Source organism: Stegodyphus dumicola, chromosome 10, assembly GCF_044657685.1.
Source record: "Stegodyphus dumicola isolate Sdum_Otavi_A_Nest chromosome 10, ASM4465768v1".
NCBI classification, from domain to species: domain Eukaryota; kingdom Metazoa; phylum Arthropoda; class Arachnida; order Araneae; family Eresidae; genus Stegodyphus; species Stegodyphus dumicola.
Genome location: NC_140777.1, coordinates 124,885,453 through 125,029,631, shown reverse-complemented (window position 1 = coordinate 125,029,631; position 144,179 = coordinate 124,885,453). Strand labels below are relative to the sequence as shown.

The window sequence follows — 144,179 nt, the reverse complement described above, 5'->3', positions numbered from 1 at the left end:
ATTTGGGTGTTCCATGTAGTGGAACACTGAACCGCAAAGAGTTAAGAGGTCCTCATGATTATATCTCCGTCTTTAAGCAGATAATCCTAATGTGCTTTGTCATTATCTGATAAATCCAAATTAATCCTGAAAAATGATTTCTGAGGGAAATATCTGTATTGAAAATTTTTTCTTTGAGACAACTAACTACCTGCACAGAAAAAAAAATATTTGGGACCATAGGTAGTAATCTTCCAGAGGGTTCATTGTATATGTATACATTAAAGCCTTGTCAAACACAAGGGTTATGTCATTAACACATTGCACATAGAGCAAAATTACGTTCCGCAAAGACCAACTTTCTATGCAAAAAATGGGTTAGGTATATTTCAGATTAAGAAAGCATGAATAATTAATACAAACCTTAATATTGTTGTAATTAAAAGGTAAAGATGAAACAAATGGTAATTGAAAGAATTTCTATTACTGCTTAATAAGTACGTGCATGATACAATTATTTTTTTAAATAGATGCTGATTTTTGTTTGGACCAATACTTGATGCAACTCATTAAATGTATTGTGGTAAGAAGTGCAGTTTTTGAATTCCTCTCATAAAGTGTTTCTTTTTTCATCATTTAGGTCGATCTGTATTACAAAATCGGACACTTCCTGTGACTTTTTTAACAATCTGTTTAACTTCTTGTACATTAAAGGCTTTTCATCTTTCTCTCTATTGCTGCTTTCACAGTTCAGCTGCTGTTATAAGATTGTAAGGATTATGTTAATTTTATTAACAGTTAAATTTTAAGTTAAAGTTCCTTTCCGGTCAAATTCTTAACTTCAACTTACTACTTCCGGCCAGAACGTAGTTTTGGAATCTTGCTGAATATTTAATGAGGAGGAGCGGTATTTAAACCACGAAGTTACGTACTGAGGCAGAGAGAATCAGAGTTTCTGATTTACGCGCGTCTGCCTTTTTGGCCACTCTCTCTCAAAGCTGTTATTACGCTCGGCCGTACTCAGGCTCTTGCTAAGCTTCGTAGTAAAATATTTAAGGGGCCAACTCAAATTGAACCTTGATAGCTTCGGCTATACTTCTTTTAGTTAATCTTAGTTTTAGTTTAATTCTTAGTCTTTTTAGTTCAAGTCCAAGTGCGGGCTTTGCTTGTACACTCCCAGGCGGCGTTTGTTATATCTTATTAGAATAATAAAGGGTTAGTTACCCTTCTATATTGTTGTTTGTCGTCACCGAACGGAAGCAATTATTCGCTTATCAGTTCTTATATTCCTCACTTCCAACATTAACTTAGAATTCCAAAGTGAGGTACTCTACATTTGGCGCCCGAAAAGTTTTAACGGACCATGTCGTTAGAATCCGGGAAATTTACGTTGTTCCCTCCGACCTTTCAGGTCCTTACAACATCCACGAATCCAGTAGAAGGGTTTGGATTCCTCGTGGAAACGTTGCATGCAGCTATGAAACCAACAGCAACGTTTGACGGAAAGGGCTCAGTCCTGACATTTTTGGAGCAATTTGACCTACATTTCACCTTACACCCTGTGAATCAGCTACAAAAGGTGATCATCGCTACTACAGCCTTAAAAGGTCAAGCCCTTAGCTGGCAGAAGAGTATAGGAAAGTTTTTGTTGGGGGATCCAGTATCTGAATTATATAACTGGGAAAATTTCAAGCCTGCATTACTAAAAGCATTTCCAGTTGTTAAAGATCGTGCGAAACTTGAATCAGAATTGTATAGTAAATACCAAGGCGGTTTCGAGGATTTGACTGATTTCATTTTAAGAAAAGTTCATATTTTTAATCTATTATATGGGAAAAAGCCCGATAAAAAAATTTTCGAAATAATTCTACCGCGTCTTCTACCATCAGCGCAAGATTTTCTCGAAGTGCGTAATCCGCAAACATTAGAAGTTCTATTTCAGCTGGAAGTGAAATTCCAAAGTAGAAGAAACTTGGAGAAAGCGCGTGCAAGTCAGTTTGGCCAGTACACAAGATTTACTCCCCAAAAGAAACCACAAGTTCAGTACAAGGCGTATCGGCAGACGAAAAAAAGTGAAAAGTTCAAGAATAAGAGCGCAGAAAAATCTAAAGGCGGAGGATATAAAAATCAACGAAACGAGGCGGCAGGTAACCAGAATTTAAACGCAAACCGGTGATCGAGAAGGGGCAACGGTCACCGAGTGCGAAAGAAGACCCTCAGAAATTTGTTTATATACAGTAGTAGTACAAAATCTAGCTATGCCGGAGGTACAGATTCTGGTAAATGATGTACCAACCACTGCACTCCTGGACACAGGGGCAAAATGTTCATTCCTATCGGAGATTTTTTTAAAAAGCATTTTCGTTGTTACAGACTGTTTAAAGCCACGGGACAGAAAGTAATTGCCGCCCAAGGCAAACAGTGCGTATATTTGGGGAAAACCGCACTGCATGTTCAGATTAGAAACGAGGTCCTAAAAGTTAATTTTTTAGTCGTGAAAAATTTACTCACATCAGTTATATTGGGGGTCGATTTCTTACGCGCATCCGGCGCAAATCTTAATTTTCAGAATTCTACGTTTCAGGTGCACATGGACCCGGTAGAAGAAGATGAAGTTTCCATGCCGGAATTGCATTTAGAACATTTGAAACTCGAAGAGAAAAGACTGGTAAGATATTGAAGGACTGGTAAGGAAATTTAATTCTTTGTTTAATGAAAAACCTGGTTTTTGTCAGGTAGTCAGTCATTCCATAGACACTGGGAATGCCCCTCCAGTCCGGTCGAAGCCTTATAGATATGATAAAACGAAAGAAAAAATTATCGAGAAGCATATTGAAAAAATGCTAGAATAATGAAATGAAAAAATACCATGGGTAGTAATCTTCCAGAGGGTTCATTGTATATGTATACATTAAAGCCTTGTCGTATACATTGTATATGTATACATTAAAACAAAATAATCGTGCCTAGCACGAGTTCGTACGCAAGTCTGGTGGTCCTTTGTAGAAAAAAGAACAGACTACCGCCTGAACACCCGGACGCGTATAGGTTTGCAGTTGATTATCGTAAATTGAACGGTATAACAAAATATCCCATGTATTCCCTCCCAATAATTGACGAAATAATTAGAAAAATTCGCTCGACTAAATTTATGACAACACTAGACCTCACTTCGGGTTACTCCCAAATCGCTGTTAAGCCGAAGGATGTCAAGAAGACCGCGTTCATAAGAAAATCAGGCGTCTATGCCTTTTTAATAATGCCTTTTGGTTTAAGCGGAGCGCCAGCTACGTTCCAAAAAGCTATGGACATAGTCTTGAAGCCAGTTTTAGGTAAAAGTACAATTATTTATCTTGACGATATCATAGTTACCAGCGAAACATTAGAGGAACATTTGAAACATTTGGAAGAAGTTTTTGCCTTACTTAACGAGGCCGGTTTCAAAATAAATGCAAGAAAATGCAAGTTCGCGGCAAAGGAATTGCGATACCTCGGGTACAAAATCTCTAATAAGGGCATAGAGACTGATGATTCAAGAATTAAGTCAATTAAAAGTTATCCTTCCCAAAATACGGCTAAGAAATTGTCTTCAAGTTTGGGCTTATGTTCCTATTATAGAATGTTCATAAAGGACTTTGTGAAAATAGTTGAGCCTCTTCTAGTACTAAAAAGAAAGAAAAGTAGATTTTCTTGGACAGCCGAGGCGAACACCGCGTTTGAACAACTAAAGAATGCCCTAATCAATGCCCCAGTCCTTAAATTCCCAGAAGGCGAGCAAGGTCTAGAAATTTCAGCGGATGCATCCGATTATGCAGTTGGAGCGGTGCTCTCCCAAAATGGGCAACCTATAGCTTTTTTTCGAAAACCTTGAATATTACTCAGAGGAACTATTCCGCTACTGAGCGAGAAACGCTCGCTGTGTTATTAGCAGTTCAGAAGTTTCGTGTCTACTTCGGAAGTTCACCGATAACAGTCTACTCAGATCATGCGGTAGTGGGTCGCTTGTATTCAGGAAAACATTTATCGCCTCGCTTGATACGGTGGACTTTAAAATTACAAGAGTTCAACTTAATCATAAAACACACTCCAGGAAAAGAAAAACTTACTAGCCGATGCCCTTTCGCGAATAAAAATTGATGAAGAGGGAAACACAATCAAGTGTGCTATGCTCATCTCAAAAGTTATTGAGTCCCGTGAAACAATAGTCGAAGAATTGAAAAAGGACCCGGAATTTAAAGATATTTACGCATACCTGGAAGATCCTGAAAACTTTGAACATATAGATTTAACGGCTATTCGCAATAGGACACAGCATTACGAAATAATCGACAAATTGTTATTTTATACAAAGGTAACGAATGAAAATCAGGAATACCGACCAGTAATTCCAGCGAGTCTACGTTTAAGTATCTTAGAGGAGTTGCACGATCTACCATCTGCCGGACATTTCGGAATACGAAAAACACTAAAGAGGGTACGCGAAGCGGTTTATTTTCCGCAGTTACAGAAAGTTGTTACGGCGTATGTTAAGTCGTGCTATATGTTCTAATTAATAAACGATGTTAATTACAACCCGGCCGGGTATTTAAAAAACATAAAGACCACTTTTCCAAATGAAATAGTTGGCATAGATTTTCTCAGACCCTACCCTAGGACAAAAATAAATAAAAACAGATATCTTTTAACAATCGTTGACCATTTTTCAAAATGGGTAGAAATAGCCCCTCTTAAACGAGCTTCAGCTAAAATAGTCGCAGATTCGTTCTTAAATAAATATATAATAAAATACGGGGCCCCACTAAAAGTAATATCTGATAACGGAAAACAGTTTGTTAGTACTATATTTAAAAATTTGTGCACAAGACTTGGCATACGCCATCTAAAAATGGTACCATGGTATCCACTAAAAGTAATATCTGATAACGAAAAAAAGTTTGTTAGTAATATATTTAAAAATTTGTGCACAGGACTTGGCATACGCCATCTAAAAATGGTACCATATAGACCGCAGTCGAATATAGCGGTACGCGTAAATAAGAATATTGTAAAAATTATCAGGAGATATGTGAAAAATTTTCATGACCGCTGGGACAGCTGTGTTAATGAGTTAGGTTTTGCCTTGAGAACCGCAAAGCGCGATACTACGCAGAAGACCCCGCGGAGTTATTTTCAGGAAGAATAATCATAACGCCTTTGGATAAGCTGTTCTTTGTACAACAGAGACAAGAAGAATTCAAGTTAAAAGACATTCAAAAAATTATCGACGAAGCAATTAAAAGTTCTGATATAGCAAGACAAAAACAAAAAGTTTATTACGATAGAAATAGAAGGGAATTTGAATATAAAATGGGACAGAAAGTTCTTAAGTTGAAATATTCGTTATCATCCCCACCAGAAAACAGAATTGCGAAGTTTGAGCCCAGGTTTGAAGGGCCGTACATGGTGGAAAGAATAAGAGAAGTCACGTTTTATTTAAAGGCCGAAAATGGCCAACAACTGGCTGCAAATATCGATCAGTTAAAACCATATTACAGACGCACTGACTTTAAAATATTGTAGGATTTATTACAGGATCCTGGAAGTAAGGAGAGAAGCCCGCCAGCTCAAGAGCACAGCTGGAGTCCCCCAACACAAAAAAAGAAAGCAGAGCCAGCAAACTTCGACCAGGGAAACCCATTCCAGCAATGCTACAAGCGTACAAAAAAGGAGGAAGTTAGCACCGACAGATCAACGAGTCAGAACCGAGGATTCTGCAAAAACTCAAGTACCATCGACCACTAGAGGGAGGCCTGCTGACAAGGTTCCAGGAAAGGAGAAAATTCAACGACGAATTAAAACTAGACGTAAAGCACAGTTTCCAGCATCAAAAACTACAAGGGAGGCCCAAGGAGGACCAGCATGGAGACCGAAAAGCCAGAAAAGACCTGTGGACACAACCGCGCCGGACCAGCAAGTTAGAAGGGCCAGGAGAAGATTCAAAGACTCTGAAGGACGGATATCCCCACCGGAGCAAAAAATGAAATCGGCATTCCAGAACCCGCAACCCACCCGCAAGAGTCCCAGATTCCTAGACAAGGGGAAAAAAGGAAAAGATCGGAATTCAACGGAGCGGAACATCAAAGCTCGAGAAGAAGATTGGAGTCATCAGGTTCCCTACATTTGAACAGTTCTGTAACATCAGAATGCAGGAATACAGAAAAAGAAAAGTGAAAATTTCTTTGCTTATTTATCTTTGAAGTTCAAATTATATCATTTTGTTATAAGTTGCTAAGAATGTTCAGAAAAGTTAAATCGCAGATAGCAAAAGTTTGATTGTAAATGTTCGTAATCATAGATTTTTATGTTAGTAATTTGGCGAGAAGCTACTAGCGTTAAATACTTTTTGTTAAGAACTTGCAAGTTGCGAGAAGTAAATTGTGAATAAGTTTAGTCGGAAGACTATTAGAATACTAAAATCTGTTAACGTAAAGTTAAGATTTCGTGTAAATATTGGTAAATTGTAATTAAGCAACTATGACTGTTGATGTAAAATGAATTCAAAAGTGATGTGTAAATACACTCATCTCCATAAATTAAGGATAATTCGGAGTCACGCGGAAATCGAACTCTAAAATAAATATATCACCTTTAAAATCACTACACACATCTTCAAGAATTATATGCAAATTTCAGGAAGTAACCAGATGACACCGATGGTACGTCACAATGACGAGAGTGTAAGAGAGTGATATATAAGAAATACAGGCAAAGAAGTAAAATTGTTCGCAGGCGCTTTATAAGCATTTCAGTGCAATAACCCAATAGTTATGACACAAAGGACGTATTTGGATGATTTTTTAAGTGGTAGAATTATCGGCCGTCTGGAATGTGGACGTACCAAATTGGAAGTATCAGACGAACTTGGAATTGCCCAGTGTGTCATCTCTAGGCTTTGGCAACGATTCCAAGATGATGGTAATGTGAGTAGACGTTACAGCACAGGTCGCTCCAGAGTTACAACGCCGAATGAGGACCGGTATTTGGCAGTTACTTCCAAAAGAAACAGGCGGAGCACAGCCTCAGACCTGTCTCGTCAGCTCTCTTCAGCCACTGGTACGACAATTTCAAGGCAGACCGTGTACAGACGCTTAGGGCAGATTGGTCTATATGCTCGTAGACCTGTCAGATGCGTTCCAATTACTGCAACTCACTGTCGCCTGCGGTTAGCCTGGAGTAGAAAGCATGCATTATGGACAGCACAACAGTGGGCTTGTGTGCTGTTTTCCGACGAGTCCAGGTTTAGCTTGCAGTCTGATTCTCGCCGGACTTTCATATGGAGAGCTCCAGGTACCCGTTACCACCAAGAAAACATCATTGAACGACACCGTTACGGTGGTGCTGGAGTGCTCGTTTGGGATGGAATTATTCTGGGTTCCAGAACTGACCTGCATGTTCAAATTGGAACCATGAAAAGCCAAATCTATCGGGACGTCATTCTGGAACAACATGTACGTTTGTTTTGGGGGCGCCATGGGCGCACAATTTGTGTTTATGGATGACAACGCCCGTCCTCACCGTGCAAACATCGTAAGCGAATGCTTTCAATCTGAGGATATTACCCGTATGGACTGGCCAGCATTCTCACCGGACTTGAACCCAGTAGAGCAAGTGTGGGACATGATTGGCCGACGAGTTCCAGCCTGTCAACCTCCTCCTACATGTCTACCGGAACTTCGGAGAGCATTGCTTTTTGAGTGGCGTAATATCCCCCAAGATCAGATCGATAATTTGATACTCAGCATGCTTAGGCGTTGTACGGACTGTATTGTATCGTCTGGGAGACATACAATGTATTAACAATCATACCAACCCTGTAATATTTTTTTTTTTTTTTTTTTTTTGTAAATAGTTTTTTTTTTTTTTTTTTTTTTTTTTTTTTTTTGTAATTTGCTCCAGGGAGAAAAAATCGCTAATTTTTTTAATAATATCAAACATATAGTATCTTTTTTTTTTTGCTCTTTACCTTTTGTTTAATAAATAAGCTTTAGAAATAAGTCAAATTTGTTTTGCTTCTAAATCTTCCTTTGCCTGATTTTGCATTATCCTTAATTTATGGACATGAGTGTATTTAAAAGTTCATGTTCATGTAAAAATGTTTAATCTTTGTGTTGAAATATCGTAAAGTTCAAATGACATAGAAAATAAATTTTTATCTCTGTGTATTGGAATGGTGGAAGAATTGAATGTTTATATATATGTGTTTAAGTTAGGCTCTCCAGTTAACACGTTTAAAAGTCAAGTATAAGCTTTCGCTTACTACATTAGGAAAGAGGTTTCGTGTAGGGAGTCTTGAAAGGTCTGGTGTGTCAAAATTTAACAAAATTAGGTGTTGTGTAGCGGTAGTTTTGTTCGCGGTAACACAACATAGAAGACCTTAAGTACATTTCAGTACATTTGCTGGAAAGCGTGGGTGAAATAAAACTGTAGTATGAATGAAAGTGCATGAGAGCCAAAAGATGAAATAAAAGCGTTAAGTTAGGATTTAAAGAAAAGCTTTGTAAAATGCATTACTAATGACATTTCCTTCCAGATATGGAAGGATCAAGACCTGACATAATTATAGCAGAATAAAGAGTCCATTTATGAAGATGTATGTCAAGATATATGTCCAGAAAGAATCAATTGTAAATTTTATTTTTCCTAGCTTTAGTCTAGCTTTTTAGAATTGTTGTAAAGTTGGCCCTAAAAACGAAACTTTAAAGTCATTTAGTTAATTTAAAAGTTGGAAGAGTGTAGTTAACGTAAGTTTTCAGACTTTAAAGTCTTAAACAAGGTCGTTTTGAAACCTTATTTTTCGAGTATTTAAAGTCTGGTCGGAAGCTATGCAAGAATTATGTTAATTTTATTAACAGTTAAATTTTAAGTTAAAGTTCCTTTCCGGTCAAATTCTTAACTTCAACTTACTACTTCCAGCCAGAACGTAGTTTTGGAATCTTGCTGAATATTTAATGAGGAGGAGCGGTATTTAAACCACGAAGTTACTCACTGAGGCAGAGAGAATCAGTGTTTCTGATTTACGCGCGTCTTCCTTTTTGGCCACTCTCTCTCTCAAAGCTGTTATTACGCTCGGCCGTACTCAGGCCCTTGCTAAGCTTCGTAGTAAAATAAGTTAAGGGGCCAACTCAAATTGAACCTTGATAGCTTCGGCTATACTTCTTTAGTTAATCTTAGTTTTAGTTTAATTCTTAGTCTTTTTAGTTCAAGTCCAAGTGCGGGCCTTGCTTGTACACTCCCAGGCGGAGTTTGTTATATCTTATTAGAATAATAAAGGGTTAGTTACCCTTCTACCTTGTTGTTTCTTGTCACCGAACGCAAGCGATTATTCACTTATCAGTTCTTAGATTCCTCACTTCCTACATTAACTTAGAATTCCAAAGTGAGGTACTCTACAAGATCATTCAGTTCTTAATTTGTTATTTCAAAACTATCATTCTTGACTAATTTTTCTATTTCTCCTCCTTCCATATATGAATATTCTTTTTTCAGTTTGTATGATTTCCTTGACTTCATTTTCACTCGATGGAAATCCTTTAAAATTGTTTATTGGCCAGAGCAGAAACCAGAAAACATTCATTATTGATGAATTCACTTATTCCCATGGAACTTCAATCATTTCTATGCAGTGTCTTATGTTGAATTCCTTCCAAAAATGCCATTAGTGTGTTTTCTTTCGTCTAGTACTTTATTTGCAAAGATGTAAATATGCCTGATGTAACAGGCTTTGAATGTTGTTAAAATTCCTTGATCCATTGTTTGGATTAAGGGAGTTGAGTTTGATGGAGAGAGGAGAGGAAAACATTACAGTTCAGGTTTTGCTATTCTGTATAATATCTGACTTTAATGATGAATTTTCAAACCAGTCATTAAAAAGAACTATCGCTGCCAACATTCCGCAACATACTGCATATAATTGGAATTCTCACATTGGACAAATTAAATGGATACAATTAAGATAACGCATATTTGCAAATTTGTGTTCTCAGTGGGTTTACTACATTAACAAGGAAATGGGAAGAATGCTTTGAAGGAAAACTTAAGCATTCATTTTTCTTTCATTAAAGATTATTTTGAAAATATGCTAAAAATTAAGATTACTTAAAATTTCTCTCCTGCTGTTTGTTTTTAATTACAAACACGAAGGAGAAAAAGTTTGTTAGACAGTAAGTTCTTTAGTCCACTAACTTCACATTTGTAAAAATAACAGAGAAAAGAATGTATTATAAAAGGACCATTTTTTTCAATTTCCAATAAATGGTTTATGAATATATTCAGTTTGATTCTTTAAAACCAACAAAACATATTATGTAAACTGAAAGGTTAATATACTTAAAAAAATTTGAATGCAGATAATAAAAATCTAAGTATCATTAGCTTTATGTATTCAAAATAAGTAAACAATCTAAAAGAAAGCAAAATATATGAAATAAAAAAATTGTGAAGCAATGTAAAATAGTATGTACATTTTAGTGAATGAAAGCAAAAAAAAAAAAAAAAAAAAGAATTAATACTGTTACGAATTTGGTATTTAAAAAGCTAATGTTAGTTCAATTATAAATTAAATGGTTTTATTTCCAGCGCAGTTCAGCGCGTGACAAATATTAAAAGAAAGCTAAGCCGGAAAATTGAAAATACAAGAGCGCGTGCATTAAACATTTAATAAATATCTCTTTTTGATTTCGAGAAAGTACTGGAAAGTTCTCGCACGCGATTTTAAAATCTTATAAAAGGAGGAAAACCTCTCAGTTCGTAGTAGTTACTTAATTTGTTGTTGTTTAGAAAACTGCTCTTGTTGATTGTAGCGAATTCGCGGATTAGCGTTCTTTAGCTGTTTTGAATTAAGTTCTTTTGAACGTTTGAGTAGTTAGAAGATAACTACTGTGATATATTGTGATACTGCACGATTATTTGAGGACGTTTAATCATATTTATTGTGATAATAATAAACTTTTGTTCATTTTTCATCGGACTTGTGCATTCATTTCGTAACGAACCCGTAGGCATGCAACAATTTTTGGTGTCAGAAGTGGGATTTGAACGCCAATCACAAGAGCGATGGAAGAGCAGTTAAGGCAGCTGATATCAGCCTTTGCTGCATTTAAAGAAGAAATGAAAGACGAGATGAAATCTCGTCAGGAAAAGATGGAAGCTGGTCAGAAAAAGTTGGAAGCTGGTCAATTAACTTTTAAAGACGAAATAAAAGCTATACAATACGAAATGAAAAGAGAAATTGCCTGCATAATAGAAACCAAATTCGATGCTATGGAAGGCAGAATAGATGTGGTTGAAAATAAAGTTGGGCAAATTGAAGAAAAAGTTTCTTCCGTAAAAGTTCAAATTGAAGAAAGAGTTTCTTCAGTGAAAGAAGAAATAGAAGAATGAGTTTCTTCTGTAAAAGAACATATAGAAGAGCGAGTTTCTGCCGTCGAGCAACAAATTGATGGTAGGGTTTCAGCCGTTACGAAAGAAGTCGATACTTTAAAGAAATTCGTAGCGACGGCAGGGAGCACTTCGGATGGTTTAAAATTTCTACCCATGCCAGCTCGTCCCTCTCTGAAGCTGTCGACATATGATCATGAAGACATATGATCATATGATGGGAAGACCTCCTGGCAGGTGTATAAGACACAATTTTCTATCGTGGCGGATGCGAATGGATGGGATTCCCAAGCTAAGGCCTGTCATCTCGCCGCTTCTTTAAGAGCCGACGCAGCGGATATCCTTCAGACTTTTCCCGAAAACAAAAGGTTAGATTTCGAAGCTCTATCCGGCGCATTGGAGCTGCGCTTTGGAGGGAAGTGTTTAAAAGACTACAGCAGGCTTCAACTAAAATCCCGTCAACATAGCCCACCGAAACACTTCAGGAGATCGCCACGGATGTTGAAAGGCTGTCACATCACGCCTTTTCGGAGTGCCCGACAGAAACAAGGGAAATCCTGTCCCTGCAATATTTCATCGATGGCATCCGGGACCCTGAAATACAGAAAGCACTGCGAATGGCGGATGCGGATGGCGGATGTTAAGGATATAAAAAGTGCTCTGTTGTACGCCATGAAATTCGAGGCAGCCCAGCAAGCAACTCATAGAGACCGCTACCCAGTCAGAGCCATGCGAGTCCAGGAGCCAGTGGATCAACTGATGGCTCGTTTAGATCATTTAGCTGGATAAGTCAATACTTTGATACGGAGTAGGAGTGAGAACAAAGTGGCTCTAAGGTGTTGGAAATGTGGTATTGAAGGGCATATACGAAGGCAATGCAGAACACCCCAGGGCACGGATAATAAAACGGATGATTTGACAAGACCAGTGAAAGCCTTGAGATGGAATATTGGTGAAAAGAAACCAACCCTTAAGTGCTGGAAGTGCGTTGTTGAAGGCCACATACGAAGGAACTGCAGAACACCCCAGAGCACGGAAAATAAGAGAGGCGGGTTAAATAGACAGTTAAATGCCGTGGGACAGAAAAGGATTGACAAGAAACCAAAGTGCTGGAACTGTGGATCTGAAGGCCACGTACGAAAGAATTGCAGAACTCCACAGGGTACGAAAATTGAGACCATTTCTCAGCAACGGCGAAGGAAACAAATTAATGACCATATCAAGGAACGGAGGTTGCCAGATAATGAAAAACCTTGTTTTAAAGCACTCAATATTTCTACAGTGAGTGGCAACAGTAACGGACTGTCCATCAATGGGTACATCGATGGAGTTCCTTGCAATATGATCATTGACACAGGAGCTAATGTTACCATCATTAGGAGAAATTTAGCTCAATGTTTAAAGATAAACTTATTTGGACGCCATCCTGTGTTACCCTTCAGACTGCGTCTGGTGATAAGATCGACATAGCTGGGAAGTTAAACGTGAGCATCACGTTTGGAAGTTCCGTCTACCATCACACTGCTTATGTGGCGGATATCACAGATCCATGCATACTTGGATTGGACTTTTTAAGAAAATACAATTTTTCCTTAGACTTCAAAAACAACAAGCTGTTCTCAGCATCTGAGGACATAACTATCCATACTCAAAAGGGATCCTCACCTGGAAACGCCGACGCCTTGTCTGAAAGACCCAGCTCAGATAGCTACCGAAATCATACTAGGATCGGAAAGAAACACCAGACTACCAGCTATTCTCCATCCCAGATGCTCTTCGGTCGAGACCTTCGTCTGCCTTGTGACCGCCTATTTCATCGCCGTCATCGCCTGAGGAACACATCCAAGATGTCAAGGCCCGTTTTGAAGTGATGCACCGTTCCGTACGAAAGCGAGTCAACTTGGCGACGGAGAAGATGAAGACCCGATACGACACAAGAGCTACTGAACATCAATTCCACGAAGGAGACAAGGTGTGGTTGTGGAATCCGACTCGACGGAAAGGACTCTGTCCGAAATTACAGTCACCTTGGGATGGTCCGTACACGGTCCTAAACAGGCTGAATGACGTCGTGGTTCGGATCCGTAAGTCTTCGAACTCTAAACCTAAAGTCGTTCATTACGACAGGTTAGCTCATTACTATGGCCATAGTACGTAATGTAAATAATTGTAACTAATGTAAGACCATGGTCCTTTTTGTTTCTAAATGTGTATTTAGTATTTGATTCGTATTTTGCATTTGATTTGTATTTTGTATTTGATAGCATTTGATTTGTTTTATTTATTGTACTTATTGTTCATGTTGTTTATTATTGTAATGTAATGCTTATTATTGCATTTGTACCTTTAGTTGTAAGTTTGGCTTCCTGTCCAGGGATTGTACTGACCGGGACGTGCAGTCCTTGGGAAGGGGGCAGTGTTACGAATTTGGTATTTAAAAAGCTAATGTTATTTCAATTATAAATTAAATGGTTTTATTTCCCGCGCAGTGCAGCGCGTGACGAATATTAAAAGAAAGCTAAGCCGGAAAATTGAAAATACAAGAGCGCGTGCATTAAACATTTAATAAATATCTCTTTTTGATTTCGAGAAAGTACTGGAAAATTCTCGCACGCGATTTTAAAATCTTATAAAAGGAGGAAAACCTCTCAGTTCGTAGTAGTTACTTAATTTGTTGTTGTTTAGAAAACTGCTCTTGTTGACTGTAGCGAATTCGCGGATTAGCGTACTTTAGCTGTTTTGAATTAAGTTCTTTTGAACGTTTGAGTAGTTAGAGATAACTACTGTGATATATTGTGATACTGCACGATTATTTGAGGACATTTAATCATATTTATTGTGATAATAATAAACTTTTGTTTATTTTTCATCGGACTTGTGCATTCATTTCGTAACGAACCCGTAGGCACGCAACAATACAATTAAATCTCCTTGCATCATGTCTAGCAGATAAATTTAATGTATCGATACCAGTTTTTGGTACTCTTCGGTTAGTGGGACCAGATTCAGAAATGTATGCATGCATGTACATATGTATATATGTGTGTCTAGATATACACACACATACATTTCTGAATCTGATCCCAATTATAGAGGAGTACCCAAGTTTTAAAAACTAAGACTACGAAACTGAAAAATATACAGTGTTACTAAAATTTATGTATTCAGTGATGAATTTATACCAAGAGCATAAATATGCAACAGATGCAAAAAGACTAACTGGTACGCTAGTGATTTAATAATTTTGTAATGTGCAAGTGGAATGTCAAGTCTTTTGGTATTACAGATAATAAAAGATAAAGAGTAAGATTTATAACATTCGTCATATCGTTAAGATCCGGAAAAGTTTAACAACGATTAATTCAAGCGTGGCAAAGAAGAAAATGGCACTTTTTCAATAATTTTGTTTTCCTTAAAATGAGAGAAAAAAAATTAAAGTAATACTTCTACTGCATATTCAAATAAATGTGCAGTGCGGATTAGTAAACCTTGTCTTGATGGAAATGACAAATCTAAACTTTTATTTATATTTTCATACTTATGCAGATTATCTAAATGCTCTCTATAACTCATTAATGTGAAGAACCTTCCAAACAACTTTCTTCTCCGCATTTAATGTGATTCAGCTCATTTCAAAATTTGTGCACGTTGCGTAAATGTTTTCTTAAATTGCACTCACATAGTATTAAAGTTCATACTCCGTGGTTGCACCGTATTTTTAAAACGTTTTTCGCGGTACATGCAAAGCACACGGTGTGGCATGCGGTAAACTAAAAATACACGGATATAAAAATTCGTAACGACAGACTCAGAAGCAGAGGAGGAGACAGGGCGATTATCATCAAAAATCACATGAAATTTAACCTATCGAGGACTACACGTCTGGAGTATTCTGCAATTCTTGCTAGCAGTGTCACTATCGAAAATTTCCTAATAATAGAGGCTTACAACCCACTCGATTATATTAACCTGCAAGACATGTGTACTAATTATCCTACCATAATTTGCTGATGATCTAAACGCAAAAGACCGGTCTTAGAACAAACATCAGGAGAAATAATAGGAATGGAAGACTACTAAAAAACTACATTTAAAGCAAATAATAGTCGGCTCATAGCGGCTAATGCATACACTCATTACTATAACAGCAACGGCAATATTTTGGACATTGCTCTAGTTAAAAATATTTCCCAGACCTCCCTACTTGGAGGTAAAAGAACTTTCCTCACATCATTTCCCTGTAAACATTAACGGTTTTTACCCATCTCCCACCTAAAAGATTCACCAAAGTTAATTGGAAAATTTTTACTGAGAAACTGAAAAACCTACCCTGCAATCCCTCCCTCCAACACTGTGGAGATATCGAAAATGCTATCTCTACTCTCACGACAAGAATTAAGCCGAATAGTTTATACTACTAGTAAATACTAATATACTTGATTTTGACACAAGATGGTTTATTTAATTAAGTACTCGAGGGCTATCTGCCAAAAGGGCCGGATGCCTTTGTGGACTCTTTGTGGACAATCTTTTAAGGAAAATTAGAATCGTATATACATTACACAGGTGGAAAACTGCAAAAATGCCCATTCGCCGGGATTCAAATCCTGGATCGAACTACCAGTGTACAGTGACATGACTACTCAACCGCTGGTGGGCTTTTGACACAGAAGAACATTTTCTAAAAAAGTCTAATTTTGTTCATCGGTTCTAAAGTGATCAGTGTAAAAGTATATTTATTACTAAAATTTAAAAAAAAAATAGTTATGAAAAGATTGAAATATGAATAAGAGAGAAAAAGAAATGAATGCGATGAATTGTTAATTTAAAATTTAAACAAAATTAAAACATAGAAATCAGTTAGATCAGGTATGGCAAGCTTGCTAATTGCTGCAAATAAAAATTTGTGGCAAATTCTTATTACATTTGAAAAATTTAATACACTGAAGCATCATCAGTTACCACGTCAATGTCAATGACAACATGTCATAAAAGTAGAGAAAAAAACATGAAACACAATTAAATCTTATTAATTTTAACCATTGATTTAGATAAATTCCAGCTAGTGATGAAAATATATTTGGATAGTTTTAAGAAAGCCAATTGGTTTCAACATGAAAAATCATGTTCAGTTGTCATTAGTGTTACAGTCTGCTTAGACTTATTTATGTAAATTATGAATTGTCATCGATTTTTAAGTGTTAATAAATTACTTGCTGCCGAAAACTATTCAAACCTCATATAAAACACAGTTCTTATTAACATGTAATGTTTTCCGTTTTGAAACAACAATCACCTAACAATTTTCTAGAAAATTACCTTTGCCAGTCTATATTAATGTTGCTAGTTAACATTGCTAGAGGTGAAAGAAGCTTTAACAAACTTAAAGCAATGAAAATGTACATATATATATATATATAAAATCTTTACTTGGTCAAGGAAACGTTTCCTACACGTCCAGTCTCTCTATGTAACATAAATTAAGTGATCAAATAGATTTCGAAAAAATTATTGAAGATTTTGCTTCATTGAAAGAAAGAAAAATTAAATTACAAATAGACTTGAAATGTTTATACCATAATTTTAAGAGCAGATACTTTGCTATTTCAATGTTATTTACTATTTATCAAAAAGGATATTTCTAGCGTTTTTCATTTCAAAATTATAATTCATTTCAGATTTCGTTTTTTGGAATACTGTAAAGGCCCTTATTTTCGTGGGCCGTAATTTTCGCAAAAATGAATATATCTGTGATTTCGCGAGTTGAAAATTTCGCGAATTTTATATGAACAGAACCGAAAGTTGAAAAATTTCAAAAGTACCTAAGTAAAGTTGAGAAAGCTGAAAAATTGCAAAAGTACATATTTTGCATAAAGCATTTTAAGAAACTTCCTTTTGTTCGAAAAGTTCGTCCCCCCTCCGTTCCCGTCTAAATGGCGAGTTCAAGCGTTTGCTCAAGAATGAGTTTATTGAGTGGTATTCTAATGAGCTTCAATTTCTAGAGGAAAAAGAATCTGTGGACTTGTGAATATTACAACTTAAACCGATCCACGCTTCTTGACTTGTGCGCGTATTTAATGGTATTGAAGCCAAACATGAGATAATTTTGAATGGCTTCAAAGAAGCTGGTATAAATAGTATTCTAAGTGAATGAGCTACTTTATATTAATTTTATTGCTTTATATTCAAGAAATATTGTTGTATATTATTCAAAAAATAGTTATAAGAAAGAAAGTTGTCAAAAAAAAAAAAAAAAAAAAAAAAAAAAGCTTGTAACTGTGCAATAAATCATTAAATTTTGGGTAAGTGAAAAATTTGATTTTTTATTATTATTTCAGGCGGGAAAAAAAAGTATTTTATTAATTTATTAAAAGTTAAATTTTCGCGATTACGACGGGCTCGCGAAAATAAGGGCCTTTACAGTATCTAAAACTATAATTATGTATTTTTATAAGAATTATGGTATCAGGATTTGAAATAATTATTTTTCTTGAGTATAAAAGTGCGCAGATTAAATATGCATTTAAAATTCGTCTTTAAAATTTAATACATATTTCAACCTTTGCTTATCACATTACGTACAACATTTACTAAGATTTACACTTCTAAAAATATTCCATTTCTTTTAAAATAATTTTCCATTACATAAATATTTTCTAATCATCTCCTATGAGATATACTAAAATTGATTATTAAAATATATTTATACATATATATACAATACAATAACTTTTTTCACGATAACATTGGAGATTCATATTGGTTTTATAATTCAGAAAATTAGATGCTATCCTCTTTTACAAATTATCTATTTTTACTACACCATACCATAGTTAATGTTACATTAGGCTTTTTTTTCTAATTATTTTTATTGTTATTAATCAGTTTAAAATCTGGAGTTAATCTAAGTAATTAAATTAGCCCATATTAGGCTTAACTGCAGTTTTTTTTTCTGCTGGGGATGTCGAATTAATATTTTTCATTTTAAAACTTTCACTTTTCTAATGTTACAGGTTTTAAAGATTTTATTCTTCTTATTTTTAGTTTATGATTTTTGGCCAAATTTTTCATTTGCTGTTTTTCCATATATTGGATTGCATCTGTTTACATGTTTTGTTTTTGGGACTTGGTCTGTTTAAATAAAAATAATTTTTATTGTTAAATATTTTAACTTTTTGCTTGCTTATGATTTTGATGCTATAATTTTCCAAAACTTTTTTACTCCGGGCCCATACGGTTTAAAATTTTCATATAATATTATTTTGTTATGTGTTGGACTGCTTGCATTTATATGGTTTGTTTTTTGTACTCGGCTTGCTTAAAAAATAAATAAATAAAATAAATTTTTTAAAGCAAAGGATGTTAATTTCCTTTTTGCTTTTCATGTCAAGTTTTGGCGTTTTTTGCGCCCAGCATGCAGTTTGCCACGATTGTTTTGGTTTCTTGTTTTGTGTAAGGTGTATTCCGAATTGAATATAGAATGGATTTTAAATACATTATTTTAATGCATTTTGCATTACATATATATATGTGTGTGTGTAATGGTATATTTTAGGAATAGCTGCAATGGACTGACGATGGTTCTTTGCGTTGTATTAATCTGGAGAGGCTTTACTGCATAGTTAAAAGGATTACACTTGAAAACAAGAGTGACTGTAATTTCCACACATAACTTAATTTCTTGATAACTGATTTTCAATACAAATTTTCTTCTTTACACATCATCGTTATGGGTGCAATATGCACCCCACAGTTCTGTAGAGCTTACATCTTTTTGGATGAGCTTTTTAGTTACGACGGCTGTCCATAAAATAAGGTTCCCGATTATTTTTCACAATGAAAAACGTTTATTGGCATTGAATAATACATTTTTGGAAAGCTTAGACTTTTCCCTATTTTTTGACATAATCGTTGTTCAGATCAATGCATTTTTGCATACGGTGTACCATCTTCTTTATGCCTGAATCGTAGAATTCTCTCGCCGCGAAGGTAGCTTAAAACCTCTTCTTTCAGCTCCTTTCTGACTGAAATGCGTCCCATCCAGGTGTTTCTTCAATTTAGGGAAGAGATAGTAGTCACTTGGGGCTATGTCTGGGTTGTAGGGAGGGTGTGTGACGAGGGTCGACTTAGCCTAATTGGGTCCCGGGGCAAAAACGTTTTTGGGGCCACCCTCTACTTCACTACTTCAGTAACGAAAACCTGAACTAAATGAAGGTATTTAAATGTTTCACCTCATTATACATATACACAATGAAAATTGACTAGAACCCAAAATAACTATAAAGTCCCCCCCCTCCAATGGTCAGACGAAATATCGTTCTGCCTATATTATTGATTTTCTGATAATTCTAGCTGCAAAAAATTCATATCTTTGCTAACATTAGGGCGGAATTCAGCTAAAATTTCGCAATTACGATGGCTCAATTAAGCCAATCAGAAGGCCGTATCTTCGTAAACACACCGCATTTTGCGATATGTAAAAATATAGACTTTTGATCGTCCAAATTTGTCCATCGTAATTGCGAAAATTTAGCTGAATCCCGCCGTACAAAAACACACACACACAAATTCTGAATTCTGGCCTAGAAAACCATGGATTTGCGAAAAACATACTCTTTTGTGTTTAACATATAAAGTACTAGTAATATACAACTAAACATTACAGCTAAGAATTTAACACGATTTTATTTTATCTTTAACATTGTTACTCTGATACAATATCATATTTACGTGCATATATTGATTGAATATTTCCATTTGTTAAATATTGATAAAACTTAAATTTTAAGAATACTAGTTCTAAAACACTTGATTCACTCTATCCCCTTAATAGTTATTCTTACAGCACCAATTCCAAATTATTGTATTTCAATTTTTGAATCAATAGACACTAAACACATTAATTCTACTACATATATCTCAGAAGTTATGATGCCAAAATCTGAAACGTGATCTCCAAGTATATCATCACTAGCTTTTTCTAATGTTATTTCAAATTTAATTCCTTGCATAATGGTAATGAGATACAGCATGATCACGCTGTATCTCATTACCATTGTTGCAATAATGATCCTCGCCAAAATCCATTGACATATGCAGACATAGCAAAACTTGCCATTTCCAATAAGAAAAGGCTGAATTCACCAACATTACTAATTCTGCCAAATGAAAACTCTATTAATCAAAGTCTCCAAGAAGAACTAGAAGAGCATATGCCAATCGCAAACATTGGAATTCAGATAAAATACATTACAAATCTTAAGAAAGGAGGTATTGCAGTGACATGCGACTCAGAAGAGGAAGTCAAGAAACTTAAAGAAGTATTAGGCAATAATGACAACATTAAAGAAAATATTCAATACGCGAATTCCAACAAAACGCACACCAAAATGCACAATCCATAATGTTGCACATGGGACCACTCCCAAAGAGCTTTAAAGATCATTTACGACAAAACTCAAGTCGATCCGTCAGGACTAAAAAATCTCATTTCGTCTCAACGACAACAGAAATCACGCCACAAATTGGGTAGTAGAATGCTCTCCAATAGCATTTAGAACCCTCATGAGTGAAGGTCAATTCTTTAACGGATGGAGAATCCACAAAATTACAGAATTCCTTGGTGTGCGAAGATGTTATGTTTGCGAAGATTTTGAACATTCTACTAGAAATTGCAAATAGAGATCATACTGTGCATTTTGTGGAGGAGCTTACCAAATGAAAGACTGTAATGCGGATAGTCCATATTGCATAAACTGCAAATTATACGACGAAGCCAATAACAGCAACCTAGATTCAAATCATGCGGCATATGCTCCCAGTTGCCCCTTTTACCACAGACAGCGAGAAAAAACCAAAGCAAGAACTGCATACGAAGAATAACTGTGACAGCCTTCCACGACAACCTCTTCTAAAGCAACCCCAGCAGCATCTTTTCAAAAACCAAGCTCTTCCAGACAAGAACAATACTTTTTCAAGGATACACTTTCCCAAACACTATTATATCATATCTACAAATTTTCACTTTACAGTGTCAACAACACTCTATAGAACATCATTTATAAGCGATATTAACGTTGTCCAAATTAACCTCCAGAAATCCCAGGCAGCGACGTCCAACTTAGTTCAGACTATAACAGAAATTAAAGCAGACTTCATTCTTCTACAAGAACCATACTGCGTGAATGGACAAGTTAGTGGTGCAATTCCAACAGCATAGAACTGTTTTCAATACTTCCCTCTAGACAAATCAAGAATCAGAACAGCAATCATTTGTACAAATAAAACTTGGTCCCCAGTAATCATCTATGCAAACAAGGACATCGTATCTGTTGCCTTAAATAACAAAGATAAACAGTTTGTCATTACTTCATTTTATTCGTCTCCAATAGAAGAAATTGGGCCTAATCTAGAAAAAGTAACCTCCATTCTGAACGGTAACGAAAAAGCATACCACCTCATCGGAGGGGATTTTAACACTCATAGCACAACATGGGAATATTCGACATATGACACTAGAGGTGAATTATTGGAAGACTTCATTTCTTCTAACAATCTTCTTATTCATAATGATACAATGACATATGAAACTATTCATGGTCGTGGTTGGCCAGACATCACGCTCTCATCATTAGGACTTGCAAATGCAATAAGAAACTGGAGAGTTCATGAAATGGACTCAGTATCGGATCATAAACTAATCTCTTATCAGCTCAAATTCAACAGTGAAATAACTACAACCATGCGCTTCAAAATCACCTCTAGTTCTAGTAAAAAATTCATTAACTTAATAAAACACGATCTTCAGAATATCAACAATGAAATTATTTCTGCACATAATAGTAAAGTAAATGACATCATTGAAAAATTTATCAAAGTTATCCAAGGACATAACAAGAATTCATTTAAAATAAAAGACCCCAACAAAATAATAACAATTAATTGGTGGACTAAGGAACTGACGACCGAGAGGAACAAGACTAGAGCAGTGTAGCGGAAAATAAAAAAAGCTCCGTCCCAAGAAACAAGAACTAAAGCTTACATTCTTTTCTCAAATCAAAAGGCCGTATATAAAAAGAAAATACTGACAGCCAAGAATAACAGTTGGAAAAGATACTACACAATTCATAAAGATACATATTGTATTATATATAAAATCTGCACAATTAAGATCTTCAGCCCCACCCAACTTAGAATCCCAATGACAAGACAAAGCAGCTCATCACAAGATGATACCACAATTGCAACGATAATGGAAATAATGGACAATGTTTTCATTTCGGATGATCCGTCACAAGATAATCCAGACCAACAATTATTGAGATACGATAAAAAAATACCTAATACTCCAAAAGATATTCCATTCACAATAAAAGAAATTAGATATTATAAAAAACTTTCCCAATGCAAAGCACCCGGCCCAGATGGGATCAACAACAAATTAATTCAAATAATTAATAAATTGAACAGAAGTATCTTCACAAACCTATGCAATAAATGCTTAAAGCTAGGAACCTTTCCAGAATGTCTCAAAATAGGGCAAGTAATCCTTTTCAGTAAGCCAGATCAAGATCCACAAAGCCCAAACTCATATAGGCAATTTAACCTTCTACCAACAATTAGAAAAGTTATAGAAAGAGCAATAGCAGGCAGTTTACATCACCACATTACAAAAAAACAAGATTATAAGTGAAAACCAGTTTGGATTCTAACCTAACAAGACTACTACTAATGCAATTGACAATGCACTGGCTCAAATACAGAAAAACAGAGCTTAAGATTTACACTCAACATTACTTTGCCTTAACTTGAAAAAGGCATTCGATTCTATGTGGTGGCCCGCAGTTATGCAGGACCTCAGGGACGTGAAATGCCCAAAAAATATATTCATCATATTACAGAATTTTCTTCAAAACAGGAAAAGCATAATTATTCATAACAGTAGAATAATTGAAAAGTACCAAGAAAGAGGTTGCCCTCAAGTTTCTTGCCTAAGTGTGGATTTATGAAACTTAACTTTCAATTCCATTACCAACTGCATATGGCCAATCCATTGAAAAGGAATAGCGTTTGCGGATGACGCTGCATTTATCATAGGTGGAAGAACCAGAAATCTCTTAGAGAAAAATACTATCGAAGCGCTATATATCTTCAACTCCCTCTGTAAAAATCTGAAATTAACCATTAGCCAAGAAAAGTCTAAGGCCGTTATATTTCCAAAGGCCTCCCAAAAGATTACACGCGTGCCTAGATTTGCTATAGAAGACAAGAAAATAAAAATTATTAATAGCATCAAATTCCTTGGCCTAATCATTGACAAGAAATTAAATTGGATTGAACATTTAAAATTCATTAGAAATAAAACCTCCGAAATTGCAAACAACATCCGAAAATTGAAAGGATTAAATTGGGGATTAAGTCCCTTTATTCAAAAAAACTCTCTTTAATACAGTTATTGAAAAAATTGCGTTGTATGGGGCAGTGATCTTGGCCTCTTACCAAAAGAAAGAAAACACAGCTTCAGGTAATACAACATCCGTTTTTACTATGCATTACAAGGTGCTACAGAACAACTTCAAATGCAGCACTCTGTGTGTTGGCAGGAATAGCCCCCCCCCTGCATATAACAGCTCAAATGGAACATACCAAAGGCACGATTTTAAGGCTTAAAAGGAACTGTTCCATAAAAGATAGAGACTTCGAATATTCCAATTATGAATTTCCCTGTAACCTATAAAGAAGGCACCCAACAGTATATCCAAAAATCAACTGTATTGCAAAAGATACACAAACTAGAGACTACTACCCATGCGCATACACAGATGGCTCCAAAATGGAAGAAGGAGTCGCATGTTCATGCATTATTTATATAAATTCTCAAGTTAAAATAATACGAAAAGCTAAACTTCGAAATGAAAACAGTATTTTCCAAGCTGAGTTATCAGCAATAGCAATAAAAATGGCCTTTAGAATATTGTACCGAAAACGAAATCGAAAAAATTCAAATATACACAGATAGTCTATCCACGATTCTAGCTATGAAAAATACTAAATATAATTCTTCGATCATTTAAGATATCTATGATATCTCCGCTTCGAATTTGCATATACATCCTACTATTTCATGGGTTAAATCCCATGTGGGGATTTCTGGAAATGAAGAAGCAGATGAAGCGGCAATATTTGCTATTACTGACGCTGACGCAGAATTAAAAAAATCCCTCTTGGCTCAAATCTCAGCTAAAACACCAACTTAAATGCTTACGGGAACAAGTATGGCAAGAAGAATGGAAAAATAGCGATAAGGGGAGAAGACTCTTCCAACTCAAACCTCATATCAATACGGACAGACTTAGGACGAACCATCTAATCAATTGGTTTATGACAGGACATGGCCCCTCCCCAAGTATTTTTACGAACGAAACATAGCTCCTTCTGAGCAATGTATATGTGGGGAAAGGGGCGATCCCAACCATTACATCTTAAAATGTCCATTAACAAAAAACTATCACTTGAAACTTCCTGAGACTAACATATATCAGTACTTACAAATAGCTTTACAAATAAAACAACTAGGAAGAAAAATAGAACTCTCAGTTATATTCTTCGCTAGTAGAGGAGAAGAATTGTGCAATACAAGATGAGCAAAAAATAACACACTGGAACTTTCAAAAAATTTAAATTAGAATTGACAAAACTACCTACTTGACAAAATATTGAAGGGCAAAATTGACAGAAGTACAGACTACAATTAACAAAAAGACTAAAGGACCATACAACACCTCTATGCATCCAATAAAATAAAAAAAGTCAAATATTCTGGAAAAAAAATTCATATACAAAATCATTTCTTCCTAACTCAGTATATGCTCTCTTACATATACAGGCAAAAAAGTACTCTTTGCATTTATGTATATAATCATGCTTTATATATGTTCGTACATGTATTGTTATATGTATGCCATTATGCACCAATATGTTATATATTTACCTTTATGTTATACATTTGCCTTTATGTTCTATATTTACCATTATGTACTCGAAAGGCACCATATGTCACAACTATATTGTAATCATAGGTAAAATATGTAAATATGTCAAAATTCTTCCAAAAAAATTATAATGTTCAAATAAAGTGATAGTGCAGTTGAACAATACCCACATTACGAATGGTTAAACAATGTCCGCTGCACTACAACCTGAACCTGATGCAAATGCATGCCCTTCGTCAGCATGCCTCTCTTTCTTGTTTGGAAACACGCAGCGCGATCCAAATTGATTGTTATACCGGCAGGCATTAATTCGCACAATAACCCCTTCCTGTCCCAAAAGATGCTCGCCATCACTTTGTCGGCTATACCTTTTGTCCAAATTTCTTCAAAGCTGACGTCATGCCTCGATTTCTCCTCCTAGGGGCATGTGTGGTAAGAATGCTCTTCGGAATTGCAACAACAACAACAACAAAAAAAAAAAAAAAAAAAAAAAAAAAAAAAAAAAGAAGAAGAACATGTTTTTCCTTCCTTTTCGAAAGTTTGCTCCGTTTATCCAGAAATTGATGTCATGCTAATATTATGTATATATTTTGATTTTTTTGAGAGCTTATTCTTTATAAATTAGTGTTTAGTAGTTACCTAGATACCAAAATGGCAACTACGACCTTGAGAAGAACACGTTTTAAATCGCTCGAACATGTCTGTTAACGACGATACTATTGTTTCAACGCAAGCACCTGAAACCAACAGAATACCGCCATTTTGCAAAGATAATCCAAGCATTTGGTTTCACCACATCGAAAGCCAATTCTTTAACAGTGGGATAACTGCCGATTTCAGGAACTTCGCTAAAGCTTGTATACAATGTCAATAGGCTAAAGTGGCTCATCATGATGTACAATCTCCTTTAACTATTTTTATAAATCCAGATAAACTTATATCGTAGATTTGATTTGACTTCATTTCAAGGAATGTCTTACTGTTTGACGTGTATGGACAGGCATACTTCCTGACCTGATGCTTATGCATTGAAAGATACATGGGCAGAGACTTTCGCCACTGCTCTTTAAGCAGGCTGGATTTCTAGATTCGATGTGCCTACCCAGATTACCACTGATCGTGGTAGTCAATTTCGAAGTAAATATTCGAGAACTAGCTAAAAACTTTGGTACGCATACCACCTACAAGCCAATGACATCATTAAAGGATTGCACAAATTGCTTAAACAGTTCATAATGTGTCACACATCCGATAGCAACAATCCAAAAAATAACTATATAGAAAAATTAAATGGCCATATAGAGCACCTTTGACAGACTGCTACTACAAATCACTCCAAAAAACAGATGTTTGTGTACAAAGATTTGGATAAATCTTCTTAAGTTTTTCTATGTGTAGACGAAGTAAAGCCCTTGTTGCATATACCCTACAATGGTACTTACAAAGTTTTTCAAAGCAATGATAAAAACTTTTACCATCTCTAAAATAGGACATGATATCACCGTTTCTATCGATAGGGTAGTACCTGCGTGTGAGACCAAATAAGGTACCTGCTTATTTGGTCTCACACAATGTATTTGAACCTCATATTTTAACTGATGTTGATAAGGCCTCATTGCAGCAACCAGCCTATTCAGTAAACAAACAGTCACCTGAAAAAAAAGTGCTCCTGCAAAAGCAAATTAACTCGTTCAAGGATGTCGTGTTCACTTTTCAAAAGGATTTGTACAATTTCTTTCTTTCTTTTTTTTTTTTTTTGTAATCTTTTCCAGATTTTAACGCATTTTTTCCCATGAAGGGAGATGGCGTGAGGTTTTACCTTCCCCTTCACACATTTCTTTACTGCTGACGTCGTGCCTGGATTTCTCCTCCTAGTGCATGCACAATAAGAATGCTCTTCGAGACTGCAATAAAAAAAGAAAGAACGTTTTTCCTTTCTTTTTGAAAGTTTGCTCCACTCATCGCAGAGACTGTTGTCATTCTAATATTATATATATATATATATATATATATACATATATATATTGATTTTATTAAGAAGTTTATTCTTTATAAATTGATGTTTAGTAGTTACCTAGATACCAAACCAAACGGCAGACACTGTTTGTTTCGACTTCCGAGGCTTCGGCAACTCTGGATGTTTTCACTGACAATATCGTTATTTTGTTTCCGGTGTTGTGTAGTAGACCCAGGTCTCATCCTCAGTAACGATACAGTCCATATCCTCACCATTGGTTTTATATGCATAAAGAAATTCGCGGGCCGCTGCAACACTTGCACAAGCTGGTCACCTTGCACAAACTTGGCATACCCTAAATGGTCTATCAAAATTTTGCCAATGCAGGTCTTGTTGACACTAGGGATCATCTCGCAGAGCTCCCAAACCGTCACCCTTCGATGTTTCAGCGTTGTTTCTTCCACTTTCGCAATCGTTTCGTCTGAAGCTGATGGTCATCCATAACGCTGTTCATCATGGACGTCTGTACGTCTGTCTTTGAATTCTCTGCACCATTTGCACATGTGCTGTACGCTCATACATTTTTCTCCGTAGACTTCACACAGTTGGGAGTGAATGTTGTCAACCGGCACAGTGTTTCTTGAACAAACAAACAAACAACAACAACAACAACAAAAAAGCATTGCAGACAGATCGCAAGGACGAGGACTGGGAGAGGGGGAACCAAGTTACACGCCAGGATTGCCGGATCTCACATAACAGTGTTTCTCACGACTGCAGCTCCTTTGAAAATTCAATATTATTTTACACATGCTGCCTTCCTTTATCTAGAGCTAACACAGCGGAGTATTTTTTAAATATTAACAAATGAAATCATAAATAATTAACATAAATCACTATTTCGTAGAATTAATCAAGGCGTTAAAATTTGTTAAGCAATAAATAACTATATCAGTAAATATACACACATTTTTATTTTATATTAACAGATTTTTTTTTTTCAAAACAACAAATAAAACTGCATACAAAATTTTAGCACTGGAATGTTATTTGGCTTAGAAAATTTCTTAAAATTGTTATCAAAATATTACATGCAAAAAATTTTTTGAGCATCACAAATCTTCATGTGTGTGTTTTGTGACAGAATCAGCTCCATCTGAATTTTTAATTAAATGGAGAAAAAAATTTACAAGCTCAAGATAATTTTTTATAGATATCCTTTCATTGTGACCATGAAACCGACTAATCCCACTTGGAAGCATGCGTACCAGACTGAAGCGGTATATCGAGTTGGTTAAATTCAAATACCACCTTGTATCAGTATTTGCAATAAGAGTTGCTAAATAAACAAATAAATACATAAGAATACAATTAGAAAACCAAAAATTATACTATTATTTCAATAATACATCTACAAGTCACAAAATAGCGTAGAAAATTCCATACATTTAGTTTTAAAAAAACAAACAAACAAACAAAAAACTATACAGGCATTATAAAATAATATGAACTATTAACAGAAAATATTTCCCATTAATTCCAATAGTAGTATACGTTTTTGAGAAGGATATTAAGCAAATTAGATCTATAAATTATTTTAACACCAGTAGTTTCTACTGTGAGATCATACAGAAAAAGCAATTCATTGCTATTCCTATCTGAACTGTCAGTCTGAGCTTTCTCAAGTCTGGACAAAAAATCAAGTGCAAAAGCTGCTCATAGATTTAATTTAACGAAAGTTTAATTTTTAAAATTTGAAGAAAAAAGATTACACTATCCTGTAAATATTTTTATTTGAAATTTAAAATAAAAAAACTTAGAAAACTGTTAAATTTTAGAAAGCAATATTATGTAAATTGAAAGTTAAAAATTTACTGAAAAACAAATTTTAGATCTTTTTTTATTTATGAAAATGCATATCAATTATTTATATTTTAAAGTTTCAAACTGATTTGTCAATGGGTAATAATTTAAAACATTAAAACCTAAACAATTAAGGAGTGCTGAACTCGTGCTTGATTCCACACTTTTAGCAAAAACGAAAATTATAAAAATATATAAAAAATACACATTAAATTTCTGAACAAAAGTATTATTTACACCCACTCTCAAAAAGTCAAGAGTATACCATGACATAAATTCAGTGCTCGAAAATTTATATAAAAAATACAAAAAAATACCAATTTACAAAACAATATGAAGAGTTAAAAAATTGATAAAACAATAAAATTCTAGATAAAAATATCACTTCAGTGTATTAAAAGAATACAGTGGCCAACTTAATCATGAAATTATAAAACTTAAAAATTGTGTTTAAAAGTGTTGTTTAAAAGCTTAAAAGCAAAAGCTTTTAAACAACACTCTAACTGACATTAAAACAGTAAGACAGTTGTAAATTCACCAAAACATTTTACCAGAAGGTAAAACTTACTACAGTCAAAAGTCGTTAATTCGGACACCCATAATTCGGAATGATCTATAATCCGGACCTCAAAACTAAAAACTTTCTGCGCATGTGCCGCGTTGACACATGCGCATAGGCGTTTACCCGTGCGCGTAAGACCTTTTACGACTGCGCATATGAGTGTGCGCAAGTGCAGAATACGTTTTCGCGTGCGCGTTTTATGTATAATGGACGTATAAGCTAAAATTATCTAATTATCTATTTCAGTTAATGTTGATGATTGCGTTGTTCCTTAATTTTCGAATTGGATCCGGCTTATTACTTTTTGCAGACTGTAAGAGCAATTTTATAAAAGTAAGCTTAAACTTTCGATTATATCAAATAGAATTTCCGATATATATTTGTTAATATGTAAAGGATCTAAAGCGAAAGTATGTTTTGAAATCCGAAATCTGTTTATCAATTTCACGCTGCTCGGCGGGGGGAACGCCGCCCGGCGGGCGCGTAATGAACTGGAAGTTATCTGTCAGCACTATCCTTATCTTCAGGGCAGATGTTTTTATTTTATTTGGCTTATAATTGAAGATCAGATGTTTTTATTTTATTTGGCTTATAATTCCTCACCAAATGTAGTATTTCATCTCGATATGCTCCGTCTTTGATATGATTTAAAACAAGTTCCTCGTCATTATAATTCGCTTCCGATAGCGAAGAAAAGTAACAGAAGTTATTGAAAACGAAAAAATTTCGATTGACAAATTAGTCGGTGTTCTTGACACAGCAATTATAGGACTTGAACAGCGGAACTTTGTAACTGAACAAGAAATTATGTCTGTTTAATAGAATTAAAGAGAAAGTATTATCACATGAAACGAAGCAAAACTTAAACAACTTACATTGAAAGAAATGTTTATTTAAGTAAACAAATAAATATTAAGCTTTTTCTTTTTGCAAATTTTGATACCCTTTAGATCATAATTGTTCTTTATTTCATAAATTACGGTTTCATATTTTTAATTTTAGAATTTCTGCATGCCATCTTACGAGATTTAAACTGATGATCTATAATCCGGAAAAATCGATAATCCGGAATCGCCGAAGTCCCGACGAGTCCGGATTAACGACTTTTGACTGTAGAACTTTTGAAGAAACAAATGTGATGTAAAACACAGAACCTATACGAAAAATAGTGCAGCTATTATAGAATTCAAACTTGGGTCATGAAAATGATGGGACAAGGTCGCCATTTCGGTTTTAATCATTTTCTGAAAATGTACACTACCAAAGGTAGAAAGAAGCAGCATAGACAAAGCTCTTCTAATAATTAGTCTATGCCAATGTTGTCAAAAAACTGCAATAGACGAGAACTTTGGCAGTAAAACAGAAGATTGCAGAATTCTCAGAAACACATTCATTGTGCAGGGTTGCCAAAAGAAAGATACTTGGAGAAAGGAGAAAATATCAGAGCATTGGTTAAATAGCAAAATATTTAACATTTAAATTTTAATTTTTAAACGTAAATTTAAATTCAAAAGTCTTCACCCAGCATAGTTATCACAACGCTCTGAAACTAAATCAACTTAGTTAATAAAAGTATAGAGCCAGAATATAACATAGAATCTATACAAGAAAAGAGAATATTATCTATAAACAGGTCTCTAATTTTAGTTACCATCCTACATTATTCTTCTTTTAAAGGTTTAAAATAACACAATCATATAATATAAAATCAGAGATTATATTTGGTAGTTAATGCCTGCTTTTTTCAGAGAAGGTTTAATATAATATTTTGAAATTTTATTCTCTAATTAAGACACAATAACACGCCGAATAAATACTGATTCAGAAGTCAAACAACAAAAATCAGCGTTAATTCACAAAATTTTCACAGGACTAGTTTCGATGGTTTTACCAAACCATCATCTTCAGCTGCAAAACCGCAAATGAACAAGATAGGAAATAATGTTTAGATAAGATAAGAAAGCCTGGACAAGAATAAGCAAGTGGCGCCATCTGTTGGTTTATAGGATTTTAGGAGATTATAAAAATTCTGTTGTCATTCCCTTCTTTCCATCAATTAGCTATAAAGTTGCACATATTTTGCAGAAATTTAACTTTCGGGTTGTTTACTCTCCCATCAATAAAATTCCAACTTCTATACTCAAGGACCCCATTCCGGATATGAATTCCTGGGGTATTTATAGGATTCCTTGCCAGTGCGGTTTAATTTACATTGGCCAAACAAAGAGAGCCTTAAAATTTCGCGTCAAAGAACATAAGGCATATGTTAGAAAAAAGGAAACACAGAAGTCTTCTGTTGCTCAACATTGTTGGTCCGAAAATCACACTTTCAATTTTTCTGCTGCCAAAATTATTCAAAAAACATCTTCCATTGGAGAACTGGATTTTCTAGAGGCATTTCACATTCATAAAAATCTTTCTGTTCTAGTTAACGATCCTAATTCCAATCCAAATTTGCCTTCGGCTTTTAGAGAAATTATGTTTTAGTTCTGGTTTCGCCAACAGATGGCGCCACTTGCTTATTCTTGTCCAGGCTTTCTTATCTTATCTAAACATTATTTCCTATCTTGTTCATTTGCGGTTTTGCAGCTGAAGATGATGGTTCGGTAAAATCATCGAAACTAGTCCTGTGAAAATTTTGTGAATTAACGCTGATTTTTGTTGTTTGACTTCTGAATCAGTATTTTATTCTCTGTTAAAGAATTGATGAAAAGAATGATCTCTTCTTGTAGGTATTTAATTTCAGTACAATTTTTTTTAAGTCTGTGAAGTTGATTGTGAATTGTGTTATTTATTAATTTTTTTAATTTTATTTATTTATTTATTATTATTTTTTTTGAGACGGTAGAATCCCAGTGAATTAGTTTTATTGTGTTAAAAATTGAAGGTCTCTTTTTCTGTTGCAAAGTTTAATATTTTTAACCAAAAATATGCAAATCTAAATTATTAATTTCTTTTTTAGTAGTATTTGTTTTATTTGGAACTAAATTAGAAGAGTAAATATTGTGTTCCCTTTTCCTCAAAATCATTTATTGTTATATCATCATCACTATACCTAAAAATATTTGTAAAATAATTTTTATCAACTTGACTAAGAGATTCTTGGAAGTGATATTCCTTTATAAAAAGCATATATGTGTGGAAAAGGAAGAACCCCATGGGAATTCCATTTATTTGTTGAAAAATATAGTCTCTAAAATGAATAGAGTTATTAAAAGTGCATACTGATGTTGAATTTTCCAGTTATCTTACAAAATAACTGTAAGAATTTCAGGAAACACCTTAAGAATAGTTAAAAGACTGTTGTATATTTCTGTTAAAGGAAGAGAAGTATACAAATTTTTAAAATCATAACACTTGATTTCTTTTACTGCTACAGTTTTTAAGGGCAGAAAGAACTGCAACCTTATTATTAATAACCTAATTGTAATAATGCTCTTTAGCAAAATCAAAAACAATAGTACAATATTTTCTTAAGTTTGAGAGCAAAAATACAGTCTATTGCAGGGATGGGCAAACTTTTCCGGTCGCGGGCCGAAAATCGGGGAAAAAAATTTTTTTGGCGGGCCAAGATAAATTTTTCTAAAATTTTAAAAACAATACACAAATATTACAATTTAAATATGTTAATGAGATAAATGAAATTGCGATTTAATTTTTAAAAGTTCCTTATATCGAGGTTCGAAGTGAGATATACTGATTTTAAGGAACGAGGCTAAATGTTCATTTGTCACTCTACATCTGAAATAATGCTTTCTAAGGTTCATAGTTGAAAACACTTGTTCACATATATAAGATGAGGCAAACATAGCACTAATGTTCTGGGCGTGAGCTATTAAATTTAGGAAACTCACTTTCGATAATGATTTGTAAAATCTTAACTTTGGTATACTTAGAAACAACTGCTTGAGATGACTTTTAGATTGCAACTCAATTAATTCAAGCTGCAAATCTGACCTCACTGCTTCACAATTTACGTCGAAAGGCACGGTAAAAATATCCAATTCTGTTTGAACGGCCCTGAAATCTTGAAATCTGCGTTCGAACTCAAAATGCAGTTTTTTCAAGCCATCTTCATAATTCTTAAGCTTCTCTTCATTTAGAGGGTATTGAATTTAACCTCGGGAAACGAGAGAAGTCGTTCTTAGCTAGCTGCCCAGAAAACATATTTAGTTTAAAAGCTTTGATATGGGCTCAGGTATCGTCGATAAACTGATTTTTCTCTTGCATCTTGACATTCAAGTTGCTCTTATGACAAAGAAGACCTGTGAAAAATGCAAAGTCCGAAAGCCATTCTGTATCTTCTAACATTTCCATTTCGCACTCCGCAGAATTCTGTTTCTCATGGAAGAACGACACAATCTCGTCTTTCAGCTGCCAAACTCGCTCGAAACCACATCCTGCACAAAGCCAACTTACTTTCGTGTAATGCAGTACATCAGAGTATTCAGACTGCACAGACTGAAGACAATCTCGAAATTGCTTTGAGTAAGCCCACGAATAGTATTTACAAGCTTCACGACTACATCAAGCACGGATTTCATACTCAATTGCAAATTTACACAGGGCATCCTGATCTATAACACAATGTAGAAAAACAACATTGTTCGTGGCATAATTTGGATTAAAGAGTTCAAATAATCCAGATTTTTTTCCTGTTTTATTTGGTGCTCCATCGGTCGTAATATTACGCATATTTGTTATAGCTTTCAAAGTTAAAAGCCCTTTCTGAAATTCACGAAAAATATCACATCTCGCTGTAGTTCCCTTTAAAAAACATATGCACGGCAGTTCCTCGGTAATTTCAAAGTTCTCATTAACACCCCTTATAAAGAATACTAATTGAGCAGTATCATTTATATCAATGCTTTCATCCATAGCTATGGAGCGAAATTTAAACTGGCTAATCGACTCTAATTGTAAATCTACTCGCAAATTTTTATCGATGTCTTCGATTCTAGAAATCACCGTTTTTTAAGATAAGCTTACAGTCTAAAAATTACTTTTCATGTCTGGACATCACAAACTTGGAGCATGCATTGTTTAACGAATTCCCCATCACTGAAAGCTTTATTATATTTAGCAATATTGTATGATAGAATGTAACTTGCATGTGCAGCTGCTTCTTGGATACTGTTTACTTTCTTAAAAAAATGTTGTCGGCCTGATAATTTTTTACAAAGACGTTCTGCATTTTGTTTTCTTTCATATTCGAGCATTGTTTCGTAATTGGATTCTTATGCTTAGATGTGAAATGACGGGAAATGTTATTCTTTGAAGACTGCTACAACTTCATTGCAGATGAGACACAATGGGTTATCTTTTACAACTGCAAAAATATATTTCCAGGTCCATTCATCATTAAAAGCACAGCACTCTGAATCAACTTTACGTTTTTTAGCCATTTTTTGGTTGAAATATTTTACGAATAACACAAACAAGCAGTAGCTACGCTATACTTTAAATAATTTCATCACTATTCACAATGATGCTTATGTCCGCAATCTTTAAATACGCAACCATTAATATTAGAACTCGCGTCAAAAGAAAAAGCCCCTGCCTGAAGCTTAAAATGCGCAGTCTGCCGCACGTGAGGTCTAATTCACTTACACTGGATTCCCATGTGCCTGCTCCCCGAGAAAGAGATAACGCTTGTCGGCGCCAATCTACAGCTATAACTAACAAAGAACTTCCGCTTTTAACACTTTACCGATTGAAAGCTATCTGTGCTTGCTATTTCCGCCGATCTATGTTTTGTAGGACAAAAATAGAGAAAGTAAAAAGATCACCAGTCTAGACAAGATCCAGTCTTTAAAAAAAAGTAAGGAAAAAAATAATATTTAAACAAAGTAAAAAAGGAGATGAATATGTAATATATAAATGTATATTTCTTTTAATTTACCCCCGACCGGCAAATTAAAATTCTATCCACGGGCCGGATAGAGCCTTCCGGCGGGCTGTAGTTTGCCCTTCCCTGGTCTATTGCCTTTCTGTAATTATTAGAACCATTAACAATAAAATGGAATTTGACTGGAATTTTATGAAATTTAGGCAAAGCATAAAGGTTAGAAAATTTATTGAAAAGGACTGAAAATTTTAATTTTAGTCTTCCTTGAAGAGGTCATTGACAATTTTTAGTCTCCTTTTTAGCTTACTGACAATAAGAAAATGCTGGAGTAAGTTCTATTGCTGGTAATAGTCTGTTGAAGATCTTTTTCAACACACAAACCATAAAATTTTTTCAAATGATGCTGAAATTGTTACCAATTTTGTCAACTTTAGTGATTGTAAACTTCTGCTTAAGCTAAAAAACTTTACTTTAAATATCAGTCCTGTTGTGGAAAAAAGATAAATTATGATACTGAGGTTATTTTAGTTTCAAAGCTTTAACAATTTAGTTATATTAAAACTTTTTAGTTAGTTTTACAACAATATTCTTTATTTGAACTTTGTAGATAGGCTTAAATTTGATGCCAAATTTCATAAGCCCTTTTAAGTTAAGGTCTTAAGTAATATTCATATTCCCTATAATAATACATCCATGGTATTTATCAACAAAAGGAATATTTCCAGGTAAATTGCAGAATCACTGAACATTAGGATCTGAATTGCTGTGGTTAATTAGAGATTTGCTAAAAGGTTTGGTATATTGAAAACAGAGCACTGCTTTGTAACTGAAAGCTGGCAAGAAATGTTGATCAGATCTGAAGATTTTGCTGATATTAATTCTATCATAAACGGGACAGATAAAGTTAATTTTGTAGTAAACTTTATTAGACATTATTTTACTATTTTCTAATTTTTCGTTGCATACTTTGGTAGATAAAATTATAAGTTAAAAAAAAAATGCTGTTTGTTAGTTACCAGATTATTAGGTGTAGCATTAAAACTAAAGTTTTTTGTTTAGAATTTTTCTATTGTACTATCTCAATTTTAGTTAAACGAGCCAAGTAAAGAAGAAGCTAGCCTACTTCACAGTTAATTTTCATAAGGACAAATTAAATCCTGTTTCCAGGACAGTAATAAACTTGCAGAAAAAGTCCATTTTAGTAAAAATGCATTGTAAGCTGCAACAGTATGATTTGAAGCAACAATTTAATAGTAAAGAATAAAATTCTAAAAAGGACAAAAGCACAATTTTAAAATCAAGCATGAAAGCTGAGTAAGATTTAATTTAATAACAGCTTAATTTTTTAAATTATAACAAAAGGAAAAAGATTACACTATTCAGGAAAAATTTTTTATTTGAAAATTAAAATATGAAAACTTATAGAAAATATTAAATTTTAAAATAAAGTATTATGGAAATTGAAAATTAAGAAAAACTGAATTTTTTTTTCAAAATTTTCAATTATGAAAATGCATAATAATTATTCATAATTTAATGTAAGAATCAAGGGATAATAATTTAAAGCATTAAAACCTGGACACTTGATGAGTACTGAACTCGTGTTTCATTTCACATTTTAAGCAAAAATTAAAATTATAAAAAGAAAACATTACATTTACACTTATAAATTAAAACACTCAATATTTTGCTATTTAACTAACATTTGGGGGGCTCCCTTTTTCCCAAGCTTTTCTTTTTGCCACGCTTCCCGCAGTACAATAAATTTGTTTCTGAGAATTCTACAATTTTCTTAACTGCCAAATTTCTCATGTATGCGAATTTTTCGACAACCTTTGCACAGATTAATTGTTAGAAGTGCATTGTCTATGTTGTCTATTTCTACATTTGGTAATTTTCACTTTTAGGAAATGATTGAAACTAGAATTGCTCACCTTGCCCCATCATTTATACACTTCCAGTTTGAATACTAAAATAGCTGTGCAATTTTTTCGTACAGGTTCCAAGTTTTACATCACATTTGTTTCTTCGGGAATTCTAGTACGTTAGTCCTTTTGTTAAAATCTTTTGGTATTCTGAGAATAAAATAAAAGTTTTAAGTACTCTTTGCCTAAATGACAAGCTTCCTAATGTGAAAAATTTTGTAAGTTTAAATTTTACGGTTAAATTGGCCATTGTATTCTTTTAGTACATATTTGAAAATAAAATGACACTTTGATCTAGAATTTTGCTGTTTCTTCCATCTTTTTTTTAATTATTCATACTGTTTTGTAAATTAGTACTCTTTTATAATTTTTGTTTTTAAATTTTCAATCACTGAATTTGTATTTTGGTAATCTCTTGACTCTTTGAGAGTGGTTGTATATGTTTTTGTTTAGAAATTTTATTTGTATTTTTTTTAAATAGTTCTTCTTTTTGCTCAAAAGTGGAAATAACATGAGTTCAACCCTTCTTAATTGTTCAAATTTTAATATTTTAAATTATTACTCCTTTTGAAACATTAAAATGTGAATAACTTATATGCATTTTCATAATTTTAAGTCTTTAAAAAATTCTAAAATATTGTTTTCAGTTTATTTTTAACTTTCAATTTAAATAATATTTCTTTCTAAAATTTAACAGAGTCTCTAAGTTTTCTTTATTTTGAATTTCAAATAAAAATTTTTTTTTCCAGGATAGTGTAATTTTTTCCTTCCATTTTTAAAAATTAAGCTTTTGTTAAATTAAATCTTGAGCAGCTTTTAAAACTGAGATTGAATAAGATTTTAAAATTGTATTTTTCCTCCCTTTTAGAACTTCTTCTTTACTATTAACATATATATATATATATATATATATACAGGGTGTACCGTAAATGTTGCGACAAACTTCTAGGGAAGGTAGGGCACATCATAAGGATTAAGAAGTGCATAGGAACCTATACCCGGAAATATCACCTGATGGTGCAAACTTTGAACATCTGTTGTAACATTCAAGCTGTCGTACACCATTTGTATTCATGTCCACTAAATGTTTCAGATTAATCACTCTTGCTTCTTTTCCCATCTTCTACCTCTGCTGCCACTTATTCCTGACATTTCCAGGTATAGATTCCTATGCAATTCTTAATCCTTATGATGTGCCCTACCTCCCCTAAAAGTTTGTTGCAATCTTTAAGGTACACCCTGTACATATAAACGTATAGAGTAAAGAATAAATTTAACATGTAACTGATAATTAAACTGCAAATAAATGCTCCAAGGAACTCCAGTAATAATTGGCCAAGATGTTAACATCGATAAAAAAAAAACCGAAGAATAAAATAGAAGAAATATATACACGAGTATATATAAATTTAGAAATTTCAAATTAAGATAATAAATTATTCATGCATTCGTTCATCATTATTCATAAATTATTAATTCAGGCATTATTTTGATGTGTATTTATTTCCTGTTAGGCTATTAAATCCTTTCTTGATTTAATTTTTGATTTTTATCAAATCTCATAATTACAAATAAATTGATTGCAAATTTGAAGTTGTTTATTCAGTACTATCTCATCAAGGAGAAAGCAAAATAACCAATCAAAAACTACATTCAAAATTCTGAATAGTACTCTGATGAATAACTGGTTATGATTATACTTCTTGAATAACAACACAAGAATACCACCTTCTCCAAATCTGTGAGTGGAAATTGCCTAATCCAATAAACAATAATACTTTGACAGTTTACCATGACCGATATGCACAGGCAGCCATTCCATGAGCATGTATAGAACTTGGATTTATCGGTCTATTGGATCCTTTATCACCCCTCTTACAGCAAGTGCAGATGGTCAATGCAGCATGAAAAATTAATAAATAGCATTTTGAATACAAAGCTCATCTGCACCTGCATGTTTACAAAATTCATATTAAATGAAGTTATCTGCAAGTGATGTTTGTACAGAGGCATTAGTAATGTTATCAAATCTACATACAGTGTTATAACATTTTGATAATATGTCATAGCACTCCTCTAATTTTGATATTTCTTATCAATTGGTTTAATATTATTTCTGTATAATAGAAAATTGATGCAAAAATGGCATTATTTTTTTATTATACAGAAATATATAACTCATTACAGGCAATCAAAACACCTTCAAAATTGCTCTAAGCATGTGAGCTCTTTAAAATTAGATATACTTTCCTCTAAATATGGCATAAAATGATCCAGAACAAAGCTTTCCTTTTTTTTTTTTTTTTTCTCTAAAAGTGAAAACCCTCTTCAGAAATCTTTACAAATTGAAAAAAGGTACTAATGCAAATTTTTGTAAAAGCAAATGAGTGTAAATGGAATTTTCACTAATCAGGACATATACATACTTTCACTGCTTCTAATAGACAAACTTCTAATAACCCTCAGTTATAACTTTCGTAGGGGAATTACTTTGATGCCTATATTACTTTCATTCAAACTCATACTATAAAACAATACAAAAATGCCAAAATTTGGCTTTATACCTCCCAAGAATACACTGCTTAATTTTACAGTGATCTGTATCAACATATTTTAATTCTGAGAAATATGCGATTTGTTCTATATAGAGTCAAAAGTCGTTAATCAGGAATGATCTATAATCCGGACCTCAAAGCTACAAACTTTCTGCGCATGCATCAACGCATCAATGCGATGACGCATGCGCGTAATATCTTTACGCATGCGCATAATATGTTAACGCATGCGCATTTAATGTATAAAGGAAGGTATAAGCTAAGCTAAAATTATCTATTTCACTTAATGTTGCAGATTGCGTTGTTCCTTAATCTTCGAATTGGATCCGGATTATTATTTTTTGCAGACTGTTAGAGCAATTTTATAAAAGTAAGCTTGAACTTTCGATTATGTCAAAAAGAATTTTCGATTCTGGAGCTGCCAAAGGATATCTACAAAGCGAAAGGACGTTTCGATGTCCATCAAACAAAAAATGGAATTGCTGCAAAAAATGGATAAAGGCATATTCTTTGTTTCTCTAACCATTCCGAAATCTGTTTATCAATTTCACGCTGCTCTGCGGGGGAGGGGAACGTCGCGGCGCGCAATGAACTGGAAGTTGATCTGTCAGCACTATCCTTATCTTCAAGGCAGATGTTTTTATTTTATTCGCCTTATAATTCATTACTAAATGTAGTATTTCACCTCGATGTACTCTGTCTTTCATACGATTTAAATCAAATTCATTATAAATATCACGAATACACAACAAATATTTTTCTGGTAGCAATTTCCTAATTTCGACTATGCGTAATGTATGCTTTACGCATGCGCGCGTTGAAAGAAATGTTTAATAAAGTAAACAAATAAATATTAAGCTTTTTTTTTGTTAATTTTGATACCATTTAGATCATAATTATTCTTTATTTCATAAATTACGGTTTCATATTTTTAATTTTATAATTTCTGCATGCCATTTTACCAGATTTAAACTGATTATCTATAATCCGGAAAATCGATAATCTGGAATCGCCGAAGTCCCGACGAGTCCGGATTAAAGACTTTTGACTGTACTATGTATGATGATTAGATATTTTAAAAGGTTAAAAAAATAAGATTTAAACTAATGCATACATCATATCAGAAATATAAGTTATATACAAGCTGACACCTTAGCACTAAATTAACTACTAATTATTACTCACTTGGAACCACACAACTATCTTTGTAAATTTGCTTAATACTGTTTCTGATAGTCACAAATCCAAAAGTATCAATTGGTGATATAGGATGAGGTGGGTATTCAGATAAAACTTCTACTTCTACTCTGTCATCATTAATCACCTTCTGAACAAAATTCAAAGCCTAGAAAATATGATTTATGACAACAATATAGCTTGTGCCAAGTAATTTTAAGAAAAAAGATATTTCTTGCAATTATTTGAAAAATTACAATTAAAAGTTATGTACTCTGTGATCATTCACCCAACCCTGGAAGCAGCTGCCAACCATTGCCATCTAATTTTTCGTGAAGCTAAGATATGAAAGACAACAGCCATTTTAAAAATAGTGGCATATTAAGAATCACACAGAACTGCAACCAATTAAAAAAATAAAAATGCAAGAAGCATCCATAATGAAATAATTATCCTTTTGGGGGGCATTTTTCACCCCATGTACACAGTCTGCTTTAGCTTAAACAAATCACAGAGACATTGCAGACAACTTAGCACTGCACATATTATCATTTTCCCCATGAACACAGTAATTTGTTTTTGCTTAAAATACATAAGAGGACTGCATAAAGTTTCATCATAAAGTTATATAAAATTTGATCATTTACAAAGTACAACTTCACGGCATGTGAATTTTTTCATTCCTTAACTGCTGGGCAAAATGCCATATTTCTGAAAAAAAAAGAAAAAAAAAAGCATAACTTTCTTTTTTTATTAGCTGGCAAACTTCATACTCCAATCCTTACACATACCCCCCCAAAAGAAAAACATCCAATGCAATTAAAACAAATAATAATGACTGAATTTTTAAAGGTCGGAAACGGCGCTCATCTTCTGTGCATGCATGTATATTTACAGGGTTGCCATGTAAATACATAGTTCTGATGACATACATGGTTTGCCTATTTTAGTGACATACTGTTGTGCAAATTCATTTCAAGATTGGGTAGATAATCATTACGTACCAAAAATTATTCAAGTAAACAAAATACATCACTTTTTAAGATAACTCAGACTAAACTCCTGTCTTCTTAAATTAAAAAAGCATAATATTTTGATTATCATAAACATATAAACTGGATAACAGACCAATAACTTTTAATAAATTTATATTTATTTTTTATATATTGTGTATGGCAACAATGCACATTTATTATTGAATAACAATAACATAATGCCATAAAACAATGAACATTTATTCTTGAATATTATTTGTTTCATCCTGTTATGTTGGCATCCTCAAATGAATAACATACATAATGTGAGAAACTACTTTCTGTAGCTGTTTTGAATTAAGTTCTGTTGAACATTTGAGTAGTGAAAAGGTAACTACTGTGAGATATTGTAATACTGTAAGAACATCTGAGAAAATTGAAGGATTGCATTTTATTTATTTGTGATAATAATAAATCTTATTCATTTTTCATCAGACATATTTTGTACATATTATACGCAACAATACATATTTTGTTTGTCTTTTAAAATATTTAAATATTTTGCTTGACATGGTCTGCATTTCTTCAAACATTAAAAAGTGTCTAAAAATTAAATTATTATTATTTTTTTAAATTAAAGATTTTCTAAAGAATGCAATTACAAATTTGTTAAAAATAAAATCTATAAAACCCATGCGAGGGAAGAAGAGATGCTCTGTCTAATATAACTTAAAAAATAATGATTATATACAAACGAATGAATATTTTGCAAATGGCAAGAGTAACTTGCAGCAGAAAAACAGAACAGTATGTAATTATCTGATGTCTATGAATCTACATAAAACAATAAAAATAAAAAAAATCCCAAAGTAATTTAAAAAAATAATTAAAATATGTCATTCAATGCAGCAAAAAACGTTAGTCATTAATGAAACAATCATATTATATACTTTATACAATCTTCTTATTAGGTGGAAAGTGATTATGCCCTGGCTGACTTTTTTTATACAATTTTAATAAGATAGATTTTTATAGTTTTATAACGCTTTCTACATATTACATAATATGAAGAAAGCAATATTTTATATTAAATTTTACAAAACAGAATGAAAGAGAATTTTTTTAAAATTTTTTCTTTCTAAAATTTCAGTTGAATTCCCTATATCTAGTCACTTGGACTTCAAGATACCGAAAGTAAGTTATATTTTGAAATTAATTTACATAAAAACACGAACCTCTTCAGTTGTTTGTGCCGGATGAACCCTGAGATTTACTTGAGCTGATGCTGAACTTGGCAAAACATTTAACTGAAAAGAGGACAATTCATTACAAAAGCAGCATTTGATATAAAAGCATTGGCTTAATTTTACAGTTATATTTAATGATAACATCACACTGCATATATTTTTTCAGATATTTTACATTAAAGAAGTAAATGGAAAGAAATGGAAAATATATGACACTGTCCATTTTCTGTCTTGTTTAATGCAGAGCAAAAAGTAACTGCTGGTAGATTTATAGCTGCATACAAGCTATATTATAATGCAGAGAGTTTTCTGCATTCTAACACATTTAAGTTCAAAATTATGATATTAATAATCTGTTGAGATAAAACCTAAACCAAAGCTACTCCTGCATTTCAGCTAGTAAATAAATTACAACTTTTTCTGTTTCTGATTAATTTCTTCAGGAAAACACCAACTTTCTTACTAAATCAAATAAGTTTTATACACAGTATGAAAAAAATGTAATGGTAATCTAAAACATTTTGTTCTGTCTAATCATAACATATGAAGATAAGCACACACATAGAAAAAAGCATGAGCTTCAATTAAGTAACTGGCAACACACAGTCAAGCAACAGCAAGAACAAATACCTTTAATATGTCTAAATATATCTTGTAATAAAATCATCTTAAAAACAGGGCGGGCAGTCTTGTGCTCCAGAAACAGACTATAAATCAAGAAGAGAGACTTCAGTACTTTAATTGGAAAATTCAGTATGTTGGATTCAAATGCATTTTTAAATTCCAAAGTTTCAACTGAATATAAAAGTTCAATAAGTATCATTTAATTTGTTGCCAAACTAAGTAATCAAGTATCTTCAGTACCACCACAGTGTTATTTATAAGTTGAAAATATAATGTTGCTCAGATTTGATATGCATAGCTAAATAAAAACATACAAGGTTGATTCATAGCCCATCTGGGGCTCACAAGTGGTGGAAGAGATAAGATTGCTAACTGCTGGTAGTTCAACCTAATTGCTAACTGCTGGTTTCAAATCCCCATGAATGCACTGACTGTATGGGCATTTTTAAGAATTTTCATAAGTGTAATGTGAATACACATTAGTTTTCCTTAGACCACCTTGAACACTTCCCTTTCTTAGATTTCGCATAATTTATCATAACTTTGCTTGATGAAATGAAACCCTTCAAGGTTTCAAAAGTTTATAACAAATGGAGGAAAAGAGGTGCATACCAGAGCTATAGATTTAGTTACGGGGTGGTAATAATAATACTAAGCAGGGCCAATGCCAGAGCTAATACAACTGATGTGGCTCCATTGAGCAGCAGAATTTAGGATTGGCAAAATTTTGGACGATTTGTGTGGGAGAGATTGCACCAGGCAGCAAAAAGCCTAGCACCATTCTAGATACCAGCTGGTAGCAAAATGCGAGCACACTATTCACTAATAAATAAAAAGATTATTAAAACTTAGAATTCGTTAAAATATGCCTCAATTCTGACAGTACAGAAGAGATTTTATACAAAATATCAAATAGAAATACCTATAAAAAAGGTAATTTGCGTATGGTACATGCCTTAGCAGAATGGCTACTTGTGTTATGCAAAATGAATATATTAGCTAGGGCTGTCAGCTAGGTCTGTTATATCACCATAGTTGGACAATAAGTGGTGGTGATGTATCAAGCACCTGCAAGGTACAAATAAAAGTCACAGAGATTCTTTATGAACTGGTATACTGCAAACTTTCAATATACTGGAAGCAATTGTGAATTACAGTCAAAAGTCGTTAATTCGGAATGATCTATAATCCGGACATCAAAACTAAAAACTTTATGCGCATGCGCCACGTTGACACATGCGCAGAGGCGTTCACGCGTGCGCGTAAGACCTTTTACGACTGCGCATATGAGTGTGCGCAAGTGCAGAATACGTTTTCGCGTGCGCATTTTATGTATAATGGACGTATAAGCTAAAATTATCTAATTATCTATTTCAGTTAATGTTGATGATTGCGTTGTTCCTTAATTTTCGAATTGCATCCGGCTTATTATTTTTTGCAGACTGTAAGAGCAATTTTATAAAAGTAAGCTTAAACTTTCGATTATATCAAATAGAATTTCCGATATATATTTGTTAATATGTAAAGGATCTAAAGTGAAAGTATGTTTTGAAATCCGAAATCTGTTTATCAATTTCACGCTGCTCGGCGGCGGGCGCCTAATGAATTGGAAGTTGATTTGTCAGCACTATCCTTATCTTCAGCGCAGATGTTTTTATTTTATTTGGCTTATAATTCCTTACCAAATGTAGTATTTCATCTCGATATGCTCCGTCTTTGATATGATTTAAAACAAGTTCCTCGTCATTATAATTCGCTTCCGATAGCGAAGAAAAGTGACAGAGGTTATTGAAAACAAAAAAATTTCGATTGACAAATTAGTTGGTGTTCTTGACACAGCAATTATAGGACTTGAACGGCGGAACTTTGTAACTGAACAAGAAATTATGTCTGTTTAATAGAATTAAAGAGAAAGTATTATCACATGAAACGAAGCAAAACTTAAACAACTTACATTGAAAGAAATGTTTATTTAAGTAAACAAATAAATATTAAGCTTTTTCTTTTTGCAAATTTTGATACCCTTTAGATCATAATTGTTCTTTATTTCATAAATTACGGTTTCATATTTTTAATTTTAGAATTTCTGCATGCCATCTTACGAGATTTAAACTGATGATCTATAATCCGGAAAAATCGATAATCCGGAATCGCCGAAGTCCCGACGAGTCCGGATTAACGACTTTTGACTGTACTATATTTTTAATGTATTCTTTCAGAAAAGTAAATCACACTAAATGATTAAATCTGGTAAAGAAATTTATGATTATACTAAACTAGTTCTACTTAATGGATTAAAAAATTATATACAGATAGTTCCCGACTATATGAGTTAACTGGGACTAAGTAATTTTTCCATATGAGTGATATAAAAATGATGACACTGTTATGACATGATTTTCTGACACATTTCAAACATAATGACAAAGAAGTACACAATAACATTTATCAAAAATTAACAGTTTAATTTTCGATAAATTAAAAATAGCTAGACAAATAAAGAAAGAAAAAAATATGATAAATGACAATAAAAATTAATTTTTTTCCATTTTGATATTACACAAAAGGACAGTCTCCTCCCCTCTAAAAAGACTTTTGCTTTCGAGGTTGCTAAAATTGTTTAAGAATGGAAATTTCATCAGTATCTACGGGAAAAGATTCAAATATTTCATGTAAATAACAGGCTTTGAACATTTAAATAATGCCTTGATTCATGAGCTGAAGATGCGAGGTTGTATTGGAGGATAAAAAAACATCTTGTTGGATGATGATTTTGTGTAACAGGAGGTACACTGTGTAAAATAAAAAAAAAAAAAAAAAAAAAAAAAAAAGACTTCTATATCTCCCATTGACGAAATTCAAATTGCGTTTTTCATGTCTCGAAAGCGCAACTTGGGATATATATTAGATTTATATATAGTATTGTTCTAATGTAGGTATTTTGACATAAAACTGGACTTCTTCTGAAATGTCATGCCCTTTTTTTTTCATATTTCGATTCTACGATTCAAATTATGCCTAAATATTAAATTTTGCAAAATTTGTTGCGAAATTTACAGAGAAATTCGCACATTTATCTTCGCACAATTTTTTTTTTTTCAAGTTGCGCCAAGAATAATTCATTTGGCAAACTTCATAACATATGGCAACCTATTTTCCTTCCCATTTTTACATGGTGCATGAATTGAAAAAAAGTCACACCTTTCCTACTTTCAAATTATTTTAACAAAACGCTTAAACCGCATTTGATGTACTTTCAACAAATATGCCAAATTTCAAAACGCACCAATAAACGAGGGTAAGTTGAAAAATAAGTTCCCCCTGTCGACTGTGGTCAGAGTTGTGTATGAAAGTCAAAAAATAGAATGAGACATTAAAGATATGACATACCTTTATTTTATTATTCTCGTCCGAGTACGTTGAGACATTTGTCATATCGCTTGATAAGCTTTAAAAAGTCCTCCAAGAAAAATTCACGCTTTGCATATGGAAGAAGCGTTGAACGGCTATGGGCGAAAGGCGATACAGCAGGAAAACGCGCAAGTCACCGATACACCATTGGGTAGAGGTCGCTGCAAATCAAGCAGATGGTGCTGTTGCAGTGCCTGCGCAAAGCGGAGACCAGCCTCTCATTTGAGCCCCGGTAGGTATGGAGAGAAGGTGCGTTTTGAATTCGTGGTCAAAGGAGGAAGTGAGAGCGGTTATCCGCTATGAATGGGTACGTGGAGTATCAGGAACAGAAATTCATAACCGCCACGTGGAAGTCTATGGGCCAGGTGTGATGTCGAAGCAAATGGTGCGGAGATGGTGTCGCACATTCAGTGATGGACGTCAGCAAGTGGAGGACATACCGAGAGCTGGACGGACGCGCACGGCCACTACAGATGCAAATGTCAGGAAGGTGGATGACATGATTAGAGCGAACCGGCGTATCACTATCGATGAAGTAGCGGAAGAACTTGGAATCTCACATGAGCGAGGCTCAAAACATCATCCATGACATTCTTCGATACAGAAAAGTGTCAGCACGATGGGTGCCCCGACAATTGACCTCGACAGACAAGGAACAACGCATGGGGGTCAGCCTGGAACATCTCGTGCGTTACCATGAAGATGGCAATGACTTTCTGTTTCGGATTGTGACGGGGGATGAAACTTGGGTCCACCATTTCACGCCAGAATCGAAGGCCGCATCTATGGAGTGGAAACATCCGTCATCACCTGTCCGAAAGAAGTTCAAGACAACTCCCTCTGCAGGTAAAGTGCTCCTCACAGTTTTCTGGGACGCCCAAGGAGTTTTGTTGCTGGACTTTTTGGAGGTTGGAGCCATCAATGCTACGCGCTACTGTGACACCCTGTCGAAATTGAAAGAGGCGATTCGGAAAAAGCGGCCTGGCCTTCTCACATCAGAGTCGTAGCTAGGGGTTTCAGCGCCCAGGGACAACTGAAGATTTCGCGCCCCCTACTGCTTGCCAAGGATAGAAAACATTTAATTCTAAAATGTCGTAACATCAGTTTGGCGCCCCTTGGATTCTGCGCCCGGGGACAGATGCCCCCTTGCCCCCTCTAGCTACGCCCCTGTCTCACATCTGGCGTTCTGCTGTTGGATGACAATGCCAGACCACATTCGGCGACGGCAACGCAAAACCATATTGCAACTCTTGGTTGGGAGCGCTTACACCATCCGCCACACAGTCCTGATCTCGCACCAAGCGACTTCCATCTGTTTCCGGTTTTGAAGAAAAATCTCGGGGGAAGGCGCTTTGGAAGCAATTTTGAAGTGAAACAAGCCGTTCAACGCTTCTTCCATATGCAAAGCCCTGATTTTTTCCTGGAGAGCTTTTTGAAGTTTATCAAGCGATATGAAAAATGTCTCAATGTACTTGGTACCTATGTGGAAAAATAAAGGTATGTCATATCTTTAATATCTCATTCTATTTTTTGACTTTCATACACAACTCTGACCACAGTCGACAGGGGGAACTTATTTTTCAACTTACCCTCGTATAAATTCATGTACATCTTCGGAAATTTTGTACATTATATTTTATATAGTAAAAATTTTATATATTATAATTCAAAACGTTTTTAGAAAAATTTATAAGAATTTTTTAAAAACACAAAATTTTAAAATAAATCATAAAAAATTGGATCGGACTGAGAAAGACAGATTCGTCCATACCGAAAATCTCAGCCGATACACACCTAGACGCGCCCACACTGCACCTGTTGTGGCGACGATGGTTGGAACAAGGAATGTTGCAAGTCCAAGGAGTGCTGTTGCAGCCAGAGTGGCGTCAGCATACGTGGATTGAAGCATCCGCCGACATGCAGTGGTGCGCCCGCAAGCCACTTCTACCTCCATTATGCAGCGTGTTCAACACACCCTTAATGTTCCCATATCGATCAGAACCACCTGCCGTTGATTGGTGGCTAGTGGCCTGCACTCGTGGTGTCCGTTGAGAAGACGGCCATTGACCCCACATCATAAACGCCAACGTCTGTTATGGTGCCGGGCCCGAGCAATGTGGAGGACGGAATGGCACACGGTCTTGTTCCCAGGTGAGTCTAGCTTTTGTCTAATGAAAGTCGCCGCCACCGTTCTCTTCTGACCTCTCACCACTTGAACACATATGGGATGTGATTGAATGCCATTTGCAGACCCTGCCATTGTCGCGTTCAGAAGACGAATTGTGGCAAATGGTTAACAGGGAATAGAAAGCCGTTTCTCAGGACACCATCCGTAGTCTGATTGACTCTGTACCTAGACGTGTTGCTTCGTGTATCGGCGTCCAAGGTGGTCTTACAGCCTACTCAGCCGACGCTGTTCTCGCTCTGTATTATGCATATGATTTCGAAATAAAGATCACTTATTGCTTATTGCTTAGCCGTCTCTCTCTGTTTTTTCCTCTGTAGGGCTTCATCACTTTCTGGCCACTCCTTGCATTTTCAATGCCAGGTAGTGTGCATTGAAGATTTTTGCAGGCGAGTAATTAACTTCTTCAATTAATTCTACTTTTTCAAAGGAAAAGATTTTACTGCTTTGTATTCGACTACTTCATCTTGCAACTTAACATAACGGCAGCCTATCGTTAATCAACATGAGACAGAGCATGCACAGTGAAACATTTTTGCTTCAATGCAAGGAAGAAATTCATTTCTCAGTAAAGTTTCTTCTAGCACTGTGCATCGCGAGATATGATTGTAATATTTCTTTAATGTATTCTGCTGTATGAAAAATTTTTAAAAATAAGAAAAATTTTATTTTTATTTTTTCCCCTAAAATATTCTCATACAGATGCAATTATCAAAAGCTCATCAAATGAGCATATACATATACATACATTCACATATACATTTTGACAGATGACTCAGTCTTTCCTCACTGAACAGTGACACAGTTTTGAAACATAAATAATTTTAAAGAAATTATTTATTTTTTATTAAATGAGCTGAAAGGAAATACATGTATCTTATAAATAAATAAGTAATAACACATCTTCATTACTCGAGTCTAAAAAAAGAAAAAAAATAGGAAAGCCACCATAAATTAATTAAAATTTTAAATCAGAACATGACCAAATACTATTGTCGGTTACTTTAGACTAAAGATACTCATTAAATCAAATAAATGAGACGGCTCGCTTGAATCGACAAACCAAGAAGTTTCTTTAAAGGCATAACCATTTTATTTCAATTAATTTCAACAAACCGCTTCATTACAAACTCATTTCTATTTTTAAAATCTTTAAACTATTCTTCTAATCACAGTCTCGCGATAAACTGAGGCGTTGCCACTCCTTTTCAAACAAAGTACCAACTGAGGCAATTCACTTAACCATTGTAAGGATCTTAAGTTTTACTAACATTTATTTTATTTTAAAACTTTACTATCACTTCTTATTTTCCACTTCCGGCCAGAATTAAATGTGTTAACTTGTTTATGCAAATTGCACTTGCTAACGCCCAAGTATTTAAGTTGTGGCTTTTTGCCAAGAGTTAGAGAGAGAGAGAGAGGGGGAAAGTGAGTTGCCTTGCCACTGTATTCCGCACGAGTTTTCAATCAGCTGCTGTCCGCCTTTAAGGCCAGAGGTTTAGTCCCCTTGATATTTAAAACGTAGCGTAGTTTCGGCAGTTTGCGTACTACATACGTAATAATTTAAAAGGCCAGTCTTAGTGTAAGGCATTTGTAAACTAATTCAAAGTTAGCTCTTATTTAAAATTTTAGTTAGTAGTTTTATATTTTTACGTTTAGACCACGTGTGGTTGGTCTCTGTATCCCGAAGTGCGGGAACGGCTGTAATCTTATAGAGAATAAAGGATAAAGTCAACCCTTCCTGCTGGTGTTGTCCATTCCACACATATTATTTGAACGTAGCATGAGTAAGCTTCCTGTTCCTATTCAGGACACGCAATGTTCCCGAAACAGTAAAAAGGAATACAAGTCCTGATACCATAAGTGGCGCAACAACTATATTAGATTTTAAAAAAATACTCTTTTAAAAGTTTTTATAATTTAGTCTTTTTTTACATTTCCATTTCTCAGAGAAGTAATAGCTGCATACAATAAAAACATTTATACATGATAATTTTTATTTATACCTTAGTACCACCTGTAACTGTTGTGACAGCAGTTGTAGTTCTTTGTAAAGCACTCATAACTGGATTTCTCATATATCTATTAAAAAAAAAAGAGAAAAACACTTGCATTTTACATACTCTAGCTATTTGATGTCACATTTGAAGACTGAACTGATCTGGATATTTTCAAATGAAATTCTTAAGCAAATACTGTACACAAAATAAATAAATAAAATTTGAATATTTTTTATTTTTAATCCAATTTTAAAATACGTATTTTTCGATATATGTATGAATTATCAAACAGATTACATTATAAAATGACTTACAGCATAATAAAAGGTTTAAAAAGCCAGATATTTCCAAAAATAACTTTAAATGGAAAAGATGCCTATAAAATAAAGAAATAATTCATAAATAAATACAATTTATTCACATTTCTAACAAATTTAATTGACTGACATTTCAAATTCAGGAAGCAAGCATACAGAAGGAAAGTAATTTTTTATTGAATTAAAATGGAAATAAAGCTGATAATTTAAAATATAAGTATAAAAACCAATTTCATAAAAAATTAATAGAGAAAAGCTTATTAATACATAAAAATGCACACAAAAAGCAGTAAAAAAATATTTATTATTAGATCTTTATTAGTGAAAACTAAACGAGGTCTTCAATATAATATGATATAATATATCAAATCTTCAAATCAGATGAGACCAGAGAACACTGGTCTCGTCTGAATTGAAGATTATATCATGCAAGGAGTTCTGAAGATATTGAAACAACTGGACCCCTCATAGAGCAACATCGGGGAAGTTAGACGGGTGTGGCAGTACATCCCATCCAAGTTTCAAAACGTTTTCACAGGTGACTTGTATGTAGTCTTATGTTGGTTGTGATGGAGCTCAACTTCCTTATAGTATCTAGACGCTTCTGAATGATGAATTTGATTAAATGTGATGGAGCTCAACTTCCTTATAGTATCTAGACGCTTCTGAATGATGAATTTGATTAAATGTGATGGAGCTCAACTTCCTTATAGTATCTAGACGCTTCTGAATGATGAATTTGATTAAATGTGATGGAGCTCAACTTCCTTATAGTATCTAGACGCTTCTGAATGATGAATTTGATTAAACTATTAAACTGCTGAAAGTACGCATTTGAACTTATTGTTTTTTACTCTGTAGAAACTTGTGGCGGACCACACAGAGTTTAGAAAATCGTGTGTGATGTCCCCACAAATCATCGTTTTCAAGCTGTTACGATGCGTGAGACGACATGGTCTAACATCGCAGACGCAATAATTCGTTCCAGTTGACAATACATGAGACATAACTTTACGATCAGTGTCAAGGGATTTTAGTGTTCTGCACTGTGTCTGTCATCAAAGCCTCTAGATTTCAGGAAGGCTGGCGAACCAATGATTTTGTTTTTCCTCTGATATCATTCCAGATGTAACGAATCAGAGGATGCAAAATACAACTGAAAAATTAAGGAGACATGACTAATTCAATTTGCAGATTGTTTCCAACGAGACAACACGCCAGCATGCTCTGGAACTCTTGACTAGAGAGACTAGCAGTTAGCAAAATCCTCACATAACGAGGGCAGTAATCTTACCTACAATAATTGTTCTATGTTTTTCATGTATGCATATTGTATAGGATTTTCTTATAAATTTATAATAAATATATACTGCATTAAAAATGCAGTAAGTAATACGCAGCCTCAACAAGTGTACTAAACAAATAACAACTTGGTCGGCTACTAATCTTTACATAGAGTCATCAGCGCAACCTGCTGCAGGTTACCAGAAACTCAAAAAACATGACAGCTTTTATTATATCCTAAAGCAAAGGTCACAAACTGGTGGTTCCTGAAGCAATTTTATGCAGCCTCCAAATATATTTCCACTAAGTAAATTAGCATTATTATTACATTAATTACTATAGTAAGAATTTATGACAGTCAATGATTTTGAGCCAATTTTACGTTATTTTCGTTGCCATTAAAAAGGAATGTGAGCTGCGAAAATCTGCAAATGGACCTAATTAATTTACACTGTGATATAGATCTTATTCGAAGATTAAGATCCAGATTTAATTTTTTTGCACTTATCAAAAAATACATATCCTCAGTTATGATTATTTACAATAAAATTAATCAATTTGTTTGGGAGCACACTTAAATGTAGTTTTTCCCCACAGTTAAAATTATTAAAGTCTAAAAAAAGAACCAGATAGACCAATCAGCATCTATAATTCGTGATAAAGATTGTTTATAGTAAACTCTTCCCCAAAATTACAAGTTTCATCAAATTCGAAACTTCCATAAGATGCTGGAACTGAAAATTTTAGTAAGAAATTAATAAGTGTATAATTATTTACATAGGAATATATGCTTATATCCTGCATATGTCGAAGAAAAATTTAATACATAATTTTTTCCCCAGGTGTCATTATTATTATTGTTTACACGTTTTGATAAATATTTAGTTAAAAAATGTTTTTTACACTTTTCATTTGGGTAAATTAAAAAAAAAAAAAATAAGAAAAAGACCCATTATCATCTGCTTTCAGATCATGCATTCAGACTGCATGTAATTTTAGTTTGAGACCACTGTTCTAAAGCATCCCACATCTTCACTTGGTTATGAATGCTTGAATGATGGATGTTCAATGTTTCTACAGTGTCTTGTATCCTGTAACATGGGTTCCATTTGATTGATGAGTTTATTTTGTCATCACTAACTTTGGTTGCCCCCTTGGTGAGGGGACTGTTGAGTTCAAATTTACCAGCATGGAGTTTCATGAACCATGGTTGACACTGATATTCTTAATAGAGCCAAGGTTTTCCAATGGGATAGGTATTGATCGCTCAGGGCTCACTGAAATTTTATAGAGGGTCAATTATGATCAAAGGGTTGACTAGGGGTCAATAGCCAAATATGCAGTGGTAATTAATCAGCATAGTGAAGATCCCATTGATCACAAAAACGTGTGTGGTCCCGAAATAAAAGTTGTCCCCGAACCAACATTGTTGCCTTTTCCCTTTCCTTAACTAGTAGTGAAGACAATATTTAACTATATTATAAAAACAAGAAATAAGTTGAATACTTCTGAACAAAGTAATTTAAGAATTAAGCAATGTTATGCTAAATATTAGAAAATTTATCATCACATTAATTAGAATCAAACTTTTGTGCAATAAGAATCTGTGATTTTGTTTCTGAAAACTTGTTTATATCTATAAACTTAAAAATACAAAAAATAATAAAATATGAATCTAATAAACCATTTTTAAAAGTTTTTATTCATATTCTTAGTCTAACTTTTACTGTAAAGCTATTTGCATGCAATTATTTGTATTATGATTATTTTGCATGCTGTATATTTTACCAAAAAATGTAAGGAGGCTGTTGAAGGAAACTACCCTTTTTAATCAATGTAAGAAAAGGTTGGAAACCCCTGTTATGCAGCATATTCATCATGAACCTTACACAAGTTTTCACAAGCCATCTTCTGTTTATAATGGTAAAACTGTGAACAATATGATGAAAATTACAGTTTGATATTACAGTTTGAAGATGCAAAATCTCCAAAATTCAACTAGCTTTCTTTTCTCTTTCATTTTCTTTTTAAGAATGAAGCTAAAGCTGTCAGCTGTGAAATAATATAGCAATAACAAAAATGTGAATGATTCCAAAAATGAATTAGTCCCATCTGTTACAAAAACTTGGCTTGACTTCTTCTTCTTCTTGAAGCTTGGCTTCCCTTAGGCACCTTACGCTCTGACTCAAAGTCTTAACTTTTCTGGCAATTCAATATACATTTTAAATTGGGCATTAATAAATGGAGAAACTCAATCTTAATTTGCCACTAGCTATATTAAAAAAGTTACAAACATTGCAGTTGATTAATGTTAATCTAATGAAAGTATTTTTGGGGTAATTACACAAAATTAAGCTTGAATTTTGTTAAACAATTTTTTTATTTATTATATTTTTTATTTTAAAATATGAAATATTGAAGCAAAAATATTAAAGCAAAATAAGTAATTAAATTCCTTTAATCAATTATTTTTTTACCAATGGATTTGCAAGAGATATATGCAATATTTAAATTACCTTAAAAACTTACACAATAAGCAAGTTTCTCAAACATTTGTTGTTCTGGACCTTTACCAAACATGCTGAGGAACACATCACCTTCCAATCTTAAAATTAACAAATATACATATGAGAGCAAAATCTAAAAAATTCCATTTCAAAATTTAAAAAAAAGCAAATGTAAAGTTATTACTATACAAACAAAACTCCCATAAGTTTAGATTTGTTTCAATTATACATATATATGTAAAATATAAAAAATATGATGGCTTTGCTCTGCGCGAAAAGGCAACCTCTAATTAATTTTCCGCAATTTCAGGATCTTCCCCCTAGACCAGCACTTTTAAGAACATTTTGGCATATTACATAATCGCTACAATAAATGAAGAGTTCGTGCCAAGTGTGTAAGTTTTTTTCATCAGATTGCTTTTTTCCGCCTGCCGCTGTAATAGCCTTTGCAAGCCACTGAGCCACGCCTAGATTTTGATGCCAAGCTTCATAATTTCCAATGCCGACATACATATATACGTATATAATTAAAATTACTTAATTATATACTTGATTATACTACCAAACTACTTCAGGGTTGCCACTCAAACAGGAGAATGAAATTATCTGACTTTTCCAGGTTTTCCAGGTGCGTTTCAAGAAAATTCCAGTCTATCCGCGTAATGTACGTTGGCTACGCTAAGAGGTAAATTATGGTATTACTTGTATTGTGTAGCAAATTCACTTAATTATTCAATAAATCCCAGAGGACATTTATTCTTAATTATTCTTGGTATACTTTGTTTGATAATTTTGTTTACTTTTCCACTTAAGAAACTTGAAAAAATTTAAGATATATACATTGGATAACAAATGTATGTTTTATTTAATTATTACTCATGATCATCATCAGTTCAACACGAGGCTAATCCGGTTCTTATAAATCACAACGCAATGCTAAATAGTTAGGTTAGACTTTAGGTAAATTTAATTTGTGTGAGGTATGTTCTTAAAAAGCACCTTAACACTTGAAAACACAAATATAATTATAATAGTTGTTGTTTTCTCCATTGAAGATTGAGATTAGAATCTTCCAAATCTGGAATAAAATAAGGCTTTTTTTGCAGACATTCTGCAGCTAAACGAAAGAAAGAAATCTATTTTAATAAATTGAGGTATTTTATATTTATTTCGCAGCATACATAAGAAAAAAAATATGTGCATTAAATTTCGTGATGGTATGTCATCATACTGCTAGAATTAATTTCAAGATTATGCCAGAGAAAATTTCCTGAAATTTAGAAATATTATTTACTAATAATTAATAAATTTAGAGGGAAGAAGCATCATTAAATTATACGAATAACATAAAAATAAAGATAATTACTTAAAAATTGAATTAGAATAATCAACGATATTTTAGCGAATATAGTTATATTACATGGTTAGCCTAGATGACAGATTACTATTTTTTTATTTTACTGCAAAATGGCAAGGTATTTATTAAAAAGAACCGTTTACTGCGCATCATCATGTCGTCAAATCCATACATGGAGATTATTTTAACCAAAAAACGTGTATGCAAAGAATCTCTAATTCTTTGGTCTATGTAAGGAAGAAAATTTTCCATACAAGTAAAATGCTATTACGCCGCTAGAATGCGGAGGAAAAATTTGCCAAGGGATTTGGCGACGGAACCTGGCGGCCAGAATTTCCCTCTCCGCGATGTGTACCGGAAATTGAGAAACGTGTTAAGAAGAAACGTTCTTTGACAAAAAGAAAGCTATGAATATCCGTTTTTAAATTATTGCGAAAAATCCAAGAAGAAACGTTTTATCAAAGGACGTTTCTTCTTGGATTTTTCGCAATAATTTTAAAAACGGATTTTCGTAGTTCCCCCCCTGAAAATTACTAACCCATGAATTAATTTATTTGCGCCAAAAAATATTTTCTTTTAATTTAGAGTTTAACTACTTGCGCTAAGAACTTCACCGTTGCGGTGCCGTGCGCTACAATATAGCAAGTGGTAAAGTGTCTCATTTACGCCGCTCCGCATCTGCGAGTGCAATCCAGAGCTGTAACTCGAGAAATAAACAATCTCGTTGTTAGGCGACGTGTGCACCATGTTATTTTCATTTTTGCGATATATCGACGTGGTGTTCACGTCGCTCACAGTTTGAGACAAAAACATCTCGACGTGCGTGGCACGTCTTTTTAGCGAAAGTGGTTAAAGAAATTTTAAAGGATATTCATTTAATGAACTCTTGATAACGTGACCTTCGAACTTCGACACCGGTTTCCAGCTTTGACGGCAGATATATCACGCATGCACAGCTGTTTCCCTCTAAGATGGAACGGAGCCACGTCTGTTGCAGAGAGGTTTTCCTTCTTTACAATACATATTCTTTGATTCTAACCTCCATGGTACCGTATACTAAGATTAAACCCATTTTGTTTTATACGAGAACAGGTACTTTCTTTAGTTCATGCACTGCACATGCGATTTTCGAGAATACTGGAAACCAAAAGTTGCTTTGCCTTTCTAAAAGACAGTCAAATTGGAGCTGCGAAAATTGGCTCTATGCCAGCTACCCGAATGACACTCACGTGATACATAATTCGCCAAAAAAGTTATCTCTTCCGACGTCGGCGCAAAAATCGCTTTTTTTGGCGGGATCGTTGTATGAACTTCCCTGACTTTTCCCTGAATTTTTTGGTCAATTTTCGAATTCCGTGACTTTTCCCGGTTCTCCCGGTAGCGTGGCAACCCTGCTACTTAATATAAATATTTAGTAATATAATATAAATATTTATTAATCATATTCAGTCTAAATTACTATTGCACATGTAATCTTGAAGAATCTAAAGGAATAATGACCTGCAATTTTAAGTGAATAAAGATATGGAGTTTTAAGAAATGAAATCTTTCGGTGCCATCATTTCTGCTGTAAGCCACTCAGCCATGCCTAGATTTTGACGCCAAGCTTCATAATTTCCAATGCCGACACACATATATACTACGTATATAATTAAAATTACTTAATTATATATAAATGGAGAAACTTGATTATACTACCAAACTACTTAATTATAAACTTAATTTTATACATATATATCACAATATACACAGTCATCAACAAGATGATAATTTTGTACTTAAACTTTTGGTTTCATTCAAGATGTGGTAAATTTATCAATTCAGTCATTTAACAACGAATTTAGAAAATATGTTTTATGCAGCTCAAGACAAGATACTATCAAAGCTAGGATAATGAGTTTATTATCCTACATAACATACTACAGTTTGCATTCTGATCAAAAGGTAACATCTAGGTGAACTTGCGCTTTGGCTACCAGATGTTAAATTTAATCTATAAAACTATTGAATTTACCTAAATATCCAGAAAAGACGATGTACATGATTTTTTTCCTTGATAGTCATTTTAACTTCACTGAGATCAGTAAACTGAGTGTACTGAGCTGAACTGGCTTAATACATTAGTGATAATAAAAATAAAGAAAAAGAAAATTATATAGTATAATAACAAACTTGCACTAAGAACAAGTGGTTTTTGTACAGTACATTTCACTTCTATGTACTGAAATTTATAGGTAAACATTTCCCTTATAGGTAAAGGATATTTTCATATCTTCCCTGTGATAATTTTTTGCAAATAAACCTGTCGTCAAATGAAATTTAATCCGATAATGAATAAGCATAAGATTAAAATGTACTCATAAGATCTTCGACTTGGTTTCATGAAACATTAATAAATCCTCTGTAGGACGCTTTAATCTGTTGATTATCTAACTGAATGCAAAGAATCTGTTCTATGCAAATGTTTCTCAGAATGACTGACATACATTTAAGCTCAGGTCTATTTAAATTTTTCATGTTATATTTATATTTTGTATCTCTTGATTAGCTAACTTATTAAACAATGAACTGTTTCTTCAAACTTCTATCAAATGATAGGCACAAGTTTAGCTAGATATTTGTTAATTTCATAGTCGATGGGAAAATACCAAGTAAAATTGTCTTCTACAGAATATTATATAATATATACCTAAAAAACATAATGCTATGTTTTTTTTTTTTTTGTAGTACTTACTCCAGCCTGTAGGGGTTGGACTGATATAGACATAAATTAATTAATTATCTGAGATTATTTTAAGAATTACACTCTAATTTTTAATCTTTGTGATTGTTAGTTTAGATTCCTCTAAGGGTCCACCCTGGCACGGTGGAGGGGCGGCAACGTCCTCTGAAGGGAGGGCAGCTAACGGGCCAGCCACTGAGCTGCAGTTGGCTTTCCAACATGGTGGGCTCAAGCAGTCTTGGTGGTACATGACTATCTCTCACTAAGCAGTGCCTGGTAGTGGGCACTGTGGTCGGGCAGGTGATGGTCATATTAGGTTGTCAAATTAGATTGGGAGGAGAGCAATATCCCAGTGATACTTTTTCTATGAAATGAAGACTGGTATCCAAATTAATGTTGATTGTTAGTTTAGAAAAAGGCTGATGTATTTACTTCTTTTGTTGCACTAGCTCCCTGATGATTATGCAGCAAAAGTTTTTGGTTCGCACCTTTCATGCAATTTACCACTATGGCTGTGGTTTCTTATTATTGTATATAGTTTGTTCCGAATTGAAAATAGAATGGATTTTAAACATATTAATTTAATTTATTTTGCCTTATATAAGACATATATATTTCCGAAATTATTTAACATATAGTTTTTTATTCAAACTTGTAAAAACTACTGAATATGCATATGTTGGATTTTTCTTGGAGCCACAGCTTTTGGTAACTTTTTGGTGAGCTAACTACAATTTCTCTTCTCATTTCCTTAATTTTGCAGCACATTGGTCAAAATTTTTTTGCGCAATTTTTTTGCGCAGCACATTGCGCAAAAAAATTTTGACCAAAATTGGTCTTATTTGTATTGTTCTTACAACTTTGCTTATAATAATAATATATATATATAACAATACAGACATATATAAAACAGGAAAATATAAATGTGACAATACATACCTTGAAAGATGTCCACCATATCACATCACAGCTCACCAGGAGGAAGGGGGCACCCAGACCTGGCAAGCTGAAGGCTGCCTTTACACAGTTAAATGCCTTCTCCACACTCCTAGAGCTGATCCAACCCTATCAACCCAGGGGGACAATTTTTTTTTTCACAAAGTCTAGGTTTTGAACAAAAAAGAAATGAACTGGCAGCCTTCTTCTTGCGGGCATTTGGCTATCTGGTGCTCCATGCTAATAAATACACCAATGAAACTGTACAGAATTGATGCAATCAACTTCAGGAATGATATCCTCTTTTATTTGTTAGAATTGAGCATTTTCTCAAGACCTTTGCTGGCACAATTCTTTATAGATAATGTTTGAAAAAACATACAGTACTTTTTAGAAATTAACCATCCTACAACTTAGTGTTATCTACAAATTAAATTTGAAAAATACTGGAGAAAGCCTCTTTATTCATTACATTTTAAAACAGACATATACACTCTAAACAACAACAACAAAAAAACAAAACTCCCGAAAGAAGGAGTAGTGCGATAGAGCCAAAAATTGGTTGATAGGAAGATTATGTATAGAATAAAAAATGATTAATTTCAGAGTGAATGATTGAATTAAACAATTGAATGATTTATTTCAGAGTTACATAGTTACAAAGTAACGAGCTCAATACGGTGCTGCATACAGTGATAAAGCTCTCGTATGGTCTCCTGTGGTATTTCTTGCCAAATTTGCTCCAGTTGTCCTGACAACTTGACCTAACAAGAGTTAGGTTATCAACATTTCCCTGTAGATGCAGTTGCCTTCTCATCATATCCCAGACATACTCAATGGGAGAGAGATCAGACGATCTGGCTGACCAAGGAAGTGTTTGAAAAGCTGTAAAACAGTTCATAGCAACACGTGCCATATGTGGTCTGTCATTATCTTGCTGAAAAATAAGGCCAGGGTCCTGCAAAAGGAATGGTAGCAAAACAGGTCTCAGAATGTCGTCGAAGTACCACTGTTTTGTAAGTGTGCCTCTAATGACAACCAAAGGGGTCCGGCTATCAAAGGAAAATGGCACGCCAGACCATAACTCCTGCTTGAGGGCTTGTGTGGCATGCAGCAGTGAAAGCAGGATTGGCATGCTGCTCTCGGTGTCTCCAGAGACATTTCTGATGATTGTCACAACACTGTTGGAAGCCGGATTGATTGATAAAGACTATACGTCCCCAGTCAGCACCATTCCAACCTGATCAAGCCAAGCAAAACTGTAATCTGGCTCAACGGTGTGCAGGCATCAGTGGTAGGTGGCGTAATGGTCGGTACGAGCATAGATTTCGCTCTATGTCTGATGGTTGATAGTGATGAATGAGATGCTGTGACAGCTGATCTGACAATCACTTTGTCTTTCTGATCTGTTGTGGTCCTAAGCCAACTACTACCATCATGACGCTAAACTCTGCAATTGTACACCCATGCTAGCCAGCATCTTCTAATCACCGCATCGCTTTGACTCATATGACGAGTGATTCTCTGATTTGCCCAACCTGCCTCTTTCAATCCAATGATACAACATCTTTGAAACTCTGACAGTTGCTCGTAATGAGCTGAATCCTATGGCATGGCATTTTTTTCAGTTGTTGAAAGGTATCTTAAAATGCAATGCAACAAAACTTTTCAACAACACTTCAAGAACAGCTCCTTATATACATCTGCTCGATGTGCTGGAGATCGCATTATTCATTCATTGGACACCAAATTTTAATCATTTGCATATTTGGTCAAAACATTTATGCTTACAGAATTTCTAAGCAATCGGATGATTCCTTTTTGGTGCATCTTTTTTTTTTTTTTTTTTTTTTTTTTTTTTTTTTTTTATAGAGTGTACATTTAAGATTATACAAGGTGTGGCTATTAATTTTCAGGACTGCTCTAATAAAACCAGAACAGATGATGTGAAAAACGTAACCTTTTAATATGTTTCGAAGTAATCCCCATCTGCCGTAACACACTTCTGTGTTCGGCTGTATAAGTTGCGGAAACAACTTTTAAAGTCCTCTTTCGGAAGGCTCTTCAATGTCGACGTCACGTTCTTGATGTCTTCAACATCCACAAAGCATGTTCCTTTGATCACAGTTTTGATGTCTTCAACATCCACAAAGTGTGTTCCTTTCATCACAGTTTTCAGTTTGGGAAACAAAAAAAAGTCTGCAGGGAACAAGTCAAGAGAGTATGATCAAACATTCCCAAACTCAAAAATGTGATCAAAGGAACATGCTTTGTGGATGTTGAAGACATCAGGAAGAACGTGACATCAATATTGAAGAGCCTTCCGAAAGAGGACTTTAAAAGTTGTTTCCACAACTTATACAGCCGCACACAGAAGTGTGTTATGGCAGATGGGGATTACTTCGAAACATATTAAAAGGTTACGTTTTTCACATCATCTGTTCTGGTGTTATTAGAGCAGTCCTGGAAATTAATAGCCGCACCTTGTAATATTACACTTGAGACATATACAGATTTAAAACAAACATATGACACATCTAAATAATTTTCAGCAATAGTTACCAGTTTCTTTGAAAACCATCAAAGCCTTCAGGGTTCAGCTCGTCAGATTTCTATATAGAAGCTTATTGAAAGAAATATATATGTATGTGTGTGTAAAAGGCTAAGAGGTCTATACAGAAATTAGAGTTGAAAATTCAATAAACTACACTGGTGTGAAAAAATTAAGGACGAAACGGTTTTTTCAATATAACTTTGTACGAAAGCTTTCCAAATCAACACATTTAATACTGTACGATCCCCAATACGCAAGGACATGAGTAATGTAAGCAACACTTACTAAAAGAGAAATCAGAGGGATAAAAAGAAGCTTTATTGAAAAAGAAGAATGGAGCGCAATGCGACTGAAGGCCGAAACATCCCTGTGATGGGTGTCCAGCAAGAAACATCCAGTTTTTAATAGGGGATCTGATCTCCCCTGACTGCTAGCCAGGTTTCACAGCGTTTGCCCATGCTGAGAATGAGGGTGTTAATGAGTTGTTGAGGCATTGCTGCCCATTCGTCTTGCAGTGCCAATCCAAGCTCCGGAATCATTACTGGTGGTAAGGTACGAGCTGCCAAGCGTCTGCCTAGAAAATCCCATACATGCTCGATGGGATTGAGATCCAGAGATCGTGCCGGCCAATCCATACGTTCAATATCCTCACTCTCTAAGAGCTGTTCGGCAGCTACTGTGCGATGACATGGTGCATTGTCGTCCATGAAAAGGAACTGCGGACCCATAGCGCCTCTAAAACGACGCACATATAGAAGAAGAATCTCGTTACAATAACGGGTCCTGTTGACTGAAGCTGCGTCGAAGATGTGAAGGTCTGTACGACTACCAAGCATGATGCCTCCCCAAACGAGAACACCGCTACCTCCATACCTGTCCCTTTCAATGATGTTCGAGGGATGATTGCGGCTTCCCCGCTCTCTCCAGATGAGTATGCAATGAGAATTGCAACTCAGACTGAATCTGCTCTCATCTGTAAAGAGTACTCGTCCCCATTCATTGTCTCTCCAATTCTGGTGTTCCCGGCACCACAGAGAACGCCTTCTCCGATGGGCAGCCGTTAGAGGTACACACCATACAGGGCGTCGTGCAAACAGACCACCACCGTGCAGTCTTCAGGCCACGGTAAAACGCGATATCGGTCGTCCAGTCGCCTGTGTCGTGTGTCTAGCGATTTCTCCCACTGTCTGCCGCCTGTTTCTTCTGGCCTGTAAGGCAATATACCGGTCATCTGCGGGTGTAGTTCCTCGTAGACGACCGCTACTAAACCTCCGGATAGCTGTTCCTGTAGTTTGAAATTGTCTCCAAAGTTGTGAAACGATGCTGTGAGCAATTCCAAACTCTGCAGCCACACTTGTCACACTGCGGCCTTCCTCCAACTTCCCAATGATTCGACCTCGGGTAAAAGCATCCAGATGTCATCTAACAGATTGATTATTCGCCATTTCTCGCTGAGGCAGCAACTCGGTGTGATTTTAACTGCTATACGGTGTGCAATCTCTTTGCCAGAAATACTGATCTTACACCGACAACATGCTTTATACTACTCAGACACTCCCCATTACGTCTACCTGCATATCTGCGCATGTGCTACCATACATCACCTTACTTAATCTCCTGATTGGTCTTTCTGTCTGCTCTGCCTCTTCATTCAGCTGATATGCTCATTTTTCGACTTCGTCCTTAATTTTTGCACACCAGTGTATGTCCAATTCAGAAAACTGAAAAGAGAACATCACCACTATAGTTGACAACATGAGCCATACTCAGTTCATTGCCATACTCTTAAACACAGAATACCAATTTCTTTCTGCATATATTGTGAAAAGATACACTGGACATTGCTCAAAATATTCACAGCCACAATTGTTTAACTTTACAGTTGTTAACACAGCGACTTTAGAAAACAAGAGTTCTCTACATATGAAACACTTTTGTTTCATTAGAAATGAAAATGCCAATATTTCAACCAAAACTAATACAGCGATTTATGTATTCTGTCTTGCAAATAATCAAACTGCTTAAAAACTGCCCAAAAAGAGACTTGAACTTACTTTGAGAGAGCCTTTGCTAAAATAACTATTGCTGTTTCTCTGGGTGGTGTTGAAGAATGGCCAGCAACAGTTTTCACTTTTACTTCCAAATTTAAACTGCCTTTTTCTGACACACTCAGACTGCAAAATAAAATGCAAATAAGAAATGCTAACAAGAGTGAATACAAAAGCAGTTTAAAGAAATTATGCAATTTAAATTAAAATTTGATAATTCGTCCCAGGAAAGTAGTACAGATTTATATTTTGAAACAGAATTTAATTTAAAAAATCAGAAACGCATATCAAATACAGAAGGAGTTTACTCATTTGTAGAACGATTTTGATATAGAATTAAACAAAAAGCAAATGTTTTGGAATAAAAATTTCTGGCAACAGCTTATTACTTGAAATAAGAAACACTGGCTTCTACTTTTAAATTTATTTTCTTTCAAAATATTGCATGTAAGTAAGCTGTGGGTTGTAAGGTATGTTTTTGCACTTTCTGAAGAGAAATATTCCTATTCCATAATTAAAAAACATTATGAAATTCATAGTATTAAAACTTCTAAGTGCAAAATAAGAAGAATTATTAATCAGAAAGGGGAAAACTCTCAATGGGAAGAAATCTATCCATCAATGGTAACCTTCTTCTAAATGGGAAGAAAACTCCAAATGAATATCTGAAAATATGTATTGATACTAATGTTTCTAAAGTTAAATTGTTGGTTACAAGAAAAATCTGCTGATACAAAAATCTATCATGAAATCTTTAAATACATCTGTAGTAACAATAAATAAAATAATAAACCAGTATTTACAATTTAAAAAGGCTAAAAACGCATAAAGTTAACCAGTTCAAGTTAAGGCATGCAGATCAAAGGAGAACACTGTAGAAAACTATTTAGCAGGAGATAAATGGAAATACATTGTGACCCTTAATGAAACATGGGTTTTAATTAAATGAGTGCAACCAAAAAAAAAAAAAAAATATTTATTTCCAAAAACCAAGAGTAAAACATGTACAAATCTTGATCTGTCAATGCAATAGAAGTTTCAGTTTGGGGTTTATGATTTTCACAGGATTACAACAGGAAATTAAAAATAAGAAGAGAGAGAAAAAAAATATTAAAATCATTTCGACGTGCTATCAAAAAAAAGTTTTACATCCTACATTCACAGACGAAATTCCATTTCTTTATCCTAACAATTTTCAAAGAGTGAAATGTCATTAAGACAAAGTAACAAGTTATACTTCAAAAGGTACGATTGCATTCCATGAAAAACTGAAGCCTGATACAGGTATTACATACATAGCTTTTCAACATATTCCTGCAAATTTTCCTGATGTTTCACCTATGGATTATTGTACCTTTCATCTCTTGAAAAGAGCTCTTTTTAAGCAAACCCACCATGACTGATGGACTCTAGAAAGTGGTGGAAGAGGATTAGAAAATAATATAGCTGTAAATTTTATGAAAAGGCCTTCTATCGTGGAAATTACGATGCAAACTTATAGTCCAGAAAAACGGCTATCAGATCAAACATAAAAAAAAAAAAAAAAAAAAAAAAAAAAACTTTACAATCAAAACATTTATTAAATGGCTCCGAATTAATTTTAAAAATGTTCAAACACCTTCTGTGTAACCTAACAACAATTATAAATATAAATTTCAAAATATATCTAAAGCTATAATTCATATATACTCTACGTATTTGTTAATAATTCTATGTGTATAAATTATATTAAAATAAATAAGACCAATGGGGTCATTCATGCAAACTAATGTGATATTTCTTAATGCATACATTCCATTTTATTAAATGCAAGAACTTATAATTAACCTTAGACAATTTTAAAATAATTAAATACAGGAAAAAAAATTAACTACAGGGATGATTCAAAAGAATCTTTTTCCTACTACAGTCAAAAGTCGTTAATTCGGACCTCAAAGCTACAAAATTTCTGCGCATGCGTCGCATTGTCGCATGCGCGTAAGACCTTTACGGCTGCGAATATGCTTGTGCGCGTGCGCAAAATACGTTTACGAGTGCGCGCTTAATGTATAACAGATGGTATAAGCTAAGCTAAAATTATCTAATTATCTATTTCAGTTAATGTTGCAGATTGCATTGTTTCTTAATCTTCGTATTGGATCCGGCTTATTATTTTTTGCAGACTGTTAGAGCAATTTTATAAAAGTAAGCTTGAACTTTCGATTATGTCAAATAGAATTTCTGATATATATTTATTAATATGTAAAGGATCTACAAAGCGAAAGTATGTTTCGAAGTTCATTAAACAAAAAGTGGAATTGCTACAAAAAATGGATAAAGGCATATCCTTTGTTTATCTTTAACGCCACGGCACGCAATGAATTGGAAGTTGATCTGTCAGCACTATCCTTATCTTCAGGGCAGATGTTTTTATTTTATTTGGCTTATAATTCCTTACTAAATGTAGTATTTCATCTCAACGTACTCCGTCTTTGATATGATTTAAATCAAATTCCTCGTCATTATAATTCGCTTCCGATAGCGAAGAAAGTGACAGAGGTTATTGAAAACGAAAAAATTTCGATTGACAAATTAGTCAGTAGACACAGCAATTATAGGACTTGAACAGCGGAACTTTGTAAGAAATTATGTCTGTTTATAGAATTAAAGAGAATGTATTATCACATAAAAAACAAAGCAACTTAAATAACTTACATTGAAAGAAATGTTTAATAAAGTAAACAAATAAATATTAAGCTTTTTTTTTTGTAAATTTTGATACCCTTTAGATCATAATTGTTCTTTATTTCATAAATTACAGTTTCATATTTTTAATTTTATAATTTCTGCATGCCATCTTACCAGATTTAAACTGATGAACTATAATCCGGAATCGCCGAAGTCCCGACGAGTCCGGATTAACAACTTTTGACTGTATTACTTGTAAATTAGAACTTCTGTCTAGAAGAACTTTGCATTTAAAATGTTCCATCCCCAACAAAATTGGTGTATTTAATTATGGCAAAGCACACTAGGGCTATCTGCCTAAGAGGAAGGATGCCTTCCTGGAAGACTTTCTAAGGGAAACAGGCTCGTATATACGTTACACATGGGGAAAACCATGAAAACGCCCATGCAGACAGCCTGTTCGCAGGATTCGAACCTCGGACCGAACTACCAGTGTTTAGCGACTTTACCGCTTGGCCGCTGGTGGGCCTCCATCCCCAACAGAAAAAAAAATCCAGATTCCCTTCTGACATAAATATAGATGCAAAAAACAATGTTTTGATTTAAAATTCTCAAATGAAGCAAAAATTTTGTGTCCAAACAGATGAAGCTCTCTGTCACTCATTAGAGCTCACTAACAACAACAAACTTAACTGTGGCATAGAATTAAATTATTATTACGAAAATGTACACTTATTTTTAGACATAAAGAGGATACACATTATACATTATGATGAAAAACAAATTTTTTTTTTTTCTTTTCTTTTTTTTTTTTTTTTTGCTTATTACGTGCTTTGCCCTCAGGCACTACATGGAAAGGGAGGGATGCTCCGTGGAGGTCTTTCTAATGGAAACTGGCTCATATCCACATTACACATGGGGAAAACCACAAAAACGCCCATGTAGCCAGCCCGTTCGCCGGGACTCGAACCCCGGACCGAACTATTAGTGTTCAGTGGCTTTTACCGCTCGGCCGTTGGCGAGCCAAAAACAAATTTTGAATACAGAATTAAAGTTAAAAAATTAAAACTAACAATGCAACAGGAGATTTTATTCCAGGAATAAAACTATCCAGTACGAAAGTTCCTTCATCTAATATATATTCCAATTCAACATTCCTGGATTTTAGAACACTGCTAATTTGCTGAGCACCATCCATTCCATTACTCTGAAATGCAAAATATTACACTGATTAGAATAAAGCACATAAATGCAATGAAGCAGAAATTTTATATATAAAAAAAGCAATTTGAAATACCATATCTCTTAAATAAGGTCGAATACTTTTAAATTCTTAAAATGATTTCAAAATTTTAAATACAATACACTTAAAATTATGAAAAATCATTTTTAAGCATGAATTTACCTACTTTCTTATGCATCAATTATTATATCTTAAAATATAACTTTAACATCTGGACACTATTGAGACTATAAGTAATTTTGCATTGTTTCTCCAGACTTAATAAATTACACACAACATTTATTTTGGGGAATAACTGATCATCCTAAATTATCACAAGCACAAAGACAATTTACATGCATTCTGCTTCTTGCTCTGGTTCAGGAGAAAGATAAGAAGGAATATCCTCTTGTCTATTTCATTCACAGATGGGTTACATCCAGACACTTCATAAATTAGATAATAACTTGGACCTGAATTTTATTATTATTTTTATTGTTAAGACAAAATTCTTTGGGAAAATAAAGGCTAACAAATTTACTAGTACTTATTTCTGGAGCATTTGGGAAGAATAAAAATGTCACACCAAATTATCATTGAAATAATTTCAGAAGTTAAATAGAAAATGCTATACACCAAACTAAGGGAAAATCCAGATTTCTCAAATTTGTCATTAAAAAAGCTAATCTGAAACTGGTAAAAAGATAAAAGAAGGTAATTTTTAAAATTTGAAAATAAAAAAAGTTAAATCCTTTAAAAACATCAGCTAGAAAAGTAAAGAACTAGTAATAATTTAATCCATATTTAAAGATATAAGTACATTGTTATGAATTTTTTATATATGTAAACAATTTTAGTGAAATTATGTTTAAAACTGTAGTATCTTTCTTATAAAGTAGCATGAAAAGTCTGAAAAGAGCGAAGCTTTGCTGGAAAAATAAGATTATAGACTTACTAAATTGGCTGAATATCACTAAGCTAGAGATGGTTTTGACAACTAATTTTTGTCACCAAATTTGGCGTGAAATCCCAAAAACTCGTCAAACTTGGCAATTATTTGGTGACATTTTCGTTCAGTCCCTGTACAACTATAACTTGTATTGTAATTGAATAATTGTAATTCATCTCTGTATGTAAATGCAACCATATCTGGACCTTATATGCCTTTCAGTAATTTTGAAACGTGGAAGATTTCTATTGAGATTTGATTTGAGAAGTGAAAACTATATAAGACCGGAGAAAGAATCTGCTCTCAGTTTTTAGTTAACAGTTAATTTCGGAGTATAGAGGGTATAGGAAGATTCCTCTTTTAGATGTGCTTTACACTGTGCTGTGTTTAACTTTTTTAATATTTTAAAGAGTAACTTGTAAGTGTACTCTGTGATACTATGAAAACCTATATGAATATTTTTGTGGAAAGTTCCAGAACTGTAAGGTGTTTCTTTTGGTAAAATAAATTTTATCCAACTATCAACGTTTCTGTGTGCATTCGATTTATTTCAAACCCGTACACACATAACAATACTATAATAAATTTTAAATAACCTGAAAAACATTAAAAAACTTAAACTTAGGATTTTTCTCCCAAACAGGAAGACACATCAGTACAATAAACTGGCATAAAAGGCAGATTTAGAAACAATGATCTTGAGTAGTTTTTGAGATAAATACAGTGAAGCACTGTTTACGTGTCTTTTCACCTCTGTCTTGACTCATCACATTCAATAAAATACTCTACTTACATGATGCATAACCTCAGTTTATAGCATTTCCTCCTTGGTTTATTCATCTAAACGTTTTCCCCCAGCTCTAAAAGTTTCTCCAAAAATCTTTCTTTCAGTAATATTTGGAAACTTTACATTCAAATATGAAAAGAAAAAAGAAATGCAGTGTCTCTTAGACAAGTATTCAAATCTGGCTGGTGGATGGAAGGGAAGCTACTTGGAAGAAGAGAACAAAAATGAAGTCAGACAGTTTGCAGATGATAAACACTTCATTCAAGTATAATTTGGTAAAATGCTTTTAACTGAATTGCAATTTGCTCTTTATTTAACATTCGAAATCAAACAGCACATCAAATGACACTTGAAAATTTCTTTTCTTAAGGAAAAATTAAATCACCATCCAGGCTAAAATATTCCTAGAATAAAGTATGATTTTAATTGTGATAATATTTAATTTTTTTAAATGGAAATCACTTTACACAATAAAACCATGATGATAAAATTAAATCAATAGATTAGCAGTAGAATTAAAATTCTATAGCCAATACACATATATCACATTCTGAACATGTATATCTTTTTTTGACAATCCCTTGAATGATATATACACAGTGCTTAACTGTAATTTTTGATAACAAAAGTTATGTAGAAATTTTTATATGAGCCAAAGTTCTCAAACTCTGGTAGACTTTTAAGCAATATTTTAGGAATGGATGTGAATGATAATTATCAGTGCAGAAATAAAATGGTAAAAAATACCATATATTCCAGGTGCGTAGCCAGGGGGGGTGCCCTGGGCGCCCGGTCACACTCCCAGTTCATCACTACTTATACTTAAAAAAAAGTACTAATTAATTTCCAATAGATTCTTTCTTCAAACTTTTAAAATATTGCTTTCCAGCTTTCCAAAAACACTCATGTGATTAACAAAGAATAAACGGAAAGTCTCTGACTTTCAATTTAGAAGTAAGATCTGGAAAAGTCAACCTTCTTCACCAAACAAGCAGTGGGAAAATGCTTCGAAGGTTAGGTGACACTTTCAAGTTGTAAAGCTTTTGTTCTTTTACAGTTTTGAATAGCCCTCCATATCCGGTCTCACTTTCCCTCTAGCCTTTAAGCTTATGTCATTAAAGAACCAAAAGCCCTTTCGTTTCGAACCCCCCCCCAAAAAAATAGATATTTAGCAAAAAAAAAGAAAGTGATAAGTTGGGGTATTTCATTTTGAGATTTGCTACTTATTACTTAAATATAATACAATAATATCTAACTATTGCACAAAAGAGGGAAGGAAAGATATTAAAATTATTTTGAGTAGTTGTTTTTTACTTTAATTTCGAAATTCAGTTAAGTCAATAACCATAGCATAAATATTAAACTTTTTTTTTTTTTGGAATAATGTTGAGAGCATGTCAACTTTGTTGAATTCAGTGCAATGAATTTTATTTTATTAGTCATCTAGCAATTTAAATTATTGTTATTTAAGGTGATTTAATAGGGTAGCTGTTAAATATGCAGACAGGTCATTCACTGCCAAGTAATTTATTTTATTATTAGCCCAAAGGGGCAAATTTCTCAGAAGGGCTATTAATTTCATTTTGGTATTTTGCGTTTGTTTAGTATAAACGTCGTTTCTTTTTTCAAACTGTTGGCAGCAAATATTACAGCCCTACATAATATTTAAAGAAATTAAATAATGAAGAGTCTGAATGAATGTATGCATATTTGCTGCATTGTGAAAAAACAATGATACCTAGAGGCATCAAATTTTAAATAACATAGTCCTTCGCCCAAGTTTGGAATTTGTTTTATTATCTATTTCCTGTTTTGTAAAACTTTAACGAATTTTCGATTAACAAACTCATCCATTTCAAAATGAGCAATGGCAACATTGTACTGGAGGGGGGGGGGAATTATCTCCAGCGTGAGAGACTGTGCATCGGAAATTCGAAAGATATGCTTTTTTTAGTTTATTTGGGGTATGCAAATTCAAATGCATTTTACTTTTTGATAATAAAGTGTTCACAGTTATTCTGTTGAATTGAATTTTATGGTTTAAGTGCGAAGAACATGATATTTAATAAAAAAAAAAAAAAGAAAAAGAAAAAGAAAAAAAAAAACGCCCCTTTGGTCATAATATAAAATTTGAAAGCTTTCAGATTTATTTTGTGTGCAGCTGCGTTTGGAACAAATAATCAGATAATTACCGATTAAAAGGAAGTATAAAACAAGAGAATTGAAATAGAATGAAAAATGTACATAGCCGATTAGTGTGCAAAATATATAAGATTGCTGAACAGTGCTAGTTCGACATAGCTTAGAATATCAAGGAATGAGTTGAACGAGCTTTTATTGTTTTTCTTGTGTATAAGATAAATACAATCCTGTTTCCTTTAAAAGTCCTCCACAAATGGGATGGCATCCTTTCCTATAGACAGATAACCTTTGTATGCATTTCCGTACGGATTTCAACAAACAGTAGCAAGCATATATGAAATACTAAATGATAAAAATTTGATGTAATTGTAAGATTATACACATCATCGACATCAAGCAGAAACCACGAATCAACAACATTCAAAGGAAATAATTTTATTAGCATGGGCTTTACTTTGCAAAAATCGATGTTCTACACTATAGTTTTAACATATTTATCAAAAACAAATGCATTTTACTTTTTGATAATAAAGTGTTCACGATTATTCTCGGAAGGGAATGCAAATGTATGGTTCATTTACATCACATAATTAGATTCATGATCTAAAATTTTAAAACGATAGTTATTCATGTTTAAATTCTATAGTGTAGAACTTCAATTTTTGCAAAACTCTTAAAACTGCTTTTTTTTTTTTTTTTTTCAATTTTAAAGCTTGTAAGGATTATATCAATTTTACTAACAGTTAAATTTTGCGTTAAACTTCCTTTCCTATCAATTCTTAACTTCAACTTACCACTTTCGGCCAGAACGTAGTTTTAGAATCAAGTCTGAATACATAATGAGGAAGAGCAGCATTTAACCGCGAAGTTCTTCGGTCTTAGTGAGAGAGATACCAGGTATTCTGGATAGCACGTGTCCGCCTTTTTAGGCTACTCTCTCGTAAGCTGTTATTACACTCGGCCATACTTTAGGCCTTTGATAGCTTTGCAGTCTATTAACGTTAAGGGGCCAACTCTGTTAGAATCTTGATAGCTTCGGCTATATCTCTTTAGTTAATATTAGTTTAGTTTAATTCTTAGTTAAGTTCAAGCCCTAATGTCGGCTTTATTGTACTACTCCAAGGCATAGTTTTGTTAAACTTTAGTTGGAATAATAAAGGGTTATTTTACCATTCTATCTTGTTGTTTCCTGTCACACGAACTCAAGCGGTTATTCGCTTATCAGTTTTTAAGGTTCTTCACTTCCAACAGCAACTTAGAATTACACAGTGTGGATTCCTACAAACTAGGCGTGTTATGAATAGAACTGAGGCATTTTACTAAATTGAAGGAATCACTATACAAGGTCCAATCAGCCCTTGGGAATAAACTATGAGGGATCCGGTTAATTTGTTCATGAGAAAGTGAAAAGTAACGGGCCAGATCTAAAGGCTATATTTTTCTTGCAAATTTCGCTATGTGTTGTGTTTCCAGAAATAATGCTTTAACTTGTATTGAGTTAATGCAAATCGCTTAATATAGGATGCCCTGAAAAAAGAAAGCATAAATTAGAAAAAAGTGCAAAAAAATTGGGTTTCTTTTCTCCAAACACTTGTTGTTGTGGAAAATATTATGCAATAACCCCCCCCCCCCGCTCCTTTGAAAATCCTGACTATTACATAATTATAGCTATTATAATAATAGATATAATTATAATGATAATATAAATTTTAATGCATTCAGTTTATGCAAACATAATTATAGCTATTATAATAATAGATAAAATTATAATGATAATATAAATTTTTAATGCATTCAAAATTGCATGCAGTGTGTGCTATTGTGTATTTAAATGTATTTATCGAAACTGAAAATTTTGATAAGTGGTAAAATTTTTCAATTTTTAATTAGCTGCCATGCATCATTCTAAAGCAAATCTATCGATATAATGCTCATTGTAATTCTGTGTTTAATTATTATAAAACTATTTTAGCAATACCTTTACTTGACCATCTCAATTTCCATTTAAAATCTCAATTTTCAAGTTTAGAAAAGACTGCATCATCCCTATTTTGCATACAGCCATCATTTTGCGCTGATTGTGTAAATGAAATTCTGGTAAATGAGTTGAAGATTGTAGAGTCATTAGAGTTTTTTTAATGCAGGAGTCATGTGAAAAAGGAGCAATGCCCTCGCCCGGACTCGAACCACGAACCTCTCGAATTCGTGTCGAGCGTGCTGACCACTACACCGCGAAGGCTTGCTAAGAAGGCAGGAGAAATACCTTATATACTTCTCCTTTTAAAGGGCGACTGAGGTTTTGGGGACCCAATCACCAAATCCTGGTAGTGAAGAATCATCATTCACCACTCTTTAGTTCAGACGCCACTATAGAGACATTAGGTATTTTTTTAAAGCAGGAGAGATAAAAAATGAGCCATGCCCTCGCCGGGACTCAAAACTGTCCTCTTGAATACGCTCCGAGAGTGCTGACTATTACACCACGAAGGCATGCTAAGAAGACAAGCAAAATGCCTTAGAAGGTGATTTACCTTCTCCGAAACTTCTAAAAGAAGAGACGAAATGTTGACAACGGCATTTTATGTCTATTCCCAAAGCAAAGCTCCCAGGTACACCCGCTTTGGTTTTAAAAGCTTCGAATAAAATCTTTTTACCAAATACTAATGTGCATTTGCACATAGCAGCTACACTGCCGATAATATCTTGCGAATGTTAACGTTCCACAGGTGCTTTGAAAAGGTTAGAAAATTATAATAGAGGTACTATGACGGAATACTATGAGCAGAAATTCTTTGGTATTAAGGAACATTAATTATACGAAAGGAATATCAATTGACAAAGTTATTGATATACGTATTTGCCAGTTTACAGCCACAGAAAGTGGAATTCAAGAATATTTTAAATGCCAAACCAAAATGAAAGGCTAGAAAAATGTTTGCTTTCTTTTTCTTTTTTTTTTTAAATTTTTATTTGCAATTTAATTTCATGTCCAGAATAAATGATGTATTTAATTCAATACATTTATTATATACAACAGAAATATGGATTTTATACATTTATCTTTATAGTTGTATTATGTAACCAAAATAAAATGAATTTCATAATTCTTTTAATATTTTAATAATATTAAATTAATTTAAAAACAGAAATATTGAGTTACGCATTTAATATGATTGTAAGGTAATAATTATAAATACGATAATTAAATGCAATATATCCATAATTATGTTACATAATTTTATTAATAAGATTTATAATATAATTATTATTTATATTAAGATAACTGCCATTAACACAATATATTCGTCACGTAATAATTCCTATATACTTGAAGATGCTGTAATAGGTTGAACAGTATAGCCATAGGAGTTGTAACGGGCAACCTCCCCCCCCCCCCCCGCAATTTGAGCTGGCTACGCCCATGTATTCTGGTGTATAACGTGCACCTGTAACTTTAAAATGCATTTTTTCCTTTTAGGTGTATTTGCCGTATAATGTGTACTCTTTTCTTTATGACGAAACCTGAACCATATATCTTTTGAAGTCTATTAATTTGAAGATTTTTCCCAGGCTCACAAATAATGGTATACTGAACTGGCAAGAGAAAAGGCAAACAACACATGTGTGAGGGAAATGCTTCAGGCAGTAAATAATTCTAAAAAGAACGTGGGCTGCATTCAGTGAAGGTGTGCCCAAGAATGTTAAAAAGAAGGTGGGCTGTATTTTCAGTGAAGGTGTTCACAAAAATGTTAAAAAGAAGGTGGCCTGCATTCAGTGAAGGTGTGCACAAGAATGTTAATCTATGGTTTCAAGAAAAGGGGGACATTATTTGGGGTAAGAACCAGTAGGACATTATTTGAGTAGCGAGCATAACTAGCGCCCGGGACAAAATACCTTTTTGATGCTCTCCCCCCGAAAAAAAACACAGTGATATGATGAAAATCTTGTTTGGAGACCATTTGCCGCATCATACACCCCCTTGCTCCCCCCTCGCTATGCCACTGGTAAGAATGCACTTCCACCTGAATAGATTTACAGAATTAGGATTTGAATGTTTTCTCTTTCTGTAGTCATTTGAAGCCACGACTTTGAAGTGAACAAGAAAGGTTCTAATAAATCACATTTGCTTTAGTTGAAACACAATTGATCTAGTGTCTCGTTTAGAAGTAAATATGGCTCCAGTCAAACAAAACAAACAAAGTGCAGGTTTCAAATGCAAAATCATTCAATTTTCAAAACAAAATAGAAATTGTGCTGCAGCAAAGCTGCCTAGTGTTAATGAAAGTCTGTAAATCTCTGAAAGAAAAATGAAATCGCAAGTCAAAAAATAAATGTGCTTTGTGTAAAGGATTAACAAAATGTCCTATCCTAGAAGAAAAGTGTGATGAACTGAGTTCTAGAAAATAGCCAGAATATATTGATTGTAACAAGAAACAGTATACGTTTATTTGCCTTAAAGTGAGCAAAAAAAAAAAAAAAAAAAAAAAAAAAAAAAAGAATGCAAATGAAAGTGTAAACTTTAAAGCAACTTTAAAGTGGTATACTTTGAGTTGGTATGGCATAAAATAATTTACGAGGGTAAGTTGAAAAATAAGTTTTCCCTGTCGACTGTGGTCAGAGTTGTGTATGAAAGTCAAAAAATAGAATGAGACATTAAAGATATGACATACCTTTATTTTATTATTCTCGTACGAGTACGTTGAGACATTTGTCATATCGCTTGATAAGCTTCAAAAAGTCCTCCAAGAAAAATTCACGCTTTGCATATGGAAGAAGCATTGAACGGCTTTGGGCGAAAGGCGACACAGCAGGAAAACGCGCAAGTCACCAATACACCATTGGGTAGAGGTCGCTGCAAATCAAGCAGATGGTGCTGTTGCAATGCCTGCGCAAAGCGGAGACCAGCCTCTCATTTGAGCCCCGGTAGGTATGGAGAGAAGGTGCGTTTTGAATTCGTGGTCAAAGTGAAGTGAGAGCGGTTATCCGCTATGAATGGGCACGTGGAGTATCAGGAACAGAAATTCATAACCGTCTCGTGGAAGTCTATGGGCCAGGTGTGATGTCGAAGCAAATGGTGCGGAGATGGTGTCGCACATTCAGTGATGGACGTCAGCAAGTGGAGGACATACCGAGAGCTGGACGGACGCGCACGGCCACTGCAGATGCAAATGTCAGGAAGGTGGATGACATGATTAGAGCGAACCGGCGTATCACTATCGATGAAGTAGCGGAAGAACTTAGAATCTCACATGAGCGAGGCTCAAAACATCATCCACGACATTCTTCGATACAGAAAAGTGTCAGCACGATGGGTGCCCCGACAATTGACCTCGACAGACAAGGAACAACGCATGGGGGTCAGTCTGGAACATCTCGTGCATTACCATGAAGATGGCAATGACTTTCTCTTTCGGATTGTGACGGGGGATGAAACGTGGGTCCACCATTTCACGCCAGAATCGAAGGCCGCATCTATGGAGTGGAAACATCCGTCATCACCTGTCTGAAAGAAGTTCAAGACAACTCCCTCTGCAGGTAAAATGCTCCTCACAGTTTTCTGGGACGCCCAAGGAGTTTTGTTGCTGGACTTTTTGGTAGTTGGAACCATCAATGCTATGCGCTACTGTGACACCCTGTCGAAATTGAAAGAGGCGATTCGGAAAAAGCAGCCTGGCCTTCTCACATCTGGCGTTCTGCTTTTGGATGACAATGCCAGACCACATTCGGCGACGGCAATGCAAAACCATATTGCAACTCTTGGTTGGGAGCGCCTACACCATCCGCCATACAGTCCTGATTTCGCACCAAGCGATTTCCATCTGTTTCTGGCTTTGAAGAAAAATCTCGGGGGAAGGCGCTTTGGAAGCAATACTGAAGTGAAACAAGCTGTTCAACGCTTCTTCCATATGCAAAGCCCTGATTTTTTCCTGGAGGGCTTTTTGAAGCTTATCAAGCGATATGACAAATGTCTCAATGTACTTGGTACCTATGTGGAAAAATAAAGGTATGTCATATCTTTAATGTCTCATTCTATTTTTTGACTTTCATATACAACTCTGACCACAGTCAACAGGGGAAACTTATTTTTCAAGTTACCCTCGTAGTTTTACAAGAAAAAACAGTTTCATATAGGCTACCAAAAGATTTGGACTACAATTTAATGTTTCCAGAAGTATATGTTATTGACCTACAAACACACACACACACACACACACAAAAACAAAAACAAAAAAAAAAAAAAAAAAAAAAAAAAAAAAAACTTATTGTCACATATTGGAAATGTGGATGAAACCTCCAGTAATGTTTGATATGATAGGAAATAAAACAACTGATGCAATAGGAACAAAAATGATCCACATATAAACAACAGGTCATAAATATCTCCCCTAACCTTAGCGCTTTTCTGCTTAGTGGATGGTACAAAATTAAAATTCATGGTTATTTTTAAAAGAAAGGCAATGCCAGAATGTAATTTCTCAAGTGGAGTTTCCATTTATGTTCATGAGAAAGGACAGATGAACGAAAATGGTGTAAAATTGTGGATAAGAAATGTTTGGCAAAAGCATTCTGTTACCTTAAGGAATTCAGAAAATCTTTCAACTTGGAACATGTTCAGATCCCATGTAATAAATAATATGAAGAAATTGTTAAAAGATTGTAATACAGACATGACACTTATTCCAGGTGGATGAAAGCCATTAGCTCAGCCTTTAGATGTATGGATCAATAAACCATTCAAGGGAAATTTAAAATGACAGTAGAATACATGGATGTTAGAAGGTGAAAACATATTTATAAAAGGAGGCCGTATGTATCACACAGTAGTGTGTGAGTGGATAATAAAAGGAATAAAAGTAAACCCCACATAATTCCAAAGTCATTTAAAAAATGTAGTACATATCTAACAATCTAGATGGAATGGATGATGATTATTTATTTATGGACCAGAATGACAGTGGTGGTGAAGATGAAACAGAATTCAATGATGTACTTGAATTTATAATGGAAGATGAATATAATGCACTTCTCATGTTATTCGATAATAAAATTTTTTAAATTCATAAAGGCGTGTAATTTTTTAAAAATAAACAGCATTTAGCTGTATGTAGGAATCTAATTTTTGTATTCCTATCTTATTTATAAATCTATCATTTTTATATCTGGTGAATAACACACACAAATAAATTTCTATCTTATTTTTTGCATTAAAGTGCCTGTTATACTTGGAATATATGGTAATTATCAAATGGATGGAAAACATGTAAACAGCACATTTAGCTCACCTCTTCATCATGCCCAAAAGCAATATAAAATGATCTTTGAGGCTGATAACCCTTTTCTAATAAAAACTCCAGAGCCTCTAAAATGCCCTGAAAAAAATTAGTAACAAAAATATAAAAGGCCCTAATATAAATATATTTTATAACTGAAATTTGCAGAGAATGCAATAATGATTTATATAAATTATGACATATATTTTATGGAATATATGGAATGGCATATATTTCATAAAATAAATGGAATGTATGACATAGTATAATGGATTATATGGCATGGAAATATTAAACAAAATTAATAGTTAAAATGATTTAAAACTAGCTGTATATTAATCATAATAAGAAGTAAATATCCATATATATTGGAAAGTAAGTAAGGAACATATTCTGAACACTCAATAGTTGCAACACTCAGTTTTAAAAGCTGACAGAAAGCAATATGTTGAATTTTGACGCATCACTAAAAGCAAAAGAAAAAAAATAAAAAACCTAATACTATGATTATCAAAAAATAATAAATAAATAAATATTTGCATATCAGAGATAGCTGACAAGAAAGATTTGGAGTGATTTCCATTTTCCATTTCAATTCTTCAGTGCATTATTACATAACTTGATTTGCTGATATAAAATTCTATACTTCAGGTTATAGCTCAGTCAATTTTTTAAGAGAAAAACTTTCTGAATTATTTTTTTTAATTAGAGATGTCTTTATAAATCTTTATCTGATTTACAAATAAAATTTGCATGGAATCTCAAAACATCTTACTGTAATAATAAACACAAACAGTAAATATTAAACACAAAACATGAAATTCCAATTTCAGAATTCTTCCACATATTTATATTATACAATGTAAAATAAAAAAGGCCTATAATTTTGCAAACACTAATACTCATAACAAACAAAAATAGTGAAACTGTACATTAAATTTTTGAATTGGTTGATACAACAGAAAACACTTCAATCTTTTCTAAATTAACTTAGAATAGGGATATTTAAATTTATTAATATTCTGTCATAAAACTTTTATTACTAGTTTAAACTTAATAAATTTAGAATAGATGTCTTGTATGATGCATTCTAATCACATCTATAATTGAATCCTTCTTAACACTTATTTGTTTTAAATTAAATGGAAAACAGGAGAAAATTGTGAATGAAACATTCAGATAATTAATTAATTTAATTAATAAAACTATTAATGATATTTATTGAATAGAAAATTTAACAAGAGCTTTAATCAAAGTTTTATTTTTAATTCCTTATTAATAAGTAGATACAGATTTTTATTTAATAGCTTTAATTTTGAGATACTGATTTAAACACTAGTCAGTCAATACTCTCCTTCAAAATCCATTATTAAATTATAATAATTTTACACAATTAGTAACAAATTATTATAAAATTGAAGTAGAAAATCTACAAACTATTTTAAATGTATATACAGCAATTATCATTTATTAAACTCACTGGTTAATAAATTCAGCTGCTTATTATGTTAAATTTGCAGAAACCAAAACAAATACATACTAATCAATAGAAAAACTGTTGTTCATTAAACTCATTTGTGCTGCTCATTAAACTCAAATTAGAAAAAGAGTTCAGTGCCATAATAGTTTACTAGTATCTATCAAAGACTTTCATAACTCATCCATTTAACATACTGTAAACCGCAGCTTTATTGGGGGATGCCTTGATAGAGGCATCTCAGCTTAAAGATGCCACACATTTTTATACAAGTTAATAATACTTTTTTTATACTTTTATACAAGTTAATTGCTATGTGAAAAGACAAAAATCATCAAAATGGTGCTGTGATATAAGGGAGAATGCACAAACTAAGCACCCTTATGCAAGTTGATTTTTGTTTCATTTGTTGATAACTTAATTAAGACAGAAATTAAAAACATATTCAGCCTATTTATGAAAAACAAAGACTTTGTTTTTAATGTAGAAGCTTTTTTTTTTCTTTTATGCGGCTTTTATGTAGAAGAAACCTCAGAAGAACTGGAAACTATAGCTAATATTTCAGACATCAGTGAGGGAAGGTGTGAAGATTTATCTTCAAAATATGTGTCAAGTCACAACAATATTGAAGAGTGCATAAAAACTGATCATGAAAGTGTTAAAAAAATCTGCAGAAACTGACAGTGAAAGTGATACAGATAAAAGTGATTACATGTCATCAATCAAATTTAGAAAAGCACTGCAAATTCTCAGAAAAAATTTTAACTTGTAGAGACATTAGGATATTTTTGGAAACAGAAAAGATGAAAAATTAGCAACCGCCTTCGCCAGGAATCAAACCACAGCCCTCTGAAATACCGGCTTAGTAAGGCATGCCAAGGAAGGTGGGAGAAATACCTTACATATGATATTTCGCCTTTTAAAGGGTGACTGGGGTTTTTTAAGGGAACCTAGTTGCCAAATCCTGGATGTGGAGAATTCTCATCCAACACTTTTTAGTTCAGGCAGCACTGTACAGACATTGGGTATTTTGTGGAAGCAAGAGAGATTGAAAAATTAGCAATGCCTTCACCAGAAATCGAACCACAGACCTCTGGAATATCGGCCCAGCGTGCAGAACCACTACACCATGAAGGCACGCCAAGGAAGGCGGGAGAAATACCTTATAAACTGAAAGACGCTGATCAATAAAAGCTATCAGCAGTTTTATGAAATTGGGAATGCACAACCACAGATAGAATAATTGTTTGTAAGACTAAAAAATTTCCTCACGCATATAACTATAAAAGTGTTTTTATAAAAAAATTTAAAATGAACTTCAAAACAGCATAAATAGTTTAATTTTAGTATTAATTTTTAAATAGTATTTCAGGATTAATTAACGAATTAGTTGTTCATTATAATTTTACTTAAAAAATTTTCAAACTGATATCACAATGTGCAATACATAAACTCAGATGCTTAATAACTCAAATATGTTCGGAACAGAAATGATTTTAATAAGCAGTGGGTACTGTCTATTTACCATAAATTTATTAACTTATTAATTAGCTTGGTAAAATATAAATTTAATTTCTCTGAATTGCAATAACACTGTAAATACTCCAGATTCTTTCCTGTTAAGTATTTCAAACATACATGTTTTATTTTTTAATCTTCCTACTCAAATGGAACATAAGGAGAAAAAATATTAAAACTGTTAGATAACAAGTGAATGAAGGAGCATAAGATAATATTTTATCTACATTCTTTTGCTCAAATTCATCATAACTAAACTGAAGTTATTTTAGTTTCTAATACAGATTAAGGGAAATCATGAAATTTATACTATAATACTAGATCTGAATTTTTAAAATGTGTTCCATTTTGCAATTTTAAAGAATTCTGGGAGAGAATAAAAGATTTTACATATTAAAATCAATATATGCACATTAATATTTAAATGAAGTTATTTTATTACATAGTGTTCATACTAGACAATTGCATCTACCTATCTAAATACTTAGAAATAATGTACAAATAACTGTGGTTGCTTATGGCATTTATAAAACTAGCAGAACTTTAATCAATACTGCCTGCCACCTGCAATTTTTCATAAAAAAAAGTTACATTTTTAATGCTTTTTAAATACCTTTCATCAGTTTAATTTGAAAAACTGATACCTATATATGCAGTATTTTGTTTGAAGACTCTTGCTACTAATGTCATGTTGTTCGTAGTTTAGCTTACCAGTAGGAAGCTAGAGGATCACAGGCAATATTAAAAAGCAATGATGGATTTCTATTTGGTATCCAAATTCAACCTATCAACTAAAGACAACAATCTTCCTTTGCATGGCAAATTCTTGAAAAAGTTTTATTATTGCATTTGAAAGCTTTCTGCTGAATTTATTAATCAGACATAAATGCAATTTCCTTCAACTTGAGAAATATAACTTAATTTAGAGAAATTTGATTTTAAACCAAACTAATTTTTCTTCCAATTTGCATTATTTTTTGTATGTGGCATGTTAAAAATAATTATCGAATTATGTTACATTAAACAAAAAGTTCCGTTATTAAGCTTAACTGGGAAATACTTTCTTGTATGTTACATATTAGAATCAAAACATTATTACCATTACTATATGTTTGCAATCTATTGAACCTCTACCCCATATATAACCATCCTTGATTAAGCCACTGAAAGGAGGTACTTCCCACTGTGATTCTTCGACAGGTACAACATCTAAATGTCCAGATAATAAATAGGGTTTCAGTTTTTTATTGCTGCCTTGAACATAGTATAGTAAACTGAGATTATTAACAACTTCTCTTGAAACTAGTGGTGATGAATGCACAAATGGAAAACCTACAAAACAGAAAAATAATTATTACAAAGTGAATGACATACTTACAGAAATAGTTAATTTAATTAGTCACTGAATAGCACAGCAAAATAATAACTTACTCAATAGGAAAAACAGAAGTCTTTCGTGGGATTATGAATAAACAAGCTAAATAAGTGCTTAAAATTTGAGGAAGATAGGCAAACATTGAAAATAATAAAACTGTGATAATAAGACTCAATGTGGCTCTAAGCAGCTCTCCAGAAATGTTTTAAGAAAAAAGTCTACAGTCACGATAAAATACGACGATCTGAACTATAATCCGTCCAGCCTGATTTCTTTTATCTACCTCATCTTCTAGCAGCTAAAATATTTTAGAGTAAAATTTCATAGCTACCAATATAAAAAAGGGGCACTTTTCTGTAAAAAGAGTGCCAATCCCCAAATGTTTATATTGTGCCTGTTTATAATGTGTCATGAATAATTATGAAACATTTAATATGGGCAATGCCAAAGCTCTGCATAATGCCAAATTTGATCCAATCTTTGAGGTTTTCTTTAAGAGAAAACATGGAGAGAGAACTGTTCTTCCCATGTACCCGTCATTGTGTTTTGGCTTAAAAAATCAGAGAAATGCACAAATTTGGCATCACTCACAGCTTTAGCATTATGCACATTAATATATTACATTATATGATACATTACTATTACTACAAAGTTATTTTTTTCATTGAACACATTATGTGATCAATTATTGTTATTACAAGTTCACAATTTTTTTCACAATTAGAACTTCACATATTTTTAAGTTCGCCACCATCTAGTTATCTATTTAGGTTTTGCAAGAATGTTTATATTTGGTTCTAAATGGTAGTCCATTAACAGAAAAATACCAAAAAGAAGTTATAAAACATTAGGATAACCATGATTAATTGAAAATTAGATAATGATTTAACATTAGGATAACAATTCGAGCATAAATTTTATACACCTTTAAAATAACTAATGATTCTTCAATAAAAGTAACAGTATAAAAACAGCTAGCAGATTACAAATTTTTCATTTTTACACAATTAAAATTCGATTTCCATCTAAACAAATATTACTGACTTCCATACAGATAATAAGTCTAAAATTTCTTTTGGATCTGTGTGCTTCATCAGCCCCCCAAAAGTGTGTAACAAGAGTGCTGCTTGATTAAAAAAAAAAAAAAAAAAAAAAAAAAAAAGAGGAGGTATCAGGGCTTTAAAGAGAATTTAATATTTATTAATTATCATCTCTCACTATAGTGTAAAATAAAATTATATTTATGATTTAATTGAAAAGTTATACAAGTTAAATATTAATAAAAATGTATGAATAAAGTACAAAGTCTGAAATCTGGACGTCCAATATCAGAAATAATCTAAAAATCTAAACCTCCGGACCACCAGCAATTCTTTTCTTTATATACATAATGCTTTTATGTATATGCGTTTGATGTTTTTCATGATATAATAAGTAGACGGTCCGATTCTTAACTTCACTTTTGCACTAAATAAAATACCTCCATGTTAAAGAAATATAATCACTTATCGCGATAAATATGCATGACCAATAATTTCACTCTATAGCTGCCTTTTTGCTTGGCATACAACTTAGACTGAAACACTACCAAAGTTTATCGCTGAATTTACACCTACTGAATAACTTATATTAATAATGCCAAACTGGAGAATTATTTTTCATTATTCCTTTTTTTTTTTTAATCACCAAACGACTATTAATCCATTGCAGCTTGAAAAATGACTCATGCAGCAATGTCTAAAACACATTTTTAATATTAATAATTGAATACCAAACAGCTTATTATGATTACATTATCCTTCCTGACAATTAAGGACCTGAATCAACTGTGCTGCGAAGTGTTGAGCGTGCAGAGGAGAAATTCAACAGAAATATCTTTCCATACATAACAAACTGATTTTGTAAAAAATACTCATAGGATGAAAGACTAAATTTAGTACTGTTTGAATTTAAAATAACTAATCTGTTATTCAGATAAACCCAGGGCTGTCGCCACAGGCAGTGTGGCAGACCTGGGTGGCAAAATTTTTCAGATTTACAGAAACATCGAGCAACAAAACTAATGGGTGTTAAAAATCTTGAGAATAACAAGAGGTACCCTGTGCCCCCCCCCAAAAGGACCAGTTCTATATTTCCCACTCTACTGGGCAGATTGTCGAAATTCAACTTGTGTTTTTCATGTCTCGAAAGCGTGACTTATAAGCGTGTATTAGAGTTATATATAGCATTGTTCTAATATAGGTATTTTGACACAAAATCGGACTTTTTCTGAAATGACATGCCAATTTTTTTTCCATATTTTAATTCTATGACTCAAATTATACCAAAATGCCACATTTTGTAAAAATTACAGAAGTAGTTTTTAAAACATTAGCCCTTCAAATTTTAGCTCCTTAATGTTAATTGAGTATGGAATACATTTACAAATAGCTTTTTTTTTTATTAAATTTATTTGATTCTACCTTTCACATTTCAAAATTTAGGTTCATTCCAGATAATATTCGACCAGTTTTTATGATTTTTTTTTTTTTTTTTTTTAGTCCAAAGGGATTTGAATCCCGAAGGACTATTAGTTTCGTTTTGGCATTTTGCGTCGGATTCATAAATGTCGGTTCACTTTTCAAACTGTTGCCACAAAATGTTAGAGTCCTGCATTATATTTGAAGAAATTAAATAATGAAAAATCTGCATAAATGTATGTATATTTCTCGTATTGTGATAAAACAACGGTACATAGAGTCATCGAATTTCGAATAACGTAATCCTCCAACGAATATGAGCATGTGGAAGACCAAATTTGAAATTTGAAATTTGTTTTATGATCGATTTCCTATTTTTTAAAACTTTGACGAATTTTTGATTAACAAACTCAAGGATTTCAAAGCGAGCAATGGCAACGTTGTGCAGAAAAAACATTTTTATCTCCAGCGCGTGAGTCTCTGTATCGGAAATTCTAAAGATATGCTCGTTTTAAAACTATTTTGCGATATTGCTGTTGCACTGGATCTTATGGTTTAATTGCGAGGAACATGATATTTAATAAAGAAAGGTAACACACAAAATGTTAAAAAACGCCCCTTTGGACGTAATTTAAAATCTGAAACATTTCAGATTTTTTTTTTTTTATTTTTTTTTTTTATTTTTAAATAATTTTTATAAATTTTTCGAAAAAAACTTTTGAATAATGTATAAAATGTTTACCATCATCTTAAAGTAGATGTATTTCTATGCATACCTGAAAAAAATTAGGATTTTTTATTCAAAATTTCCGAAGATATACGTGAATTTATATACAGTCAAAAGTCGTTAATTTGGACATCCATAATCCGGAATGATCTATAATCTGGACCTCAAGGCTACAAACTTTCTGCGCATGCGTCTCTTTGACGCATGCGCATAGGCATTTAAACATGCGCATTAGACATTTTCAACTGCACATATGCGTGTGCGCATGTGCATAATATGTTTATGCATGTGCATTTAATGTATAACGGATGGTATAAGCTAAAATTATCCAATTATCTATTTCAGTTAATGTTGCAGATTGCATTTTTCCTTAATCTTCAAATTGGATCTGGCTTATTATTTTTTGCATACTGTTAGCAATTTTATAAAAGTAAACTTGAACTTTCGATTATGTCAAATAGAATTTGCGATATATGTTCACTAATATGTAAAGGATCTACAAAGCAAAAGTATGTTTCGATGTCCATCAAACAAAAAGTGGAATTGCTGCAAAAAATGGATAAAGGCATATCCTTTGCTTCTCTAACCATTCCGAAATCTGTTTATCAGTTTCACGTTGCTTTGCGGGGGGGGGGGGGGAGTCGCAGCGCGCAATGAACTGGAAGTTCATCTGTCAGCACTATCCTTATCTTCAGGGCACATGTTTTTATTTTATTCCGCTTATAATTCCTTACTAAATGTAGTATTTCATCTCGAAGTACTCCATCTTTGATATGATTTAAATCAAATTCCTCGTCATTATAAATATCACGAGTACACATAGTTTTCTGGTTGCAATTTTATAATTTCAAGTATGCATAAGGTATGCTTTATGCATGCGCGCGTTGAAAGAAATGTTTAATAAAGTAAACAAATAAATATTAAGCTTTTTTTTTTTTTTGTAAATTTTTTTACCCTTTAGATAATAATGGCTCTTTATTTCATAATTACGGTTTCATATGTTTAATTTTATAATTTCTGCATGCCATCTTACCAGATTTAAACTGATGATCTATAATCCGGAAAAATCGATAATCCGGAATCGCCGAAGTCCCGGCAAGTCCAGATTAAAAACTTTTGACTGTATTGGAGTGTTTTGAAATTTGGCACATTTGTTGAAAGCGATCATAACATCAAATGTGGTTTAGGCACATTGTTAAAATTATTTGAAAGTAAGAACAATGTGACTTTTCCCCTCCCCCACTCCCGGACAATGGAATGGAAAGAAAAATAGGTTGCCGTATATTAAGAAGTTCACCAAGTGAATTTTTCTTAGCATAACCTTAAAAAAAATGCACCAAGTTAAATTTTTGAATTTCTATGTAAATTTTACACCAAATTTTACAAAATTGAATAATTAGGTATAATTTGGGTTGTAGAATCGAAATACGGAAAAAAATTGGTACGTTATTTCAGAAAAAGTCCCATTTTGTGTCAAAATACCTATGTTATAACAATGCTATATATAAATCTAATATATATAATAAGTTGTGCTTTCGAGACATGAAAAACACAATTTGAGTTTCGTCAATCGGCTCAATAGAACTGTCCCCCCTTTTTTTTTCTGCGCAGTGCACTTGGCAGCATAATTTAAGATCTGCACTGACTGCATGAGCAGCAAAATGTCTAGCACTGGCCCTAGATAAGCCTTAAGCATATACGGGAAATTATTTATTAGGGACTTTGATAAGCTTTAAACATGTGTAGGAAATAGACATTAAGTATAATAAATAACTCAACTAATGTAATTTTGGCTTAGCTTCCTCAGTATGCCAGAAATGCAAGATAAAACTTATCAGAGCAATATTCCTTTAGTCGTTAGTCTCATGATATATGGCCAATAGTGTGTAGAAGAGCTTCCCTTTCCTCTTCCATTTCTAGAGGCATTTCACATTTTAAAAAAATCTTTCTGTTCTAGTTAACAACCCTAATTCCAATCCATCTTTGTCATTAGAACTTAAGGAAAATATGTTTTAGTTCTCATTTCATCAACAGATGGTGCCAGTAGCTTAACTCCTGTCCTGTCTTTCTTATCTTATCTAATTATATCTTATCTCATTCATTTGCGCTTTTACAGCTGAGGATGATGGTTCAGTAAAACCATCGAAACTAGTCCTGTGAAAATTTGAAAACATAACACTGATTTTTGTTGTTTGACTTCTGAATTAATACTAGATTGTTGCTTTGCCTAATTTTTTGTTTCACTATGGTGTGTATGTCTTCTCTCTTGTATAAGGTGTTAGTGATTTGATGCTTAACAGTTACAGCAGATTGGTGAGAAACAGGAACTGCAGCATTTTAGCCTTGATGCAAAATTGATCTGCCAAGGAAAAAAAAATTTGAAACAGTAACTTGATAGTAATATCAAGAAGAGGCAACACACTGATAATTTTTTTTGGCTAATCTTTGGAATTGGTGACATTTTTGTAAGGCGATAAAGGTTACTAGCTAGGACTTTAGCAGTGTACATGGATAAAGTCAAGAGTGTGCACAATGCCATTTTTTTGCAATTCTGGGATGTTTTTTTAAGTGAAAATAGGTCGACGTCTTCATGGATGATACCGTGTATGTGCAATTCTTAAAAACGCGGCAAGCAGTTTGCGATTCTGCACTTTCTCCCAATTTCGCACCTAATCTTCGTCATGATTAAGCACTTTTGTTCCATAAAAGTTCTAGCATAAGCGTAATTCGGCTAGTAGTTTGTTGGAAAAAAATGTTGAGTAAAAAAAAAAAACATGCCTTTACTTTGTGAAAACAAAATGGCATCCAAACAAAAACTAGCAGGTTGCTGTAGCAGGGTTGGTTGCCAAATTTTTGCCAAAAAATCGCCAAGTTACCATAATCCAAAGATTAACCTTTTTTTTTTTTTTTTTTTTTTAATGTTGGAAATAGCAATTAAGAATGAAACAAACATAAAGTAAAACTTATATTTAGTTAGTTTCCTGATCTGCAAGCCATGGTTTGTAAATAATTTCAATGTACTGTAAAAATGTAGGATAAAGTATCTCAGTACTGTTCATATACATTATCAACCATACAAATTCATCAAAGTAAAAGCCAAATAAATTTGGAACTTGTCTTCGATGATGATACTTTATAAGCTCCGAAAATGTTCTCTCACTTTTGTAAATGGAGTATTTACACTTTGCAGCAATTAGTTCTTCATTTCTATACAATTTAAGGACACTTCTCATAATTTAAAATCAAAATGACTGAAAAAAAAATTTCAAATTCACTCATATTCAATTTCTATATGCTAACACAACTTAATGTAAAAATGAAGAAGAAGATGCAGTAAAAATTTACTCTACAGCACCTTTTGGCAAATTGTTTCTTTTTTGAAGCCACAATCAGTGCCAGGAAAGATCAGCACCAATTTCAAGATGGTGCTGATTCTTTCACCTGCTACACAAAACCAAAATAAGAAGTGAAACACTTCCACAAACTCAGTGTCCATGTACACATCGACCTATTTTAACTTAATATGTATTTACAAAAAAAAAAAAAAAAAAAAAAAAAAATCAGATAATTGCATAAACTAGACACTGCACACTGCCTTAACTTTGTTCATGTAATCGACTTATTTTAACTTGAAAAAAAAATCAGAGAATTTCACACTGCCTTCACTTTGTCCATGTATGCATACATCTATTTTCACATAAACAAAATCAGGAAGCTAAAACGAAGTTAAAACTAACATATTAACCAGAAAAAATTCGCCGCTATCTTAACACTCAGAAACAAACAACCAAAAATACACAAACAGTGATGAATAAATAACCAAAAATACATATTTCATAACATAAAAACATTAAACAACAAATCTTTTAACAAATATTAACACAAAGAGACGAATAAATAAATGAAATGTCAATTTTTTAACATACCTTTTTTTCACGAGCATACGTTTAGGCTTCCCACCACTATCTCCTCCATCCTCCACATAAGCAATTCAATTACATTTTTCAGCTTATTCATATCTATCAGCAATTAAACCAGCTTTCATGCAAAAATCAGACATCTTTCATTCATCATCCAACACATACAAAAAAAAAAAAAAAACTCAAATTCACAATTTCATAGTAATCCAACCCATCAACATTCATCCTCTTAGTCACCTCAGACATACTCAAATGATGGTACTCACAACAAAATAATAACAAGCTCAAAATACAAGACCATACCATGCAACTTTAGCAAAAGTTAAAACTTTAAATATCCAAACTAACTAAAATCACAACTCATGAACTTGAAAAATTTGGATCTTTGATGTCCTCTCCTCCCCAAATTACACCAAATATGTATTTACAATTATGCAAGTAAGATAATCCTCTTTTGTTCATTTATCATGTTTTATTCTAATAAATATTATTCAGTTAGAAAAAGAAAATAGTTTTATTTCCATAAAAGAAAAAAGACAGTCTTTCACAAAATTAAACAGATAAATTTTTGTCTCTAAAGTTATTTCTTTTTCAACTAAATTAAAAGAAAGAAATTACCTTTGATTTATATATGCTATAAAATGAAGAGCATAATTTTTACATTATTTAAATTCACGTAAACACTGAAAATACATGAATAAATTAAAAGCTTTATCTTTGCTTGTTCTTAAAAATAAATACATAAAATAAATAAACCAAATATTTAAAGAGTTTGGATAGCTGCTGTTTTATTATACTACACTTCTAATTTCATTGTTACCTAATCTATGACATAAAATTTTAAGACGTTGTATTACAACTTTTCATTCTTTTAATTAACATATATAGGGAATGTGTTAAAGATACCTTCTTGTAAATGGGCATATCTGGTATTGACAAAATACAGGATTTCAAATGCTAAATGTCTTTCACTAAAATGTCTGAATTTTTCAATTAAATTTCCCCAGTTACAGGGTTTGAAAGTAAAACTTACATTGCATAGATATCAAAGACATTCAAGGTGAAAACTACAATCAATGCCCAAATTAAATAATTTAATCAATTAAAAAAAAAAAAAAGGCCAAATACTAGTCCCTAAGTTAGAAAAGTTAATTTTACAATTATAAATCATTGAAAAATAACATAAAAACAATACTATATTTTATTTATGAAACATGCAACGAAGTGCTGTTGTAAGTCCAGGCATAATACACTTTTGTATAACTAAAAAACAGTTTAAGTATAACTTACTTATTGTGAGAAAAGAAATAAAATTTGACAAGGCATCTCGATTGTAATTGTGAAAACCATAATTTATTGTTTGAAACTTTAAAGCTTCAGAAAATCGCCCTGAAATTCCTCTGTTATCTGGAATATAATCCACATCGCCAGAATTGCAAATGTCTAATATTTCATCTTCATGCAAAATTAAAGCTCGAAACACAGCAATGCCCAATAAAATTATGATAAGGTTTATAAACGATAGCAATATAGTACAGAACGCAGCATTTTTACCGCGCATTTTCTTAAAATTCAAAGACAACTGAACTACGATGTCAGATACGAAAACGAAAACCGCCGCTTGTTTACAAACATTAACATATTTCATATGGTTACAGTTTAAAGGCCCGTCTACCCGTAGCGATTTTCTCGTACAGTAGAGGTCTTCAACCCATGGCCCACGGGCCACGTAGGGCCCACCGAAGGCATTTTGGTGGCCCCAAATTTGAATTTGAAGAAAAATTGAAGAATTTTAATAAATTTTGATTTTAAGAAAAATTGCTTGTCATAAAAAACGTTTTTTTAAATTTTTTTTTATTCTTGATTTTATTTCTTATTCTTGATATTCAAACATTTTAATGACATACCTGATAATACTTGAGATAAAATTTTCTCAAAATGACGAATTTTCAAAAATTTCACTTTATCTTATGTAATTTTAAAAATAAAAAATTTGACTAGGCATAAAATCTAAATTCCATAAAAAGGGTAGATTCTTATCTCTAACAGGTTTGCAACAAATGTCAATCTTTCGTCGATATTTCGCCAAAGATTAGAGCGTGCCGCTCAAGGTGCCGCATGAGTTTAGTGATGAAAAATGGTTGAGAGACCTTTGCATTTCTTATCGATATTACAGGTCATCTCAAGGGTTTGAACTACCGCTGACTGGGAAAAGATCTACTTGTTCATAATCTTTATTACTTTGTGAAAGCTTTTGAAACAAAATTAATACTGTGGAAAAGTCAGTTGCTAAGTAAGAATTCCACTCACTTTCCAAAATTGATGGAGTGTGTGAAGAACTCTACAACATGGAATTCAAATAATTATGCCATGCATTGCATTTCAAATTTTAAAGAGGAATTCAAAAGTAGTTTTCCGATTTTCGTGAAAATGAATTTTTAGGAGAATATCCGAATATTCTCCTTACCATTTTCAGTAGACGTTGGAAGTGTTCCACCTGAACTTCAATTAGAATTTATAGATTTTCAGTGCGACTCTACAGTAAAATGCAAGTTTCTTGAAAATCCTATATTAATTGAGTTTTATTCGAAGTACGTGACCAAAGACTACAGGAATTCGTAAACACGCACTCTTCATGTCTTCTATCTTTGGCAGTACATACATATGTGAACAGCTTTTTGTAAAATGAAAATCCTAAAATCTAAAACAAAAACACGGCTTACAGACATATGGAGGAAACTTTACGAATTTCAACAACACAGATTAAAACTAAAATAATTACCATCTCCCACCAGTAATGCAAGTTTTTTCTTCCTTTTTTTATTGTAATTGCATTTTGTAATCTCGTTCTGTACAATCATCTTTTTTTTTTTTTTCATAATTAAAATAAAGTTGCAAAACATTTTAATTCGATTTCCATTTAACTTTTGGGAACCAATGTACATATATATATATATATATAAATCTGTAACACTATCTCTTCGCTTAGAATCAATTGTAGCCTTGCATTACAAACCTTCCTTTTTTATATAAATTTTCTGACTACACTCTTTTTTGGCAGACATGTGGCCCGCGGATCTTTATGAATTTATTGATGTGACGCTTGGGCGTGAAATATTGAAGACCCCTATCGTAGAGCGACCATTTTAAAGATCTGTTCATGCGCCAAAAATCGGAGAATACATGGAAATGATCTGCACCCTAGATTGTATATCTAGGAGGCACTAGCCCAGTCCAAGTGAAGCTAAAAGGGGGGGGTAGTCGTGGCCTAGAAAGATTGACGCGCTCTTTAGCCAATGAGGCAGAACCTAATCACGCCTAGTTTCGTTCCTGTCAAAAGTAAATTAAAGACCGCTGATTCTTCGTGCCGTTTTTTCCTTTACTTTTCACGCCATTTCATTTTATTTCTACGTTATATAATTGGAATAATTTCTACATTATGTAATTGCATGCTATCTTCAAAACTACCGTGAACAAAAAAACAGTAACTAAGCATTTAAACCATAAACTGATTATACTTGAGTTACTCTAAATATATATAATTCTCTAAATTTTCATGTTATAAATACTACTGATAAAAAAACTTTAATTTGAATGAACAATGGTAAAAAAAATATATTTAAATTGTGCATTGTTATTCTTAAAACTCGCACCACAAATCTGACTAAAAATCAAATCCTGTTATTAAATATTTAGTTGAACGGAAAATAAAATAAAGTTAAATATACGAATAGCGACAGCCATGTTTACGTGACTGCAACTCAACAGAAAATAGCGTGTTGAATACGTCAGTGACAGAGTGTGTGGAGGGGAAGATGCGCAGTCGCCTACTACGCACACCAACCACATGCCGCATACCTGGCCATCATACTGTGTGATCGGAGGTTGAAAAAAAAACCTACGTATAATATACACTCATGTCCATAAATTAAGGATAATTCGGAGTCACGCGGAAATCGAACTCTAAAATAAATATATCACCTGTGAAATCACTACACACATCTTCAAGAATCATATGCAAATTTCAGGAAGTAACCAGATGACACCGATGGTACGTCACAATGACGAGAGTGTAAGAGAGTAATATATAAGGAATACAGGCAAAGAAGTAAAATTGTTCGCAGGCGCTTTATAAGCATTTCAGTGTAATAACCAAATAATTATGACACAAAGGACGCATTTGGATGATTTTTTACGTGGTAGAATTATCGGCCGTCTGGAATGTTGGCGTACCCAACTGGAAGTATCAGACGAACTTGAAATTTCCCAGAGTGTCATCTCCAGACTTTGGCAACGATTCCAAGATGATAGTAATGTGAGTAGACGTTACAGCACAGGTCGCCCCAGAGTTACATCGCCGAATGTGGATCGGTATTTGGCAGTTACTGCCAAAAGAAACAGGCGGAGCACAGCCTCAGACCTGTCTCGTCAGCTCTCTTCAGCCACTGGTACGACAATTTCAAGGCAGACCGTGTACAGACGCTTAGGGCAGATTGGTCTATATGTTCGTAGACCTGTCAGATGCGTTCCGCTTATCGCAACTCACTGTCGCCTGCGGTTAGCCTGGAGTAGAGAGCATGCATTGTGGACACCGTAACAGTGGGCTTGTGTGATGTTTTCCGACAAGTCCAAGTTTAGCTTGCAGTCTGATTCTTGTCGGACGTTCATATGGAGAGCTCCAGGTACCCGTTACCACCAAGAAAACATCATTAAAGGACGCCGTTACGGTGGTGCAGGAGTGCTCGTTTGGGGTGGAATTATTCTAGGTTCCAGAGCTGACCTGCATGTTCAAATATCAACCATGACAAGCCAAATCTATCGGGACGTCATTCTGGAACAACATGTACGTTTGTTTCAGGGCGCCATGGGCGCACAATTTGTGTTTATGGATGACAACGCCCGTCCTCACAGTGCAAACATCGTAAGCGAATGCCTTCAATCTGAGGATATCACCCATATGGACTGACCAGCATTCTCACTGGACTTGAATACAGTAGAGCACGTGTGGTACATGCTTAGCCGACGAGTTGCAGCTCGTCAACATCCTCCTACATGTCTACCGGAACTTCGGAGAGCATTGCTTTTTGAGTGGTGTAATATCCCCCAAGATCAGATCGATAGTTTGATACTCAGCATGTCTAGGTGTTGTACAGACTATATTGCATCGTCTGGGAGACATACAATGTATTAACAATCATACCAACCATGTAATATTGGTTTTTTGTAAATAGTTTTTTTTTTCTTTTCTTTTCTTTTTTTTTTTTTTTTTGTAATTTGCTCCAGGGAGAAAAAATTGCTAATTTTTTAAATAATATCAAACATATAGCATCTTTTTTTGCTCTTTATCTTTTGTTTAATAAATAAGCTTTACAAACAAGTCAAATTTGGTTTGCTTCTAACTCTTCCTTTGCCTGATTTTGCATTATCATTAATTTATGGACATGAGTGTATATGACCTGTAACATAATATGATTACAGTTTAATGTAAACTGTTTTCTTTTGCATGGAGAGCTAGCCACCCCCTTCCCCTAATTTACTTATCGTTTTGCTTTCACATCTCAATTAATTATAAATATAACATTTATTATAACTATGAAAAGAAAAATCTGAAAACTATGTATGTTTTTTCGTGCTCGTTACACAGCGAAAGTACTCAAAATCTTTGTTGACGGCTTTACAAACACGCATTTCATTTATTCTACTAATTTATGCACGCTTAAAAACCTTCTTTTACACGGCAATGAAATCTGAAAATTAAGCATTATTGCTGTAGCTGTTTCTTATCTTCAGATGGAAAATCCGAAAACACACACAAAACTTGATATCGGATGACGTTTAACCTCTGTTTTACATTAGTAGTATATCCCTTTTGTATCTCTTATTTCATTTGTATTTTATTATAATTATACCCTTTATCTTATCTTTTAAATTGTATGTTATTGTATAATTGTCTTTTACTACTATATGCATTTATGTGTGGTTAACTTGTCATGATTTTGTCTGTCTCATCGCATAGTGCTGAAATGCCTCTCAGTTGTCCCTTGCTGCACCGTCTTGTTTGGTATCCTCCTGCGATTTCGACCTTTTGGATTGTGAATCCTGGTTATCCCCCTTTTTACCCAACTTAGACCTCCACTTCACTACGTTCGGCATTTTCTAAAGTCATGTGCCTTCCTGGCCTTGTTTGTTCTCAAGCCGGAGACTTCGCGTCTTGCGCGATATTTCGGCGATATCTGTGGGGATGCGGTTGCGAAGTAGCATGTGCAGCACTTGTAATAAAAAACCTTTTATGGCCTACAGCGGTATTGTTTTAATACTTTAAAAAATTAGTTAAGAAGCCATGAGGTGATTTTATGTACAACTGAATTAATTCATATGTTAATATATATTTATATTTTATGCAATATACATTTGAGAAATACCGGATCATTACAAAGGAAGGAAAATGGGTTATTCGTTTGAGAAGGTTATATCCATATTCTATTTTGCTAATGGAATGTTGGAAAAACATAGTTTGTTAATGTTTTATCGTGACACAACTACATTTTTAAGAACAAGCTTACAAAGCTTACAATTATACACCTAAATTTATCTCAGTTTTTAACCCTGAGATGGAATCCGAAGATATTGTTAATGATTGATTAGATCAAAGTAGTGATATAGAGAAAGCACACGTGAGATCTTTTTCTTTACTGGATAACATTTGCCAAACAATTTACAGCAAAATATATATGCCTGCATTGCCTACTGTCCGTTAAATATAACCTAAAAATCTCTCATAATATTATTCTTGTTTTAAAAGTAACTGCTGTAAGTTAAATCTATCAGTAACCTTTAGTATGCATAAGGTAGTAAGGAATACACTTTTTAGACACATAAACATTGCTTGGATTATCCTAAATTTTCATTTATATTTTAAAATACACAGTGTCATTTCCATTATACCTATTTCTACTTCATTATATATATATATATATATTTTTTTTTAAAGATGGGGATTACCTGGAACTGTGAAAAATTGCATTTTGAATGTGTCTTAAATTTACCGGTAATGTTTTAGACTACATTTTGCACCGATATTTATGTTTGGTGATGATTACTCTTCCATTAATGGAAACATAGCGATAAGTTTTTGTGTTTAAATATATTAATTAAATCAAATTCCTATATTTAAATTAAAATTACTGTGTTTAATTCCATTTTTAACAAGAGCTGTAAGATATGAATTTAGATTCTTACCACAGACCCACTGAAAAGTCATAAACTCATTGGCAACTTTGAAGAGCATTTGCAAACTCGTTGGTGAGTTAGAAGAGGAATATTTGTTTGCATATCTTTAAATTTATTTCAAAGATGCATTCACCACCATCTATTGTTTTACATTCTTCTTTTCCCGTACAAGACGCGTACAATTCTAGGCTTTTTTTCACCGTTGTTCTCTCTATAAATCTTTTCACGAAAAAAAAAAAAAAAAAAAAAAAAAAAAAAAAAACAGAAAATTGCAAAATTTGGCCACCAGAATCCTAAAATGAGAAAGGAAAGAGAGGCATATGTTGTCTTTTATGTTGTACGCGTGGAGAAAGCTATCTCGCCAAAAATTTCACCAGAGACAACGGAAACTAAGTGGTCCACCCCAATACTAAAGTACTGAAATTGCCATAAGAGGTTATCATAATTTGCAACCATACTGGTGAAAATATGTAGGGAAGTACTATCTGGCAGTTGCTACATAAATGCTTTTCAGTGACTTATGTAGCCACATAAATTCTTCTTCGCAACATGGTGCAGACCATCAATACTTTTTCACAGCATCTTGGTGAGTTCTGATAATTAGAAAGTACCAAATTTCATCATTTTAGAATTATTTTGAGTAAGGTTTTTGAGTAATTATTTTGAGTAAGTACACTTTGTGAACTATGATGAACAAAAATTAATATGCTGTGCTTCCTTCAAACCAATTTGCTTTTTTCCACATAATGATTTATCTGCATATATCAGAACTTTACTATTGCAATATGCTTTTGGAATGATTATAATTTCATTCTATGAGATTTTTACTATCCCATGACACAGCAGATTGAAACTAGAAAAAACGAACAGTTTCCTGTTTTCATTATTTTAGCAAATCAAAGAGACCCATATTTATAAAACGAGAACATGGCTAACAAAAATGAAATATAAAACTAAATACACAATTATAAGAAGTCAGTTATGATTATACATGACTGTTACACTTAAATATTTATGGGCACTTTACCACCAAAGAAAACACGCGGGCATCACTGCTGGGAAATAGCTACCTCTAAAAATCTGAGATATGGTAAATAATCAAAAGGTACCTTCTTCACTTTTGGAAGTATCATTTTTAAAGCACACTGATATTTATTGTTTTAAAAGAAGAAAAAAAAGCACTGTTCTGCTTGATCTTGTTTTCCTAAAGCTGGTGAATGCTTAAGCAATGAACTCAGTAGTTTGACTCATTGATTAAGATAATATACATGTGTATGTATGGCTGATACAGTTATATTATTCTTCAGCTCAGAACTAGGTAGGTGCTACACAGCAACTAGTCTTCATGTGTACTGTCATTGTTATCTGCATCATCAAGGAGTTTTTTGAAATGACCATTGTTTCAGCTACCTTTGGTAGAAAAAATAAACAGCCACAGCCCTCGTGTGCTTTGCCATATTCAAATAACCTAACCAAACCCTCGCTAGAACATTATAAGTGACTATGGCTATAGTTGTACATAGAACTTTACAAATAGAAAGATAAATAATATAAATTCATTTTTCCAGATGAATCTTAATACATCAACACCATCAAAGATCACATCTATGGGTCTGCATCAACAAAACGACACATTGTGTCATGCATTATGCATTGCCATACAGGTCTGAAATCAAGTGTTATTGTATGGTGCAGTTACATTCCAGTTGCCTTCATGTTTAATGCTCATCGGTGGCCAGGGCAACCTGTATGACTGCAATGGGCAGCAGGACAAAGGAGCGTCAAAATTTTTAGAATTTAGGCAGGCATTGGACGGCATAATTTGCAAGCAGCAGTTATTGCATTAGGTGATAAAATTCTAGCTCTGGCTTCGCTATCAGCCAAGCAGTAAAGTAGTTGAATATGGATAATTCGACCTGGGGTTCACATCCTGGCAAACGGGTTGGCTGCACATGTGTTTTCGTAGTTTTCCCCATATACGAAACAGATATAAGCTAATTTCTCTTTGAAAGTACTCCATGAAAGTACCTCTTCCATTAGCCAAATTACTATACTGTAATCAAATAAATTAACTCCTCCCCCCAAAAAAAGAGCCTCCATGTTTAATGTGCACTTGAACAGTCACCAGAGGCTTGTTTAGGGCTACTGTAAATGATTTATCAGATTTAAAAATTCTAATATTGAAAATATTACACATACTATAATAATTGAATCGAAGTAAAGAATGAGAAATTATCCAAATTTTCTTTACGTACAACAAATGTTTTGCTGTGCATGTTATGTGAGCATCAGGTATGTACAAAATCGTACTCCTTAACGTTTGCCCAGTGGAAAGCTTCACATATGTTAGATGATGCAGTATGGAAACTCAGGTTACAAAAAATGTGAAATCAATAACCAATTGGAAGTGTGCTATGTGATCAACGTTCATAAAATGTTTGTAGCATGTGAGGTAATTTTTTAGTTTCTAGTTCATTTCTATAAATTGATTATTGTGTGTATACTACTTATAAACAGGCAGTGATTTAAAATCTGATGAATCATTTATTATTTCTCTGAGGTTTCCGAAGCTCATTGCTGTCTATCTTTAGAGGTTGTCTAGAACTAGTGATCAACAAGGAATGTCTGGCACATAACAGAGAACAATTCCTAAATTCCCACCATTTTTTTATTGATGCATTTTTTCCTTGATGTATGATTTTATCAGATCTGCTATCTACTGAATATGATTATAGAAACTGCATATGATTATAGAAAGCTTGCACACCACAGGCTACCTATGGCTACATCAGCTGAACTCTGGTAATACTTGAAATCTCATTTTCTCACATATACTACGTGCAGATCCAGTATCTGTTTATTTTCATGCAGCAGTTTTATGCAATGGCTGTACAAGGTGGTATATTCCAAGTCTAACTGTTTTTTAAACCATGTACTTTAAGTACTTGAGTGTTTTGCTTACACATGTACAGTTAAGCCATGTATTAAAAGTTATTTGTATAATAAATATGGCTTTATCTACTGTCTTCTGTAATGTTATGCTTTTAATGGCTGTCAGTGTTTTGATTATAACAGTTATTTATATTAATGCTAACCCCCCTAAAAAAATCACTGTGTGAATCTACAAATAGAGAAACTGAATTATCATTTTCTTCTAATATTTGATTTAAGCAGCGTTTCTCAACGTTTTGACTAACGCGTACCATCTAAACAAAAACTGAAAACCTTTAGTACCACTATCAGGTTCAATGTTCCTTCTAACCTTCTTCGGGAACATACAAGGACCTGACTAGGAACAGAGAGCTTACTAAAGCTATGTTCACTAATTGTAGTAAGTAGACAGGATACAGACGAAGGGTATGCAAAACCCTTTATTTTTCTCTATATACAATAACTTCCGTACTTCGGAATACAATGACCCGCCACTCGGGGTCTAACGTAAAAGTCTAAAAATAAAACTAAACTCTAATTTAACTTTAGAATAATACACGTGGAAGATTGGGCTTATAATAACAGGAAGCGTATGTAGCACAGAGACTGTGAACACTACAATACGTTTAATTTATCAAGAGGATTAAAACCTCTGGCCTGGAAGGCAAATAGCAACTGCGTAACTTCTAAGGTAAGCGGCCTGCTTCGAACTCACTGCTTTCTCTCTCTCTTGCTTGGCAAAAAGCCACAACTTAAGTACTTGGCGTTCGCCAGACAAACTTTGCATAAAAACCTTCACGCTTATAATTCTGGCCGGAAGTAGAAAATAAGAAGTGATAGTAAAGATTTAAAATAAAATAAACGTTAGTAAAACTTAAGATCCTTACATACTTCCCGCCAGAGTTAATTAGTTTGAAACTGAGGTCTAAAACGACCTTGTTGAAAACTTTTAGCTCTAGAATCTAACGCGAGGCCAACCTTTTACAAACACAACTTAGCTAGAAACTAGAAATTTAAAAGAAAGAAATTTGTTACAATAGCAGCTCCCAGGATATACAACAATCTTTTTTTCATCTGTACTGCATCTAACCAGGAGCTTTTATTCAATTCTGGTTCCTTCCAGAGATCTGGAAGGAAAACTAGTTTAATGAAATGTTACACAATGACATGGCAAGTAACATATAGAATTATACTGCTCTTAACATTCTTATTTCATTCATGACTATTTTAATTATCTCTCCCCGTGCTCTCTGACATGTGTTGTAAAAGAACACCAAACACGAATGTGTTTCTGTCTACGTGTGCCACACTTCCTCCTACAATCAAAACACTAACGTGTTAAAATTCAACATAACGAGACCTCTTAACACACCCTACTTTCAACTCTAAACCCTGAGGTACTATTCTAAAAGTGGCTAACTCTAAAGTGTAGCGTCAGAGAGCCTAACTACATCATTCAACCTTTACCACATATTCGCCATGATTTAATCTTTACAGTCACACGAATAACAAATTTTTAACATTACTTTAACTTTTACCATATCACAGTATTTCTTAACATTTAAAATAACAGTTCACATGTATATAAGAACATATCAACATGCCGTTAATTTTACACATTTGAAAACATGCATTAGTAGTACATTGTTAACTTCTATTCTTTTCAAAGCAAGTGCCAATTCTTTCTACATTGAAATAATACTACATTTCAAAAAGTCTTTCAGACTAAAACTTCTTTCTTGATAGAATGTTTTAAATAAAATTTATACAATAACTTTTTACAATATTTAAGTCTTTACACAACGCTATTATACATCAACTTTAGTTTTACGCACGAGTAATTTAAAAACATAATACGAAAATCGGTCACAACTCATTTCTCGCCCTTTTGGCGATAAAGGTAGACCTCACATGAGGTAAAACTTCTTGAAATCTGCCACTTGCAGTAAGAATGAAAGATTAACTTAAGTTTGCAAAGTAACATAAAATTTTACTTATCTTTGTAATATTCGGACATCCTTTTCTGGGCCCAGTCTTTAAAGGTACTCCAGATAGTAGCTTGGTTTATCCTCCTTCTTGTACGGGCTCGCCCTTCAGTGCTTTCCTCTGGAAGCTTCCTTTTTTCACCAGTACGGCCACCCTTGAATACTTTCCTTTTCTCCTCTGCTTGTGGTCTTTGCCGTTTGATGGCAGCTGGTCTGGGCGGAACCGGGAAATTTCTGTCGTGATCCTGCTTGGACCTCGTTGTTGGCCGTTCAAATTTTTCTTGTACTTTTTCCTCCGCCGCTGATGGCCCTTCCGCAGTTCGGCGACTTTTGCTGCGGAGAGTTCTGTCGGATGAGTAGATCTTCCGTTTTAAAGCCGGGTTATAGTTGCCGTCATTTCTCCTGGTCCTCTTCACATACGTAGTCCTTCTCCCTTCTTCATTCTGGGGGTGTTCGTGAACTCTGTTTTCTGGACGGTGGAACGGCTTCTTTTTCTTGTTACATTCAATTTTTCCGCGGGGCAATTTTCTTTTTACTTGTTTCTGTCTCTCATTGGCTTGCCCTTGTACTTGTCGTTTTCCCACCTCTGGAACTTGTACCTGCGGTGTCTGCCGTACCGGATCCTGCAAAAGATCTGAAAAGATTTTCATTTTATTACGATCGAAGTAGGGTTTAATTTGATCAATATTTGCGGAACAGGTTTCACCATTTCTTGCCTTTAACACTACAACAGCGTGAGTTATTTTTTCTATAACATATGGTCCTTCAAATCGTGGAAACAATTTGGCAGTTTTATCTTCTGGTGCTGAAGAAAGTGAATGCTTAATTTTTAAAACTTCATCCCCTACTTTATAAGTTACTCCCCGTCGTTTCAAATCATAATATAATTTCTGTTTTCTTTGTGCTACTTCCGTATTCTTTTTTGCTTCTTTTATTAGTTTTTCTATATCACCCATTTTAAATTCTGGGGCTCTTTGTTGCACATAAAATAGTTTATCTAACGGTGTTATAATCTTTCTGCCTAGAAATAACTCAGCAGGAGTTTTGCCCGTTGTATCATGTTTTGCGGTCCTAAGGGCGAAAGCAAATTCATTGACATGGTTATCCCAGCTTTTATGAAAATTTTTAACATAACTACGGATAATTTTCACTATATTTCTGTTGACCCGTTCCGCTATATTTGATTGCGGCCGATACGGGACCATTTTTAAATGACGTATGCCCAGTTTTTGGCACATGTCTTCAAATATATTACTTACAAATTGAGGACCATTATCCGATATAACTTTTAGGGGCGCCCCGTATTTTAAAATATATTTATTTAAAATAGAATCGGTAACCAATTTCGCGGAGGCTCGTTTTAAGGGAACAATTTCGGTCCATTTACTAAAACGATCAACCATAACAAGGAGATAGCGACTTTTATTTAACTTACTTTTTGGGAAAGGCCCAATAAATCGATGCCAATTATTTCATTTGGAAATTCGGATTTAATACTATTTAGAAACCCGGCCGGGCGGAAATTAATATAATTAACGGCTTGACATGTTGGGCAGGACTGGACATACGCCCTTGTTAACTTTTGCAGTTCAGGAAAGTAGACTGCCTCGCGTACGCGTTGGATAGTTTTTCGAATACCAGCATGAGAAGCTAAAGGGCTGTCATGGAGCTCATGCAGGATATTTAATCTAAGACTAGCTGGGATAACAGGTCGAAATTCGTTGTTGGAATTCGTAGTTTTTGTGTAGAATAATAGACCATCTATTAGTTCGTAATGGGCCGCCCTATTTCTTATCGCCACAATATCTTGGTGGCTAAAATTTTCAGGATCCTTCAAATACTCATAAATACTTCCAAACTCAGGATCCTTACCCAGTTCGGTTATTACAGTTTCTCGGGAATTTATTGTACACGCTGTAAGCATTGCAACTTTTACGGTATTACCCTGTTCGTCTAATTTAATTCGTGATAGGGCATCTGCTACGATATTTTCCTTTCCGGGGGTATGCTTGATTACCAGATTATATTCTTGCAGCTTGAGTGCCCATCTTATTAACCTTGGGGATAAATTTTTCCCTGAGTACAATCTAGTTACCGCCGCATGATCAGAGTATACTGTTATCGGCGCCTTTCCAAAATAGACTCGGAACTTTTGAACTGCTAACAGAACTGCAAGTGCCTCTCTCTCGGTCGCGGAATAGTTTCTTTGTGTTTGATTTAAAGTTCGGCTAAAAAATGCCACGGGCTGCTGATTTTGCGAAAGTACCGCTCCTACCGCATAATCCGAAGCATCCGCTGAAATTTCTAAATTTTCATCCTTTTCAGGAAATTTTAACACAGGGGCTTGCGTTAATGCTTGTTTTAATTTTTCGAAAGCACTATTGGCTTCGGCCGTCCACGAGAATCTTGCCTTTTTCCTTTTTAATTTTAACAATGGCTCAGCGATAGCCGCAAAATCTTTTATAAAGGACCTATAATATGAACAAAGTCCTAGAAAAGAAGAGAGCTTCTTTGCCGTGTTTGGAGTCGGATACTTTTGTACAGCGATTATTTTTGATTCATCTGTCTCGATCCCTTTTTGAGATATTTTGTAACCTAAATATTTTAATTCAGGGGCTGCAAATTTGCACTTTTCGACATTAACTTTTAGACCGGCCTCATTTAATAAAGAAAACACCTGTCTTAAATCCTGTACATGTTGGTCTAGATTATCACTAGTAATAATGATATCGTCTAAATAGATAAATGTGGACTTTCCAAGAACAGGTCCTAACACAATGTCCATGCATCGCTGAACTGTTGCTGGGGCGCCTGAAAGGCCAAACGGCATTCGCAAAAATGCATAAGTGCCAGACTTGGTTATAAAAGCAGTCTTAGGCACGTCCTCAGGCCTCACCCCTATTTGAAAATAACCAGTCGTTAAGACTAAAGTCGTCATAAATTTGGTTGATTTTATGTTCCTTAAAATTTCTTCTATGATCGGTAACGGATATACCGGATATTTCGTTATGGAATTTAATTTACGGTAATCAATAGCGAATCTCCACCTTTTTGGACGCTCCAAAGGATAATCATTATTTTTCTTACATAAAACCACCGGACTAGCATAACTACTTAAGATAGGCGTTATGATCTTTTTACGTAGCATATCGGTAATATGCCATTCTATAATTTTTTCCTTATTCTTATCATACCGGTATGGTTTTTGACGAACCGGCAATGCATCTCCGGTGTCAATACTATGGTTAGTAACCTGAGTAAATCCTGGAATATCACTAAATAAGGAAGCAAATTCACTTACCACTTGTCGGATTCTATCTTGCTCGTCATTAGGCAGGTGGTCAAGATTTAACCTTGGCGGTTCAACCTTTTCTACACGCACTGGTTTCATCGTCAGCTTAAGGGACGCTGCATTAAAATCCAGTGTAGCTTGTGCGTCTGAAAGAAAGTCTATTCCTAGGATTAAATTTGCTTGCAAATTCTTTACTATAAAAAACATCACCTTTACTTGTTCGTCCTTGATACGGATGTACAAAGGTACTTTACCTACGCACTTACATTGTTGTCCTTGCGCCGCTAATACTGTTGTATTATCCGCATTATATATGCGGTATTTGCGAAAATACTTTCTAAAAAAGACTTCTGCCACACAGGAACACTGCGCGCCGGTATCCAGGAGTGCGGTGGCCGGGATATTATTTACCAAGACTTCAATCTTCGGAAGAGTTAAATTTTTCACCATTACTGTATTTAACTTGTAGGAAGAGGGGTTTTCGTGGCCTTCGGATTTCCGCACCCTCTCGTCCGCAGAAATCCGTTTTAGTTTAAATTATTTTTCCTTTCCGTGCTTTCCTTCTTTTTCCCCTGGCCTTGAGACTTTTTTCCTGGCTATTGAACTGTCGACGTTCGCCGGCTGTTTTTGAATGCTCGGGTTTCCTTGCCCACTGATTCGCTTTTTCTCCGTAGCCGTATGCTTGAGTTTGCTGTAGTCTTGGCGTACCAAATTGGTTTCGCTGTTGATATTGGCGTCTTCTTTCGACGTCCGCCGTTCTTCTACTTTCAAACTGGATTGCTAGCTCAAATAACTTTTCCAGTGTAGTCGGATTTCTTAATTCAATAAAGTCTTGCACTTGGGGCAGTAACCTCGGCAAAATCACTTGAATTATTTCAGGATCCGGACGGTTTCCATACAAGAGCTTGAAAACGTGAATTTTTCTTAAAATAAAGCTCGAGAGGTTTTCGATTCTTTGTTGATATATACTAAAAAGTTCCGTTTCTAATTTCGCACGATCCCTTACAACAGGGAAGGCTTTTAGTAGGGCAGTCTTGAAATTTTCGTAAGTATAGGTGGGACTTCCTGCTTGACCCAAGAGACTTCTGCCGATACATTTGAACCAGTTAAGCGCTTGGCCCCTCAAAGCGCTGGTAGCTAAGGTAACTTTTTGAAACTCGTGCACGGGGTAGAGCATGAAGTGGTCATCCAATTTTTCCAAAAAACTGGTTACCGGTGAGTTTCCGTTAAACGTTGCTTCTAGTTTCATCGAAGCGCGCATGGTCTGGACGATGTAACCGAATCCTTCCAGGGCGGCAGCTGGCATTTCTGGATTCTGAGCCGTTTCTGCAGGCAGCACAGGTTCTTCTTGAAACTCGGCCATGGTTATTCTTCTTCGTTGGGCGCCACTATCAGGTTCAATGTTCCTTCTAACCTTCTTCGGGAACATACAAGGACCTGACTAGGAACAGAGAGCTTACTAAAGCTATGTTCACTAATTGTAGTAAGTAGACAGGATACAGACAAAGGGTATGCAAAACCCTTTATTTTTCTCTATATACAATAACTTCCGTACTTCGAAATACAATGACCCGCCACTCGGGGTCTAACGTAAAAGTCTAAAAATAAAACTAAACTCTAATTTAACTTTAGAATAATACACGTGGAAGATTGGCCTTATAATAACAGGAAGCGTATGTAGCACAGAGACTGTGAACACTACAATACGTTTAACGTATCAAGAGGATTAAAACCTCTGGCCTGGAAGGCAAATAGCAACTGCGTAACTTCTAAGGTAAGCGGCCTGCTTCGAACTCACTGCTTCCTCTCTCTCTTGCTTGGCAAAAAGCCACAACTTAAGTACTTGGCGTTCGCCAGACAAACTTTGCATAAAAACCTTCACGCTTATAATTCTGGCCGGAAGTAGAAAATAAGAAGTGATAGTAAAGATTTAAAATAAAATAAACGTTAGTAAAACTTAAGATCCTTACACCACCACCACTCTTGAACAAAACTCAGATCACATAAATTTACGAGTGTTAGAGAAAAAACTCAATCAGGGTGTTGGGTTTTAATTTTTGAATTTAATAGTTAAAAGTACTTTGCTTCTTTGCGTATCACCTATTTTTCTCTTGCGTACCACCTGTTGAGAACCCCTGGCCAAGATAATGATTTTGTTTGTGCTTTTGATATCTGCCAACAAGATACAATTTGTGATGCTGTATCTTTGGATTTAAATGGCCCGTGTGTTAATTATAGTCCATGAATATAACATTTTATGACACTGAAGACTTATCATGGCCATGGCTTACTGATCTTTTAATTGGTGCAGATATGGCTGGTCGGCTTTTCGCCGGAAGAAAAAGAGTACTTTCTAGTCGTAAAGTCGTAGAAACTTTCCTGGGCTGAACGCTGATTGTGAAAAACCAATGAATACTGAAAGGGAAAATACGGCTACAATGATCGTAACCATGTTTATGGAAAGATACCAATGTTTCTAATCTTTTTTCTTTAGACACCTTAGGCATTCTTTAACATGTACTAAGTTATTTTTACTTAAAATTTTTACTTACGAAACATTTTTACTTAAATAAAAATGAAGATTTAATCTGCCTCAGCTGTTCGTGTTCATTATGGATTACCAATTCAGCATTCTACGTAATAAAATTTCCTGCGGTTCATTACTTTCAAGTTTGCTTCCATTACATATGAAATGAACTCTATGATGATGTGGTTTTTATTAGGGGGTTGGGGGAAGATAAACCCAAATTACACTTGAGTCATGGCCGAGAAGGCCGTTTTTAGAACTGGTACGAAAATCGCAAGTGGCTGCTGGCTGCATGATTTTGTTTTTACAAGAGCAATCAGTCAGAAATATACTTTGGTCAAAACTGATGCCACACTAGGCGTGTTAAACACATTTCACAATTTTAATATGCGCAGTTTACATTTTAGACAATAAAGGCGGTGAAGCAAAAGACATGGATTACTCTGCAAAAAGCAATGCACTCGCCACTTCACTGGAAAGGTGTTTAAGATATCCGTGTACCTGCGCGAACCCTAGCCCGAATCGAAAAATGCAAAGCTTAGAAATACTATCTCAACTAGCTTGAGATTGATTATAATAAAATTATATATAATAATATATAGATTTATGCTGATATTTTTCTTTCTTTAATATAAAATAAAATAATCTTTCTAATAATATAAAATATTAAAACTTGTATTAGAAAATGGAGAAATGGGGAGAAGCACCAGAAAGCCGTCGAGATAATACAATGAGCAGTGACGAGAAAGTGTGAAAAGTCATACGAATAGCGGAAAGGTAGAATAAGAATTACATATTAAAATACACAAACATACAACGTAAGTAGGAAAAGAAAGCAAAGTAATAATACATTAATCTTCCTTAAGAATTTTAGGACTGAGAATAACTATAGGTCTTTCTTTGTTTTGCAAATCCTTATAATCGGAATTGTAAATTCACAGCTCAGTAATGTTACTATGAAAATTTTAGCAAGATGGTAGTAAAATATTCTGAGCTTGTCAATGCCAAGCTCCTCATGAATAGTGTTATTATGAATGTATGATAGTGCGTCCGTAATCTGCCTCAGAACACCGTTCTCGGCAGTTTGCAACATTTTCTGCAAGATTTACATGAGTATTTTGGATTACTTATTTATGAGTAATTTGTAATTTGTTGTCAATAGATAGAACGCTGTTTAGGGCAATTAGGGGGTAGAGTCTAACTTTACGCACCCGAAACTTCTGGGTAATACAATGCATGTGTGGGTACCATGTCAGAGAATTTGTGAGGAACACTCCAAAATAAGGTACTTCCTTACCCCAGGAGAGACTTTCCCCATAGAACTCAGTTCCTGATAATCTTCTTTCTGATAAATACTAATGCTGCAAGTATTTTGTCAACATTTACCTTAATTTTGCATTTTCGTAACCATACCTGTAATGATTTTGTAAGTGTTGTATGACTGGACTAAGAAATGGATTCTGAGCAAGGATCGCTGCAGCATCAGTGTACATTGCAAATGTAAGTGTTGGGTATGCAAGGAATATCGTTTACGTAAATGTTGAAGAGAGTGGGGCCCAGTGAACATTAGCTGATATAGTACGGTGAATACAATATGTGTTAGAGATGTGAACAACAAAGTATCTACTTGCCAGGTATGATTTAATTATGTGTGTAATGTCATTTGCGAAGCTTAAATTGTGAATCTTGTACATGAATGCATCCATCCAAGCTCAGTCGAACACTTTGGCTATATCTAAGAACAGCTCACTGGGGAAAGTTTTATGATGCATTCCTTCTGAGATGTGTTCAGCCACCTGGTATAGTTGGAAAGAGGTCGAAAGGGTTTTTTTCTAAAACCAAACTGATGTGGAATCAGTGTATTACTCCTGTTCGTCGTCTTGAATTCCTTAAGTATCGCTGCTTCCATAATTTTGCTTAGACTTGGGAGTAGTCTAATCGCCCTGCAGGATCCCGGTTCGGGTACGCTAGCTGGATTCTTAGGCTTCAGTATAGGAGCAATGCGGGTCGTTTTCCGCTTAGAAGGAAAATACTGTCAACGTAGAATAATGTTGAAAATATTAGTAAGCTTGAAACTCATTTTAAGTGGCAACATCTTGATCATCTTATTGGTTACCAGATTCATCCCCAGGGCTCTTCTTAGGTTTCAAATTCTTGATGTAGCCAATAATTTCCGACGGCAGGATTGGAATAATGCTGATAGCGAGTGGGTTGGCAACATGAATGGAACACAAGTGAAACAGGTCGCCGTACCTATACCTTCCTTCCAAAAGTGTCAACGGCCCGTCTCATTGCAACCCACAACTCACAAGATACATCACTGGACACGGCCCCTTCCCTTCATATTACTTCAGACACCATATCTCCAACACGGACACCTGCATCTGCAGGCGAGATGGAGCACCCGATCATTACATCTTCCACTGCCCACTGACAAACTTAACTCATGTTAAGCATCCTACAAGAGTAACTGAGGCCTTCCAGCGCTACATTATCAGCACTAAGCCAACAATAACACAAATCTGCAAGATAATCGAAGCATTAACCTCCATGGGCCAAGATGTGTGTCAGCCATACTAAATCCTCGACAGCTTCCCAGTAACAGCCCACCACACGATCTACAAGAGCAACCAACGAGCATCGAGTTCAAACATTTTAGGTTCCATGAAACTCCATGCAGTTGTCACAGGATGCAATGCCTTCACTCCACTGTCACAACTACTACAATTTAGGTAAACTACAACTGTATGAACTGTGCTACTGTGCAAACTACGATCTGCGTTTACCGAAACCCCGAACTGTGCAAATGCGCAAACTGCGAAACTGCAGAGTGTGTAAATGTGCATTCTCCTGTACTACAATTGCTGCTATTTGCCTCACTACAACCGCGCGCAAGCTGCAACCTCCTGTTTTCTCTGTCAAAATTCTGGCAACGATCTGTGTACTGCGAGCTTATAAGTGCACGTTCGCAAATAGAGACCTCAAACAACTGTAAACTATGTGCAAATTTTGAACAACACGCGCAAAAAGCGAATTATTTGGGACTATACACATGTGCAAACTGTTTACCTATGTGAACTACGCAACCGTGGACAACCTTATGTGAAAACGCTTGTGTAATTTATGCCCTACGAACTCCTAGTACAGAACTCAACTTATTCTGCACCACATGCCAGTTGAGGTCATTATCCTAGCAGCTTAGCTCAACGCATGCCTTAATTATATTCCTTTGCATGTTTTAATTTTTAATTCTAGCTAATTCTTGTTCTTGGGTTTTTTAAAAAAATTCTGTAACATTTTTGTTTCCTTGCCATATCTGTTCAGTCAAAGTCTCTTCAAATCTGTAAAACAAAACACGAGGGCTCTTGTTTGGCCATGTACAACCTTTTTCATGTTTCAATAAATTCCTGACGCAACCTCTTGGGGGAGTTGCTGCCGCTAGATAGGGAGGGCGTGAGACATACGCCTGTTTACCTATGTTAGACACCAGGCGTCCCCGTCCTTCGTAACCTGTAACCTGTGTAATTGGAATGAAGTTCAGAGACAAAGTGTTCTGTAGTTGTATCCTGAATGTTTTTAGTGCGAAACTGAGATTCCAGATGCTTTGATAAATGTTCTGCCTTCTCAGCTTCTGTGTAATAGATCTTGTTGCGACCTTTATAGGGCGGAATGTTATTGTAGCATTTCCCGTATCTGTAAATAGCTCTTCAGAAGAGTTATAATTAGTAGAAAGTCATTTCAAAAAGCTGGTACAGCTTTGTTGTGATTGTGAGTTAGTAAGAGACTGACATCTTCACTCAGTCTATTAAGCTGCTGTTTCGCATACGGATGTCTAGTCCTTTGGAATTGTATTCTTGCAGCATTCCGCTTTTTAATGAAATTATTTAGGTCCAAGGTTCTTCGAGGCCTGGAATGGTTTATGGTTCTGAGGGAACATTTCTGAGCATTGACAAAAGAATCAATGACAGTCTCCGAATGTACAGTTAGAAGTGTATAATGAGTGTTACTCAGAGCTTTAGGCAAAATTTTGCCAATCAGAAATAACTGCTCTTTTGACTCATGCTCTTTTGAATAATACAGCAACTGATAACGAGATAATTCTGACTGGATTCTGATATAGCAACTGATACCGAGTTAATTCTGATCGGATTGTGGTCAGAAGACAGCTTAACCAGAACAGAAATATCCAGTGAATCACTGGTATTGAGCAGGAAGAAGTTGATAAGGGCCTGTGGACCCAGTACTATACTGTCTTGGGGTTCTCGGAGCTGCTATGCATAACACAGTCGAGTTGGCTAAATTGTAAGTTACGCGTTCCCTGCCATTAGGGTTATAGCAGTTCTCCGCGCTGTGTCGTGCACTTAGATCTCCACCTATAATCAATCTTTTTCCAAGTGTAAATAAAGTTTCCAAATCAACCGTGACTAGAGCAGAGATTCGATTTGGAGGGATGTAAGTGGAGAAAAATATGTACGTTATTATTTGTGTTTATTGTAAATGTGATAGCTAATGCCTTAATGGCTTAAAGCTTTGGAATTGTAACAATTAAAGCTTTGGAACAGTAAGACTTAAAGCTTTGGAACAGTAATGGGGAATGGTGCATTTGATACGAATAGCCGTACCACCCCCTCTAGGAAGTCTTGCGCCTTGCAAGGGTCGACGAAAACTGTATACATTATAATTATCAATATATAACAAGATGATCCGGACTAAGCTTCTGTTCCTGTAGGAACATATCAGGGGAATACTTGTTTATAAAATCATGAAGTTCATTGATTTTTCTGGATAAACCATTTACATTCTATGTAATTATACTCAATGATGCATACAAATTAGTTGCCATTATTTACATTTATATTTGAACTAAATACATCTTCGAAGATAGAGAAGAGCACAATAATTTATCTGTTGAATTCTCCTCTTCCTGTCATTCGGGAAGACTGAGAAAAATTTTTCGAATTAAATACATGGTACACAGATGAATCACGTTTCTCAATTCATTAATAATTCTTTGAAAGTCTTTAAAAGTGTTCAAAATTACATAAGAAACTAATTCACAACGCTTGTTGGTGTTGATAGTATCATTATTGGGTATATCATTATTAAAAACATTACTTATAACACTGCTCTTAACTAAATTGACATAAGAGGTGCCAAGTGGAATATTAGTCAAGCGAGATTATTGGAGAGTTTATTCTTCGAAGAAATGATGGATGCAGAAAAGAGATAAATATTGTTCATACAAAGCGAATATTTTTCTGATCTTTTAAACAAAAGAAAATTAAGATCTTTGACAACGTACAAGGATGAAGAAGGAATTATTAGACTGAAAACAAAAATTGCATTTCGGAAGGGTACAGAGGACATTAGACTTTCAGTTGTTTCCAGGATAGCATCAGGTTATTAAATGGTTGATTATGACAAAATAGTAGAATAACTCCCATGCTCACTCTCAAATGTTAGTGGGTATTCTAAGAGAACATTGTTGGATAAATACGATTTGTTTAAGATATGCAAAGGGATATTTAAAAGCAAAGATTAGACTAAACAGCAACTTAAGGATACCTCCATTTTTTATATTATCAGAATTAATATACCAGGACCTGTGTTTTTAAAAGGAGAAGCGAAAGCTTGGATTTGCACATATACTTGTGCTGCACATAGAGCTGTCCATTTGAACTTATTTCCTCATCATCTACAGAGGGATTTCTTCAAAGTTTCTAGCGATTTATTTTGGCAGAAGTGGATCTTCTATGATATTCATAGGCATTCTTGTGACAATCGAAACAACTTTCGTTTAATTAATGTTTCAAATAATTTGTTGGAGTATCAAATTATTTGAAACTTGTTGCCTGAAATGTCAAAATCATTTTTTGTCTATGACTTATGGAGTTTGCTGTTGTTTGAGCTCTGGCAATTTCTCGTAGTATTTGCGTACAAATTACTTTATACAAACCAAGTTTTATATTTTCTGAAAGTGCATTAGAAAACGGATCTTTTGAATAAGACATCAAGATTGTGTGAATAACAACTGAAAAGATATCAACATTTCAAAACTGGAGATTTCAGAGTTGGATTTTACAATAATATTTAGTGTTGAAAAGGCTTATTAACGGCGTGGTACGTCATTTCAGATTAAAAAATCTGATGTGTACACCACATGACTTCCTTGTACGGAATATTAAATTATACGCATTTTTTCTTGCATTTCATTTAAACTTATTGGATTGAATTAAATCTACTTCGCCGACAGCGCATAAACCATAATAGAATAAATGCATTCTTTAAAATTCACTCTAGTACTTGTTTATCATAGCGACACTCTGGCGCTAGATTCACTTAACAGTATTAATAATTATATAACAGTTAACTTATATAATAATTATATAACGGATAACTTATATATTTCGTTCATATTATAACTCATAATGCACACAATTTATAACATTTAAAGAATAGAATTATCTAATCGTTGCGACATGTTCTATTCAAATACTATAATAAAACTAGAATGATGTATAAAAGAAATTAAGCAAACAAAACAAAAAAGAAACAGTTTTTCACAGACGATTGAGCATTTCTCATTTAATTAATTCAGTTCTCACTTCGCGAGAAGGCAAAAATACATAAAAACTCAAAATATCTATATTAAAAATTACGAAGTAAATCTTAAAAACTTATTTAATCGAAAAAAATTCCAGAAAGAATTAAGCATGATTTAATTGGCAATAATAAATGAATGCGTTATCTTTGTTGTGAAGCTAAGTTTCTCTAGATTGGCAACAAATCCACTAGTCTCCTGTTTCAAATGTAAACATCAATGGCCGCCATTAAAAACAGGCTTAGCGCCAATTAAACAACTTTAAAATTGCTGATAATTCTAAAAATATTGCATACAGATTTACTAAAGGCATAAAAACCTTAACCGGAAGATAAAAACAACATAATACAATCATTTCCAAAGCAAAAAATGTGCAATTTACAAACATATAAGAGTAAAGAAACTGAGATCACTGAGCCGGGTAATAGAGTGGATATATATATAAATATATTTATATACGTTTGGTGCGGCCGATTGCAACCAAAATACGAGGTGCACATCTACATGTTATAGCAGTCCTATATACAACGTTCTGAGGCTACTCGTTTTTAAGTTATGCGAGATACGTACGTACATTCGTTCGTACAGACGCCACGAAAAATTCTCTTCAGAATTCATTTTAAAGCAGTTTTATAATTTTGTTGGAGGAAACGAGTCTTTTATTCTGTCCTTACATACAGATATCACGCAAAAACATTGTTAAATTGCATTCGATAGCGGTCAAAATGGATATTTTCATTGAAATTCGGTGCCTGAAACTTTTCGAGATTACAATACTTCCTTTTTACTTCGTACAAGGAAGTAAAATTCCGAATAACATTTAGGTAATACTAAAATAAATTTATAATAGTTCTCTAGAAGGAATTTTTGTCTATCCAGGTATTTAAGTTTTACCTTAAAATTTTTAAAACTGTTAAAGTTATTATTATTTTAGTAACTTTTTATATTGTATTTTTTTTTTTTTTTTTTATATTTCAAATTCCATAGAAAGTCATTTTTATTTTTATTTTTGATGATGATGCTTAACTTTTAATATTTGCACATGCAGAATAATAGGTAATAATGACAACATTAAAGAAAAATCAATAAGCGAATCCCAACAAAACGCACACCAAAATGTACAATCCATAATGTTGCACATGGTACACTGCTCAAAAAAAAAAAAAAAAAAAAAAAAAAAAGGACAGTGATGTATCTCCCGATCTACTGGGCCGATTGACAAAATTCAAACTGCGTTTTTCATGTCTCGAAAGCGCGACTTAGGATATATATTAGATTTATATATAGCACTATTCTAACATAGGTAGTTTAACACAAAATCGGACTTTTTCTGAAATAACATACCAATTTTTTTCCATATTTCGATTCTACGAGTCAAATTATGCCAGAATACCAAGTTTTGTAAAAATCGTACTACTAGTTTTTAAAATATTAGCTCTCAAAATTTTATCTCTTTTATGTTAATTGAATTTGGCAAATATTTATTAATATCTCTTTTTTTATTAAACTTTTTTGATTTTTTCTCTCACATTTCGAAATTTAGGTTCATTCCAAATAAAATTTACCCATTTTTTGTGTTTTATTTTTTAAATTTCTATTTTTAAATAATTTTAATAAATTTTTCGAAAAAAAATTTAATTATAACCTATACAATTTTTACCATCATCATAAAGTAGGTGTATTTTTAAGCATATCTGCAAAAAATTAGACTTTTTGATTCAAAATTTTCTAAGATATACACGAATTTACATATTTTCGCGTTTTGAAATTTGGCATCTTGTTTTTCGAGCGATAATAACGCCAAATGTGGTCTATGGATTTTTGTTACACTAAATTGCCACAGCTATTTTTAACCTTAAATTTCAAGTAAAATTTTACGGAGAATTAATTATATAAAATTTTTTCCCTCAATAAGGGGTAATAAATATTTATTAATACTATATGAAAAGCTTTTTTTTTAAATTATAGATGATATTATACAAATTTTAACAATTTTTTTAATTTCTCTCTTTCTTCCTTTTTTTAAAAAAATAAGAGTACATTTTAAGAGTAAATTTTTACCTTCGGCGTTTTATCGTCTGCTACTTTACTTCGTTTAAATCGAATTGCCTAAAACAGAATTTTCGTTTAATGTTTATTTGAATTTTATGAAAATATTTTATGACATTAACTGTATAATTTATTTCTAAACAAACTGTTGCTTTTGAAGTGGCTGAAAGAGCGGCAGATACTATCATCCATATTTTTAAAGCACAGTATATTTTTATAGAAACATAAGATTTAGAATAATCATTTATATAAGTCAAATTATGATATAAACATACAAACCTCTAGAGACTGAATTAGTGGAAGTTCAATGGTTATGTAGAAATGATCTGCAGCTACTTAATGGCTGGATAAGTCAGCAGCTTCTGTGGACAAGTAAGAATAATTATATAAACGACACACAACATTCTGGGGTGCTACTTTGGTAGACGGTTGCACGGATTTTGGCGACTTTTTGGCGATTTGCCTTTTGGCGAGTAATACAACTTATGGTAAACCCATTGCTGGATAAGTTATTTATGGTAACCGATACTTTGTTGTCATTTTATTAAAAAAATAATGCGTTTTATTATGCATACTTCCGTGTTTTAAATATTATTTATGGCTTCTAAATATTAAAAATCAATTTAATTTTACATTTTTATTTGAAATAAAAATTTGGTTGTTAATAATATTTTATATAATTTTATGTTGTAGACGATGTAATCAATGACGTCACCTTACTTAAAAAGTAATTGGTTTTATTAATATCTATAAATTTAATCGGTGCACACGGGATTTGACTACTTTTGGCGACTTTATGATGAGCAGTAAAAACGGGACATATACGATGAGTAGTTAACGGGTCATTCAAAGAAAATATGTAGTTAAACATAGTATATACTATGTATATAATATATATACTATGTGTGTATATACATATACTATGTGTGTATAATATATATATAGACGTTCTTTGGATCATTTTTGGTGTTGGCGATAATTTTCAAAGTCGCGCCAAGGCTGAACCGTATACTAGGATTTTACCCTAATGTTTTAAACATTATTTATGGCTGTTAAATATTAAAATAAAATTTAATTTTGCATTTATTTTAAAAATGATTTTATTATGAATGATTATTTAAATAATTTTAATTCTATGCGTGATGTAATCAGCTCCCTGATTGGTTACTGAATATTTGTGCATTACCGCGCCATTTTAAAATTTTATTATTCATCTCTTCGAATTCCTCGGATTTCAAATGGAATGGATATCTCCGTTTCGAAGACGAATGTTGTTATTGGTAATTACCAAGAATTATTGGTATTGGAATAAAAAAATTGCCCTTTGAGACTTTATTTTGGCCAACATGTCTTTCCTAATCAAAGATTTATTTATAAATTGTTAATAGCGTCAGAGGAAATTTTGGAGGAAACCTCGCTAATTGCTTCTTCAATGAAGTGCGAGATATTTGGATAACAGATGAAGATGGTTAAAAGATCCGATTCAATTATGATTTCGATTTTTTTTTTGTGGTACTTATCAATAAACAAGAAGTTAAATTACTCAAAAAATGTAAGTACATATTTTTCTTTTATTTTATAATTGTATACTTCAATTTTTGTTAAAAAAATTAATACACTATTTTCAAAAATGGCTGAGATAATTATTGTCACATATGTTTTAATGTTAATTATATTTTATATAACGTATTTTAAAGTATTTGAATTTAATAATATTCTAATTCTTTTAAATGTTAGTAGGATGGTTTTTAATTCGATATTCAATTTCAGTAATATTTTAATCTAATTAAACGTTGGCACAATGTTTTTATAGCGATGTTTTTATTTTCTTTTTTGCTATATGAAAGTAATAATAGCCTTACTTTATACTCATAGTAAATGTATTTATTTACACTTGCCTGCCATCTTAAAAAAAAAAAAAAAACATTTTCAACAAAAAATTAATCCATTACTTTTAACGATATTTATTATTATTATTTTTTTTTAAATTTTTATTTTTATTTTTATTTTTATTTATTTATTTATTTATTTATTTTATTTTATTTATTCATTTTTTTTTTTTTTTTTTTAAGTTTCGAATACTTTACTATGCGTAAAAACAGCGTTTTTCAAGATGGCTGACGATTGTAAAAATCGCGCCAACGTAAATCGCCAAAAATCCGTGCAACCGTCTACCAAAGTAGCACCCATTCTGGATTCAATTAACAACGAGGGTAAGATGTTTATTAAGTGAATTTAAAAAGTTTTAAAACATAAAAAAATCGACTCATTTTTATCCTAAAATGTATTTTTGTGCGTAGCGTATTTTCATTATATCCTTAAAATTCTAATTTAGAATGTAATTGTCAAGAACTGAATCCTAATCATCAGTAATATAATAAGTAATTATTTCGGTTATTAATAAATCCTTCTTAGAAAGTAATTGCAAATATTTCAAAAAACTTTCTGCCTGAATGCAAATATTTCTCTATGCAAAATTTTTAATTTTATATTAATCAAGATTGCACACGATATTATTTATTTGCACTTCAATTTTTACCGTCAGCTCTAGTAGAAGTTACAAATCAATTATATTTAATTAAGGATTGGATTGGATTATTTAATTATGGCAAAGCACACGAGGGCTATCTGCTTAAAGGGAGGGATGCCTTCGTGGAGGACTTTATAAGGTAAACTGGCTCGTATACACGTTACACATAGGGAAAACCACGAAAACGTGCATGGAGCCAGCCCGTTCGCGGGATTCGAACCTCAGACCGCACTACCAGTGCTCAGCGTCTTTACCGCTCGGCCGCTGGTGGGCTATTTAATTAACGAATGACCATCTAAATTTAGAAACAGCGTACCGTAACAACAATTTAATTATTGGCTCCGTATCTTTCATGTTACTCCCGATTGGCAAGCTACATGATTTTTAATGAGTATTCGGGTTTTGCTAGTAACTTCATTTGGAAATCGCGCTTAAACTAGGTTAGTTGGTTATTTGAACATAGAAAGAACATGGGAGCTATTTGGTTAAGATGCTTTCATAGAGAACCTCTGTAAAGAGAACCTAAAAAACTACGAAAACCAACCATGCAGCCTGGGTTAGACTTCGCAACAAACAATTAGTATTTAACAATCTTCAAATGCTAGGCAACTGGTGAGGTTCCAATTAAATCTCTAATTTAATATTTTATTTGTAAATATTTAAAATATTGTTGTATACTTAGACACAAAAAGCAGAATTTAAGTTTTGTTAACTCGGTTAGTAAACTACCAAGCCGTAGTGCAAATGAATATTGAATTTCTTTTGCAATAATTTTATTCACTTAATATTCTTGGAATATGAGCTAAAGAAGGAACGTCCTCGGAAGATTAAAGAAGTGTTTAAATCCAGTGATATAAGGTTTGTCTTACAAGCTCAGGATCAAAACGATTCTGCAATTGCCCGAGTAGTTGACTTGTAAATGGCTGTGAATTAAGCAGATGACTTTTAATCTTACGTTTTCAGTCAGACAACGTATTCCAAATGTTTTGTATTGCATGATAATGCATCTTTTCATTATTCAATAACCAGTCCGAGAACCGCTTGTGTTCCGAAAATAAGTATGTGTACTCAATCGTCCTGCATGTTTTTCAAATTTGTCTTCTTGTGGTTTTTTTTCTTTCCCAAAAACTAAAGTTGCCTCTCAAAGCAAAGTTTTTTTATATTGAAGAGACAAAAGGAGTATGACATCTACTTTTAGAGGCATGTCAAAAACAGATCTCTACAAGCCTTCTCTTCCATTACATGTTGTGCAGTCAGACAAAAAGTTGCATCAGCGTAAATTCTATAATCTATTTTTATTACACTCTGATTACTTTATTAACATACAGTGAATATATACTAAATCTTTTACTTCAGCTTAAGTAATTCGGAATTTTTGACGGAATTGTTGTCGTAACTAGGACTTAGAAGATAAGTCAAATTAAATATTTCGATAACCCAATAAATTCAAGGTCGAATTTCAATATTTTTATTTTCGAAGGGAGGGGAAATTTTTTCAGTTTTGGTCCATTATCCTAAGTATATTTGCTTCGATTCTTTATTTTTCCATAAAAGCGAAAAATTTACGCATGGTATACATATAACGCATAGCTTCAAATGAAAGTTTAATAATATAAACGGAGTGGTTATAATTAAAGTTCCACATTGAAACGGTCATAAAACGAAAACTACTGCATCAAATGTTATCAGACCTGGTAATCGGGTAAAGGAGGTCATAGGAATTTATTTTCCGCGAAAAAAAAGAAGTTCCAAACCTCACCACCAGGGAGGAAATGGCGCTGTATGCAATATTTTTAAACGAAATATGGGTCGGAATCTAACTTAACCTTTTGTTACACGGGTTTAATATGTTGTATACCCTTAAGAAATTTTGAAGTAAGCAAATTACCATTTAAAGGCGTTAAATTCGATAAACGTTGAGTGCGCCATCCGTGTATGTGAGAAATTCGTACGTGAAAACCACGAATTAGCGATTAGAAAATGTGAGATCGCAAATCACTCGCACAAGTGCGTACAATCCGGAAATCGTTTTCTGACAGATCGCTAATTTGTAACTTTTGAAGCCTGAATTCGGCCCTGAAACATGAAGATACTGATTCAAAACGCTTTGATTTGGGCCAAAGAAATCCCTCATGGTTATCTATCTAGTTCCATTGCATTCTCTACTGCATTCGATTGCATAGCAGTCATTCAACACCGTTTAGTGTTGAATGACAGCTAGCTTTATAACTGAACCATTTTTCTCTGAAGAGCAGTCGACAGCTGGACCACTGTTATTGCAGCTCACTTAGAGTCAATGTTAAAATGTTTCGTGATACATGAACTGCAGTAACGTGGCAATTTAGATACTACGATTTCTATGCAGGGCTGGGCCCCACCTCACGTGTGTCGCACAGTTACTTAGGCAACATTTCACGAATGAACGTCTTATAGGCCGACATTTCCCCTCTTCCGACCAGACCTCAACCTCTGTGACTTTTAGCTATGGGGTTTTCTCTAAAGCACTGTTTATGGTGATAATCTAAACAATTTGGCAGAAATGAAAAATGTGATACACTGACATGTCCGTAACATTCCTCCTGATATGCTAAGAGCTGCTGTTGAGAATGCAGTAACAGGATTTAATTTTCTTTCGAAAATGCTGGACGCTACATTGAACATGCTTTGTAACACATTTCGAAAATATTAAACACATTTTAAACAGATGTTTTTGTGTCATTTCATTTAACAATCTTGTATACAGCGCCATTTTTCCCCTGGTGGTGAGTTTTTGAACTCTTTTTTTTTTTTCCGCGGAAAATAAATTCTCATAACCTCCTTTACACGATTCCCAAGTTTGATAACATTTGGTCCGGTAGTTTTCCTTTTATGACCATTTCAAATTGGAACTTTAATTATAAGCACGATGTAAATTAAACTTTAAAAGTTTGACAGTTTGGTTCAAGTCCCAGCTTTAAATATATACAGGATTATCCAAATTAAACTTCCCCAACTCAGAGGCCTGTGCAGAGTGTTGTATGGGTCATAATGTGATGAAATTTTAAAAACAGACACTTCAGATCATGCGCTCGAGATTTATTACACAAAAAAATTAGTACAAGAAGTTGCCGATAGGTGGCGCTGTAACACTAGTAATGTGCATATTGCAGCAACGTGATTTGCAGAAATAAAGCTTCTGCGCAACTTATCCAAAAGACGAGCCCTACAAAAAGTGGAAGACAGGCCTTGCGCAGGCAGTTGTTTCCAGCTCGCTGATGCACAATGGCGACTTTGAAAGACAAAGCTCTGTTAGTGAAACTTTTCTAACAGAATGACGAGAACACTGCTGCGATAAGAGCATTCTGTCGGCTGAAGATCTTACGCCGAGGACCAATGACACCATGCGCTCTACGAGACATGATGAAGAAGTTCGAAAGAACGGGACAGCTGGGAATTTTACCAGGTAGAGGACGACAGGTTGTGGAATCTGCACGCGTAGAAGTCGTTGCTTTGGCGGTCGTGGACCCCACTAGCCAATCGCCACATGGTGTTGTCACTGTGCCAACTGTTTCTCGTGCTGTTGATATGCCCTATACGACCATCTGGCGTGTGATGCGTCGAATCCTCGGTTATTTTCCTTACAAAATCCATAGTCGTCATCAGCTGTCCGACGAGGATCCTGTAGATCGGGAAACATTTGCGTTGCAGTTCCTTTCCAGAATGGAAGTCGATGCTGCTTGGCCGTGGAACATCCTTTGGACGGACGAGGCCCATTTTCATCTGAATGGTCAAGTGAATACGCATAACTGCCGCATTGGCCAAGTGAAAACACGCGCGCTATCCATCAAGTGCCCTTGAACCCTCCAAAGGTTACTGTATGGTGCGGTTTCACTGCAACATTCGTCATTGGGCCTTATTTTTTTGAAGAGGTGACTCCAACAGGGTTAAAAACCTGCTCTGTCACAGGAAAAGGTATCAGGACATGTTGACAACGTTTGTGATCCCTGAACTGCAACAACGTGGCCGCCTCCAGGACACGATATTTATGCAGGATGGTGCACCTCCCCATGTTCTTCGTGCCGTTCAACAGGTGTTATGGGCAACTTTTACCGATGCACGTGTAATCAGCCGCTGTTTCCCTACAGCTTGGCCTCCCCGCTCGCCTGATCTCACGCCATGCGACTTTTGGTTATGAGGATTCTTAAAGGATCGGGTCTACCGAGAACACCCCAGCAACCTTAGCACATCTGAAAGACGCAATTATTGGACATGTTCGTGGAATTAATGTGGACTTACTGCGTTCCGCTGGGGAACACAGTGCTTTGCGAATGGAAAGAGTTGTAGAGAACCACGGCACACATATAGAACATCTGTAGAATGTCTTGTTGATCTGCAGCGCCACCTATCGGCAACTTCTTGTACTATTTTTTTTTTTTTTTTTTTTTTTTTTTTTTTTTTGTTTTGTTTAATAAATCTCGAGCGCATGATCTGAAGTGTCTGTTTTTAAAATTTCATCACGTTATGACCCATACAACACTCTGCACAGCCCTCTGAGTTGGGGAAGTTTAATTTGGATAACCCTGTATATATATATATATATAATCCTCTTAGAAAGAATGTTTTAAGAAGCTAATTTTTCTCTCGCGTTATAGATTGTATAAAAAAAACATGATCTTTAATATGATTTAGATTGTTTCAGCCGATATAAGAATCGGGTTACTCGGTGGTAGAGAATAAACCCTGCTGGACTGTTTTATTTCTTTGTCATTTAGCAAAAATCTTTTAATTAAAATATTTATTCTTTGGACTTCGCTTTAAACTTTATTTATAGTTAAAATGACTAGAAAATGAAAAGCTGTCTTCAGCTGAAACGCAATTCATGTAAGTGATATTTTAAAAAATTGACAAGAATGCAAAATTATGGAAGTCTAGCTATCGAAAAATCTTAATTTTCTTGTGTGTGCACTGAAAATAACTGTAGAAGGAAAGAAGAAAATTAGGGAGAAAATTAAGCAAAAATTTGCAGGGAAATTTGGCTGTCAGACATACCAAGATGTTTCAAAAAGTTGGACGCTTTTGATTATACTTTCAGGATACTTCAAAGAATTTAGGTGTTCAAAGAAAAAACACTTGGACGTGTACACCAGCAAATACCTTCAATTGAGCTTGTGGTTAACAGAAAAGACAAAAACGATATCATTGCAGATTAAAGTGAAGAACGACTGTATGGTTGCATAAATTTAAATTACGTTATAGAACATCATATCGTATCATAAATGGAGAATCCCATGATTTTCTCATTCGAATTATTTGAAGATTCAGGAGTTTATCCAGTGATGTATGTGGATGTCACCTAAAGATGTATTTCTTTTTCCTCCTGATGAAGCAGCGGCCGAGCGATAAAGTCGCTGAACGCTGGTAATTCTGTCCGAGGTCCGAATCCAGCGAACGGGCTGGCTGCATGGGCATTTTCGTGGTTTTCCCCATGTGTAACGTGTATGCGAGCCAGTTTCCCATAGAAAGTCCTCCACGAAGGCATCCCTCCCCTTAGGCAGATAGCCCTAGTGTGCTTTGTCATAATTAAATAAACCAAAACCTCTTGATGAAACCAGTCTTTCCTTTCATCTCATACCTTCAAAATGTTTAGCCTCTAATGACTGATAAAGGCTCTGACCAAATATTGATGAAATGGATTGAATTGAATTATTAAGTTACGTCAAAACAGGGCTATCTGCCTAAAAGGAAGGATGCCTTTGTGAAGAACTTTCTAAGGGAAATCAGCTGGCATACACGGTACACATGAGAAAATCCACGAAAACGCCCATGCAACCAGCCCGTTTACCGGGATTCGAACCCCGGAGTGAACTATCAGTGTTCAGCGACTTTACCGCTCGGCCGTTTGTGGGCCTTTATGAAATGGAAGGCGATAACTTTATTTAAAATGATTGTCAGAAATATCAAGATATTTCGAAAATTTGGATGCTTGTTAATATACTTTCGGAATGCCTAAAGAAAAACAGCAAGAATAAAGTAGAATGCCTGAAGAAAAAGAGAAGACAAAATAAATTTTACGGTAAAATTTAGTATTTGTATTTTTTTTTTTTTTTTAAATTTAAAACTTTTTAATCTTATGATATTTGATTCTCACGATTTCAAAAATAAAATATTTGACTAAAATATGAATAACATTTAAGAAGCCAAATGTAGGATAAAATTGTGTAAAGCAATGGGCACAATGATAAAACTGTTTAAAGCAGTGTATGCAAGTCATCCTAAGTTAAATGTCTCTCTTATTTATATATATCTTTTCTTAACGGAACATTGAAAGGCGTCTTAACTGTGCTTTACTGTATTTTTTCTTTTAATATATGCAGTTTTCAAACGCATCGTAGTCTGGGTTACAAAGTATTCCTCCGAAAGAAACACAATTCAAATAAATAAAATCAAATTCTGGAAAATTTATATTAATAAATATATTTAAAATGCTCAATTCGAAGGAATAAATAGAAAATTTTAAAACAATTATCTGAAGAGACAATGCAACACGAACAATTAAAATAAAAGTTAAAAATTTAAAAATTACCTAAAATAATAACTATGAAAAAAAATATATATAAAGAAAACTATTTGAAAAAAAATAAACGCTGCACCTTTATTTACGCAGTTCGAATAGGTAAGTAGAAATTTGTAAAACAGTTATTCGAAAAAAACCATGCAACTTAAACAATTAAAATGAAATTCGAAAAAGAAAAAATTACTTAAAATAATAAGTTATAATTAAAAATATAATATAAAGAATATTATTTGGAAAAAAGGAACGATGGTGACTTTTTTTCCTCTCACGGGAAAGGAAACTAGGTTGCCATATATTAAGAAGTTCGCCAAGGGAACTATTCTTGGCGCAAACTGACAAAAAAGTGCCAACATAAATTTGTGAATTTCTCCGTAAATTTCGCTCCAAATTTTACAAAATTTCATATTTAGGCGTAATTTGAGTCGTAGAATCGAAATATGTAAAAAATTGGTATATTATTTCAGAAAAAGTCCGATTTTGTGTCAAAATACTTATGTTAGAATAGTGCTATATATAAATCTAATATATATCCTAAGTCGCGCTTTCGAGACATGAAGAACGCAATTTGAATTTTGTCAATCGGCCCAGTAGATCGGAAGATATAGAACTGTTCCTTTTTTTTTTTTTTTTGAGCAGTGTACCACTCTAGAAGAGCTTTTAAAGATCATTTCCGACAACACTCAAGTCGATCCGTCAGGACTAAAAATCTCATTTCGTCTCAAAACCAACAGAAATAACGCCACAAAGTGGGTAGTAGAATGCTCTCCAATAGCATTTAGAACCCTCATGAATGAAGGTCAATTTTTTAACGGATGGAAAATCCACAAAATTACAGAATTCCATGGTGTGCGAAGATGTTATGTTTGCGAAGATTTTGAACATTCTACTAGAAATTGCAAGTACAGATCATACTGTGCATTTTGTGGAGGAGCTCACCAAATGAAAGACTGTAATGCGGATAGTCCATATTGCATAAACTGTAAATTATACAATGAAGCCAATAACAGCAACCTAGATACAAATCATGCGGCATATGCTCCCGATTGCCCCATTTACCACAGACAGCGAGAAAAAAACCAAAGCAAGAACTGCATACGAAGAATAACTGTGACAGTTTTCCACGACAACCTCTTCTAAAGCAACCCCAGCAGCGTCTTTTCAAAAACCAAGCTCTTCCAGACAAGAACAATACTTTTTCAAGGATAACTTTCACGAACACTATTATATCATCTCTACATATTTTCGCTTTATAATGGCAACAACACTCTACAGAACCTCATTTATAAGCGATATTAACGTTGTCCAAATTAACCTCCAGAAATCCCAGGCTACGACATTCAACTTAGTTCAGACTACACCAGAAATTAAAGCAGATTTCATTCTTCTACAAGAATTATATTGCGTGAATGGACTAGTTAGTGCAATTCCAACAGCATGAAACTGTTTTCAATGCTCCCCTCTGGACAAATCAAGAATTAGAACAGCAATCATTTGTACAAATAAAATTTGGTCCCCAGTAATCGTCTATGCAAACAAGGACATCGTATCTGTTGCCTTAAATAACAAAGATAAAGAGTTTATCATTACTTCATTTTATTCGTCTCCAATAGAAAAAATTGGGCCTAATCTAGAAAAAGTAACCTCCATTCTGAACGATAACGAAAAAACATACCACCTGATAGGAGGGGATTTTAACGCTCATAGCACAACATGGGGATATTCGAGATATGACACTAGAGGTGAATTATTGGAAGACTTCATTTCTTCTAACAATCTTATTATTCATAATGATACAACGGCTCCACCGACATACGAAACTATTCATGGTCGTGGTTGGCCAGACATCACGCTCTCATCATTAGGACTTGCAAATGCAATAAGAAACTGGAGAGTTCATGAAATGGACTCAATATCAGATCATAAACTAAACTCTTATCAGCTCAACTTCAACAGTGAAGTAACTACAACCATGCGCTTCAACATCACCTCCAGTTCTAGTAAAAAATTCATTAACTCATTAGGACACGATCTGCAGAATATCAACAATGAAATTATTTCTGCACATAATAGTAAAGAACTAAATGACATCACTGAAAAATTTATCAAAGTAATCCAAGAACATAGCAAGAATTCATTTAAAATAAAAGACTCAAACAAAAAAATAACAATTAATTGGTGGACTAAGGAACTGACGACCGAGAGGAGCAAGACTAGAGCATTGTATCGGAAAATGAAAAAAGCTCCATCAGAAGAAACAAGAAATAAATCTTACATTATTTTCTCAAAACAAAAGGCCTTATATAAAAAGAAAATACTGACAGGCAAGAATAATAGTTGGAAAAGATACTGCACAATTCATAAAGACACATATGGTATTATATATAAAATCTGTACAAACAAGGTCTTCAGCACCACCCAACTTAGAGTCCCAATGAAAAGACAGATCAGCTCATCACAAGATGATAACACAGTTGCAACGATAATGGAAATAATTGATAATGTTTTCATTTCGGATGATCCATCGCAAAATAATCCAGACCAACAATTATTGAGATACGATAAAAGAATACCTAATACTCCAAAAGATATCCCTTTCACAATAAAGAAATTACAGATATTATAAGAAAACTTTCCCAATACAAAGCACCAGGCGCAGATGGGATCAACCACAAATTAATTCAAATAATTCATAAATCGAACAGAAGTTTCTTCAGAAACCTATACAATAAATGCTTAAGGCTAGGAACCTTTCCAGACTGCATTAAAATAGGGCAAGTAATCCTTTTCAGTAAGCCAGATCAAGATCCAGAAAGCCTAAACTCATATAGGCCAATAAACCTTCTACCAGCAATTGGAAAAGTTCTAGAAAGAGCAGTAGCAGGCTGTTTACATCACCACATTACAAAAAAAACAAGTTTATAAGTGAAAACCAGTTTGGATTCTTACCTAACAAGACTACTACTAATGCAATTGACAATGCACTGGCTCAAATACAGAAAAACAGAGCTTAAGATTTACACTCAACATTACTTTGCCTTAACTTGAAAAAGGCATTCGATTCTATGTGGTGGCCCGCAGTTATGCAGGACCTCAGGGACGTGAAATGCCCAAAAAATATATTCATCATATTACAGAATTTTCTTCAAAACAGGAAAAGCATAATTATTCATAACAGTAGAATAATTGAAAAGTACCAAGAAAGGGGTTGCCCTCAAGGTTCTTGCCTAAGTGCGGATTTATGAAACTTAACTTTCAATTCCATTACCAACTGCATATGGCCAATCCATTGAAAAGGAATAGCGTTTGCGGATGACGCTGCATTTATCATAGGTGAAAGAACCAGAACTCTCTTAGAGAAAAATACTATCGAAGCGCTATGTATCTTCAACTCCCTCTCTCAAAATATGAAACTAAGCATTAGCCAAGAAAAGTCTAAGGCCGTTATATTTCCAAAGGCCTCCCAAAAGATTACACGCCTGCCTAGATTTGCTATAGAAGATAAGAAAATAAAAATTATTAATAGCATCAAATTCCTCGGCCTAATCATTGACAAGAAATTAAATTGGATTGAACATTTAAAATTCATTAGAAATAAAACCTCCGAAATTGCAAACAACATCCGAAAATTGAAAGGATTAAATTGAAGATTAAGTGCATTTATTCAAAAAAAAAAAAAAAAAAAAAAAACCTCTGCTTAATACAGTTATTGAAAAAATTCTGTTATATGGGGCAGAGATCTTGGCCTAACCTCTTACCAAAAGAAAGAAAACACAGCTTCAGGCAATACAACGCCCGTTTTTACTATGCATTACAAGGTGCTACAGAACAACTTCAAATGCAGCACTCTGTGTGTTGGCAGGAATAGCCCTCCTGCATATAACAGCTCAAATGGAACATACCAAAGGCACGATTTTAAGGCTTAAAAGGAACTGTTTATGGTTAGGTTTTATGGCAACCCTAAGTTAGAGACTTCGTATATTCCAATTACGAATCTCCCTGTAACCTATACAGAAGGCAACCAACAGTATATCCAAAAATCAACTGTATTGCAAAAGATACACAAACTAGAGACTACTACCCATGCGCATACACAGATGGTTCCAAAACGGAAGAAGGAGTCGGATGTTCATGCATTATTTATATAAATTCTCAAGTTAAAATAATACGAAAAGCTAAACTTCGAAATGAAAACAGTATTTTCCAAGCTGAGTTATCAGCAATAAATATGGGCCAAGAATATTGAACGGAAAACGAAATCAAAAAAATTCAAATATACACAAATAGTCTATCCACTATGCTAGCTATGAAAAATACTAAACATAATTCTCCGATCATTCAAGATATCTATGATATCTCTATCTCGAATCCCGATATACATCCTACTATTTCCTGGGTTAAATCCCCTGTGGGGATTTCTGGAAATGAAGAAGCAGATGAAGCGGCAATATTTGCTATTACTGACACTGGCGCAGAATTAAAAAATCCCTCTTGGCCCAAATCTCAGCTAAAATACCAACTTAAATGCTTACAGGAACAAGTATAGGAAGAAGAATGGAAAAACAGCGATAAGGGGAGAAGACTTCGAACCAAACCTCATATCAATACGGAGAGACTTAGTATGAACCATCTAATCAATTGGTTTATGACAGGACATGGCCCCTTCCTTAAGTATTTTTACGAGCGAAACATAGCTCCTTCTGAGCAATGTATATGTGGGGAAAAGGGCGATGCCAACCATTATATCTTCAAATGTCCATTAACAAAAAACTATCACTTCATACTTCCTGAGACTAACATATATCAGTGCTTGCAAAAAGCTTTAAAAATAAAACAACTAAGAAGAAAAATAGAACTCAGTTATATTCCTCGCTAGTAGAGGGAAAGAATTGTGCAATACAAGATAAGCAAAAAATAACACACTGGAACTTTCAAAAAATTTAAATTAGAATTGGCAAAACTACCAACTTGACAAAATATTGAAGGACAAAATTGACAAAAGTACAGACTAGAATTAACAAAAAGACTAAAGGACCATACAACACCTCTATGCATCCAATAAAATAAAGAAAATTCAAAAATATTCTGAAAAAAAAAATACATATACAAAATAATTTCTGCCTGACTCAGTGCATATACTCTCATAGATATACAGGCAAAAAAATGCTCTTTGCATTTATTCATATAATAATGCTATATATATTGTTACGTTTTTCCTTTTCTGACACCAGTTGTTGCATTATTTTCTTCGTTCACGTTCGTGCGGCGTTCGTGGATTTGGAGTGAATAACGACGACACTTGATGAAGTATCGAAACACGCTTTATTTAGCCAATGTTAATCAGGACAGCTCTAAAAACACTTTTTACAGTCGTTGGAGATCTACTATAAACACGTTGGAACAATCAGTGGCACAGCCTTCACACTGTCACGCAATAACGGTGGAGACAGCTTCACTGCAAAGCACCTGAGTACAGCTTCCAACTCTGCTTGGTTGTTCTCGGAATTCCACGTACTCTCAAGACTCTCCACACGGTGCACTCGACGATACAGAAGGGTATAGCTCTCGACTCAGCACAGTCTATGACGAAACTTGACGATGCACTAATTTGCGATGCACTAAAAGACTCTCTCGATGCACTCGACGACCACCTCGGCGCTAGACTTCGAGACACTCGCTCAATCACTGACTATCAGCTCGCTAGACGAGGCACACACACTAACTGACTGCGGACCAGCAGGGTTTATATAGCTTTCGGCTTGTGTTCGAGAACATTCTGGGCTAAACGGGTAAGAATTCGTTCCAGAAGGTTCTCGATCCGCCCATGGTATATCGCCAATTTTGTCGCCAAATAGGCGATTTATCCCCAAATGTGGCAACCCTAACTTCCCTTTCCATTTTTATGGCAACCCTAAAACTGCTTTGCGGGGAAGCCATCTCACCGCGCCTGTACATTTCGTAACAATATATTCCTAAATGTATTGTTATATGTATGCCATTATGTCCCAATATGTTATATATTTACCTTTATGTTATATATTTGCCTTTATGTACTGTACTTATCATTATGTTCTATATTTACCGTTATGTATATTCGAGTATGAAAGGCACCATATGTCACAACTATATTGTAATCATATGAAAAAATGTAAATATGTCAAAATTCTTTCAAAAAATTATAATGTTCAAATAAAAAGATAGTGCAGTTGGACAATACCCACATTATGGTTAAACATTGGGTGTCCGCTGCACTACAACCTGAACCTGAACCTGATTGAAATGTGAATGATCAATACAGCACCACTAGGAAAATAGAGTGTGTTTTCGACTTTCAACTGCTTTTTGGTGGAGCGATTTATGGGAGCAATTAGTTGGCGAGATGAAACGAATTCTTAGAAGAGATTGGGGAAAATGTCTACCGTCTTTTGAGGAAAAGGCAACGTTTTTGTTTGATGCGGATCCCGTGATTAATTCTTATCCACTTTGTATCAGAAAAAGTTTCTGAATTTATACCCTCGTCTCCCAACTCATGTTTACAAAAATTTCGAAAAACTGGTGTTCCTGGTTTAGACAGTGATGATGAGCGTTCTCTCAATAAGAGACTAAAATAAAGTCAACAACTAACCACTGATATACGAAAATGATTTAGATCTGAATATTTCGGACTATGATCCGAAGAAACATAAACGAGGTATTAAACCTGGAAACGTCGTTCTTATTGGTTGCGATAATATTACATTTACTTAGTGACCCTTAACTATTGTTACTATCTGGAAATTATTGTAACTACCTGTAAAAGATATTTCATTAGACTGTTACAATAGAAAACTATAAATGGATAATTTTTACATCCCATACATAGAATTTTTCAATTAGAACTATCAAGCAGTTGGTTCGAAGATCTTGGAAATGATAGAAATGAACAAGCTAGAGTTGAAGGGTATTTTTAAATTTGAAAATGTTTTAATTTTCAAAAATATTTTAAAGTTTTATTCTTAAGAATTTCCAGCAGGTTGAATTTGTATTTTTTACCCATTGCACAAAAAAAGGGGGGGACAGTTCTACATCCCCACTTCTACTTAGCCGATTGATGAAATTTCACTTGCGTTTTTCATGCCTCGAAAGGGTGACTTAGGATATGCGTTGGATTTATATATAGCATTATTCAAACATAAGTATTTCGACGCAAAATTGCTGAAATGACATAGCGCTTGTTTTCCATACTTGGATTTTACTACTCAAATTACGCCAAAGTGTCAAGCTTTGTAAAAAATCTCACAAGCAGTTTTAAAAAAATTATCTCTCAAAATTTTAGCTAATGTTAATTGAATTTGGTGTATATTTATTAATATCTCTTTATTAAACCATATTTGATTCCTTCTTTCTCAGATCGAAATTTAGGTTCAATCCAAAAATATTTCGCAGATGTAAAAAATACAAATTTAAAAAATAAATCAGAAGATTTATTTTTTAAATTTGTATTTTTTAGTCATTTTTATAAATTTTTGCGAAAAACATCCCCGCTAAAAACGCCCCATAGAAACCAGTAAAACTTTTTTATGGGTTTCTATTGACTTTTACAGTTCTCTGTGGGTTCTTCTTAGTTTCAAAATGCCCCATAGAAACCAGTAAAACTTTCTACTGGTACCTAGAATTTTTGTTGGTCTCTACTGACTTTTACTAGTTTCTATTGACTACAGTACAGCGTTTCTTATTTTCTTTACCAGATAACATACGATACTTATTTGTATTCTAAAACCTAATTTTTGCAAGTACAATTTTTTTTCTTTCATTCTGCCCCCCCCCCCCGAAATATCTATCTTGTTTTACTTATAGTAAAAACTTACTTCCTATTCTGTACCTAAGTTTCATATTGAGCAGTCTAAGTGCAAAATCTACATATTTCTTCCAATGGAAAGAGAGACGGAACGGGTTTATATGGTTATTTTTATTTCTTCGAAAGTGAAATAATTAATACAAGAAAATTATTAACATTATGCTAACTTAATGTAATTAGAAGCTTAGTGACTGTTTAAAATCTCGGAGAAACCGATATCAATTATTAAGTAAAGGAGGAAGCATGTTTACTGCAAACTGTTGGAGTGGGGTATTTTGTGTAATCCAGAGATGCGAGGCTTGAATCATAGAACCTGGTGCGGTTGCACTGGTTGCTATAACAACAAAATCACTTTTGGGAATTTATGGGTCTATAGCCTAAGTTTATTGAGAAGAAAAGGAATGGTCCTTTACAATGAACAATATTTCGTTTATGAAATATAACAATGAACAGTGAACTCGACATTTTCTATAAGTAATCCTGAGATTTAAGGTCAAAATATGATAATGGTCAACGGTATTTTTGCAATCTTAATGTTCAGTCTCGGGTTTTAGAAAATAGCTTAGAAAAAAGGATTGGTCTAAATGTAATACTCAGACTTCATCTTTACTTAATATTAATTTATGTTTCTTTGTGAAATTGTGGATACAATGTTGATAAGGGGAAAAAAAAATGGTTAGATACCGAAAAAAACTTCATTTTAATGAAAATAATCCAATGTAATTCCTCACCACTGTCTAAATGTGTGAGTTTGGAATACTTATTAGTTATAATATTGGACTTTATTAAGAGACATAATACCTTACACATATTAGACACCTCATAACTTTTATATATTAACAAAACTTCAAAGAGTGCGTGGATCCTTCTATCGAGGCCCACCAGCGGCCGAGCGTTAAAGACGCTGAACACTGGTAGCTCAGTCGAAAGTTCGAATCCCGCGAACGGGCTAACTGAAGGCACGTTTTCGTCGTTTTCCCCATGTGTAAACGTGTATACAAGCCAGTTTTCCTTAGAAAGTCCTCCACGAAGGCATCCCTCCGTTTAAGCAGATAGCCCTCGTGTGCTTTGCCATAATTAAATAATCCAATCCAATTCAATCCTTCTATCGAAAGTAAGTATATCTTTTAAAATTTATTATTTCTAATTGGTACGTCTTACTTAATTCAATATTAATTTTCCATCTTATATATGTTTTTGATGTTATACCTAAGTATAAATACTAAGCAATATAAATTCGTGTAACTATAGTTTTACACTGTATATCGTGTAAATATAATTTAAGTTCACAATTCGTAACGAAAGGCATGCACATGTAATAAATTTAATAAATCCTCGCGAAAAACCATTATACATTTTTTGTAAAACATTATGCAAGTACATATTTTTAAATAAAAATGTATTAGTTCCACAAGATTCTGCATAAAAAATTTAAATATTTTTTATTCTGCTTCATCAGCAGTTGTTAAAAATGGTGCAATCTGTCTTTTCTTTGTGATATATCTAGAATGCTGCAACAGTTGCTAATTTGCTACATTTCAGGGTTTTTGTTTTCCAGATTCATTTTCCTGAGCTATAGCAGAACTGTTTTATAAAATTTCTAATAGAAGATTCTTCCAAATCTTTTCAATTTCCAAATCAATTCAGTTTCTTATAAATTTCGTTATAGAATTACGCAATTATCTTCCGAATTGTAAACTTGTTTCCATATTCGGATCACTCTTAACAAAGAAATGTTCTAGTTCTTTAATCATTTTTATCTATAGCAGTGTCTCCCTAAACTTTTCTCAGCACGGAACACTTTAAACATTTATGCCAATTTTTATACCATACATTTAAAAGAATCGTTCGTCAATTTTTAATTTAAAAAACATAATACATAAAATAAATGAATGAACCAAACGCTATTAAAACTAAAATATTTTTAGATTTCAATGACTTTGATGTGTTCGAATCTTCCAATTAAAAATTCTTTAAGCATGAATGAATTCTTTAAGCTTATACCAGAATGCAGTACGAAATCAATTCTGTATACAGACTTTGTTGAAGCCTAATGTGGAAAACCTGCCTTGCATAAAAACGTTATCGCAAAAGGAAGTAAAATATAAGCAGCTCATTTTGATAAGTTCGAATATTCTGTATATAACAGCAAATCATGTTTCAATGTTCTCTAACCTCACTTTCAAAATTTTTCGTGGGACATTCAATGAGTGCAAGCAGAACACAGTGTGGAAAATACTGATCTACGTTACTTAGAGTAAGAGTTGGAACTCTTTCATCATAATCTGTTTCAAATGCGCTAGATGTGGAATCAGTGCAAGTTATAGCAATTTGTTTGGTGATTGTAGATTTTTTCCGCTTTTCTTCAGCCGTGTTAAATCGAAATCGTGCAAATTGAATGCTGCGTAATTCGAGGATTACCTTCATAGAAATATAATTTATCGTTTTAAATTATGAAACATCTATCATCACTGGAAATTAAATAAATTTGAACTATTTGACAAAGTATACAACAATTATCTGCCTAATTATATCCCGTGTTTAACAAGAACACACCTGTGATGGAATATGAAAGTCTCATACCTTCCTTCCAGTGCACTTTCGAGAAGTATTTTTCTAAATGTAACTGTTGTATTACACATGGCAATTTTATTCTGCAAGTACAAAGTATGTTTTCATTTATTATCAGCATTGAAGTAATAATTTACGTACACATTGCATTGTTATCTTAAGTTATAAAGGATTCTTATTCAGGTAGTAAAATAAATTTTTAAATTTGTGTCATTTTTTGGGGTACATTCAAGATTTAGAGCATTAGATTTGCTGTTTATATTTTGCTAAATGTAAAAAGAATAAAGATTGTTAATAAAATAAAATCAAGGAAAAAGTAAAGAAGTCTGTATATTTTAGATCTCCATCATAGTTTTGTCGACTGCAGACATAATTCGAGTTTCTACAGTCTCCATGGATTTTTTACACTCTTAAGAAGATTGCTTAAGAAGGCTTAAGAAGATTGACTTTTTCCATTAGATTTTGAATATCCGAAAGGCTAATTATAGATACAAAAAAAGAAGAAGAAGAAAACTGGTTTCAGAATTCCTTGTTATTTGATTAATGGCCATGCAATTTCATCTTTGGTTAAGTACATGTTTAAGGTCGACAAGGTTTCATTGTTCGGATTAACATTTTTTTTCTTCCCCTCCTCGCAAAAAAAAATGTGTTTTTCTGTCAATAGTTTTTCTTTCGAACAACTGCTTCGTCTCCTTACACTTTACTCTTCTTTCATTTTAATGCGATGACTTTTTTAAAAATTTTATCAACCAACAGGGCGAATTATACAGTTGTGATTTAACTGAATAATGGCGCTGTAAAAGATAGCATGGCATATTAATTTGGTTTTATTACTTTTCTAAGTGCAATATAGTATAAAATATTCAAAGATATTTGCGAAAGTTTGGGATTGCGAAGTATCAAATTGAATATATCATATCTAGTTTCATTGTTCAGCAAACTTAGAGTTCTGAAGTAGTCAAACAGCATGTAAATGATTTATGATTGTACTAGTAAGTAATGATTTATACTAGTAATTTTCTAACTTTGTCAACTCACAGAATCCTTAGAACTAACCCCAAACCACCCTTGGAAAAATATATCTTAAAATACTATTTATTATAATCAGCATATTTTAGGTACTTTGCACAATGATATTCAAAGAAAATTATTGTATTTTTCATTAAAACATTTTAACATAAAATTAATGTAATTTACTCATTAATAGCATTAACTAGTGCTGAAGGTGTCACTTACTTTTGTATTATATTTAGTGACAAGGGCAAGCTTGCATTTTTTTACACAAACTGTCGAAGTATAGCTCTACTGATGTTATCTGTAGTCCTATTCCATATTCTGCATTTAATTTGTTGCTATATTTTTTTTTTGGTTGTTATATAGATTGAGAAAGATTTTTTAAAATTTAAATACGTTGTTTCGAATGACATTAAAATGTTTATAATCGTGTGAGAAACATTTTTCATACATATCGACTAAACAATCGAAAAAAACTTAAGCTACGCTTTCACGTACATCACTGCTGACGTCGATTTCAATGATAATTAAATGATTTAATGATAAACATTAGTCAACTTCTAATGAATTCTTTATAATTTTCTTGTCGAATTTTCATTTCGACTCGCGGAACCCCACGGTTTGACTCCATGGAGCCCCGTGGTTCCAAGGAATGCAGTTTGAAGACTATTGCTTTATACTATTGCATTTCCGGTACATGCAGCTCCCAAAAAGCTACCCATATGATTTACATAAAAGTTAGTTTTATGCAGCCAAAATACTAGTTATAATAATTATTGAATAGAACAAAATTACCGCCAGTAGCAGCTGCGAGTAACTTGATCATACTTATAAATTTCCGAAAAAAAACGGCAAAATTAATTTTATTCTTTGGAAAATTTATGCAAATTTCAGAAAATAAAATCGCTGGATAATAACTATAAATTGGAGTTTAAAGCTGGATAGAAATACAATGCATAAGGTTTTCTCTTATCTATTAGAAAGCTAGACTCAACTGATGTTGGAAATTCATGGCTTTTTTCACTTAATGACGTAAATTCTTTATTTGCGTAGATCTTATTTTGAAGGTAGTATTAAAAGCATATTGCTGTCAATATATTGCATAATGCTGTCAATGTATTCTTTGTTCTATCTATCAGCTCCCTCCCCTCAAACAAAAAGCTGAGAATTGAATCCCCCTAAACAAAACCGTTAAAACATTTTACAAAACACCTGAAAAAATATGAAAGTCATGCTTTCAAAAATAGCCTCGTTCTTCATTTACGTACCAGGAGTAATGAGCTACATTATGTTGAAGTTTCTCCAGTAGCACGATAGTTCGGCCTAAATATCCTACCATTTTAACTTCAGTTAAAAGTGTTATTCTTATCTATGTATTGGAAAATTCAAACGGTCCGAAGAAGCCAAATCTGGAGAATATTTGGAAAGACCGACCACTAAAAATTTCGTTCCTGCCCCAAATTTGCTTCTCCTGAACACTACGCCAAATTATGCTATCGTGGTGAAGCAATGAAATATAACGTTCGCACCGGTGATATTTTTTGTGATAATCATCTTCAATCAGCTGTTTGAAAACAATATAATAAAGCTCCTCTTTGATTGTCTGATGTGCAGGGAAGAATAATTACTTGCGCACCAATTCTTCGCCTCAAAAAATTTGTCAGCGTTACCTTTTCTGAACAGTTTTCATATTTCTAGCTTTCTTTGGTCTATTTAATTTCAAAGAAGTTGTAGTCTTCAGAATGCTGAAACTTGCTTACTTCATCTCAAAGTCATAATTATGAATCAGACTTAAGTTATGTTCGAGATACCGATTTTAGATCTGAGATTCTGTAGAGGAAAATCCAGTCAAATTACAGAGTGTAATATACTCACTCCCAGAGAACAATTCAGTCATGATACAAGCGCTGGAACTGCTTCATAAATTCATAAAAGAGCTTCTTCAAGAAAACGGTAACTAGATTTAATACATGTGTAATGCTTTATGTTAACTAACTCATTATCTTATTGTTTGGGCTGTACTGTCACTTCTACGTTTGTCGGCTCTTATCAGGATGCAAATTAGTTACCTATATGTAAGAAAGGATTTCTTAAAAGTCAGAGAGAGCTCTTTGACAGCGAGACTGACTTTGTAGAGTCATTAGGTTATTCTGAAGTATGAGACGTGAAAAATGAGCAGTGCTCTGACAGAGACTCGAACCTGGATCTCTCGAATACGCGCCAAGTGTGCTACCATTACGTCACGAAGACATGAAGAAAGGAGGGGAAAATACCTGATACCTGAAAATACCTTTTAAAAAGGCGATTGGGGATTAAGGCACCCAGTCGCCAAATCTTAGTGGTGAAGAATCATCATCTACCCCCTTTAGTTCGGGCGCCACTGTACAGTCATTAGGATTTTTTTGATGCAAGAGGACATAAAAAATGAGCAATGCCTTCACCGGGAACCGAACTTGGATCTCTCGAATACGCAGCGAGTGTGCTACCGTTACATCACGAAGGCATGCAGAAAGGAGGGACAAAATACCTTATACACTTGCTTTTTTAAAGTACGACTCTAGATTAGGAGATCCATTCGCCAAATCCTGGTGGTGAAGAATCATTATCCACCACCTTTATTAGTTTGGGTGCCACTGTAAAGTCATTAGGATTTTTGTGCTGGAGATGTGAATAATGAGCAATGCCTTCCCCGGGATTCGTACCTGGACCTCTCGAATACACGCTGAGTGTGCCACATTACACAACAAAGGAATGCAGAAAGGAGGTAGAATACACCTTATAACTTTCATGATATTTTCTTGCCGAATTCTGAGGATTATTTTTAACAGGCATTAGATTTTTTTCTAGCCGACTGTGCTCGCTTACTTAGAAAAGTCTGAGTCCAAGCTTCATAGAAAATTGTTTTATGAATTTCAGACGTTAATTACTTTAAACTTGAATTTATATTTTATGCGTGTGTAGCGTGGATTGATTTGTAAGCAAAAGCTGTGCACTAAACAACTTTAAGTTTTTTTTTTTATAAAAAGGTTTTTAATCCTTATGAGGTTACTGTTGTTTTCACAGACGTAGCGATATGTCGCCTTACAGTCTCGCAAGTAACGAAGTTCACTTTATATGTAATTTTCTAAACAGGTAAATTTCAAAAAATTGTCTCTCGTTGTCCTGTTTTTTTAAACTGATGTCGTGATCATCAGGTATTATTATTTTATGTAAATTAAGTTTAGAAGATTCGTACTAGAGATGAACGCTAGGTATAAATAAAACACCAAACTTTAAAATTCGTCAAAATTCATTGCTAGAAATGTATTGATTTAAAAATAAAAGCATTCCAAGTAATTCAGGAAGCAATTTTGAGCTGATCACGCGCTAAGAGAAAAAGATTCGTCTGGGATTTCCGTTTGAATAGCTAATAGTACCATTTCCTTTTTAGTTCAAAAGCGCTATTAATCTCGAAATGAGATTTTGTCTTACTTCCCTATAGACGGCGGATCACTTGTCAAATTGTTGCCAAATAATATCTCTCTGTATTATTCAGACCCACCGGTGGGTCTCAAAAAGTGTTCACTCTGTGCCCTGAGCATCACCCGCAGGTCACCGGTATCATTGCTTATTATGTTAAATAAAATTTCTCGGGCAGTTCCAGAAGGATTTTATGTTTGTAAGTGGCACTCTACGATAACAATTCTTTAGCAAAAATTCAAACTTGGACATTCTACGCCATGTTTTGTCCGTTCGGTGAAGGTTTCATCTAAAATTTTGTTATTGTTTTACTTTTGCAATTACGTATGAAAATAGGTTACAATTTTATATTTTTAAGCTAAAAAAACTGTTTTTGTTGAATAAAATGTAAGTTTTTCATTCTTCCCCAAATATAAATTGGATTTTTGTTGATATCTGTCTGCTGATATTTGTTATGTGTTAGGGCTAATGTACTTTGAACTTATTTAGGGCTTGTATGTTAGGCTTAATCATCAAATGGGGTCTAATTTTTTTTTTATTTGGGTTATCATAAAAGATTTGGTTTTATCACAAAATTATAATTGGTTTCTATATTCTCTTCATTTTTGTACTAGTTTTATTTTTTGTATTTTTATTTAATGAAAATATTTCAGTCTGTCAAATTTCAAATTTATTGTCCATCTATTTGGGTTTATGAATTGATAATTTTCTGCTGTAATATCAGTAAATTTTATGAACTACGTAATTATAGCAAAAAAAGCAAAATCAATTTGCTAACAGCTGTTTCGGTGATGACAATGGATTTATCTTCATCAGAGCACAAAGCAGAACAAAAGAAATTGGTACATGAGGCGCAACAGGTTTCAGTTAATTTAGAAGTCAAACAACAAAAATCAACGTTACATTTTTAAATTTTCACAGGACTAGTTTCGATGGTCATCATCCTCAGCTGCAAAAGCGCAAATGAACAAGATAAGGTAAGAAAGCCTGGACAGGAGATAAGCCACTGGCGCCATCTTTTGAGGAAACCAGAGCTAAAACATAATTTCTTTAAAGGCTGTAGGCAAAGATGGATTGGAATTAGGGTCCTTAACTGGAACAGAAAGATTTTTTTGAATGTGAAATGCCTCTAGAAAATCCAATTCACCAAAGAAAGATGTTTCAGTTGTTGTTAAGGTTTATTCAATTTGCTTGATAATGAAACTGCAGATACCACTGATCGTTTTTACAAAATACGTGAACTATTTGAAATGATCCAACGAAAGATTTCTGAGAATAGGATTCCTGGGGAATTTCTCGATGTTAATGAAACCATGGTTCCATTTAGGGGACGACTGACATTTCATCAGTATATACCTACCAAAAGACATAAATGTGGATTAAGAATTTTCAAGATTTGCAGTAAAGCAGGTTACACTTTCAGAATGTCTCTACACTGGACAATCAATCCCGGATCTTAAGTTTAGCAGAAAAAATAGATCTCGAACTTGCAGATACCTACTTGAATTAGAACAAGTGTTACAGACAATTTCTATACGTCAGTACCATTAACTAAGAGTTTTTTAGAGAGGAACACTCACTTAAAAGGAACATTACCTAAGAATCGAATGGGATGACCTGTAGATATTATGGAAAAAAAAAATCTGAAAAGA

General features: G+C 33.8%; 1 protein-coding gene across 2 annotated transcripts; it reads right to left on the bottom strand.

Annotated features, from left to right (window-relative positions):
• Positions 1 to 28,297: 28,297 nt before the first annotated feature.
• LOC118198547 (N-fatty-acyl-amino acid synthase/hydrolase PM20D1-like) lies at positions 28,298 to 93,586 on the bottom strand. 2 transcript variants are annotated; one of them, XM_035370247.2, is made up of 11 exons: positions 93,242 to 93,586; positions 84,570 to 84,802; positions 80,488 to 80,574; positions 69,178 to 69,311; positions 65,444 to 65,563; positions 55,843 to 55,918; positions 52,027 to 52,088; positions 51,719 to 51,794; positions 43,481 to 43,552; positions 41,281 to 41,440; positions 28,298 to 28,681 (listed from the first exon to the last, which is right to left on the bottom strand). In XM_035370247.2, the coding sequence occupies exons 1-11, from the start codon at positions 93,510 to 93,512 to the stop codon at positions 28,455 to 28,457; spliced, it is 1,518 nt and encodes a 505-aa protein (XP_035226138.1). In that variant the 5' UTR covers positions 93,513 to 93,586; the 3' UTR covers positions 28,298 to 28,454. The 2 variants fall into 2 exon arrangements, with proteins under 2 accessions (XP_035226138.1, XP_035226140.1); XM_035370249.2 differs by lacking the exons at positions 51,719 to 51,794; positions 52,027 to 52,088.
• Between the last annotated feature and the right edge of the window lie 50,593 nt (positions 93,587 to 144,179).

Excerpts from the sequence above, each read along its gene's own strand:
- LOC118198547 (XM_035370247.2), bottom strand. The coding sequence starts at position 93,512 with ATGCGCGGTAAAAATGCTGCGTTCTGTACTATATTGCTATCGTTTATA. Across the intron at positions 84,803-93,241 it reads TATTTCTTTTCTCACAATAA|GTTTTCCATTTGTGCATTCA; the intron begins GTAAGTTATACT and ends TCTGTTTTGTAG. Across the intron at positions 52,089-55,842 it reads TTGAGAAACTTGCTTATTGT|GCATCTTTTCCATTTAAAGT; the intron begins GTAAGTTTTTAA and ends TTTATTTTATAG.